Source organism: Brienomyrus brachyistius, chromosome 13, assembly GCF_023856365.1.
Source record: "Brienomyrus brachyistius isolate T26 chromosome 13, BBRACH_0.4, whole genome shotgun sequence".
In the NCBI taxonomy this organism is placed as follows: domain Eukaryota; kingdom Metazoa; phylum Chordata; class Actinopteri; order Osteoglossiformes; family Mormyridae; genus Brienomyrus; species Brienomyrus brachyistius.
Genome location: NC_064545.1, coordinates 22,154,690 through 22,297,253, shown reverse-complemented (window position 1 = coordinate 22,297,253; position 142,564 = coordinate 22,154,690). Strand labels below are relative to the sequence as shown.

General features: G+C 45.8%; 5 protein-coding genes and 4 long non-coding RNA genes across 15 annotated transcripts; 4 read left to right on the top strand and 5 right to left on the bottom strand.

The window, feature by feature from the left end:
• The first annotated feature begins 26,752 nt into the window (after nucleotides 1-26,752).
• Nucleotides 26,753-71,182, top strand: LOC125706623 (polypeptide N-acetylgalactosaminyltransferase 18-like). Of its 3 annotated transcripts, none has more exons than XM_048973374.1 (11): nucleotides 26,753-27,263; nucleotides 49,062-49,257; nucleotides 51,063-51,229; nucleotides 56,251-56,434; nucleotides 60,045-60,242; nucleotides 60,628-60,742; nucleotides 64,460-64,645; nucleotides 65,183-65,320; nucleotides 65,862-65,957; nucleotides 69,520-69,684; nucleotides 70,509-71,182. In XM_048973374.1, exons 1-11 carry the CDS (start codon nucleotides 27,011-27,013, stop codon nucleotides 70,653-70,655), a joined length of 1,845 nt encoding a protein of 614 aa, XP_048829331.1. In that variant the 5' UTR covers nucleotides 26,753-27,010; the 3' UTR covers nucleotides 70,656-71,182. The 3 variants fall into 3 exon arrangements, with proteins under 3 accessions (XP_048829331.1, XP_048829333.1, XP_048829334.1); XM_048973376.1 differs by lacking the exon at nucleotides 26,753-27,263 and adding an exon at nucleotides 27,269-27,353; XM_048973377.1 differs by lacking the exon at nucleotides 26,753-27,263 and adding an exon at nucleotides 28,384-28,458.
• LOC125706626 (uncharacterized) lies at nucleotides 32,369-41,121 on the bottom strand. The gene is made up of 3 exons (XR_007382035.1): nucleotides 41,086-41,121; nucleotides 40,527-40,617; nucleotides 32,369-32,520 (listed from the first exon to the last, which is right to left on the bottom strand). It is a non-coding gene; the product is annotated as an uncharacterized LOC125706626 (long non-coding RNA).
• On the bottom strand, nucleotides 67,234-67,703 carry LOC125706625 (uncharacterized). Its single transcript, XR_007382034.1, has 3 exons — nucleotides 67,621-67,703; nucleotides 67,389-67,562; nucleotides 67,234-67,301 (listed from the first exon to the last, which is right to left on the bottom strand). It is a non-coding gene; the product is annotated as an uncharacterized LOC125706625 (long non-coding RNA).
• A 17,032-nt stretch (nucleotides 71,183-88,214) lies between the features above and the next one.
• On the top strand, nucleotides 88,215-90,081 carry LOC125706654 (protein preY, mitochondrial-like). The gene is made up of 2 exons (XM_048973420.1): nucleotides 88,215-88,524; nucleotides 89,498-90,081. The coding sequence occupies exons 1-2, from the start codon at nucleotides 88,316-88,318 to the stop codon at nucleotides 89,637-89,639; spliced, it is 351 nt and encodes a 116-aa protein (XP_048829377.1). The 5' UTR covers nucleotides 88,215-88,315; the 3' UTR covers nucleotides 89,640-90,081.
• Nucleotides 90,082-91,394: 1,313 nt separating this feature from the next.
• Nucleotides 91,395-92,759, bottom strand: LOC125706656 (uncharacterized). The gene is made up of 3 exons (XR_007382051.1): nucleotides 92,690-92,759; nucleotides 91,952-91,996; nucleotides 91,395-91,784 (listed from the first exon to the last, which is right to left on the bottom strand). It is a non-coding gene; the product is annotated as an uncharacterized LOC125706656 (long non-coding RNA).
• A 7,011-nt stretch (nucleotides 92,760-99,770) lies between these two features.
• On the top strand, nucleotides 99,771-100,364 carry LOC125706774 (uncharacterized). Its single transcript, XR_007382074.1, has 3 exons — nucleotides 99,771-99,848; nucleotides 99,969-100,060; nucleotides 100,299-100,364. It is a non-coding gene; the product is annotated as an uncharacterized LOC125706774 (long non-coding RNA).
• A 1,089-nt stretch (nucleotides 100,365-101,453) lies between these two features.
• On the top strand, nucleotides 101,454-110,609 carry LOC125705958 (BTB/POZ domain-containing protein 10-like). 2 transcript variants are annotated; one of them, XM_048972350.1, is made up of 9 exons: nucleotides 101,454-101,651; nucleotides 102,336-102,475; nucleotides 105,861-106,069; nucleotides 106,594-106,831; nucleotides 106,917-107,019; nucleotides 108,467-108,587; nucleotides 108,728-108,925; nucleotides 109,097-109,207; nucleotides 109,781-110,609. In XM_048972350.1, the coding sequence occupies exons 2-9, from the start codon at nucleotides 102,375-102,377 to the stop codon at nucleotides 110,104-110,106; spliced, it is 1,407 nt and encodes a 468-aa protein (XP_048828307.1). In that variant the 5' UTR covers nucleotides 101,454-101,651; nucleotides 102,336-102,374; the 3' UTR covers nucleotides 110,107-110,609. The 2 variants fall into 2 exon arrangements, with proteins under 2 accessions (XP_048828307.1, XP_048828306.1); XM_048972349.1 differs by lacking the exons at nucleotides 101,454-101,651; nucleotides 102,336-102,475 and adding an exon at nucleotides 102,502-103,499.
• A 513-nt stretch (nucleotides 110,610-111,122) lies between these two features.
• Nucleotides 111,123-123,505, bottom strand: LOC125705957 (aryl hydrocarbon receptor nuclear translocator-like protein 1). Of its 3 annotated transcripts, none has more exons than XM_048972346.1 (17): nucleotides 123,199-123,505; nucleotides 118,361-118,516; nucleotides 117,404-117,442; nucleotides 117,213-117,251; nucleotides 116,925-117,082; nucleotides 116,423-116,502; nucleotides 116,225-116,317; nucleotides 115,906-116,023; nucleotides 115,410-115,559; nucleotides 114,748-114,994; nucleotides 114,255-114,361; nucleotides 113,842-113,992; nucleotides 113,517-113,605; nucleotides 113,113-113,221; nucleotides 112,821-112,914; nucleotides 112,642-112,735; nucleotides 111,123-112,312 (listed from the first exon to the last, which is right to left on the bottom strand). In XM_048972346.1, exons 2-17 carry the CDS (start codon nucleotides 118,498-118,500, stop codon nucleotides 112,155-112,157), a joined length of 1,866 nt encoding a protein of 621 aa, XP_048828303.1. In that variant the 5' UTR covers nucleotides 118,501-118,516; nucleotides 123,199-123,505; the 3' UTR covers nucleotides 111,123-112,154. The 3 variants fall into 3 exon arrangements, with proteins under 3 accessions (XP_048828303.1, XP_048828304.1, XP_048828305.1); XM_048972347.1 differs by lacking the exon at nucleotides 123,199-123,505 and adding an exon at nucleotides 122,050-122,175; XM_048972348.1 differs by lacking the exon at nucleotides 123,199-123,505 and adding an exon at nucleotides 122,126-122,174.
• Nucleotides 123,506-131,810: 8,305 nt separating this feature from the next.
• Nucleotides 131,811-141,423, bottom strand: LOC125705959 (RNA-binding protein, mRNA-processing factor 2a). Of its 2 annotated transcripts, XM_048972351.1 has the most exons (8): nucleotides 140,860-141,411; nucleotides 136,119-136,196; nucleotides 135,154-135,192; nucleotides 134,734-134,796; nucleotides 134,364-134,514; nucleotides 133,745-133,893; nucleotides 132,181-132,250; nucleotides 131,811-132,078 (listed from the first exon to the last, which is right to left on the bottom strand). In XM_048972351.1, the coding sequence occupies exons 1-7, from the start codon at nucleotides 140,911-140,913 to the stop codon at nucleotides 132,185-132,187; spliced, it is 600 nt and encodes a 199-aa protein (XP_048828308.1). In that variant the 5' UTR covers nucleotides 140,914-141,411; the 3' UTR covers nucleotides 131,811-132,078; nucleotides 132,181-132,184. The 2 variants fall into 2 exon arrangements, with proteins under 2 accessions (XP_048828308.1, XP_048828309.1); XM_048972352.1 differs by lacking the exon at nucleotides 131,811-132,078 and having other exon boundaries at nucleotides 132,181-132,280; nucleotides 140,860-141,423.
• Nucleotides 141,424-142,564: the final 1,141 nt, after the last annotated feature.

The following is a 142,564-nucleotide window of genomic DNA, read 5'->3' as shown; positions in this document are numbered from 1 at the left end:
CCCAAACCTCAGGGGCCCCATGTACAGGCTGTAGCTGTGGCCCCTGGCTTGTTGTCTCATTCCCAAAGTTCATCCTCTTCTCTGCGATCGTGACTCCAAATGACCTTCCATCCTATATTGCTCTGCATTGATCTGCATTAAAACCAGTTTCAGTCCAGTCCTCGTCGCCATGCCGACCAGAGCAACTCGTACACACATTTGACCTTGGGGAGGATGAAATGGAATACTAAAGACTCGATAGACTGCGAGGTCCCCATGCCACTTACTTCGGAGACGCAGAGAATTTCTTCAAAATATGCCTGTTTGTGTTGGGCTGAGTCAGAGGTCCCCGGATGTGGCAGCAGAACTACAGTAAACCACAGCAGGAACTGTTGGGAATAAATATACAGCATAGTGTCTAAATCGGATATCTGTCCTGCACAGTTTGAGGAGAGGACCATCTGTGATGTGCCCTTAGGTGAGGTACTTAACCTCCGTTAACCAGCATTGCGTTGCTGCCGTTGTACCCTCAGGAAAGGCGATTAATTGAAATGATCTTGTGTCAGCTGAACGAATAAACCATCTGGTCCTGTGCTCGGCCTGAAGATGCCCACAGCGGGAAGTGGGGTTGTCACGTCATGGCTTGGTAGTTGCAGACCGCTTCCAATGTGGTGTGGTTGCCATATCGCTCCCTATGCATGTTCTGGTGTGTCGTTATGTTCTGGTATTATGTCGTTAGAAATAAGTGAAATTGCAAATAGGATGCCATGTGAATTATACTTACCATTTATCAGCCCCCCCAGATTGCTACAATCCATGTCTCCTACTTCAAAGTACTACAAGCTCTCCACAAGTTAGTAGCTCTAGAACAAGGGTCTCCAGCTCCAGTCCTGGAGAGCTACTGTCCAGTAGCTTTTCTTTTCTACTTGGCTTCTGTTCTTAGGTAAATGCCAAGAGTTGGAGACCCCTGCTTCTGAAGAACTAATTATCATTTTCTCTTATGACGTACACATCTACTAACATGCAAATTCTGTTGCAGGCTTGCAAATTATCTGTCTTTCAACAAAAAAAAAAAAGTGAATGTAAAAACTTTTTTGCGATTTAGTTTTTTTTTTTTAGTTTTTCCGTTAAAATGTTTTATTTTGCAACTTCAAAATGTGCAACATGTAGGACAACAGAAATGCCACTAGAGTTAGCATTAGCATGATGTACAGGATGCATGGGGCCAGTATGCATTGGGGGATAATATATTCAGGCTAAATGCTTTGCTCAAGGGCACTGAAATAACTTTCTTCAGGTCAGTGTCCTTCACCACTGCGCCACCTGCTGGTTTGTTCCTGGAACAGCGACACACCGCAGAAAAGCAGAGCAAAAATCAGATAGTACTTTCCAGGGGAGGGCAGAGAATTTGAAAACTGCACTGAGGTAAAAGTGACGCTAAGAATCAAAAAGTATCAGGCGAAACAACTACTCAAGCGTCAGGTTACTTTCAAGTTAATTAGTAGATGATTCATTTCTGAACTATCAAGAGAACAGCAGGGTGAAACAATAACTTAATTATTAAACTAAATTACACAGGGAACCATCAGGTAATTAGGTAGCTAATTCATGTAAAAAATCCTAAATGAATTTCAGCAAACTTTATTGAAAATGGCCAGAAATAGGCTGACCTTTAGTTCAACTGTTGATGCACATATGGTTGGTAAACGAATGCAAAATGAAACTAATGGAACTAAACAGAAAGAGAGAACTGTAGCTGCCCTTTTCCCAAAAAGTCGTACAAAATGTTTCAAAATTTCAAACTCAGGACTTTGGTAAGAAGTTGCAAAGATTATATGCCTTAAAAACATTCAGAATCTATATCTTGTTTCTGGTCATTTGATTCAGCCCCCCCAGGCATAAACTATCCCTGAACCCCCCAGCAAAACTCAAACTGTTATCAGTGAAGTAAACATTAGTCTCCTGTTTGAATGACGACACGAGACCTACAGCAACAATAAATCACAAAAAATAAATCAGAAGAAGTGTTACACAAAGTGAAAATCACATTGTCTCTTTGCTAATACACTTTGGGGGCTTTGGGCGGGGATTATGTAAAGTGCTTTGAGACAATTTAATGTTGTGGAAATGTGCTATAAAAATAACATTGAATTGAAATGAAACTGAATGGAATTGAACTTCCACCTTCTATAACCACCAGTGCAAGGCAATCTGGAGCCTGCCGTGGAAATTACAGGTCAGGGGACTTCAGTGAAGCTAAAAAGTATCCAAATTTTGCTCTAAGTACCTGCAAGCAGCTGCTCTTACACACCTTTGGTGTTTCCTATATGATTATCAGGATAAATTAAGGTGAGCTCCAGTTACCTTCATCCATCTCTATGGTAACGCATAACGTCGTTCTGTTTTGACGACCATGGAGACTGGGTTGCTATGGGTACCATACAGTATCAGAGATGTGTTTAGCTGAAGTCTGTCCCAGTGATTATACCCAGAAGTGTTATATTATACACTGCAACCTCAAGTGTCAGTGCTGGACTTTGCTGTAGTATTAATGAATTGTTGGCTTTAATTGTTTTTCTACTTCTCTGGAGAAGGCGATGAGTGACAGTGTTCACCACCACTCAAACCATGCATTTGTGTGGGCACTCTAACATGTCCCCCCCCCCCCCCCCCCCCCACGTTGGCCACAACAGTCGCTACACTATATCTGAAATAAACACGTTCCTGAAGTAGCGTGTTTTGCTAACTAGCTAGCTAGCTATGATCTTCTGACTCTGCTTGCTGGATATTTATGCAGTTTTTGAAACATCTGGGTATTGGGTTTTGGCAGCGGGCAGGAGGGGGGACGGTGGAGGGGTTTGTGTGAGGCCCCAGGAACAGCAAATCCACCCCTGCATATAAATCTGCGTGACTGTGTCCGAAACTCATTCAGAATTCGTTTATGAAGCCTTAAGCAGATTGGTGGACCTGCCAAGTAATATGTGCTTGATGTGCTGTCAATCAAAGAAGCGGCAACTGAGCCGTCAGGGGTCCTTGGTGCTTTAATTAACTCCAGATGGCATAAATCAGGCCAAAGGCATCAGGCCTGTGTTTATACAGTGATACATCTCAATATCAGCCTCCTGTACTGCAGGGGATTTATGCGAAGCCCGATCGAATCATCTGCGGATGAGAACTTTCTTTCCGGGATGAGATTGGTTATTAATCACAGCTCCTCCACCATGTATACAGCTTGCGGTGGGGGGAGCGGTCACATGACCTTTTAGATTACCGACAGCATCTGTCTACACCTGAGCACCGAGCCGCATCTCAGCCACATCTCAGGAAGAGTTCTCCTGTCATACGTAATTGGAATTGCTTTAGTGTAAATATTCTTCTGTACTAGAGCATGAAGCTATGAAGATTTGACTTATGTGTCTGCGACTGAAAAACATGAGGACTCTTTAATAACATGCTTAATAGAGTGATAATAGAGGAATCCATGAGCAGGGAATTACTCAGATGCTGTTACTGTTCATCTGTACAGCTCTGCCTCTTCTAAAGGTACTTGCATTATGAATGGATATTGACTGTACACATGCTGTTTGCACAACTGCCTTTGCCATAATATTTTATCTTAGCACATTTTTTTATTTTGCCTTTAAATTGACTTTTTTCTTTACATGTAGCACTCAGCAAAAGTCTTAGGCAGTCAAAGGAAACCATTAATACGGTTTATCTGGGTAGCAGGTGCATATTAGCTCAGAACAAAATACACACCTTAATATTGGAATATATGCAAATTTCAAATAGCACAATAAAAACTAACAGGAATTTCTTGTTCACCAAAAAGTTACTTATGTATTGCTGGATGGCTAGATGAGCACAGCTTCAGTTCCCAAACCTCAGCCATTGCATGAATCCATTAAATTTCACCACCAGCATACTTCATTAATTAATTGATCTAGGTTTAAAATGTCAGTGAGGTATTGATTAGCTGTATGACGTGTGTTATACGTGGGTGTATTGGATGGTTGCTGCAAATCCTGGGGGTGTCTTTAGGAGACGTTCTGAAGCGGCTAAGTTAACGCACACTGACAGACATATAGATTTAGGTTAAAATGATAATCATTTCAGCATAATTTTCTTTGCTTGGCTAAGACTTATGCACTGCGCTGTATTTATTACTTACTTATGTTATCCTTTGTTATATTTATTGTATTTATTAACATCTTCATTTTATCTCATGTTATCTGGTTTTTGCAGTGGCCTGTACAAACATGTTCTGCAGCAGTTTTTGGGATGAGGGGCTTCACGAGCTCAAGTGACTCTTTTCAGTGTGGGATGGACTCCAAATCTGGATCGTTAGGAACCTCTCGTTCCTTCTTACTGCATCATGGCACTTTATGACAGAGGTTATAAGGCATCTCCAGCTTCCACTTTCCCTGTCGTGATCTCAGGATAATTAAACATGATGAAATAAGCCAACAGCAGCTCATGGGACACTGTAGCGAAGATTAAAGATGCATGGGGGGTGCTGCAGTGCTGCAGTGATGACTAAATGCTCATGAGGGTGCTGCAGTGATGACTGAAAACTCATTGGGTGCTGCAGTGCTGCAGTGATGACTAAATGCTCATGAGGGTGCTACAGTGATGACTGAAAACTCATGGGGTGCTGCAGTGATGACTAAATGCTCATGTGGGTGCTGCAGTGCTGCAGTGATGACTAAATGCTCAAGAGAGTGCTACAGTGATGACTGAACACTCATAGAGGTGCTGTAGTGATGACTGAACACTCATGGGGACGCTGCAGTACAGTAATGACTAAATGCTCATGAGGGTGCTGCAGTGATGACAACGCTTGTGGGGATGCTGTAGTGATGACTAAACACTGATGGAGCACTGCAGTGATGACAGAACACTTGTGGGGCACTGCAGTGATGACTGAACACTCATGGGGGTGCTGCAGTGATAATTACACACAGGCGAATAAAGGCTGAATGGTTGAATGGCTGAAAGTGTCACGGCACAAAACACAAAAAACCATGGGAAGGAACTAAGACTTGGGAACACACTGACACTAAACACTAGAAAACCAAAACTAAAACAAGAAAAGAGGTGAGGCCAGACTCAAACCCACGACCAGCAGGTTCAGTGTGAGCTGCATGCTCAGCCCACTGAACTGTGGCGTTCAGAGAAACAGGAAAAACACACAAGGGTTTGACAAGGAATAACAAGATGGTATGGCCAGTGACACCTGCTGGCCAAGCAGGGAAGAGACATGAAGGACAGGACCAGACAGGACAGACTGACAGAAAGGAAGCAGAAGGACTGTACTCTTCTGTAATCACACCGGTATTCCACTAGGAACAACATGCAATAAAAATTACCCTGTGAGTTTCTCATTTGGATAATATAGCTTAGGGAATCAAATCAAACCTGGGGCTGATGAACGCCACATTCCTCACTGTTGGACATTAACACAGTCCTGTTTAGTTAATAGTGTTTAGTTCATTTCCAGTGTATGATGTCTGAATGGAAACAATGTTCTGTTTGGATGCAAAAAGACAGGATTTGTTGTAACCAGATGAGGACACTCTTTCACGTAGATGACTGTGGTGAAATAGGTGGTTTGCCTATTTCAGCCCTGAAGGATTCTGTGTTTTATTTTTAGCTTGTCCCACACAACCTGAAGCCCCCCAGAGTCCCAGACTCCCTCCACACTTCAGCTCGTGCTGAGACCTGAACCACACAGCTGTGAGAATGAAGGAGGCCAGAGATTTCTGAAGCTACACGTGATGTTTGCTGAAGCACCAGCTGCATGGATACCCAAGATGGTCGCTGAGGACTGAAAGTACAGCAACCTGACCCACAAGAACCCTACATCTCTGGGAGCTGCTGCAACTGAGCTGGGAGGGTATATCAGGTGATTACTCTGCTGGGAGGGTGTGTCAGGTAATTATTCTTATCCAAATTCCTCATGTTTGAGAAGCTGTTATTAATCTAAATGACAGTTTTTCAAAGGAATCCAAGATTTAGAGACGATTTTCAGCTGATCAATACTTTGCTTTTTTCTGTTTCTATGGTATTTTTATTTGAAGTATTAACAGAAAAAATATATGATTTAAAACACAATGGAAAAGCAACAAACTTTAAAGGCCCAGGGAGGCTCAGCCTCACACGGGTGACGTTAAGCAGATAAACCGCATCTCAGTCACCGCGGTTACTGAGGCCCAGCAGCCATCACTCGTGCTGCTTTAACACTCGCCGTATTCAGACCAGAAAGTTGCGAGACGCAGAGTTATGTAAGCTGGCGCCGCTTCCAAGAGCTGAACTGCCGTGAACAGCATAGAGGCAGCAAACAAACAAAGATGGAGGAGGAGGAGAAAGAGAAGGAGGAAGAAGAGGAGGCCTTGCACAGCATGGGGTACATTACTTGTCTTACTAATATACAGTCACAGCATGATGTAAGTTAAGAGCTTAAAAAATGGGGGATACGCATGCAGAATCTGCATCATGCTTATTCAGCCAGCAGGTGGCACTGTGGTTAAAGAACTGGGCTTCAATGACGAATTGAAGGTGTGTGTGTAGGAGGGGGGATGGGCACTGCAAAATTGTCACTGAGGTACTTTTACCTGAATTGCAATATACCATGGCACCGGTACTTGTGACTGGTGCCATGGTATATTGCATCAGCAATAAAGGGTTCCGATGATGATGATGATGATGATATTGTCTTATGCTGGACCATGATTCATGGTTAAAAAGACTTTAAATTAAAAATTTTGCTTCAAATTAGCTCCATCTGCCATCTGAGTTTATAATCATAGTAGTCAGTACCAATGGTGAAAAGCATTTCTGGGTGTGATTGAAGGTTTATTATATTTTGTGAGGCGTCCTCATCAGACATGAGTAAGAAGAATGAATGAGCCCCACGGACCCCTTTTAGTCACAGTTCTGTGTGCAGTGCAGCCTTTAGGGCGGGAATTACCCCCCCCCCCCCCCCCCCAAACCCACAATGTGGTGGAGCATCGGAATGTCAGGGTGATAGTCCGTAAATGTCGCCTCCACTCGTGTGAGTGTGAGTGCAGAAGCTGAGCTCTCGTTTGTCTGGCTCGAGAAGGGCTGCGGTTCAGGTCAGGCTGGGAGCACAGGTTACATAAGCACCTCGAGAAGCTTTCCCCGTGGTGCAGGACGCCTTGCCGGGATGCTGATCAGCGTGATCAGTGGCTCATTCCTCTGGGGCAGACTGCAGGTCGTTGCTTTAATAAGGCCGCTGATTGTTTCCATTCAGACGTCATACACTGGAAATGTGAGTGGAGATGAAGGGGGTCCAAATCCTGAAACAGCTTTATGGACTTTCTGTGCTGTTTGGCCTGATTGTAGCACCTCTGCGGGGAATTTTACAAAACTCCGCCCCCTACAAGATAACTTTCCTGTGGGCACCTTTTACACATGCATACTCCTGTCTCCCATTACAATTAGGTGACCCAGAATTAAACAGTTCTGGTCCATGGCGGTTCAAAACAGTAGTGACTGATCATCTGGGTCATCCGGAAACAAATCAGGCAAGTTCTGCAATGATTTGGGTCTAATTGTGGAAATACAGCTATCAAAGGGATGGTGTATTAGGGAACAGCCTGTTAATGTGGCCGTCACTCAAGTGAATATATATGCGACAGTGCAGAAGCTGAGCTTTTATATATCTGGTAATTTTATTGCTAAATAACCAGAGGCTGCTTCTTATGAAACAGAAACACTGGTCATGTAATGGATATATAGATATATTAATCTACCAATGTTGAGGATTTCAGTCTGTTTTAGGTATTTACACTTCACCATGCCAACTGTCCTACATGTCACTGTCATCTGTCCTGCATTGCACTGCCATCTGTCCTGCATCGCACTGCTGTCTGTCCTTTATCTTACTGCCATCTGTCCTGCATCGCACTGCTGTCTGTCCTCCATCTCACTGCCATCTGTCCTGCATCGCACTGCTGTCTGTCCTTTATCTCACTGTCATCTGTCTTGCATCACACTGCTGTCTGTCCTTTATCTCACTGCCATCTGTCCTGCATCGCACTGCTGTCTGTCCTCCATCTCACTATCATCTGTCCTGCATCGCACTGCTGTCTGTCCTTTATCTCACTGCCATCTGTCCTGCATCGCACTGCTGTCTGTCCTTCATCTCACTATCATCTGTCCTGCATCGCACTGCTGTCTGTCCTTTATCTCACTGCCATCTGTCCTGCATCGCACTGCTGTCTGTCCTCCATCTCACTATCATCTGTCCTGCATCGCACTGCTGTCTGTCCTTTATCTCACTGCCATCTGTCTTGCATCGCACTGCTGTCTGTCCTCCATCTCACTATCATCTGTCCTGCATCGCACTGCTGTCTGTCCTCCATCTCACTGCCATCTGTCCTGCATCGCACTGTATTGTTCCCCTCCCATGCACCTGCGCTATGTCATAAGAATGTCACTGTTCCTTTGAAACAGTGAGGCAATAAAACTTGAAACTGAATGGCTCAACATCATCAAGGTCATTGTTCACATTTAGTGTTGAGTTCAGGAGTTCGGTTCCATTCTGTACCCATGCCATGTGCTCCCTGCTCCAGCAGGGGGCCTCAGTAATGGATATTGGAGGCTTGTTGTTTACCCCGAACCAGACATGTAGACACAGGCCGACATGTCAGGGCAGCCTGTCAGACCCCGTCTCTCTTTGTCACGGAAAAGGTCGCCCAGCGGTCTCGGCAGCTCAGTGAAGTCGGCATCAAATCAGAGGAACTGGGACCAGGAGTAAATTTAAAGGCACTGGGGGTGCAGTGTGGACCAGCTCTCTGACCTGCACTGCACAAACAGGCAAGTAGAGGATGAGTTGGCAGAGCGTAAATATACTTAGTGTGTGGCTTTATGTTTTAAATTCACCAGCTATGCAGGAACGCCGCTTGTCAAGGCTGGTGTGTTGGTCACACACTCTGACTCCATGGCCCCCTCAGCCTGGACCCTCGGGGGCCCATTTTCCATATGTTTTTGTAATTTAAGATTCACACCATAAAGGCCTGTTGTTTTTTTTAGAGACTGATGGACAGGAGACAAATGTGGACCTACACTCTTTACTAATGGACACAGGCGAACACAGTTTCCTCATCATTTTATTTAGAAGATGCTTTTATCCAAAGCAATGTAAGATACAGGGAACGGGGTCGGACAGTCCCTGCAGCAATTGGGGGTTAAGGGTCTTGCTCAAGGGCCCAAGAGTGAAATCATTCTGTCGACCAGTGGATTCTAACTGGTGATGACCTAATCCCTGGCAAGGAGGCCTAACCTGCTGAGCCATGTGAATGACCAGCTAAGTGGTACCCCGAGATCAACCAGTAGCAGACAGCAGGGCTTGCCGCCTCTCACGCCTGCAGGCTCTGCAGAAAGCCTGCCTCCTGCTGGTCAGGGATGATGTGTCCATCAACACCCCGTGACTCCTCAAGCTCCCGTTCAGCTGGAAGTGATTTCACCGACCATCTCATCACCTCCCAGCATCCCCTGCTTTGCCACCAATAAAAAAAATATATATATCCAGGCTGCCTGCATTTGGCAGGTGTCCTGGCAGGAATCTGTGAAGACCTGGTGGAGGATTTAAAACTCTCACGTTGAAAATGTGCCTGTAACAGCAGTCAGTGGGGATGTGGAAGACCAGCACTTTCCAGCTATGCAGCCAAAGCCTGTGACTTAACTGTATTCATTTATAGAAAATATTAGCACACAGCACAGGCCAAAATGCAGCTGAGCCAGACAGAGGCTCTTTATTAAAGGAGCCACAGACTGCAAATATATCTCTTTAAGTTCTGGTCCAGTGGTTGTATTAGAGAGATCAAAGATTATTTTGTCCGAGTCTGAATTGCTAAATAACCAGATTGCTTCTTCTGGAACAGAAACAGACAGACGAGGAGACAAACGAGGAGCCTTTATTGCTTAACATCAATGACTCCTGGCTGAATATTTACAAGCATGTCGACGCATGCGGTCGTCACGCGATCACCATGCAGTCGAAATGCGGCATAGAGTCGCCCTGCTTTTCCTCTCCGATCGGTATATGGTCACCATGCGATCACTCTGTGTTCAGTTGCCATGCTGCTGTCCTTCGTTCAGTTTACCGTTACCATGTGATCACTGTACGATCGACAAGTAATCACCATGTTGTGGTCGTCATGCATTTGGCATGCAGTCAACATGGTCGCCACGTGGTTGACATGCGGTCAGCGTATGGTCACTATACTGCCGGCCAGCATGCCAGCCGCTCTCTCAGGTTCCCACTGTCTCCTTCCACCTTCTCTCTCTCCGTCCTTCTAACATTTCTTATGGATGCGGCACTAATACCCCGATGGAGTCAGACCAGGGCAAGTGCAAGCGAAAGTCTCATATTTATAAACTGCTGCTGGACAAAGGAAACACGGAACTTGTTGTTTGAACTTGGATCTCCAGAGGAAAAAATAATGTAAAAGTTTTATTTGATATTTTCACACTGTTGAAAAAATATGGGGTGGGCATGTGGCTTAGACCACCAGGGCTGGTGGTTTGAATGATGATGGGTTATCACTGGGACCAGAGGTAAGTCTGTGTTTTGGCTCAGGGCGTGTGAGTAAAATATAATAAAATACAGCTACTGCGGCAGAGAGCAAAGCCCACCAAGCAAAAGCATGCTGTGTAATGCCCAGAAACCTGGCAGGGGCTCGGTCCTCTGATCATCCTCACTGTGAAAATGCCCAGAACTATTTATATTCCTGCCAAGAATGTGAAGGGAATTGACGGGTATCGAGTTTCGTTCCTCTGGAGAACCTCAGTGTGCACTTTTTAATGTTTTTGAGCCAAACTTTTCATTGACGGGAATGAGGTTTTGTTGACACCTTGGGAGGCCAGATTGGTGCCCCTCTCATACCCTGATTAAGCACAGTGGCCTTAATTATAACATCTGTCACATCTCAAGTGTTTTTGTTTCTTAATAGGAAACAAGATTTCAAAGTACTCAGAAAACACTGCCTGGGCTGGAGGCGGTGAGCGGATCTGAACAGAAGCTTGTGGATTTGAATCGGAAGCTTGGCATAGTAGCTGCACCTCTGTGAGACCCGTGAACAAGGCCTTTAACCCCCCCCTCCCCCAAAAAAAAAATACTGGATGGATTGCTGACCCTTTGCTCAGACCCCCAAGCTTCACTCCCCTCTGTGCGTGTGTCTTAAAAAGAACAGCATGATGGGATGTGTGGACATTAACACCGTAGCTGTACTCATACTTGTAAAAAAAGGCAAATAAAGCCTCATTTGGGGCTGGACACATGGTCTGGGTGTCTGTGTCATACCTCAAATCAGGTGCAGTTAAGGTGCTACATGTTAGGCTGAAATGACGTCACATTGCCATGATTCAAAATTGCATCCTGAAGGGCGTGAAGGAGATTGAGGTATTTAATTTTGAAAGTAAACATCTATGGGAGAAAATGAACTGTGCCTGTTACAAATTGCAGTGTTCAGGCCCATACACTCAGTACCTATCAGCCAGAGAGCCAGGCTGCGTTTAACCACGTCGAGAGCAGCCCGAGTCATAATTAAACGAGAGATTGTGCTGCTTATCGGCTCCATGCAGAATCCGCCGGGGGGCAGCCAGGTGGTCTGATTCGCTTCGCCTCGGAGTACAGGAATGAGGGTTCGTGGCTCTCCTTCGTAGTCACCTCCAGCAGGCTGTCATATCAATCTCAGCCCAGTATGTTCGCCTTGTGCTCCTGTGATCTTCCTTAGAGCACTCTAGAGCAGTGTATCTAAATCCGGTCCTTGAGGACCCACAGTCGGTCCACGTTTTTGCTCCCTCCAAGCGCCCAGCCGGACAGTTGACATTTTTGCTCCCTCCCAGTTCCCGCCCGGACCAGACTAGGAAGTCCCTGAGGACCGAATTTGGGAAATTTGTGATCCAACCCGTACCCAACAGGCCTCAACAAAGTATGGGGTTTCATCCTGTGTATGGGTCTTTTACGTTCAATGTCAGGCTGGGGTCCGGTTCTGGTTAATTGTGCATGATTTTTTTTTTTAAATGTGCAAACTGCTTTTTGTGCTTCCTGGGTCCTTTGCTCACTTGTGGTTTCTGCACCGCCCTCTAACACCCGCCCCCTTGCCCCTCCTTTTCTCTCTCATCTCCCGGCTACCTAACAAACATTCTATGGGAGGAACACAGCAAAAGCTTTCAAATGTCAATGTATAAGCGTATGACTAATATTTCCACAATTTTGGGTTCGGATCGAGTTTGGGTTCTACATTTTGCTAGTACTATTCGGGCCCAGTTCAGTCTCAAGGTCTCAGGTACAGGCTGGGCTTGGGCTTTAATTTTAGGCCCGTACAGGACTCCAGAGCACTCCCACATCCACAGGTCAGATCCAGCTCTCGGTGAGATTGAATCTCATACCTTTTTTTCCTTCAATTTTATCAATTTTTTTCCGAGATAACAAAGACATGCAGCTTCCAGCGGCCATTAATGTGCCAAACTGTAATTGGAAAACCAGCTACTTCATTTGAAGAGACCCTGAGAAATGTATCAAAGCCCCATCACTGCCACTTATGAGCACAATAAGTAGAGGGGACAAACAGCACCCATCCGCCATTAATCGAAACATAAATGATGGACGAACGAGATGCTCTCAGACCATACACACTTCTCTCTGTTTGACGAACGAGTGTCCACATGTTTCAATAACGTCTTATTATGAGATGCACATTAGCTGCCGGCCTGCCTGTCAGGACCGATGACAGCGCCCTCCCCCTGTAGCACGGGAAATTACCACCCGCTCAGCCGGCACGATTTCCAGCTCGGAGAACGACGTGTTAATAGAGAATGACTGGCGAAGCGATGCTATGCTGTGTCCTCCAGGGGGCCCCCACCTCCCTTCCCTCTGGGATGGGAAGCGATTCTGTTTCTCGGTATGATAAAGACACGCTCTGCCTTTTCTGGTTCGGCTTTGATTACAATCTGACTGTTAATACATACAGTCCCCGGAGATCTGTACTAGATAAGCAGTTGGAAGACGGAGGGATGGATGGATGTCTTCCCTCTTATTCCAGTGTCATTCAACACAGATGGGAGAATTTGATTGTCTGGGGTGTGGGTGAGTGGTGCCTTACATCCAGCATGAGTGGGAAGGTCATGTGACCTGGAGAACTGATTAGCTACATCCATGCCTGTGCTCTATAAGTTCTTTTTAGTTTTGTTTTCACCCCATTAGCCCAGACCAGTTACCCCATACCAGACACGTGCCCAGTGAGCTCTCGCTGTAAGATCTCATGTTGATAAATTTGAACAGCTCCTTACAGCTTTTGCTTTATTGACTGTGGGCCCCTTTTGTATCCCAGCTCCTGATTCCTGAAAAGGAAAACCCCAAACTGCAATAAATGTCTCCCTCATTGTCCAGTAAACATGTAATGTGGCACTTTATCAAAGATAATTCTGACAATGGAACCTTCTTTGTAAATCGCCAGGGTTTTATGTACCTGGGTAACTGTTCCGAGCCTGACACAGGAGTGGAGGGGCCCCATTCAGAGCCTGACACAGGAGCGCAGGGGCCCCATTCAGAGCCTGACACAGGAGCGCAGGGGCCCCATTCAGAGCCTGACACAGGAGCGCAGGGGCCCCATTCAGAGCCTGACACAGGAGCGGAGGGGCCCCATTCAGAGCCTGACACAGGAGTGGAGGGGCCCCATTCAGAGCCTGACACAGGAGCGCAGGGGCCCCATTCAGAGCCCAACACAGGGGCACAGGGACCTCGTTAAGGAGGTCAATAGCAGTCTGTCCTACTTTCTTTCTCCATTTTGACCATAAGTGGCATTAATCACTGCATGAATCACTGCACAGCGAGTGTCCACTTCTGCCCCTGATGATATGTAATGGAGAGTCAAACTCAGCAGGCTCATCAGGTAAGCAGGACCACAGTCACTTCCTGAGGGAATTGATGACAGCATTTTACCTCAAGGGCATCTACGCCGTGCCCGGCGCTCTCGGAAAATCATTCCCAAGTTTTTACTGCTCTGTTGCTTTACTTCATTTCCTGTGTCATACTTGTGAAAGCAATGTTCTCTGTTCCCCAGAGAAAAACTCCCAGCAATCGTGGATTCCCAGTTGCCAGGAGGGTTGGGAGGACTCCTGGCTTTATGTTACATTTTAAAGACAAGGCAAAGTAAGAAATCTCCAAGGATCCTCTCTCAGTATCTCACCACCTTTAAAGGGAAGCTAGGAGGAGGGAAGAAGGAAGCAAAGCTTTGTTCGCCATTTGTACAAGTACATTAGTATATGTTTTTTCAATCTGATGATCTAATCTGTCCCACCCCAGCCGTGTGACATCGCCGACCTCCGCTGTGTCCCATCATTCCCAGGATTCGATCCGTCGCCCCCGATGCAGGATTTATTGTGAGCCTCATGTGACTGATTCTCCTTCTCATTCTGGACGGGCAGCTAAAACTCACACTTTTACTCTCCTCCATGCTAATGATTCGCCCAACTCAGATTCCGCTCAAAAAAAAAAAAGGGTTTCGGTTTGTTTCTTAATAATTTAGCACCTCAAAACATCAATTGTGGAGATTGAATTATTCATACAATGAGAAGCAGGAATCTGCAGGAGCAACTTAACAGATCCTTATTCTCCCAAGAAAAGCAGCTCGCAGTGGCTCTGGAGGTTTTGCAGCTTTAAACTGATACAGAAGGAACGCATCTACAAAAAGACTGTTATGGATGTGACCCCTTCCCTCCACATAATACCTTCAATAAGTCATATATCTCGAATATGGAATTTTATTTCTGATTGAGTAGGAGAGAGAATAATTTCACTTGTCACATGTAAAACTCAATTTGAACCACTTATATGAACCAGACAGCATAAAATGTAACAGCATTAACAGCATACAGAATTAAACCTCTGATATTTGAGCAGCCCTGGGTTTTTAAAACGTTTTCGTGCAACTTGAACTGTGATGGTGTGTGCTACCCATTTGCCATGTCGATGCTAATCACACTAACATTTTCCTTGGGGACTCGCAGCGTTCAGTTAAACTGTGATAGAGCATTGTGTCAGATAGCTTGGATAGAGCAGCGGCAGTGCGAACGCAGATAACCTCTGACCCTTTGGAATGCTTTGTGAGCAGGCCTCTGATTGGAAAATGGTGCTCCAGTGGGGCATATCCAGTGAGGTAAGTATGTAGTAGTCGATATGGATTCATTGTTTTTGGGGCCCCGTTGCGTAGTAACTGTTCGCGGCCAGCAGGGGGACCCCCAAACCTCAGGTCCATCTCCACTTAGGTGTTCAAATCAGATTGTCTCACATTTCTCTTGGGTAAGTTCCTGTAACCCCAAAGTCAAACCTGTGCAGACCTCGAGCCATGTTTGTCCTCCGTGAGACGATCCCCACCACCACCGCTCTTTTACAATCACCTGAAAAAACGAGAAGCTAAAAATAAAATCCTGGCAAGTCTTCGACGTGAAAATGAATATACTTCATAAAATTTCAGTGCTATACAGTTTTTATTATTTATTATTACTGCCGGTCTGTTATAGGTTTATTGGTTCATACTCCACAAATGATTTCACACTGAACACTCGCGGGAATTACAAAAACCCTGTATGTTCAGCTGACTGTCCCCCATCGCTAGCACCGTCGGTAAGAGCATCGGTAGCTACGCTACGTTGGCGCCTTCAGCCAACGTCACTACAGCTTTTCTCCCAAAGCACCTCACAGATGGATTTGGACAGCAGGGCTCAGTCTGACTTTCTAAAACACGTGACAGACAGTTTATACTCAGCATTTACATGTATTTTAGAAAAGACATCATAAAAATGAATTGCGTCGTAGGGACCCACGCGCTAATGCTGCTAGATACTAAATTTCCCCAGCTTCCATCTCATACAAAGAATGAAACACATGAAACACTTTGAGTAGCTGAATGTGACACTGTAACCTTTATGCATCCAGGCAGTGTCCTATATTACCATGTATTTCTATGCTAAATGCCAACTTTAAGTGTCAAAAGTGTTGACATATAGGCATATATTAACCTCATGTGGGACCCACTTTCTGCCATTTCTCTCCAGAAATATGCTGACTGAGACCGAGCCCTTATTTCCCCAAATACAAAGGAGGCTTACAGTCAAATAATAGTCCTACTTCTCCAGAGCAACAAATGCAATGAGTAGAACAGCAGCGCTGATCCAGCAGCCTTAAAGTAACCGGCCTGCCTTTCTCAGCACCATGTTTTTCCATCCCGCTCACTGCGTTTACCTTTATCCAAACACCCATCAAAAGTTCTGGCACATAGGCAGTGGAGTTCATATGGGAGCAGCTCTTCTCGTTGAGCTCCAGAAAGATGCTGACTGACTTACGCCTCTTAAAAATGCATTGCAAGTAAATAAACATCTTAACTCTGCACACGAATTCGATGGGGGAAGGGTGGAGGCCCCTGCTGTAGTGAGGCAGGAGTGGAGCACAGGGCCATCTACCACTGACCTGGAAATGAAATGGTGATAGATAGATAGATAGATAGATAGATAGATAGATAGATAGATAGATAGATAGATAGATAGATAGATAGATAGATAGATGGATGGATGGATGGATGGATGGATGGATGGATGCCTCAGTCAGTGCGCCACCATCAGTCTCCTCTGTGAGATATTATTCAGCCCTGTTTGTCCAAGAAGGAAGCAGAGGCTGGTATTAGACCAGCCCGAGAGAGCGCAGGAGGGCTCCGCGTATGTCTGTAAGTGGGGTAGCAGGAGAGGTATCCATAGCTACGCTCGGCCGTCTCCCTCATTAATGGACACAAGTGATGCACTGAAAACCAGATGATGCAGAATTTGTGAGTTTCTGTAACTGCAGATATTGTAAGAACAATGATTAGATTTTTCTGTGAATGAAATGCAAACTGTGTTCCCATAACTTAATTGGTTGTTAATATTTGTACATAATAAAAGTCAGTGTATTTTTGGGTTAATCCAGTTAATTGTCAAGGAAACTATATGAAATGTGAAGTAAAGTAAGCTATTAATGTCTGTCTGTCTGTCTGTCTGTCTGTCTGTCTGTCTGTCTTCATTCCTCCCTTCCTTCCTTCTAACCCTGTCTCCTGGTCAGGGTTGTGTAGGGCGTATGGGCAATTATAAGGATTAATTTAAATATCATACAGAAATCAGGTTAGATGTAATGATTACATTAACTTGTAGTTCCGTGAGTATAAAATGCAGCACATGTGCAAATGTCCTGCAGGATTAAACCTGCAAACGGCAGCTCTACAGGTCAAACTGTACTTCACTGGTGAGCTAAAGTCTGGACGTCCACCACGACTGAGGATGTCACATGTGACCTGAAAGGTTGAAACTCCCCTTTCATTGTGACAGGATCTGTATGGATCGTTTCGTCTTTCTGGAGTTTTCACTCCAATTAAAACCTACCTGCAAGCATAAACGGTTTTGGGGTCTTTTGTCAGTGATCCATGAGGGGCTGAAGCTGTACTGCGACAGTGCTGTCTGGGGTGCCGTGCATAGGTGCCATCCGTGGGGCAGCCGAACGTGATTTCATGCCTTTGTTGCCTCTTACAGCTTTTGATGTGTTTCTGTCTGTTCCGGAAGACGACCGGCGTCTCTGAATGCAGCCCTGAGCAATAGACCCTATGAAAAATCAGATCAAAGCCAGCTTCTCTCAGTTTCTCTCGTCTTAAAAATCCTCCTTATCAAATCTATGTTACATCTCAAGTGTCACCTGGCCATCCATCCATCCAACTTCCAGCTGCTTATCCAGTACAAAGTAATAGTGAGTTTATTTTGGATCAATTCACACTGCCAGACAAAAGTTTTTGCATGTTTTCTACATTTGCATGTTTCTCACTTAACATTTACTAAAAGATGCACTTGGTATTCTTTGCTAACAAACAAAATTTACAGTATGTTCACCATTTGAGTACCTTTATTAGCAAGAAAATGTCATATCTTTGATATATCAAAGTAACCTCCTCTAGCAGTTATAAAAGCAGATAAAATTCAAAGCATTCTTTCGACAAGGGATGTTAAACACTGCTGTTTAATGGGAAAAATAGTGGATTTAAAGTTAAAGGACAGCCTAGAATTTAACTATGCCATCACCACACAACCAGACTTTATAAAGTAAACTTGTTTTACTTGATATTTTTATTTTTTTTTATTTTTTTATTTTATATTTTCATTCACTCAGCTTTACAATGCTTAACAAGAATTTTAAAAAATCTGCACTTTATGAAATAAATGGAAAAGTATTAAAAACTGCTTAAAAGCTTTTGACTGGTAGTGTAGTTAATTGTCAAGGAGATTATAGGAAATGTGACATAAAACATCCATCCATCCATCCATCCATCCACCATCTAACTGTTTGTCCTGTTTAGTGTCTTCGACACCTACAACAATTATTTGTTACATACAGAAATCAACTGAAATCTTAAATGATTAAATCAGTTCAGAGTTCATGTAGAATGAAGTCTTGCGCAAGTACTCACATTTTTGCTTCCTCTCTGACTGCAGTTGTACAGTATAATTTTAATGCAGCCATCATCTACCTTCCAGCTGCTGACCCACTGCAGGACAGCGAGTGGTCTGGACCATATCCCAGGCAGCAGAAGGCCTGAGGCCGGGGGTGCAGTCTAGATGGGATGCCAGTCTCTATAATACTAACTGCTTTTAAAATCTGTGTTTTGCTGTTACTAATCGATTCAATTTATTCAATGAGGGCAACTATACATACGTGAAAGGTGAAAGGAGCATTATACAAAAATAGATGTTAGGAAATTAGAAAATAGATGCTCAAATAGGCACTATTAAAATGAATTGTGTTGTAGTGACTCACTCTGCTAGATGCTACATTTCCCCTGCTTCCATTTCACAAAAACTGAACGAAACGCATTCTGTCATGTAACTGAATGTCACTATAACCTTTAGGTATGCGGGCAGTGTCCTTTATTACCAGGTATTTTTATGCTAAATGCTGACTTTATCTGTCAAAAGTGTTGGTGTATGGGCATATATTAACCTTATATAGGACCCACTTACTGCCTTGAAACATGCTGACTAAGTGCAATACAGAGATCGCTGAAGGCATTGAGGATTTTACTCATTGTAGAGCTGCTTGGTTCTCATGATTATAAAATCATCATCTTTGTACAAGCCCACCAATTTACCCATGAATACTGTGCAATATTTTAAAGAAAGTCATTAATGTTGATTACCTTGCTGAAGGTCTGAACCTGCAAACAAATCATACCCTTTAACACATACATCAACTCTATGCAGAAATGCAGGCGAGTTCTTTGGCCCTGATATCATCTCAGATGGATTGAGAGACAGTTTTTACTCAGTAAAAATGAATTACAGTTCCTGTATGATGTACTCTTCAATATCACAATACCATATCTAAGGTAGTGTGTGGCTCATTTGGTTAGGATGTGGTTCTTGTTAATGGAAGGTTGTTGGTTCATATCCCACAGTTAGAAGAATCATTTCATCATCTATGTAAAAAGTCTCATTTGGGCTGTGACCCGCTGATGGCAACATGTCAGTGCTTCTTTTTTTCAGGTGGGCAACTATGAACCTCAAACTGCTTGGTGGCCCTGCTCTCGCCTCCCAGCCTCTGTGTCAAGACCATCACACCTCTGCTAGAGATCAAATACATAAAATCCATGGAAACAGGCGCTTATGTTGGCATGGTTTACTCCCGGGTGGCCATTACAGAAGCAATCAAATAACTGATTAAAGAGCTTAAAGCACAGAGAGAAGCCAGCGTGAGACAGATTTTAGTTATTCGCTGCTTCACACAAGCACACTCGCTTGCTGTGGTCTTTACCTGACGTATCCAGTGAAAGAGCCTCCTTATTTTTGGAGAACTTTGTTGAGATTGCTGCCCGCCTTAAGTTAGAACTTGGGCACCCAAGATGCTCACCGTGTGAGAGTGTGAAAACATCCAACTCGCCCTCACACTCACTTTCTCCGGCGCACACATCCCCATTCCTTATGCAGACCAGACCACATCTTGGCTGGACTTTCCCTGCAGAGCTCATGGCTCTGAGAAGCAGACCGACTTTCCCTCCAGCAGATAAGAGTCAGCTGCTGTAACCAGAATGGAGAGTCAGCAGATAAAGTACGTCCACGTGCATCAGCCTTGGCAGCAACAGGGAACCGAACCACGTAGCCACAACCAGCACATCAGCTAAAGCACCCAACCCGGTCCTTGGGGACCCCCAGGCAGTCCACGAACGGGGGGAAAACTAAATTATGTGCCAATCAATATTTGATAAGCAAAAAAAAAAAAATCTTTATATCACGTTTTGGTGAGTATTCGTCAAGGGGAAACGACAGGGACTGGGCGATTTGTTTTGGATATGTGCCTTGGACACAGACCTTTGACCTGACTTGGTCCATGGCCTGACAGCTGGTTAGGGAAGACACACAAGGTCATCCAATCTACATATATTGTTTCATTTACTACTCTTTTAGATGTCTTACAGGAGTTGCTGCAATGTGAAATTATTGATGAGGTCCTTCTCGCATTCTCTCTCTCTCTCTCTCTCTCTCTCACACACACACACACACACACACACACACACACACACACACGCACAGAGATGCACACAGGTCTGTAATTATATCTTTGTGGGGACTCTCCATTCATTTCTATGGGGAAAACACTAATCCTAACATGTCGACCTTAACCCCTACCCAGCCCTAACCTTAACTATAAGTAACCAAGCTTTTGGCATTTTTAGTTTTTTGATTGCGCTCATAGATCTTTGTTGGGATCTGACAAATGGTCCCCACAACATCAAAATAACAGATATTTATTACATTATGGGGGACATTTGGTCCCCACAATGTAATATAAACCTAATCCCTCCCCTACACACACACACACACACACACACTTTACAGCAACCACAATGCCTGTTTATGCTCGTATTTTATTCACATCTTACATTATATGACCAAAACATTAACATCCAATCTGAAAGGAAGCAAATCCCACCAGCAATGTTCCAACATCCAATGGAAAGCCTTCCCAGAAAAGGGGAGGGCATTGCAACATTGCAACAAAGGGTGGACCAACTTAATTAATTAATACCCCTCGTTTCGGAATGAGATGTTGGGCAATTTGGCGTCCACATACATTTGGTCGTATTGTGTACTGTAGGTTATTTCTGAGAACAGTCAGAAAGCTCCAGTCATTTTAAATGGAGGTGTATTCACAGGGACACCAGAACAGAGACAAATGAACAAATTCCAGCTTTGTTTCACCATGAAACTCTGAATTCCTTTTAGTATCTGTATATATGCAGAGATGCTTTGTCCATTCATGCCATTTTTTCCCTTGTAGCTTCACATAAATAACTGAGAAATGATGGCTTCCCCAGTAGCTGCCCAGTGGAGACCTAGCACATTCTGCAGGGGGGGGGGGTGGCATTTGATCCTTAACGTGCTGCTCTGCCCATTTGCACATTGGGAAATGTTAAAATGGCTTGCAGGCTTTAGTCTGCAGTGGACTGCGTGGCCACAGGGCTGTAATACAGCTGAGTGAGCACTGATCTCCTCTGAACGTGCCATCGTAGGAGAAGTGCACTCGTCTCCACCCCCTCGAAGTTGTGCTGGTATGGTGCAGTGAAGGGAGACTTATGATGAGATAATCCATTTTATTATGGGGTGATTATCCAATAGCGACAAGCAACAATGACTTTACCGGGGCTTTTAAAGACGGGGAATGTTCACATGTTAGTGTATTATAATCTACTTTGTGCAGATGTAAGCAGTTATAATACGTGTTATGGGCCGAGGGGAGCACGCAAGGGTGTTGGTTCGAATATTGGGGGGTGGGGGGAGGGGGTTGTATTAGCCAGATTTGATTTATTGGAGGGTTATAACCCATAGGTGCAGGGGTAGATGTCTAAAGGTAACAAGGGGAGCATGGTAAGTGAGAGGGTGATGAGGTAGCGGGGGGGGGGGGGGGGGGGGGGGGGGGTTTGGGGGGGGTGAGAAGTGGAGGTGAGGGGGTTACGGTTACAGTGGGGGTGAAAAGAGAAGGTGAAGCTCATATGTCAAGGTGAGCTAACAAGGGACCGTGCCCCCCCCCCCACACACACACACACACACACCCTGCTAACCCAATCCCATATGCCTCACAGCACCATTGTTTATCTTAATTACCGGGCCTCTTTACCTCCCAGGCTCATTGTATGAGATTCTTCAGAAGCTTTTCTCACTGAATTTTGAGAATTTTACCGGCAGTGCCATATTCATCGGTATATAAACAAACCCCATTTCCAGAACAGCTGGGATATTTTCTAAAACGCAATAAAAATCCAAAAAAAATCTGATTCATTAATACATATCAGCCTATGTTTAACTGACAAAAGTACAAAGAAAAGATTGTCAACAGTCTCACTCACCAACTTAACTGTATTTTGTAAATGCACCCAAACTTAGAATCTGATGGCTACACACTCAACACAAGTTGGGACAGAGGCATATTCACCATTGTGTTACATTACCTTTCACTTTTTAATCCTTTTGGAACTAAAGATACTAAATGCAGTAATTTTGCAGCTGGAAGTTTTGTTTATTCTTGCATGATATAAGCCTTCAGCTGCTCGACAGTCCGGGGTCACTGTTGTCTAATTCTCCTCCTTATGATGCACCATGCATTTTCAATAGGAGACGGATGTGGACTGACAGCAGGCCAGTCAAGCACACGCACTTTGTGTCTTTGTGCCACACTGTTGTAGCCCATGCAGGCTGGCATTGGCATTGTCCTGCTGAAATAAGCATGAACATCCCCCGGGCAGAAACATCACCTTGATGACAACATGCGTTGTTATTCACCTCAAACTCAATGGTATCTTCATATACATGCAACTCACCCATGCCATGGGCACTGATGCACCCCGTACCTTCACAGATGCTGGTTTTCACACCTTTCACTGAAGGCAATCTGGATGATTGGTTTCATCTTTGGCACAGAGAACTCGACGCCCGTTTATTCCGAAATCAAGCTGAAATGTGGATTCATCTGACCACAGCACATGGTTCCACAGTCTTTCGATCCACAATGTTATTCACAGTCACTCTTGCAAGATCTGAATTCTCTGCAATCTTGCATTGAGGCATGTTCAATGTTTCAATTCTCTTACAAATTTTGGTACAAAGCGATGAGCCACAACCCATCCCTGCTTGCAAAGACTGAGCCTTGGATGGATGCTACTTCTATAGCCAGTCATGATACCTCACCTGCTACCAATTAGTCTGCTTAATGTAGATTCTTCCAAACTGGTATTACTGGAATATTCTATGAACTTATTTTAACACTGTCTCAACTTTTGTTGAGTGTATTTCAGCTGTCAAATTCATTGCATATATTTGCAAAATACAATTCAATACAAATAAAATATAATAAAAAACAAATGTTTTTGTTGCATTTTAGAAAATATCCCAACTTTTCTGGAAATGGGGATTTTTAATGTCTACTCAAAAGGTAAAACTAGTAGTAGAGAATCTACCTACACTGCAACAGAAATCTGTACTGGCTTAATCTTAGAAAAGTTCTTACAAAAATTTAGCGAAAGCTTTGCCACAGGAATATAAAGAATTATTGTACTATTTATTCAGAAATGCTGTACATCTGTTGTCGGGGGGCTAGAGGCTACCCTACTCTTTCAAGCTTATATTTGTCAAATCAGTCATTTGCTCAAGGGATTTACACATTTTGAGTTAATGAATGTGAGTGATTTATATCCATTGACTATTACAAAATTAACTGTCAATAAGAGGCACATTTTTAAAAATAACATTTTTATGACTTGACAGTAAGAACAGAGAAAATACCTACGCAGTATACAGAAATATGTGCTTGCTTAATCTTACTTAAAGTACTTTCTGCTTTTCAGTCACTGGAGTAAATTATTACCCATAAATATTCCTGGTAGGTGCCGACTGTTGAGCAATACAATGTCATACAGGCAAACAGTCCTCGAAGATAGCAGTTATAGATAGACGGCTTACAGCTTCGGCTCATACCTCCAGCAGAATTCCTCTCACATCCCAAGGGAAGCTGGAGACATTGAGTCTGAAAGGAAGACGTCCCAACCTCCATTGCTGAGGCAACTGTGTGAAGTTGTGGCCATAAGGTTCCAGGTGCCTGTCGGTGGTGATAATCCCCAAACCCAGTGTGGGCGGAGTTTGGTGAGGCCATGGAGAATGACTTTCGGTCAGCCTCCAACAGGTTCTGGAACACCATCAGGCACCTCAGGAGGGGAAAGCTGGGCTTACAGCAGGGATGGAGAGCTGTCGACCTCAAATGGGCATATAGTCAAGCAAAGGAAGGACTACTTTGGGGTGCTCCTGAATCTCACTGACAAGCCTTGATATTGGGCTGTCTTGGCAGATATGTATCTTCAACATTGGATGAAGGTTGAGGACATTGCCTTTGGATTGGCAAAGGCAGGGGATGTGTTCCATCTTTAGGGGAGAAGAGCTCAGACATTGAGGAGGAGCTCAGAGTAATCCATGCCTCCCTGCGGAGGTGCTTCAGGCATGTTCACTGGGAGAAGAACCCAGGGCAGAGCCAGCACACCCTGGAGAGATAATGTCTCTCGGCCAGCCTGGAAACGCCTTGGAATCCCACCTGAAGAGCTGGAGAAGGTGGCTGGGGGGAGGGAGGCTTGGGCATCCCTGCTCAGTCTGCTACCCTCGTGAACCCGGCCTTGGATAAGCAGCAAAAAATGGATGGATGGACAGATGGATGGATGGATGGATGGATGGATAAGCCACTTGCTGGTCTACTGGGGTGTGAACAGTAAGCATCCATAAAACTCTGGTATTGCTCCTGGGCAGGGGCGCCGCTAGCAATTTTGGGCCCTATGACAAAATATGAGGTTGGGCCCCCCTACCACACCCATTCAGATCTCTGGGGGCCCCTAAAGGGCGTGGGCCCTTAGAATTGTCCCAACTTTCCCCCCCTTAGCGGCGCCCCTGCTCCTGGGTGCCTGGCTCGTTTTTTTAAACATTGACTGATGATTGATAATGTGCCATTTTGATATAACAAGCTTACATTTACCATTTTTTTTTTCATATTTTACTCAGTGTTGGAATACTGGCATGCAGTCGATATAATTGGGACGTTATCGGTCTTGTTTACTAAATGCCTCATTGTGTAAAACACAAAATATGTAGTTCTATCATTTCAGTCTGTCCTAAAACCAAAAGCAGCCGTACTCATCTTAAAAGGCTACACAATCTGATAATGGAAGATTTTAGCCAGTCATTAGTGCTCTGCCACTTCAATGTGAGGACAGATTAAGAAATAATAAATCACCGGGCAGTCTGCCTTGCCAAGCCATGACATCACGTTTAAATGATAATTAGCAGCAAAGAAAGTTTTCCTCATCATAGCTTAGTTTAACTCCATCCACCAAGGGTAATATTTTAATCATTTTAAATTAGGAGAGGATTTCTGTCTGGAGCCAAGTTACCAAGAAGGGGATTAAAATATCTTACTTATTTTTTTAAGCATTATCATTGAATTGTACTGAATTGTTTGATAGATAAATGCAATTCAAAAAACACAGCTGATGCATACGTATAATTATTTACAAGTCTACATTCTGATTAGATGCTTAATGTAAATATACAGTTTTGTTTAAAATTATTTACGTATTATGTATAAGATGCGAAACTCCCAGACAGACGAACTTCAACCCGCTGCCTTAAATTACTGGCATGTAACAGTTTAATATGTAACCTATACACGTAACCGATGTCTGGTTAACTCATAAATAACTCGGATTAAACAGATATGCATTTAACTAATAAGTGAACAAGTAGCGGTCACAATACCCGGTTTGATTATAGACTATATATCCACGGCTGGATATAAAAAAGCATGCCTTTTCGGTTCCGACACGTTTATAATAAACGCTTAACTAAACTGTTTGGCTATTAAATGTTCATTTTATCACTATTCTAACGGTGTCATTTATCCATCAGTGCCCCTACTTAGTTTTTCTCTGTGCTTTTCCTGTCGCTGTAATAACGTTAATCCGAATATATATGAACCCAAACACACTGCAGCGCAATTACGGTATTAATCTGCGCAAACCTTAATGGTGCTAAGATCTGCGCTGTGATTCACGGCCAAGCCTCCGTGAAATTTTCCTTCCAACTCCAATTAATTATTTAATTATTTTCATGTATTTTAAATTATAATTGTCAGTTTGAAGGGCGGTAGTATTTATTTGGGTAATTACCGGCGAGTGCATTGGGAAGGAGCATATTATAATTACTTTTTTAGACAACAGAAAAACCACGTACATAGCTTAATATGATGATCCCAGCTTATCAATGTCAAATATTATTAGCTTGTTAATGGCAGTCTCCTAGTGCATTCGCTCTGTCAATCTCCCGGAGAAATACGATCAGATCTGGCAAACCAAGGCAGAGGCAGTTGAGTTAATTTCTGTTAACTTTCACAGTATGCACAGTTAAAAAAAATCTGCTAGACATGCTTTGTTCTTAGAAAAAATAGTACTTCGGAGTAATTATTTGTCATTATAAGGTCCTGGGAATAACGTGGCTAGAAAAGACACCCCCGACTCTTGATTGGCTAGCCTAGTCTCCGCGCACGCCTCTAATTGGCCAGAGGCTCAGCGCACACCTCTGATTGGCCAGCGGTTTCGTATTACTTGCATCCCGGACCGAGTAGCTAAATAGTCTAAATTTAGTTAATAGCGGTTTGCATTGGAAGGCTGCTGATCTTACATCTACCGGCGCTCTCCGATGCCCCCCGACGGCTGCGTTTCCCCCCCGTTGCGAGCTCCGTAACGCGCCGATTACAGAGTCTGCCGGGGTCACACTTTCTTTCCCCAGGTGGGGTGTACGGACTCTGTCGATGCAGTAACAGGGTCTCTGGCTGTCCGGTTCCGTCCACATGAGCCGGGCTTCAGGCTAACCGGTGTGGCTGTCCGATCGGCCGGGGGCTTCATGGATGTATTTGGGGATGGCTTGCGCCAGGAGAACCAAAAGTTTGGTGTCGACATGCGTGATCCTGAGCGGCATGACCAACATTGCGTGCCTGCTGTATGTCGGATGGGTCACTAATTACATCGCCAACGTGTACGTCCGGACCCCGGAGCCGGTACCGGAGAAAAAGGCGGATGGGGATGGCAAAGGAGGGGAAACTTTACGCATTATCGAGAGACTTAACCGACTCGAGAGTGTGGTCAACAAACACATTCAAGGTACACCTTCCCATCATCATCACCATCTCCGCATGTTCTCCTTTACTGGACGCCAATGTTTCGTCTTCAGTACTGGTTTGGATACTTTCGGTAGGGGTAGGTTATATAAGTGCATCTTCATGTTGTGAATATGTAATATTAGGTACATCTGTGGTGCTTAATCTATGATTATACTGTTTTTAATGTCTGGATCCGCTCATACGTGTAAGCAGATTTATCCCAAACAGATGGTTTAATATTATATTACATTAACAAGCCTGCATCCGATTTGTTCTAACCATTCGTGTTTAGTACTTCTGCTAAACTTTTGAGTACTTGCTTTGGTCGAGTAGAAGTGAGATGTGCTTGTGGACTAACGCAGTGCTTCATAAACGACAGTCGTTATTGTGCATTTTTATGTTGTTGCTGCTGGCGTTTTATAGCATATTATATGTAAGTGATGTGCTTAATGGCCACGGTAAACCGCAAAGCCTGGAGGTTCCTAAATACGAACTTTTAATAGATGGATGCAGTTAGACTTAATTTGTCTCAGTTGAGGTCACGAGTAATGCTTTTATGGAGGAAATGCAGTGTGCGCGGTGGTTTCCTGATCCTTGGTGTTAAATGTGAGGTATTCTAATGCAGTCGGAGTATCAGCATGTAAAACTAAGCATATCGCTTTCTGGCCGCTCCACAAGCATGCTTCTTGTTCACTTTGGTAGAGAAATGAGTGATTACTCACTCCATATTGTGAGCATTGCTCTGCTCCTAGTGCTCTGGCTTGCCTGTGCCTGTATTTGCACTGTGCCCAGATTTGAGCTGCATGCCGGGAGATCTGTAGGACAAAGTCCTGGCTGAATCCACTGGCTCCAGATAAATTCTTTTCTGAAACATTCTTTGGGAAGATCTGCACATGACTGCTTACCAGTGACTTAAAACGGCTGTCCTCCATCATTCTTGTGAGGCAGTCAGGTCGCGGTATGAAGAGCAGGTGCCTAGCCAGCTGGGGCCCGGCCACTCTGGAAGGGTGTTTATGTGACGGCTGTCTGGCCGTTGGCTGCCACACATACATGTTAAGTTAGACTCTCGCTCATCTTTCCTACTTGCTGTTGCGTAACAGCAGATGTCCCCCGTGGCATTGTGGGAATGTGAGGGAGGCATCGATGTCTGCAGATCTTGGCTGATGGAGAGATGCAGGGGTCTGCCTGAGCTTGCTGTGAGTTTTATTGTTTGGTTTCAGTCTCTGTGTGTATTGTGCCTTTTTATGCTACTGTTACTTATTGATTGCATTCTTTCACTGCATTATGTATATAAACCTTTGTGTCCCCCCCCCCCGGGCTTCACACTGTCATCTGTTTTGCATGTTAAACCCTGTGCAAAACCTCGCCCTGTCAATGCAGTCTGTCTGCTTCACTGCAGTTCCTGGGGAAATGTTATTTTGTGCCACTGTATACCTGTATATGGATGGTATGACTGCATCAGGGGTCCACCCTGGGTCTCTTGGAATGACCCCACCCACCCAATGCCCAACAGCACCTCCCAGCATGTCTATACAGTCAAGTCCAGCTGTGTAACTGATGATCCATAATGCTTGTGAGTGGGAAAAACCATCATCCAGTGCATTCTGGGTGATTTTTTTTTTTTTTTTTTTTTTTGCTTCAACATGGACTGATAGTTTACAGGTGCAAATTCCTGAGGCTCGTTAGAGGATAAAACGTGCTTCTGAGCTCTAATTACCGGTGCTAATCGGGTGAGCATCCATCTCCTGCCTGTTTTTTCCTGGCGTCGGGTCAAGGGGCACCTGGATGTGCAGTTAATGAAATTGTGTGGCGTGGGTGGATGACCAAGTGTGAGCAGTGGGTGGTATTCTGCATCCACTGTAGAAAACAGATGAGCTCCATTTAGTACTGCTGTGTTATAGATCTGAGCATCTGTGGTTGAGACATTTATATCGTCCCGTCGTGTGCTGTACGGAATCTCGAATTGGCATGTCGTGCTTCGGTCTCCACATGCTGTGCAAACATGGTTCCAAAAAGACTCCGGCGAGTGACACGGTGGATCAGCCAGATACCTTCGCCTTTTCTTTTAAAGCTTTACATCAACAGGAAATTTAGATCTAAAGCATGTATTCCTATACCTATAGTAAGAGCACTGACGCTGGCCCTGTACTCTGAATCCGGTCCTTTGCTACGTAATGACTAATGGACTGAGGGCGGCTTAAAATGTGCCCGTATAGAATCGTACAGGTGTGTAACTCTAATTCATTATCCCCTTCCTCCCCACAACTGGGTGTAACGATGCCTGAAGCAGTCTTCCGTACCACTGGCATAGGCTGCTGTCCCTATGAGATGCTTATTTTAACATTCAGCATCCTTGGTGGGCTTTGAGTGTCAGCGGACGGCAGATGTGCCGCCCGTGGTGCTGTGCATGTCAGGTCATTTCGTTAATGGAGCCGTGACCCCGTGTGTCATTTAGTTTGACTTGCCTGACTCAGCACTGGAAATGGGCAGAGTAAATGTGGTCGTTTTGTGTGTGCATGCGTCGGGACTGCTTCTGGCCGAGATGTCTACGCTCTGCACTAAAGCCATGAAGTCTGCTTCATGGCTGAGCAGGCCATGTACGTTAAGGGGAAGCAGGAGTGTCTGTCGTGCTCTTGCAATTAACCAGATGCCGTCAGCACAGGACTGAGACTCTCCTGGGTTGGGAGCCAAATGCTAAATGGAGAGAAGGTGCAGGTTCAGCTCCTCCGAAGCAGCTCCTGTGAAGGAAGATCCCGATTTTTAATGTTTTTTGACAGATGACCAGCGGCTGTAAGGTTCCTGCTACGGTCGCAGCCTGACAGAGGGTGGCAGATCGACAGCAGCGTTTCCCCCCCCCCCCAGGCACAATGGGGGCTTAAGTCTCTTATTAAACCCATGTCGATACTGTCATGTCCCTAGAGCAAGATGATTGGTGTCCAGAATGAAGTATAATATATAATTTTTAAAAAATGTTTTATGTTTCTTTATTTAAAGCAGGATCAGCCAGTTCCTGGAACAATTGGGGGTTTAGGGTCTTGTTTTGGGGCCCAACAGTGAGCCCAACATTTCGATCATAGGCATCGCATTCTACCGTGTCGATATACGCACTACCCTACGTTTTGGTGAATTTAATTTATTCATGAGATGGACAACTGACTTCGGGGTTTTCTTTTTTTTGCTGCCTGGCATGTTTGTATATGGTATGGATGATGTACGTTCATGTTCTGTCGTGACAGCATCCAGTTTCATACTGTACATTGCCTCAGAATGAGTGGCACGATAGGAGAAATGGCGACCAAAATGGTATACATCTCACGCTGGGCTGTCTGAAGCACTTGCTCTTGACCCTATCCTCCTCCTCCTCGGCTTGCTGGTGACTCGCGTCTGAAGACCGGGATCTGGAGGAGAAGATGCAGCATCTCTCTGCAGGAAGCGGCCGGCTCGTGTGAGCCGAGGAGTTATGCAAATGGGCCTTCAGACGTTCCTTGTGTCTGTTGATTTAGAGGAGCAGTGTATTTAAACTGCCATGGAGTTCTGCCACCGGGAATGCGTTTTAAAAACTGCTGTGATTTGAAATGTAGTCTGTGGCAATCCATGCGGCAGTGACTTCTCCCTGGACGGAGGAAGGGAATTCCTCCGGGACTGGTTGCGATACATCGGATTTAGCTTGGGACTGTCTGCCAGCCTACTTGTGTAGAGTCTGACATGAAGGGGTCCTCCATAGCACAGCTCTCAGAAGAGCAAACCTCAAGCTGTCTGCAGGGGTCCTTTGGGGACTTGGACCTGCAACCTTTTCCTGAGGTTTCGTCCTTCATGCTAATTACAATCGGGCTTTTATGGCTCCGTCCATGGATGGCTGGGGGTGTTGCGGCCATCTGTTGCTTGTCCCATGGTTGTGTAACCTTATGGGGCGTGTGATCAGCGCCTGGCTTCTTCCCTCCATGGCGGTGTGCTCCATCTGTGTCACTGCTGTGCCATGAGCGAGTCCTTCTGCAGGAGAACATGAGGGCGAACTGTCTGTCGGAGGGTCTGTCGCAAAGAGCAGGCGAGAGGAGATGTTGATGTGGCGGCGGTGTAAGGGGTTTAGTTGGGTTGGGTGGCATGGGTGATGTCATCTGGGTTTAGGCTGACAAAAGGAACACTGATTGGATGGGTCCAGCAATGCTGAGGTATATGAAGACCACTAGGAGGCGCTCTTCCTGTACCCTAAATCGGTCATGGCTCTGGGGGATCTGTAAAAGCCCCATGACAGGTGGGGGGTTGTGTCATCTCTCGACCATTACTTAGCGGGAAATTACCTTTCTTTCCTAAATTTTGAGAAACTCGGTGGTGAGTTGTACAGTAATGAGTTTATTGTAGTACTGCAAGCCAAAGCTGTGATGACCCATCTCACCCCAAAACAATGCTTTAAATATGGGCTTTCGCTTCCTGCTAGGCTAAACAGTGCTGGATATTTCACAGAAGCGGCTGATTATAGGCACGTGACCGAGGGCAGTGTGGTTGACTGCGGAAATCCTACAGCAGCATGTCAGTCTCAGGGATTTCAGGTCAGTGATGGATGGTCCTGTCCCCTTCTACCGTTTTGCCGCAGCTGGTCTCTCCTACTCATGGAATAACCCCCAACCCCCCCCACACACCTCCTTTTGTGTGCCGAGTTAAGCTGATTATTCGACCCGAATCCTTTTTTTATGAGAAAGTCAGGCAAAGCCAAAAACTCGCACATTCTTTTAGTCTCAGACGGGCGTGATGTAAGTGAGCAGACCGTTATGCATTGCCTGTGTCGTTGATCTCGCTTCCTTTCAGATTCTAATCAGTTTCCTGCTTTCATCCTGATATCAGGCTCCATTCAGCAGCTTCTGTCAGCCTTGGCCGGATGCCTCCAAGCCGAATGGCGCCCTCACCGGGCTGATGCCCGCCTTCTGCATGTGGCTCGTCGTGCCAGCGCACTGCTAGGACATCTCACTGCTGGCAAGCTGCAGCACGATTTGTCTGTAGCAGGTGCTTATGAGTTTCCACAGCTGGCCACAGCCGCTCTGTCGCTCATGCCCCCCCCCCCCCCCCGCAATCCCCCCCTTCCCACAAGGAAACCAGCAGTCCCAAACCTCTGCAGAGCTTCCACTCGCAGTCGATGGGTGGTCCTCCTCGGACAGCCGGTCTCTGCCTGGCAGAGCTGCTCTGCTGGGGAACGAAGTCCCTTGTTAGTGGCCGGAGGATCACATTAAGCTTCATCTCTGCAGGGTTCCTCACCCAAGAGCTTCCTGCCGCATGGGAAGAAACAGGCAGGACATTAGGAGCTTAGTTATGAAGGGAGTTAGATGTTATGCTTGGGCAAAGGTCAGGAGGCTGTGCTGTATTTTGTGATGCCCGTGATTGGATTTGAATTTTGGGAGGCAGGGTGTGGGTCAGCAGGTTGGACCTCTCTGTGACCAGAAGGTTGCTGATTCCTAATTTCTGTGCTTAACATGGTAACCGCATCTCCTCAGATCCCAAGTTTCACTCTCACTGCTATGTGCGCGTGTCTTAAAAAGGAGAGTGTGATGGAACGCCTCAGTTCTCACACATCCTGGTGTGGCGCTTCTCATACTTGTACGAGTAGTAAATCGTTTAATTTCGTTTTCACTTGTCCCAGTCACGGCGTGTGTGTGTGTGTGTGTGTGTGTGGTGTTTTCATGTATGGCTTTCTCACGGATGAAAGTGCTTCAACAAACTGCAGACCTGTGAGATGCTTAGCAGCCTGCATTTCCCAGAAACACTCTCAGAGAAATTAAAAAGAAATGGGGTCAAAACCTATACATTATTCATGGTGTTTTGCAAAATAGAGGAAAGTCTCGGCAATAAAGGTATCGCAACTCGGGGGGGGGGGGAAGGATGCTGGAATCTGGGCCAGTTTTGCTATGTATAGCTTTCGGCCCCATTATTACCAGGACAAACATGATGTGAGGTGAGCTGTGTCTTAACATGATTTACTCTAAGTAGAGATGGGAATGTGAACAAACAGGGAGAACATCTCAACCGAGAGATGAGACCGTTTCTTTGGAAAGCGCTCATTAATGTGAGCGGCATGTTGAAAATGTGCGTTCGGTTTTAACATTGATTTTGGGAATATACACTGGAAAACAAGCTTTCAAACTTGGTTACTGAACCAGCAGGACCTCTGTTGGGGTAAATCAGAGTTGCAGTTATTTCGGCCCTGGTGTTCAGGTTGGGGCCACCCTCAGATGCTGAGGGAACGGGGAGCACGTGCAGGTGTATTGAGGTTACACCATAATGGAGCAATGCATTGTGGGAGTCCTGCCAAGAGGCAGAACACTCTGTTGGTGATGGGCAATGAATTCATATCATCAATTTGTTATGTTTCGTGGCGATAATTAGTTTTGTCATTTTCTGCAGGGGTTTTTGTGAGGTTTTAGAGTAAAATGCTCCACGGATCAGTTCAATACTTGAATAACTTGGCATATATTGACACTTTTCATTTTCCACACACATCCCATTTCATGAATTATAGACGACACCGTGAAACAACAGCTCGATGGTGCAAGAGTGATTGCCATCGCCATAGCAACTCTTATTTTCTAATTTGGCTATGGCTCGTGTTTTGCCGCAAATTCCGGAACCATCTGAACTGGTTCCCGCGGGTTTGGTTGACTGCCGCCCGCAGGGCCCCATGGTTTGAGGAGGCCAGTGCCACAGTTGGATTGCCCTGACATCATCGGGAATCATGTCTTTAAGCAGCAGAGAGCGGCCGGAACCTTCCGGAGCCGCAGTGGGAAGCTAGCTAAGAGTGTCTGTCTGCACGCTAGCGAGAGTGAGGAAATCCGGGCCGCTCACTCACAGCGCGGCAGGTGTTCTGACCTTTCCTCTTAAAGGACGTCAGCACTTGATATGTCATACAAAGTGCTCACATCATCACCCGAGCTGGACTTCAGCTGTGCAGGGACAAGTCTGCGAGCCGCTGAAGTGATACTTTCCTTTTCAGAACATAAATTCGTATGTAAGCTACAACAATGAAATATTAAAACTGAAATCAAACATTCACCAGAATAATATAATTGCGTAGTGGGGGCTTTTATCCAAAATTAATGACATGCTGTATAATTAACAACTGCTAAGCTATTTAGGTTATGTGTCTTGTTCAAAGGTACAACACAGGGGTGTAGTTCTTGGGACGTGAGCCTACAAACTTCTGGTGTTGTAACCTAACCACATCCTACTGGAAACCTACCCACGTTAGACCATCAAAAAGTCACAGACTGAGCACATATCACGCTGTTACCAGGACTTGATTACAAGGGACAGGTGACATGTCCCCCCCCCCCCCCCTTGGAAATCAAGCCACCAGTACCACTTCCTGGGGATTCGGTAACACTATCTGGGTTCGATGTGACCTGGTCTGTCGGGTGGAATGCCACCGAGCCCCACCCCCAAACATTCCTCTTCCAGCCGGGACGTGCTGAGATGCAAGCCACGGCCGGAGGAAGTAATTATTCCTTTTTTCTGGGTGGCTAGTGATGCATGAGGCCTGAATGTGTTTGGAGTTAGACACTCTGCTTAGTGACAGCGAGTTCCCCTTCTGGTGACGTCTGTGAACCTCAAGGTCTTTCAGAGGTTTTCAGTCTATGTTCCCCTGGCTAGCACTGGGGTCCTTCATCTCACAGATCGGGGCTATTCGAATGTCAGTCCTCAAGGGCTGAGCCCTGCTGATTTCCCAGCCTTCCTTTACTTGTGAGTCAGGTGTGAAGCCTCTGTGGCCAATCGGAATCGGTAATTATTAAACTAACTGCTGGAGAGAGCTGAAAACGAGGCCTGGATCTGGAATCCAGGGCCAGATTTGAAGAGCCCTGACAAAGATGCTTCCATGATACCATCTGTAGCTCCGAGGAGCTGGCAGAGTGGACTCGGGTCATGCCCAGATCCGTGATGACCTTGCCAGCCGTCGCCTCCTACTATCTTGGCTAAAACTCGGCGAACTAACAGTGTTTGGGCTACTTTTCTATATCCTTCTTTGCTTCATCACTTTACCTCTTATAGATAAATTACGTTGGCCATCCTGAAACGCTGAAAAGCTCGAGTGTCTTCGACATGATGGTGAAGCCAGACTAGGGACGTGACAGATTCAGTTTCCAGGAGCTATGTGTGAGATTTTGAAGCAGAGTTGAGTAGATTGAGTAGACCTTGAGACTCGAGCCTGCAGCCAACTGCTGCCCTCTGGCCTAGTGGGATCTGAATCTGAATGATTGCAGCTCACAACAGTGCATTACTTCAGCACAATGGGTGCATTACTGGACTCCAGTGGGTTTGCTCCAGAACTGGCGCAGTACCATAAATTTTGGGGTTCGTCTATTCCAGTCTGAAGCAGGAGAACCTGATCGCGGTGATGTCACAGTTTGATGCTGGCAAGGTCTGATGTTACCTTTCACAGGCAGTGGTAAACGGTCCGGCACTGCTGGAACTGCACCCGATGGTGTGAAACTGAAACTGGGGGTCAGGACGGTGGAGGCGTGGCACTTTCTAGAAGGCCTGCCATGTCACGGTCTGGAGACTGGGTTGGGATGCTGAGGGATTCGGCAGGCTGACTTTGATAGGAAAAGTTGAGCTATTTCAAGCCCTGATTCTGTCAAACGGCACTTTCCTCCTGAGCATATTGGGTTCCAGGACGACGCTAAAGGGTGGACTGGCGTGTTCGCTTGCGCAGTAACGTTCATCCTCTCAGTGGCCCGTCTCGCGTCGCTGCTCCAGTCGTATTTCCTTCAAGCTGCCCCATCTCACTAATTCATTAGTGTCATCTGCACCGGTTGGGGTGTCTGTTCATCTGTGTTTATAATTACACACTGTAATTGATTTTCAGCTGGGTAAATTAATTGTGGAAACTATGACACAAACGAAAAAGAATTAATTTACCCACTGATTCTGGGAGCATCTTAAGAGTTCAGGCCATTAACCTGGACAACTTCAACATGTATTTGGTGAATTTGGTGCTCTTTGTAGAAGACTGACAGAGAGTGTAAGAGTATCACAGAGTATGAGAGTGAAAGTGTATTAGGGTGTCTCAGAAGAAGCACCTTTCTAAGGAAGAAATTAATAAGACACTTGTTTGAATCGGTGAAGTGCAGCATTAAGAGGATTTGGGGAACATGGAGTGGTGTAGGATGGTAATGATGTGCCTGGAACTGGTGGATTGTGAGCGGAGCTGCTGCAGAGCTTGGTTATGGGTTTGAGCGGGAGGTGAGGCAAGGTCCCTGTGAATGGCCCCCAGTTCTGTTAGCCAAGCTTTCTCATTCCAAATGAGCTTTGAGCAGGTGACACAAGGAACACTGGCGCCTCACCGCAAAATGCCAGGGCAGCGGCTGCGTGACGAGATGTGTGCCGCTTTACAAATGCAGACAAATGCGTTTTCTTTGTGACGCTCTGCATCCCGTTTTGAAAGCTGTAAACGGAGCTGGAGGGCGAGGAACTTCATCTTCGCCAACATTTCCATTATGTCTTCTGACAGAGCGCCGTGGGCACCCAGGCGTGTGATTCGAGGACATCCATCTGGGAAATGGGTTTGTAAACACGCAGTTTCCAAAAGCTAAATGAGTGGAGTCCGGCCTCCAAAAATAACTTGGCAGTTGTTTCCGGAATGTATGATAAGGAATGCAGGTTTGGGGACCGGAACCTTCACAGGAAGAGAGAAGTATGAGGACATCACCGCCCCTTCCCGCTGGACTACTGCTTGGTTTTAGCTGACTCCCTGATGCAGGGGTGGTCCGTGATGACCTGCCTTTTCCATCTCTACATCCTGCAGAGATGAGTGAAGAGCCAGCAACAGAACAGCACAGAAAATCAGCTGTAACAGGCCAATTTAGAGCAGAACACAAAATATTAAACAAAGGCATGTGAGTCACGGGGCCCAGTCATGCTTCAGGCGGTCAGCAGGTGAAGAGGCTGCTGGTCGGACAGCTTCTCCAGCACAAAGAGTCTCGTCAGGCCCTGGAAAAGGATCCTGCAGCTCTGTTGCCATGGTGATAAAGATTGTACAGGAACGCTGAACTAGGCAAATGCAAGCTTGATAGATTCAACTCCAGAAGCAGTTTGGAGGTTTACTTGAACAGTTTCTGTTCTTTGGGTTTGACTTCGGGTTTTGTGTAATAAGACTTGTGGCTGACACCAATGGTGAAAATGATCAGGGTCAGCATGAATTAAATATTGCATTTCATGCAATGCCTCCTGCGGGCAGCAAGGTGGCGCAGTGGTTAGCACTGTCGCCTCAGGGGGAGAGAGAAGGAAAGAGGTGGAGCTGAGCGAGGGAGGTGGTGAACATCCAGCGATGGTCTCTGAAGCCCTCAGAGAAGAAGATCCTTCACTAGTGGGGAACTGATGTGAAACTGCTGACTCCGGTTCTGCTGCAAACAGAACCACATGACTGAGGGTTGAGAAGGGAATGAACGGATTGTGAAGATTTCCTTGCCGGCTTGAGTATATAAGGTATAACCCCCAACAGGAGGTAGGAACACTTAGATATCAGGTTATTTACATGTTGTTAAAAGCTGGGACTAACGGTCATCCAGTCCTTTATTCAGTCTTTGATATGAACATATAATTAGGCCTTTCATTATTTATCAACACAAATACATGTATAGTACTTCCTGAAAGTGTGTTTGTCTTTCATATGTCCTAGAGCAGTAATCCCACTCTTAATTTGTCAAATGTAGAAACCCTGAATGACGGACAATTTCATTATTTATGAAAACAAAATAAGCAATGGAAAATCAAAGCTCATTGTAGAGCAACCTTTAGAAGCCAGAAGTTAAGCCCTAAACTTCTCTTAGATACTAGTACATCTCATGCCTCATTGTAAAGAATGGTACTTTCCACCCATTGTTGCACAAACTGCCTGAATAGACTGTTTATGTGTCGATACAGCTGAGATCTTTAGTCAGTTAATAAATCAGTTCTGCCATTTCTCCTCTTAATATATTCTTTGGTGGATTAGCTGGGATGTTTAGGGTCGCTGCTGTGATCCATTACTCATTTTCCTTGGAAAAATTCGTGGGTGGAGAACTAGTCGTTCTTCCAAATATGGCGCTCGAATGATGTTGAGTTATCCGTGTTTGTAAGCAGAAAAATATCCCCAACTCAAGACATTTTAATGGTAGCATTGTGTTGTCTTAGTTACATTTTTGATTGTGGCTTAAAAAAAAAAAAAAAAAACATAATCTCTGGACGTTTCATTCTTCATAAACTGTACAGGATCACCCAGGGAGGCTTTGTAAGCTTAAGATCAGTCTTCTTTTTTTAGAAAGAAAAGATTTCTATCCTCCCATGAATGCCATCGATTTCCAGCTTACATTGTACTGCTGAGGCATGAACACGGACAGCTATGATAATGGATGTCAGTTACAACAATGGTCTGCGGATCGTAGGACACAGACCCATGGGGCCGAGGTCCCATTGTGGACGTCTGTTTGCTCGATGTGCATATTTTCTTAAATGACAACATCTATTGACAGTCGTCTTGAATTTTCTCCATAAGTAACAAGGTTTGCATTATGATGAACTGAGGAACGTGAAAGCGTACTGCAATGGCATTATAACAGACTGACGTCTGGGGTTTCTTTAGATGAGCGCATGGTCTATTGTACTAATCCGTGCAGATAAGACCTAGGTGACCTAATCTCCTTTTAAAGAAAAGAGCCATCCACCCAATTCCTGTCGGCTGCCTTTTTGTTATTCACTCACGAACATACTCACCTCGTTAACTGAGCTAATTCGGTTCACCTACGCACTGTTATTTGCTTGTTTTAACAACTCACACGCTCATATGCAGCAGTTCCTGCAAGGAATGCAAATTAGCTGTAGACCAAAACTTCCAGGAGGCTAGGGATTGGTTTCGATTGGTAAAAATGTGACATCGGCAGGATGTGTTGGGTTATTCTGGTGCTGTAGCCCTGACAGAGATCCTCTTTCCTGTTGCAAAATAATGCAGCATTTCCTCAGCCGCTGTCGCAGGAGCAGCTGAGGTGGGTAATTTTTCCCAAAATGCAGTGGCGTGGTCCGTTTAATAGAGACATTGCCGGCTCGCCAGGTAACTCCAGCCTCACTCGGCGATATTCTAGCGCGACTCAGTCAGCCACATAATGATTAAATCAAAACAGCCAGCAGAGGTATTCCTGCCCCTCAGGTTGTCGACCCCACCTGTAAGATTACTGCTTAGCTTTTGAAACTCTAAGACCTTGCCCTAAGTGCCACATTCCTCAGCTGAGTGTGGGCTGCAGGAAAGCGAACCCCGACCTTTTCTGGTGTCCTGGAGTGTGACTCCTCTCTACTCCACTTCCCCCCCCCCCAGCTTTACCTGTCTGCTAATTCCATGTGGGTTGTTAGCTGGGAATTCTGGGAGCTTCAGTGTGACTCGAGTCTATGTTTTTTCAGACCTGCTCCTTTTTCCTCCTCCTTTTTCCTCCCAAGGTGTTGAGAGTGAGAGAAACATTGGTGAAGAGCAGAAATGCACGATATATTGGTTAACATATCAGTATGTCATGTATAACTACTAAAATAATGGAGATTATGGCATGGGCTGATCAGCCATTTTCCGGAATAGAGGATGAGGGATTCTGTCGCCTCGTTCACCACTTAGAACCTTCCTACGGCCTCCCAGGTCATCACTGTCTCACTGGCATCTCACTGCCTGCAGTATATGATGTGGGAGCTAAACACAATCATGGGATCTTAACAAGTAACGTCACTGACGTCAGTTTCACTAAAGAATCACGGAGCTCAGGGATTGGCTGGTTATCTGCACCGGTAATATCCATCCATCCATTTTCCGTAACTGCTTATCCAACTCTGGGTCGCGGGGGGGTCCGGTGCTTATCCGGGAGGCTATGGGTGCAAGGCGGGGAACAACCCAGGATGGGGCATAAACCCATCACAGTGCGCATTCACGCACCAGTCACTCACGCACCAGTCACTCACACACGCACACCTATGGGTAACTTGGTAATTCCAATCATCCTCAGTATGTTTTCGGACTGTGGGGGGGAAACCTGGTCACCCGGAGGAAACCCCACCATGACGGGGAGAACATGCAAACTCCACACACATGGAACCATGGTTGAAACTTGAACCCTGCTATTGAACAGTGCTAACCACTGCACCACTGTACTGCCCCCACCAGTAATATTGCACAAAAATATACAGTTTCAGTAGTTTCGCATCAGTTCCCCACTAGTGAAGGATCTGCTTCTCTGAGGGCTTCGGTGACCATCGCTGGATGTTCACCACCTACCTCTTTCAGGTCCACCTCTCCTTTCTTATCTCTCCCCCTCCAGCCCATGCAAGTCCTTGGGTACCGCCTCCCTCCATTTAAAAATGCAAGTCTGAAGAGTAAAAATAGATGTGGCCCGTTACGTCACAGTGATTCACACAGAAATAAAATCATTAGCCGTTTTGCGTAAAAGGCACGTAAACGCCTAATGCTCCAAGGAGCTTAAGTGAAGGATTAAATCAGACGTCTGCAGTGTTCACATCGACAGTTATTTCGGTGGCAAATTAAAATACTTAACAGCTTTAATGTTTCATAGAAGACAATGAAAGTAATGCACTTGCATGTATTAAGAACATCAGCCATGTGCCTCTTAATTCCGCAACTGGGTTGTCTGTTATTTCTCATCCAGAAAGAGGTACTTAGACTCCGGTACCCTGGCAGGTACCCTCCAAAATGTCTTTTTTTTTTTAGCTTACATCTTTAAAACTGTAAACACTGACAAATTTCAGATAAGAAAATTTAAAGGGAAGTTTTTTTGTTTTTTTCTTTTGTCTGTGTTCTCCCCAAATAATGTCCTTACCTTACGTTTGAAGGAGATCTACTTGCAGCATCCCTTCCAGTGGTTCACTGTGCAAGTCAAATAAGTGATTCTACTACTTAAATGCATTACAGAATCAGGTGGCGGCATGAGATGTTTGCTGTGGTTGGGGAGGGGGGGGGGGGGGGGGGCGCTTTCAGGAAACAATTCTAATTGCAGATGGAGATGAACTGGAAGTCGTGGTTTGTAAAGCCTTTGTGAAGTTTTCCCCTTGGTTTTGAATAGCACCCCCCCCCCCCCCAGCCCTTATCGGGTCTGTACAGCTGTACCCCCGCCTGCTGCTCAGTGCCATTGGTCAGGGACTGGCATCACGCCCGAGCAGCACCCCCTTCCTGTGCCAAACAGCTTTCTGTGCAAAGTGGCGACAGAATACCCAGAGTTATTCTGGTCACCTTTATTTGTACATATACAAATGTGTACAAGTGCCTCTTAATGAGTTTTTCCGTTGAGATGCGAAACACTATGATGCGTTTGTAAGTGGATGGCGCAGAAACTCCTGCACTGCTGAACCCCGCTGATTTGAAGTTCTCTCAAACACTGGGACAATGCAAACATGCAACCTTCTTCACTCTGGGAAAGCCGTACAGTGAACAAGAAAGATCCAAACAGCTTTCCAGTCAGGTCCACCTATGTCTTCTGGACACTTCATCCGCACTTGTTGAACTGGTCGATGCAATTCGCAGTTGATTATGCCTTTGTTCTGCTTTGCAGTGGGGTTTCCTTCCCTGCGCCAGTATGACCTCCTGTCAAAGCCAACCCCCACGCCCCCCCCCCCCCCATCTCTCCTCCCACCTTCGCTCACTTCCCAGCCACTGTAATTTTAGTTATTAAAGGCCAACTGACAGGAGACTGTCAAGCCTCTCGTGAGCCGGGCCTTCTGGGAAATCTGCCAGCCTTTCGCGAGTGTCGGATGGGCGGCAGACTTGGCGGTGGGGGCTGGGGGGATGTCTTTTAATCGGATGCAACATGGCCACAGACTGCTATCATGGCATGACTCTGGCCCTCTGAGTTCTCGGCAGCCGGCTTCCTGTCTGCCCCGCACACTGCGAGGCCACCAGCCCCACTCCCAGCCACTCACTGTGTGGCAGGATGCCCAGAAGAGTTTAAAGGCATAAAATCCCACGATTTATTAGTCTTTTTTCAAACAGAATGTTCCACGGTTCCCTATTTTATCCTGGGTGTCCCCTGCTTTATGCCCCGTGTCTCCTGAAATGGGCCTCAGACTCCCCTAAACCCTTCGCCGAAATTTGAGGTCAGAGAAGATGGGCATATGAATGTACTGCGGTCTTGCTCTTCAAAGGATAACACATGGATAATTACCACTGACATCTGAATACTTCCTCCCATTCAGGGTGACCCCAGTTACCTGAGTCTACACTTGTGACCCTGAGCAGGCTAACTGATTGGAGGGATGGATGAATATGAATAATTGGCAGTGTGCACTTTGTCACAGCCTAGAAGAGTCTGTATGTCTATTCACATGCCCTGTGTGCTGGTTTGGGGACTGTCTGTGGCTGTGAGCGTCTGAGTTTATCTTAAGTTCAGGGTGCCGACGCAGACTCTCTGTTTTGGCCGCAGTTCCATTGGATCGCATTTCCATACGATTACTCACGTTAAGCTGCGCAATAAATTAGACTAACGATTTCTGAGGTAATGAGTCCCATCTGAATCCCGGCCAGGGAGCAGAGGCAGCCAACACTGGGAACGGCACAGGTCCCCCTGAGGATCTGTAAGTGGGATATATGCAGTATATCACTGCAAATGGCGAGGATGGTCACGAAATGCCAGTGAGCTCCTTATGGGCAGTGCAGTGTCAGGTCTGTCAGCTGTAAGCTTTCTCTGAGATAGGATAGCTCTAGCTTAGTCTACAGTGTGAGTTGGCACTCTGCTATTGAGATTAGCCTAGGTATCATTTTCTTAAATATCTTAATCATTGTGTTATTGATTGATTGGTTGACATGCATCATTTGGATATGATAATTCTGGTTGATTGTTATATATATATATTCTGATCAAGGACATTTAAAATGATTCCTTCCAGGGTTGTGGATGTAACCAGAACAGCCATTCTGGTGATACCCAATACTTCGTCCGGAAATGGGCTTTATAAATTCTGGCTATACTGAGAACACTGGTGTCATTCGAGGAAGTGTACTTTGTGCAAATTATCAGCATTTCCAGTGAGGCCATCTTTTTTTTTTTATTATTGTCCAATCAGGAAGTCCAACCATTGGGTTAGACTAGGTCGGCTTATCAGGAAAATCACTGAGGCTATTTAGACCTCCAGAGAGTTAAATCCAGTCAGGAATGTAATGACTTCTGAAATATGCTAACAGGTTGCCTACAGGACATGTCTGCCCTTTCGGTGAAAAGAACAGAGCTTATACTTCCTACCACAGTCCTGCGGCACATGTTTAAATAGGTCATGTAGCGTGGGGACCAAACAACGGGCACCGCAGTCGTTGACATTCCCCAGCTATCCTCGCCTGTTTAGAGCCACAAACAGCCCCGTCACATCTGTGAGTAGTGGCAGCATAGCTGGGTAACGAGGGAGCGCTTTGGTACCACAGGTAGGCGGGACCAGGTGGTGGGAATTATGAGGGTGACTCAACATGGCCAGCGGGTCGATTTGCCATGACTGTCATCCAGAGGTGATGGTGGGTGTTGAGCAGTAGTGTCAAAGGGTCCTGTCTGTAGTATCTGTGCTTGACAGGACCAACTGTAACATTACCTGATGCATTAGCACTAAAAGGCATCAGCTAGCAAGTGCTGCTACCTGTAGCATTAATTCTAACTTGCTGAGATGGCCAATACCTGTGGAAGTAGAAGCACTTAGACCTACAATAAGGTCCCATGACAGCCCTGATGGTCAGACCTACAGCATCTAGAGGGAGGTCCCATGATAGCCCTGATGGTCAGACCTACAGCATCTAGAGGGAGGTCCCATGATAGCCCTGATGGTCAGACCTACAGCATCTAGAGGGAGGTCCCATGATAGCCCTGATGGTCAGACCTACAGCATCTAGAAGGAGATCCCATGATAGCCCTGATGGTCAGACCTACAGCATCTAGAGGGAGGTCCCATGATAGCCCTGATGGTCAGACCTACAGCATCTAGAGGGAGGGGTTCCATGATAGCCCTGATGGTCAGACCTACAGCATCTAGAGGGAGGGGTCCCATGATAGCCCTGATGGTCAGACCTACATCATCTAGAGGGAGGGGTCCCATGACAGCCCTGATGGTCAGACCTACATCATCTAAAGGGAGGGGTTCCATGATAACCCTGATTGTTAGACCTGTGATTCTATGGTTTGACCCAAACAGAGGCTTTGGATTTGTGTCCCTGAAATGGTTTACGGTGCAAGAAGGCCTTTTCTACTGAAGGTCTATGCTAATAGCTATGTCATTAGAAGCATTTAAAAAATTTTGTAAGCTAATGTCTACAATGTGGATCCTTCTGAGGCATAAAGATGGTGGCCCCCATTCTCAGGGTCTTCCTGAAGGCCCACTACAGTATTTTACAAATCTGAAGTGTAGAACCGTATTTTCCTTACTTCAATACGTTATACTTCTTCTCTGAAATATAATTCAAGGAGCTATTTGCTAGGATCCTCAGCTGTTTGATTGCATTGCAGATTTGATTACTTTTTCCAGCAGTACACAGCTATGGATTTTGCTGTCAGTTCAGCCCTAATGTTGGATTTTGGGAGATTATTTTTGAGAGATTGTGTATGAGGGATTATTTTGAGGATCATCTTGACTACAGTGAGCTTTATAAGAGTCTTTCAGCTTTTCCATGAATGATATAATTGGACTACAAAGGCTGCCTTTATCGTTTTACATTTTTCACCTGATTGCCATAATTGTAAGTGCTGTCTTTGGCTTATCTTGGAAAAATATGAAGATACAATTTCATTCAATTTCATTTCAATTTCAGAAGCCGTAAACCGACCCCTGTCACATCACCTACAAGCCAGCGGCCCCCATTCAGCAGCAATCTTTGACCAAACATTGACGCTAAGGGCAAATTGTACAGCTGCAGCTAGTTGTTGCTCAGAAATCCCCAGTACAGCCAAACCGTAGAAGGATCTTGTTAGTGTCACCTTCTGTCAGTGAACCCGCCTGTGCCGTATTCCTGAGCCCCGTTGGTGTACCTTGGTAAACAATAGGTCTTCTGTGAACTAGCTGTAGAAGATAAGAAATTTCCTTAGTGACTGCTCGTTTTGGTGTTTCCAACTTCATTCCTTCAGCTTTGTTCTCTTGCGCAACACAGCCGAATACTGAGCTTGACGGTGCAGCCTGTCCTATGCGTGTATGGCTGGATCTCCCGAGGATTAATCAAAAGCAGCAAAAGTATGCGAGTGCTGGTTGAAAACGGGCTTCCGCTGTTTTTGAGAGTTCCCTCTGTGGCTTCTTGCTTTATTTAATTACATTTTTTTTTTTGGATCTTGTGCTTATGACAGGGTAACACCCACATCCATGCCCTATAATCTGACAAGTGAAGTGGCTCTTTATGTCACAGGTATTAATGAAAGATTAGGGTGGATAAATCACCCTCGTAAAAAAATTTAAGACCTTACTGGCTTTGTGCTGAGCAGCTTATCACTGCTGGTTACCCAGACAAAGTGTTGAGGAAATCTCCATCATAATGAAGAGACGTATCACTAGAGTCTGAAGGATTTCCATATTTATTACTTTTGAATATTTGTAGGCTTTGATCTAGAAACGTATAAACATTCCCTAAAATATATTCAAAAGCATTGTCTAGACTGCAGTTTCCGTGGAGCCGTAGTCACTGTGGAGATCTGCAGTCTGCAGTCTTGCTAGAAGTGAAACATTAGCGGATCCCTGGGTTTTGTCGTCTCTAGCCTTTGTTGGCATGTGCCGGCAAACGGTCCTCGTGAGTTAGACTGCAAAGGACTGAGGACGGCTCACTGTTTCATCGGTGCTCGTTTGAAAAGAACCAACAAAAAGAATAGTGATGGAGACATTCTTTCAGTATGACTATGTTAATCACTCAGTGCTTACCTGAAGCAGTTTGGATCGCAGGACGCTTACCAATTCTCACAGCATCCCTGGAAGGACTGTGTGTGCAGCTTCAGCTGTCGTCTTGGGCCCGGTGACACGTGAGCGATTAACAGTCCCTCCCACGCACCTTCCGGAAAACGTGATCAGGTGCTGACGCCTGAAGCTGGCTATCTATGCTTCTCAAAATGGTTAATGCCCCAGTGTCTTTGAAGCTGTTAGTGTCCAGAGAGTCCTAAATCTGGACAATGGGACACCGTGGACAGAGGACACTAACCTCAAACTGTCCCTGTTATTTAGTTTGAACACAGTTTGAGATCCCTCGCCTTGAGTTTGGTCTGTAGCTGTGTTTGTATGTTTGTTTTTAATATATATATATATATATATATATATATGAAGATATTTCCAATGCAATATTTTGTGATAAATATTTTTTCCATAATTATCTGAGAAAGCCGAGAGTCCTCCACACTGTTCTGTCTCCCTGCTGGTGCATTGATAGCCAGCAGCTGAATACTTTGCTTCTGAGTTCGGGCCACGCCGCCTCTGGCGCCAGCAGGAGGTTTCCTGCTTTATCCCTTTTTGTGGTGGCCTACATTCAGCTAACTGACTTCGGAAGCCGGCAGGAGTTTTTCCTTTGCAATTCTCCCCCTGCCCAGCAGCGAATCGCTACTTGAAATTTTAGTTTTTATTGTATTATCTACTAAAAAGCCATTATAGACTCTATAGACAGATATTAGGAGAGGTAAGCCGTCACTTCAGCTGTTGTTTATTTTAACAACATGCACCAATAAATCCTCCAATATTGTACTGGGAAAGTTACTGGACTATGGATGGATGCATCTTTTAATATCACAGTGGACACTTCATTTACTGGGGAATTGTACAGTTGTGTTGTGTCGTATTAATAAACTGTTAATGTTTAGATACGCTAATGTCAGTACTTAACCCTACCCATTAGCGTTTTCTCATTACAACTTACTGATTCTCCAATTATACTCTGAATCAGCCAAGACAGCATTCTAAAATGGCTGAGGACTGCGAATCGTAAGCGAGCAGTCAGTCAGAGCTGTTTGCTGGGAGAGTTCAGTGGACGATTTTGTCCATCTGCAGATGCAGGATAGAGGAAGCTGCGTCCGTCTTCTCTGTGTCTGGTCTGGTATCCATTTTACGGTTCTCTGTAGAATGCTGAGCACAAACAGTTGGACATCCTGCCTTTTTCTGGGCCCTCATTGGCTGTAACCGTTTACCAAAACCCCGCCCATTCTGGAATCTCTTCTTTCATACGGCAGATGACATCATAGTTCTTTGCTGCGGCAACGTTACATTGCGGGATGTGCTCATAATGTGCAAATAAATTACAGAAAATTCTGTCTGATATTTTCTCTTCATCTGCCTCGTGCCCATTGCTTCCGGGATAGGCTCCGGACCCCCTGCGACCCAGTAGGATAAGCGGTTTAGAAAATGGATGGATGGATGGATGGATGGATTTTCTCTTCATCTGCCTCGTGCCCATTGCTTCCGGGATAGGCTCCGGACCCCCCGCGACCCAGTAGGATAAGCGGTTTAGAAAATGGATGGATGGATGGATTTTCTCTTCGTTCCTTTCTGCCTGAAGCCCTCTGTAAATGACATGCAGGCACGGTCTACACTGAGTGGTGTTTTTCTGTGACCATACAGACTGCAGTGATGGTGACATCACACCAAACACCTTCACTGTGTCTCTCTCAGCCTTATTTAATGTCGTCTCTGTATTAAGGTGTTCTCTGAGAGCTCTTGGGATTTAGCGTTCTGAACTGACCTCATTCTGACCTCACAGTACATCTGAACTGAGTCTGTACAGACACTGATTTGGCTTTGACTTTAAACTAGATCAGTTCAGCAGCTTTTTTTTCAGATTTTAAAGCCAAGCCCTATGATTTTTATTATAATTTGGCATCTTCCATTCCAACCTGGGAGTTCTTGGTTATGCAAAAAGTACCTACTCCAAAGTAGGGACTTAAAAAAGGTTCAGAAAGTACCTCAGAGAAACTAGAGTTTCTGCTGTGGGAATGCAACAGAAGTTCCTGGTTCTGGAAAGAGTTCCCGAGGTGGGAAAGCACCTAGTCTTAAGAAACCATGGCTGTGTCTCAGGCTGAATTGTAACCTAAAGGTCTGCATCTCAGGAGAACCCCTGCTATGGTACCTGTACTGTCCAACAAATTTCTACAGTTAAGCAAATAAAAAACAGCTATAAATTTTATATATGGGTAGATATTGGGTTTATTTGTATAGATTTCCTCTGGCATCCTCCCAAAGTGGAAGAACGCTCACTCCGCTGGGCAGATTTATGGTGCAGGTATGAAGTGAGCTTCCTCAGTGTTCCCTGATTCCTCACTTTTTTTGTGGGTTAATTCTAGCGTTAATCGTTTACAATACCGAGACATTCCGGATCATGCCAATTAGCGCACGGATCCGGCCATGCAGAGGCTGCATGCGCTATGTAATGACATTTTAGCTTAAGCTGCCGCTAGTCAGCTGGTTGTGAGCGCTTCATCTCCCCAGTAAATCGATGCCTCCGCTGATACTCCATCAGCTGTTACGCTGCTTAAATCCCTGAGGGGTGCAGTGGAGGGAATCGCTGACACCCTCAGCCAACTCCTCTTTTCCTCGGCAGGGAAGGTTACTCCTCAAGAGGAGGCGGGTGGAATTCAGCTGATGGATTGTCTGCAAAAAAAATAAAAATATGGATACCCGAGCATTTCCACTTTGGCTTACTTGCATTGTGCTGATTTACCGGAAAGGAGAGAGAGAAAGTTCTGGAAACACTTCTGAGTCTAGCTAGAGTGAACCTGGGTAACACCTCCTCCCATCCCGCCTCCCCGCCTGTGTTCATGGGAGCTTGTAGCAGATTTTAATGCTCGTTCTCCTGCTCACTTACCGTTGCCTGTAGAGACACCCCAAAAACCGGACGAAGGTGGTGGCAGCTCCTTGTCGGACTCGTCGTCGCTCTTCACACGCTGGGGTCGCGACCTCAGCCCCGATGGCCGGCGCACGGCACTGATGCAGTTCCAATACTATGGATACAATGGCTACCTCAGCGACCGGCTGCCGCTGGATCGGCCGATCCCGGACCTCAGGCCTGACGGGTAAGCACAGGAATGCTGGAAAAAAAGGAAGTGAAAAACAACAGCTTAGTGGAATAATCAGTGTCTGTTGGCATTACCGCTCAGGACCTGTGAAGACTAAAGGATTTCTGAAAAATAATACTGTAGAAAGCATTAAAAACCAAACAGTTGATTCTATACACCTCACGGTTAATAGGACGTTTTCAAAACTTTCTCCTTATTTCAGGTGTCTTGATGTGTAGCTTGTTGGGACATTCTACTACTATTGTTGGGCGGCTGTTCTACTACTGCTGCTGAACAACATGTTAGCAGGGCTGCGAAAGAATGTTAGCATGTTAGCAACATCGCAAAGGAACATGTTCATGTTAGCAGTGCTAAAAAGGAACAGTGTGTTAGCGTATTAGCCATGTTAGAAAGGGATAGTTTATTAGCAGGAAACATGCTTGACAACCTCCTGCTGGAAATGTTTTATAGAAACGGCCATGTTCTAATGAGTGTAATTCATGGAGCTATTTAAAAAGTAGAGATACTCAACCAGAATACCTGAACTGTTAAAATGACAGGAGAGGCAGCCATGAAAATAACTGATTTACCACCATTTTGTGGTTTGGATAAAAGACAAATGGACCACAAAAGTTAAGATGATGAACTGTTACCGTCACCCGTCATGAATGACCCATGCTAGTAAGGTAAAAACGAGTGGCATTTTGTGGTGAAGGAATGCTATGCTAACGCATGCAGTCAGGGTAACATGGCCGACACAGCCCAGTAACCCTGAAACAGATGAAATAAATAGTGATGGATAAACCTGTCAATATGATTAGTCCTAAAAAAAGTAATTCCATGGAGAAAGTAGGCTTAATTTACTTTAAATCTCCTCGCTGGCTCTGCTGTTTGCTACTTCGCAGTTGGCTATGTACCAGTGCCCTCGCTAATTAATTTAGCCACTGTGCTTGGGGCTCTCCGGGGACCCGCGCATTAAATCGGGCCGTCTTGTGACACGGCACCGATGCCCTTTGCTAATGAAGTTCTAACCTCCTTTAAGCTCACAGTGGCGTTTCTTAACGGGTCCTGTGAACATCCCCTCGCCAGCACACCTGACTCGTTGAAGGATTGATGAGAAAATTAGATGGATGGGAGGTTCTAGTGATAGGATAGAAAAACTGGGAATACACAATGACTATATATTTTTATTTATTTAGCACATGCCTGTAGCCAGAAATGAATTTCTGTGCGGGTTTGGCAGATTTTTAGGGGGGTTCAAAATCATTATTTTGCTACAGGGTTCCCCGGTTCTGGTCCTGGAGGGCCGGTCTGTAGCACAGTTTGCAGATTTCCAACTGTGTTGCAGACTTGCCCCTAGGACTGGAATTGGGGAACCCAGTTTTAATTGTGTGGCTATGTTCCAGATTTAGCAGATTGTTATATCTAGAGCAACAAGCTTTTTTGCTTGTGGGAGTTAATTTGCACAATGTTCTGAGGGCAGAATTAAAAAATGATTGGTTCCGAAAGAGAATCGATCAGATTGTAGAGGAGGTGGGTCCAAGCAACTGCAGGAGGCATGACCAAGACCTCTGAGTGGTTGGTCCCAACTCCTCTAGTTGCTTGGACCCACCTCTTCTACAATCTGATTGGTAATCTCTGATCAACTGTGAGTTAGGAGCCTTGCTCAAGGACACAAAGGTGCAATGACTTTGCTGGTCATAGGATTTGAAGTAGTAACCTTCTAATCACAAGCCCTTCATCCTAACCTTTTACGCCATACACCCCCTCCCCAGTTGGCTAATGGACCCCGGTGGGCCTGAGTGCTGCTCTTCGTTTCCCAGGTGCAGGAATCTGTCGTACGCCAGTCAGCTCCCCCAGCTCAGTATTGTCTTCATTTTCGTGAATGAGGCCTTGTCGGTGGTGCTGCGCTCCATCTGCTCAGCCATCCGAAGGACCCCCTCCCACCTGCTCAAGGAGATCATCTTGGTGGACGACAACAGCAGCAACGGTGAGGCGACCCGCGTTTCTGCCCCCTGGGTGCACCCCAGTACTGTGTTTTGAAAGTTGGATTCTAGACCCAAATCACTGCAGTGCTGCTTCACTGAATGAGACGAACACGCTGCGAAAATAAATTAAGGACACTCTGGGGAATTGCGTGTAATGAAGTGTTACCCAGAACAATCAAACTAAAGACTAACTTTCGGAATATTTAAATGCATATTTCCACAGAGAGATCATCTAAAGTCCAGTGGTTGTCATGCCAACAGCACAGATGAAGCTTTTGTTTTCCATTGTTTTGCAGACCTAAGTGTGTGACTTTTAGGTGCCGTAGGGGGGAGAGTAGGAATCTGGGCCTGTTTAGTGCTTCGATTCATTTCACAAACAGTTTTATCAAAAGAGACGTGTGTCTTCTTTAGAAAGTAGAGTCAGCCTTGCTCAGGAACTCAATGGTGAGATCACTCTGTTGATCTAGAGATTTGACCCCACAACCTTCTGATTGAAGAAGCTCAACTTGCTGAGCCACACACCTCTCCCAAGGATTATACGCATAAAGCAGTCCTCAGATACCCTGGCTGTGTTGGTGCGGTTCCCTTGGTTTTAGGTTTGCCAAAGCACTCCCTTTGTGTGTTGCTTTACCCGTCCCTGCCCTAGCTCTCAATAAAGGACTCTTCCCAGTCTAATCCCAATATCACATGGTTCCTTGCCCCTTTATCAATGAAGGGATTCTCATATATGTGGAGATGCTCACCCCTCAAACCTGGTCTCCTGTTGTCCTGAAAGGGTCACTACACTGAATATTAAATGAACTCGTTCATTATTTTGGAGATGCTGAAGCAGCATATTCTGCTAACCAGCTGGCTAGCTACAATCTTCTCATTCTCCCTGGCTGTTTATTTAGCCGTTTCAGTTGGGGGGGGGCTGTTTGTACCATCCCTGTTTGTAGTAACCAACAAGTATAAAGGAGCCTCCACGATCGCATACACTTTTCTGTGAGATTCTGTGCGCCTGCTGACCTTGGTTACCAAGGTGATCTTGGTTATGTAGGATGCCAACCAATGCCTGGAGATCCAGGTAGTATTTTTTTCCAGTTGTTCCAGTTTGTGGAATTTTAGCAGATAAACACACAGTTTTGTGTGCATGGCTTTCTTCGTGGCTTTTATTTCTTATTAACCAGAACTCCCATTTTGCCCATTATCAACATGCTAAACTCTTATAACGTCATACTTCCCATTCTATAACGAAAACACCACCATTTTTTTTGTTCCACAATCTGTTGTTTTTGGTTCCCCCTGAAACCCCGAGCACCAACTTCAGCTCCCACATGTCATCCAGAATCCAAATATGTAGCTGATCTTCAGTGCCATTTGGAGGGAATTACCGTGATCAGCCTGTATAGTACACACCAGTCAGCCATGTTTCTTGCGGTTATGATGCACTTTGGTGTCGCTACAGTGAGTGGGTCTATTAATATTGCCTTTTGGTCATAATGCAGACGTTCCCCAACATGCTCCCTTGATAATGAAAATATACAATAATCTCTTGGGAGGAAACTGGAACATAAATTGCCTGGAAGGAATACCGTGCTGTGGCTGCAGCATTCCCAAACCCCGCTGTTTTTAGTCTGTAGGCCATGTCTGTGATTTAGTGTCTGTTACACTGTAAAACCTCATCTGGCTTCGCTTCGTGTTTTTGTTTTCTAAGCCCGAAAGCGCTCTCGCTTCACTCCTAAGTGGCATTTTAATTAATGAAGAATGTCACGTGCTCATCTTTAATCCTGTCGCCGCGGCTCGATAGCTGAGATATGCCAATAGGTGAGAACCTTCTGGAGTGTCTGCGGAATGCTAAAAAGCAGACTGCCTGGTGGGTTTGAGGCTCGAAACCCACTGGTACCGATGCCGACGGACAGCGGCTAATGTCCACCAGTAGCAGTCGAGATCCTGCTCACCTTTCGATACATCTGATGATTCAGCCAGTGGGTTACCTGATGATTTGCTGGCCCATTTCCTTCCTCTCACTCTTGGTCTGGTAGGACCAGCGGAACTGTGCACATTAGCCCCGTTGCCCATTTGTCATTAGCCGAGCTGGGACACGTAATTTTCACAGCCTAAATGTTATGGCTGCCACCAGGAATCTGCCATTTCTGTGTTGCTAAAGTGCAGTAAATTCCCGGCTTTACCATGATGGCTCACAATTAAGGCCCCTCTCCGTCTTTGGGACCCTGTCCTTCATGGTAGGTAGGATCTGTGTAGGCGGGTGAGCTAACAAGCACTAACAGCAGGAACAGCTTATGAAGCCCCTTGGTCTTACTTTCAGGTAGAGCTGGTGCAACATAATCACGATCACATGGCGCATTCGCAGTAATGATGGGCTGAAGGCAGCTTTTCAGTACCGTACACATGTTTACTAACACCCACAGTTTGGTAAGCGGATGAGTAGTGCGCCTAATATATTGAGAGGTACATTGTGATGCCCAAAAGTTAGTAATCTGTATGAATCCATTGTATCCTCATGTTAACTGAATTCGGTTAGCAGAGCACACAACATATTACTATTTTGGTAAATCATGCAAGTGATTTATAAGCAGTGATGTGGTGGCGAAGAAAGAGACAGTTCAGCATCTTTTAAGAGAGCTGATCTTGTGGATAATCAAGGTAAGAAGACGTAGGTGGTGTGGCGGTACTTTTAGTAGTTTCAAGTCCAATACATTTATTAACCATAAGGATACTCTGAATCTATACGGATCGCTAACTTTTGGGCGTCGCAATGAACCTCTCAATATTTTAGGCGCACTACTAATCTGCTTACCAGACTGTGGGCGTTAGCAAACGTCTGTATAGTAATGAACTGCTGGCGTTCGGACAAATGTTTACACCCATCCTATAAAACCCTGGTGATTATAGCATGTGCGGCACATGATCACGATTATAACGCGACAGCCCTACTTTCAGGGTGAGGTTACAGTGTGACTTGGCCGGAGTTTAGAAAAGCCCATGCAGGTGTTTGAAGTGGACTTTCGCTGACCCGTGTACATGGTCACAGCTCACACAGACATGTAATGGAAGGCGATGGCTTCTTTGATCTTAAACGCTTCTCTTGGCAAGCCAAGCTCTGGTCGTCACTTGTATTGCAAAGGACTCTGGGAGAAGGTCTCTGAAAGGTGAAGGGAATCATGCGATACAGGGAGCTAGCAGCGGGGAGCAGGTTTATTGACGTTAATCTCCCGTTTGGTTGGGTTCGGTTGGGTTTAGGATCAACACATGGAAAACATAAATACTAAATCAAGGAGCTGGGCTGACAGTAGATGGTAAACAAACGCAGGGAATGATGTGTCTGGGCTGAACAGAGAATCAGCATGAGATTCGCTGTCTTGGAACTGATGTCAGTTGTTTTATGCCTCGGTGAAGGTTTGACTTGGAGAAATGCTAACTCCCGTATTTGAGCAAACCCATCGATTGCACACATGCAGCCAAGTCCTGAGCCCGCTGCTAATGGACTTTAAGAGCTGCCTGGTTTACGCTACTTGGTAATATTACACTGTGCTGCGGGTCTGAACAATCTTATTAGCTAGTTTTGTCTTTCAAGGACACAGAAAACACTTGTGCTGCTACATCAAATTATTTTAATACTGTATAAAATGCACACAGCAATTCTAAAATCCTTCATACCAGAAGTTTATGAAAGCGAATTATGGGTCTCTCTCACTGTTTGCCGAGAGCTTTCACAACAGATTCAAGGTTTTGTATATTATTTAGTTATGAGAGTTATGAAAAAAAACACAAGGCTGATTTCTCTATTCCCTTCAAACATTTTGAGCACTTTACAGGCAATAACAGATATCAGCTGGGACCGGTAATAACATCATTACAGTATTTTTAAATAGCAGAAAAGCATTTGTTCAGTTTTATAAAGTTTCCTAAGAAATTGCTTGGATCAATGAAACCATGTAACCAGTGGAGAGCTACAAAAACTAAGTGAGTATGAAGAAGAAACCGTGACCGCTTCTGCTGTAAGGGTGAAGTTGCGGAATTCATAGGTGGGATTAGTATTCTGCATCAAATGAGAGCTGATGAATGACTTGCGGACTGCATGTTATTACAGTGAGCCGGCCAGTGCAGACCACATGCTCTGTCGTCATGGTGCTCATACCCCAGCTAAGGCCCGAGCTGCTTAGTCCTGGCACCAGACCTACAGTAAGCGAATTGATGCATCCGATTCTGAGTTGGCTAACCTGGAGCCATATATTGTTTTCCTGGGGCAATGTTAAGAAAACAGGGACTAGAACCTCCACAGTACTGCCTGCGACCAACTCAATATACATCTTTAGAATTTAAATATTCTCTTTTACTTGCCGGAAACAGGCATGTATTTCCTGCCACCTCCAGGGTTGGCCCTCTGTTTGGGCACCAAAGTACACAGTGAAGCAGTGAAGTACCAGTAACCCTGGTGAGGTAAGTCAGGAAGTAGGGGATGGAAACCCTGTTGTGTCACAAGCCTTCAGGAGTTTCAGGAATGTCTCCTGGCTGATGCTTTTTTTTTGCCATGATGGTTAAAGCACAGGAGCCAGGAGTATGACAAATGTCCCCTGAAAACGAGGTATTGAACGAGGGCAGCTCGGGGCTGTCATGGAACAATTAATTTGAAAATGGTTCTTTGTTGCTACCAAACAAAAGTGCCAAAATTATACTTTTTTGGCATACCATTGCCAGGTTTAGACGTCAAACGGTAAGGGTAATGTAGTCACTCAGTCAGTCAGCTGTTCTGTTACAAGTAGTTAGTCGACTGCTGCTAGCTATGCATGTGCCCCTTTTTCACTGACTACTACTGCATAAGATATGAAGATGCAGTGCGAGGCAGCCAGTGTAATACATGGCATTGTCAGAAACATTGCTTGCTGTGTTTGATAGCTTGTGCTGAGAGATTTTGTTGACAGAGATCAATTCTCTGTCATCATATGTTTCCCTAGACTTTACCAGAACCCCACCCCTAACCCAACCCAGATGCTCATGCCCCGACCACTTGTCCCCACAGAGGACCTGAAGGGGAACTTGCAGGCGTTTGTTGCCGAGACGAACAGCCAACGGCCCGACCTCATCAAAGTGGTGCGGCACACGAAGCGGGAGGGGCTGATCCGCGCACGGGTGAGCGGCTGGCGTGCGGCTACTGCCCCTGTGGTGGCGCTCTTCGATGCCCATGTGGAGTTCAACGCAGGCTGGTGAGTAACGAACACCTTTGCTCATGTCGCCATAGGAACACTGTGTGTTTGGGCTATAGGGCAGTACTGAGTATTGCAGTGATGGGCACTGCACTTATGATCGATGGCCTGCCAAACTGATGATGTACTCTTCAGCAGTAGAGTTCACTCCTTCTGTGTTTGTGTTTACATGTTCACCCCACATCATGTGGGTCTCCTCCTACAGTCCAGAGACATGCTGTTAAACTAAAAGGCATCTGTACAATTTTCTGTTGTGTGTGTATATGACCTTCGATGAGCTTGTATCCCACTTGAAGACCAGTCCTGTGCTCTATGATGGACTGGCATCCCATCCAGGGTGTTTGCAGGCCTGTGCCCTGTGATGGACTGGCATCCCATCCAAGGTGTACCCAGCCTTGTGCCCTGTGATGGACTGGCATCCCTTCCAGGGTGTACCCAGCCCTGTCCCCAGTGATGGACTGGCATCCTATCTAGGCTGCACCCAGCTCTGCACCCTGTGCTGCCAGGGATGAGCTCCAGGCTTCCTGACTTTGGATAAGTGCTTGGAAATTGGATGGATGGTAATAAGATAATAAGATAGTACTTCTACTTAAACTGTGAATGTGAAAGCTATACAGTGAGTCAGCAGGACAGGAAGAGCTCTGATTAAACTTTAGCGAAGAACCTTTTGAATATCATGGGCCTTAAGAAAAGCACTTGATTTTCCTCAGCAGATCAAGACTGAACTTTCATTTGAAGCACAAATGACCAGACTGAAGCACTCTGGGAATATTGTGAGGAGACCCAATATACTAGAAAAGACCATAATGCTCGGAAAAGGTAGAGTTAAATAAGGAAGAGGATGACCAGCAACAAGATGGGTGGACTCAATCATCACAACAATGAACATGTCATTGAGAAGACTCAGACATGGACTGCCTATGTGATTGCCCAGAGTTGATACTCCACAGATGGAGAATTAGCTATTAGATCAAAGACAATAGCATTCTAGAAACAAACATAAACACACACCTTTCTCGTTCGAAAAATATTGACATAAACACACACCCTTCTCATTTGAGAAACGTAAACATAAACACACACCCTGCTCTGGGCACCACATCATTCTGTACTGTAACACTGTGAGATTTAGCCCTTCACTGCATACTGTAAAGCTCTGTTACGCTGCTGATCACCTTCTGTATTGGTGCTATACTTGCTAGCATTGCTGCTTTCCAGCTGGTTGACCTGTGTATGATTCGTGGAGGGTACTCTTCATATGTGGATTACTCATTTAGCCGGATGAAATTGTTGACGATTTGGCATGATCCTGGACCTGTCAGTTTTTCGAAACTCTTGCTGGATGTGTTGTTATAGCAACACATCCTAATCGTCAAACCTGCTCAGAGCAGGTTTGTTCTGTGTAAACAAGGATTAGCTTGTTTACAGTCATGGCCTCGCTGTTCCTGGATGACCGACCAATTGCAATCGGTGCACAAATAATAAGAAGGGAATTTCAAATTGTGAGGGTTTTGCGCGATCGGCAAGATCCTTTTGTTGCCGGATGATATTCTTTTCGAAAGATACCGCTTCAGCCGAGATGGAATATTATATGTTAAAGATTTCTTAGCTCCCTATAGTAGAAGTCCAACTAGGTGAAGTCGGACTCTCACAGCCACACAGACAATGTGCATTGCCTTGAGATATTTTGCAAGCAGCACTTTTTTGTATACTGTAGGCGATGCAGAAAATATATCAAAGAGTACAGTTTACCAGGCAATTCGCAATTGTTTTTCCTGGACACCTGCGAGTGCAGGCAATTAAAGAGGCGTTTTATGCTGTTGCTGGTAATGTATACACAATAAAATTACAGTTCTATAAAGAATTTTAAAATCGCACTAATATTCTCATTACCCAGAATTTCCAAAGGTTTTGTCTGCCGCCTTATTAGCTTCAAAAGGAATATTATTATAAATATTAAATATTTAATAAATATTAAAGCTTTCCTACATTTCATATACATAAAATACATCACACATACACACACACACACACACACATACACACATATATATATATATATATATATATATATATGTGTATATATATATATATATATATATATATATATATATATGTATACCTATATATATATAAATATATAATAAATATATAAATATATAAAATGTGAATGAATGTTGTGTTTGTACTTCATATTAACGTGTTCCCGTGTCCTGCATGATTGTGCTTGTATTTGATCGGTAATTATGACAAAAAGAATAATAATGAAACACTGGAAACGCAATACTACTTTCAAGTGATAAATACAATAAGTAAAAACTACTTACACATTTAATTTGTCGGACATTTTTTGCCAGCCGTCTTTTTTTGGTTTGGGCCACTTTTGATGTGTTTCCTTTAGTACGTATTAAATCTTTGAATTCATCATTCCCCTCTAATAAAAGGTCCTGCTCGGATTTCGGCCTGTTTTTTTTACGTTTTGTGGAAGCCAATGGGAGACTCGCCGATCAAGTTTTCTAGACTCCATATATGTGGGCTTTTCAAGCAGCGCGGGTGTGCGCAACCATCTCAGATGATTGGATCCAGCTACGCTAATCTACTCCTGAAGTGTGATTCAGGAACCGAACTAACCGGATGACTTTCACCGCCAATAATTGATCCAAGATGAGGCTTCAGATCTTGGATGATTTAAGCGACGTACGGAGAAAACCTGCAGGGACCGGGGGGGTAATCTGGTCCCTCCCAAGGTTTCTTCCTTCTTGGGAGTTTTTCCTTGCCACTGTCGCCTTTGGCTTGCTCACTGGGTGCTGGATGCTGTAAAGCGCTTTGAGACAATGTAATGTTGTGATGATGCGCTATACAAAAATAAATTTGTTTGTTTGTTTGTTATCTGGTCATCAGATTTCCTCTCCACCTTCAAAAAATACCTCACAACCCAGGAATTCCTCTACTAGCCTGATATTGTACCACTCCATGTTTCCAGGATGCTCTTACTGTTGTACTTTCTGCTGACTGATTGGTCGACTTATTTAGGTTCTTGCTTTGGTGGAAAATGTAGTGTAGCTCCTGCTCTGATCCTGCTAACACCTGTACTGTACGTGGGCATTCATTGGAAGCTCAGCCTAGCTTCACTTATACCCAGTCAAATCCATGACAGCCGTATGTCTGTAATGTGCTGTTTGCCTCAGTTGCACATCTCCTTGGACATAAGCGTTTTCTTAATAAAAATAAAGTAAATATGTCAAGATGAGCCCAGATTGCTCTTCATTTAGGTTTCTCAGCGGCCGCCACCCTAATACCAGAAGGAGTGACTGACTCCATATTAATCACAGCGCTGCTTCGCCAAGCATGTAAAAAGACAGTGATTGGCCTCCGGAGGTTTATTTAAGCGACAGTGATCGATGGCCTCTGTGGCCTTCAGGAGAGCCGTGATTTGTTACCCACCAAACCTAATCCACAATTTATCACCAGAAGGGATGAGAATATGCCAGTTTCTTCAAACAGCAGTGGGCCACCATGACTTGTCATGACGCAATATTGGCCCAGCTATCAGTCGAGACGTGTGCCGTTCGTCTCGTGTTGATGAAAGCTGTAACCTCTCGTCTGTCAGGGCGGAGCCCATCCTGCAGAGGATTAAAGAGGACCGGACCCGTATTGTGTCGCCGTCGTTTGACAATATCAAGTACGACACGTTTGAGGTGGAGGAGTACCCACTGTCGGCCCAAGGGTTTGACTGGGAGCTGTGGTGTCGATACCTGAATCCGCCCAAGTCTTGGTGGAACCTGGCCAATCACACTGCCCCAATCAGGTATGTGGGCCTTGAGCTCATCTTGCACTCCTGACTCAAATGCCTTTTCAAAGACCTTTATCTAAAATAGTATTTACTAGCCCAAGGGTACAAAATGATCAAGCATCAGTTCACACAGAATTAACAGGCATAAATTTTCATGTAAGTGTTTCTACAGGCTGTTCATCATACCCTATACTCCTGTCTAAAGGAACATGTCAATGACTGAAGATGTTACAGGATTGTCTTTCTAGTATAAGTTGGGCTGTGCGGGGGATTAAGAACATTTGTGAAGTCTGTGTAGTTCCTGATATGATCTCATTGCCCATTGTTCTCATTGAACATTTCTGTGGAGACACTGAAGGTCCGTGGTATGTTCTCTTTAATCCCACCTCTGCCACTTCAGGAGTCCAGCTTTGATTGGATGCTTCGTGGTGGACAGGGAGTACTTTGAGGAAATCGGCCTCCTGGATGAAGGGATGGAGGTCTACGGAGGTGAAAATGTGGAGTTGAGTGTGAGGGTGAGTCATGCTCACCATTGAGACTCAGGCTTCCTTTATGTGCAGCAGTAATTTCTGATAGGACTTCCCTCAAAAACTGGTTGAGTTGAGCTCTTCCCGTTTTGTCTTCTTGGTGTACAACATCCCTCCCATTTTGGATTGACTACTGCCTAATGAAAAGAAACCCTTTCTGTCACAAAAAGAGGATGGCGAGCTCTTTGAGTCTCCTTCTGTAATTGTGGATTTACTTTTAAGATCATGTAGATCAATGTTTCCCAACCCAGTCCTTGGGGCAGACCATGTTTTTGCTCCCTCCAAGTTCTCTGCCAGGCAGTCCACATTTTTGTAAAATCGTGGGCTGTCTAGGGTCCCTGAGGACTGGGTAGGGAAACAGTTATATTGATCACCAGACTTTCCAGTGCTGTCAGGTTTCAGAACCGTACCCCATCACCGTGGCCCATTTTTCTGTTCTCCTGTTGTCTCCTCTCCTTTTATCATACAGTAGAAGGTACTCCCATATGTCAAGACAACAGAAATCCATCCAGCCTTAAAACTTAGAAGATCCTGCTGATTTAATTGCTGAAGAGCAACACGCCACTTTACTGGGATTAGTCTGTAATTTCAAAGGTTCATTTGACAGCATTTCAAGCCAGTACACATATTTGCAGGGACAGTAATGAGGTGCTTAACAGGCGATGCTGTCAGGTGACAGCGGGAGGACAGATACCGGCTTAGAGCGGCACTGAACCTCAGAGCCACAGCAACATATGCACCTTAGCTTCTTAGCATTTAGCTCTACAGACTCCTACAGACTTATGCCATTATTTTCAGCTAGGATCAGCTGGTTGATCCCATTCACATTGTTTTGCATTCAGCCTCATTCTCGCATCTTATGTGGCACTTTTGTGATTGGTGAAGAGGTGGGGTTTGAATGGGCTGCATCGATAGGTCAGCAGTTCCTTGATGTACTGCTCTCAGTAGCCTTGTCGGAGTGAGCCAGGCCTGCAAAGACCTTGGGTGTTTCTCAATACCAAGAATGCGAAGGTCGTACTTGTGGTCTTGGCAAGACTGGTCTTGCTCAATTGCCTTCCAAGAGGGAACTTGGGCCGTGATGAATCATGGGATTAGTATCCCTCTGCATGGATTCAACCGATGTATCCTTGATATTTGGTTGGGGCAAGAACAACATCCAGGGATTTTTACCATCCTCTGTATTTCTGTTCTTGGGTGTTGGAACTGGTCTTCGACAGTGGAAGATGGCGTGAAACAGGAACACGAGAACACAAGTACGGCCAAGTACACATGCTGAGAAACACCCCTAGTCACTGCAGGACACTCTAATGACCACAGAAGGCTGGGTGGAGCTTAGAATGACATTATGTAAAATAAATGCAAACAAACTTATAGCCAGTCAAGAGTGAGCAATTTTGTACTGGGGGCCGGTTCTCCTTGGCTCATTGACTGTCGTCTTTCCATATGATCAATGATTCGGATTAACAAATGGCATGTTCAGTCTAACCCTAACCCTAACCCCCACAAATGGATTGCTACAGACATTTCCACGTCCAAAACCTAATTTTCCAGCTACTTCTGTGGCTGTTGTGATACGTTATCTTTCTGGTGAGTGATTTGTAAAAACAGAGTAGGGTGTCCACCATATTGCACTCACATGCAAGCCTGACAATGTCTGCTGTTGACTCTCTTATGTTAGTGATTCAGCAGGCATTAATAGTTCCAGGACTGCTCATCAGATACAGGGAGATTTTCCCAGGACACAAAAGTCAAAAGGAAGCAGAGCCAATAAATGGGATACCAGTCCATCAGAGAACATACACATCACTGAATATAATTGAAATGAACTGAATTGAATTGAATCCTGCTGGGGTTAGCATGGTGGCTTGGGGGGGGTGCTGTACCCTCACTTCTCCAAGGTTGAACACCCTAATGTGCTTCTGACTCTGTGTGTGAATCTCACTTTTAGAGGTGATTTTTTTTTTTTAGGTTTCCCCATGGAAACCAAAGGCTGTACCAACACCAGACAATTAGATTTGGCCTGTTGTAACATCAATAGGATGACCGTGTGCATTTTGGGTGGCATGACAGTACTCTTACTACAGCGGTGAGCACATGTAGAGGGTGTTTCTCCGTGCTGAATCACCCACAGGAATTGCTACGGGTCCGACTCACGGGGCTGACTCTCAGCGGCGTGCGCTGATGGACTGATGATCACGACCTACGGCAGGAAAGAGAACAAACAAACTGTATAAGCAGCATGATTAGAGATAATGGATGTTTCGCCTCCAAAAACACTCAGGATGCACAGACACTGTAATTAAAAGTAATTAAAGCCATATGGTAATTTATGAAAATCTGGAATATATTATTGTATTGCAGCATTAGCTTATTGTGTAGTGAGGCGTTGTTATTAATGAATAATGCTGCTATTCTTATAAAAATCAGATATCCTTCTCTTGGCAGAGAGTTTTAAAACTACTCCATAATTCTAGGTCAAACCTAGAAGTAGTAATATATAGTGATATATAATCTAGTATCTGTCACCCTTTCTGCTCTGACCTTGGAGTTAATCTCCCCTGGACTCATCTGTGTCTTTAGTATTTTTTCTACCATTAGTTATACTATTGTTTTTATATTTTATTTATTTATGATTTATACACAATTTCTGAAGCACCTCGATTGACAGTACTGCAGTTTGATCGCATCCCTAAAGCAGCCAGTTACGGTTAGGGCTGGGCGATACCCATCCATCCATCCATTTTCCAAACCGCTTACCCTACTGGGTCACGGGGGGTCTGGAGCCTATCCTGGAAGCAATGGGCATGAGGCAGGGAACAACCCAGGATGGGGGGCCAGCCCATCGCAGGGCACACTCACACACCATTCACTCTCACATGCATTCCTACGGGCAATTTAGCAAGTCCAATTAGCCTCAGCATGTTTTTGGACTGTGGGGGGAAACCGGAGTACCCAGAGGAAACCCCACGATGACTTAGGGAGAACATGCAAACTCCACACACATGTGATCCAGGTGGAGATTCGAACCCGGGTCCCAGAGGTGTGAGGCAACAGTGCTAGCCACTGCACCACCATGCCAGCATTTCAGTACTATAGAGTACTATTTCGGTACTATTTATGGCCATAATTTGTTACGCAAATTAGTAGTACAGCTAAAATATTAATGAGATGCATTTTGTTACACCCAAAAGTTAGTAATCTGTATAAACTTTGTCTCTATGTGTATTAAATCCGGTTAGTGGAGCACACCACGTAACACTGTTCTGGTATACTGTGGTTTGGTATACTGTGGTTTGGTATACTTCAGGGCAATATGCACTGAAGTGGCGGTGAAGAAAGGAGCAACGCAGCAGCCACGACAAAAGAAGAGATCTTGTGGATAAAAAGATGTCGGTGGTGTGTCGGTACTTTTTGCGGTTTAAACACGTTTATTAAACATAAGAATATGTCGAATTTATACTTTTGGGCATCATAAAATGCCGCATTAATATTTTAGCTGTACTATTCAATTGCTTACCAAATTTTGGGTGTAAATAAATGTCCGTATAATACCAATATGCTGCCATCCGGCCAAATGTATCCACTGTCATCTGAAGCCCTGGTGATTGTTGCACATGTATGATATAATAACAATATGATTTCATCCAGCTCTAGATATGGCCCTTGACCACAAATCTTCCTTCTTTAACTTGCCTGCAATGCCAGGTGTGGCAGTGTGGGGGCAGTGTTGAGGTACTGCCCTGTGCTCGTGTCGCCCACATCGAGCGCGCCCACAAGCCCTACACGGAGGACCTCACAACCCACGTGCGCAGGAACGCCCTGCGTGTAGCCGAAGTCTGGATGGATGACTTCAAGAGCCACGTTTACATGGCCTGGAACATTCCACAAGAGGTGAGCACCCCGCTTCCATGTTACCTGTGCACAGTGGCAGCGTTTACCTCCACCCAAACCCCACATCTGTGTGGGGCCCCCAGTCACGGCACTAAATATTAAATAAACACGTTTCTCCTGTAACAGATGTTAACGCAACATATTCAGCTAACCAGCTAGCTAGCTATGATCTTCTGACTCTACTCACTGTTTAGTTTTTGAATCTCCTGGGTGGTGGACATTGACGCCAAAAGTGATTTTTTGAGTGAGACCCCAGGAACAACAAACTGACCCCAGCCTACACACTGTGCTTGTTCATTGACTGTTCTATCAATCTTCTCAAAATATCCTTATACACCGCATGTGCCCATCTAGATATTATACATCCTACTTGTCCACTCCCCCTGTGTCCCCCAGTGACGCGTTTAGCCCAACAGAGCCCTCCCTCTCACTTCCTGTCCCCTGTCTGTCCATATCACCATCCAATTGTCTGAATGTGTTTTGCGATCTGTGTAGCCTGTAATGTACACGTGTGCATTGTCGTGTGTATGCATGTAGGACTCCGGGATCAACATCGGCGATGTCTCTGAGCGAAAGGCCTTAAGGAAACGACTTCAGTGCAGAACGTTCCAGTGGTACCTGGAGAACGTCTACCCAGAAATGAGGGTCTACACCAGCACCGTTGCATATGGTGTGGTGAGTATGATCCTGGCCAGGAGAACATGGCTGGTGGTCTGACTGTGACAGTCTGAACCTTCACTCTCAAGTTGAACTGTCAGTCTTTTGTGGCTGAGAATCTTTGGACCGGTTGTAGATCAGAGGTTGGAAGGTGGACAGAAGGATGGACCGACCAACGGACAGATAGACAGACGGATGGATCGACCGACAGATGGACCAACAGACCTTCCGTCCATTGGTCGGTCCGTTCGTCCGTCCATCTTCCAACCTCTGATCTACAAACGATCGATCGTGAGGACTTGTGGTCAGAAGTTATAACTGATTTTTTAACACACTGTATAACCCTGTAGTTCGAAAGTAGAATTTCACAGAGTAAAAATACTGCTCAGTAGAGAAGCTGTGACTTTAAACTTTGGATCCCCAACTCCAGCCTCCTCAGCTTATGGCTGCAGAATGACTAAGCTGAACTGGTTCGGGGGGGGGGGGGGGGGGTGGAGTAGAGTAGTAGAGTATTTCCATGAGTCTCTGATGTCCCTCTCTGCCCATCTGCTTCCCCTAGCTGCAAAACACTCTTCGGAGTGACCTGTGTCTGGACCAGGGACCGGATACCGACAACATCCCGATCTTGTATGTGTGTCATGGAATGACTCCCCAGGTTAGTGACATGAATCATTGGATAACCAACTCCCCCAGGTCAGTGGTCTGTCAGCATCCCGCACCCTGGGTAATAGTGGGAGTCTGACAGCTGGAGTTTGTGTTAACACTCCTCAAAAGTCCCATCCTGTGTGACTGATGCTGTGCCCCAGCAAGGTGGTACTCTAAGCTTTTCGGTAAGAAGTACTCACAGAGACTGACTTAACCAGTCCAATCAAATGGCTAAAAAAAGAATATTCATTATGTAATAATAACTTAATACTCCATATCAAATTAATATGCTCAGCTTGTCAATGGTGAAGAATGAATGGAGATACAGAGAGAGAGAGCATTATACGTTATCTGGTGACACATCCATGACGCTAGAAGGTGAAGGAGAAAGGAGCAGATGTAGCTGGAGGGAAGCGGCATGCAGCTGTGGGGTCCGAGCTGTTTAGTTTTTACTTGATGTTCATGACTGAATTTACATGGAGACGCATTCAGGCCCCCCTCCCTCTACAAGCGGGGAAATCTGGGACTGCCAGAATGAAACCAGTGCAAGACTCAGGATGTATGTCTGCAGTATGCCTGTCAAAATAACAGGAGGCGTTGTTTGGAAAAGCAAATGGATTGATGGATGGATGGATGGATTGATGGATGGATGGATAGATGGATTGATGGATCTCACTACATTAAGCAATTAGCAGTTATTTCTGTTATTGTAGCAGAGATGAATGGTTCCTGGCAGGGAACACTCACTGTGACTGTAAGGTGATCTCACTGTGTGAGGCCTCCTGCTCTTCTTCCTCCTCCTCTTCTTCCTCCTCCTCTTCTTCCTCCTGCTCCTCCATATTTGTTTGTTTGATACCCATCCGCTGTTCCCACCAGCTCAGCTCCTGGAAGCGGCGCCAGCTTGCATAATCTCCCGTCTCACAGCTTTCCGGTCTGCGTGCGGCGAGTGCTAAAGCGGCACGAGTGTTAAGTGCCGCGCCGTCGGCACGCAGGCTGCAGGGCCTCAGTAACCGCGGTGACTGAGATGCGGTTTATCTGCTTAAAGTCACCCGTGTGAGGCTGAGCCTCCCTGGGCCTTTGAACATGCCTGCAAAGTTTGTTGTTTTTCCATTGTGTTTTAAATCATATATTTTTCTGTAAATACTTGAAATAAAAACACAATAGAAACGGAAAAATAGAAAAGCACTGTTCAGCTAAAAATCGTCTCTAAATCCTCCTCTGAAAAGTTGCCCTTTAGTTTGATAACAGCTTCTCAAACACAAGGAATTTGGATAACAAGTTTCAGTAGGTAATCACCTGACACGCCCTCCCAGCATAGTAATCACCTGACACGCCCTCCCAGCATAGTAATCACCTGACACGCCCTCCCAGCATAGTAATCACCTGACACGCCCTCCCAGCACAGTAATCACCTGACACGCTCTCCCAGCACAGTAATCACCTGACACGCCCTCCCAGCACAGTAATCACCTGACACGCTCTCCCAGCACAGTAATCACCTGACACGCCCTCCCAGCACAGTAATCACCTGACACGCCCTCTCAGCATAGTAATCACCTGACACGCCCTCCCAGCATAGTAATCACCTGACACGCCCTCCCAGCATAGTAATCACCTGACACGCCCTCCCAGCATAGTAATCACCTGACACGCCCTTCCAGCACAGTAATCACCTGACACGCCCTCCCAGCACAGTAATCACCTGACACGCCCTCCCAGCATAGTAATCACCTGACACGCCCTCCCAGCATAGTAATCACCTGACACGCCCTCCCAGCATAGTAATCACCTGACACGCCCTCCCAGCACAGTAATCACCTGACACGCCCTCCCAGCACAGTAATCACCTGACACGCCCTCCCAGCATAGTGATCACCTGACACGCCCTCCCAGCACAGTGATCACCTGACACGCCCTCCCAGCACAGTAATCACCTGACACGCCCTCCCAGCACAGTAATCTCCTGACACGCCCTCCCAGCATAGTAATCACCTGACACACCCTCCCAGCATAGTAATCATCTGACACGCCCTCCCAGATCAGTTGCAGCAGTTCCCAGAGATGTAGGGTTCATGTGGGTCATGTTGCTGTACTTTCAGTCCTCATCTTGGGTATCCATGCAGCTGCTGCCCCAGCAAACATCACGTGTAGCTTCAGAAATCTCTGGCCTGCCTCATTCTCACAGCTGTGTGGTTCATGTCCATCTCAGCATGAGCTGAAGTGTGGAAGGAAGAGTGCCTTCCCTGGGGGGTCTTCTGTGTCTGCTTAGTGGGTTCATCTGTTTGACCTTTTAAGCAAGTAGATGTATTAAGGGAATGCGAACACGTCTCTGATTCTAAGGGCAGTGTGTATCTGTTTAGTTTGCTATTGGATTGTGACGCAGTTAGCACGCTATTGTGGATTAGCATTCTGTCTGTGAAAATCTCCAAGCCCCCCCTCACCACCCGTGACACCCCCGGCCCTCCTGGGCTTCCAGAGAAGCTCCCAGAAGACCTCCTGGCCCTGTGTTCCAGCTGAGTAAGCCCCTAATTAGCCCCCACCGAGCTGTTAATTGAATGAATTGCAATATTAAAATCGCATTAGAAAGGCGGAATGTTCCGGAGCATAATTATGGTAATCAATTGTTGAAATAATTAACACGTCATTTAAATGAGCACAATTTTCTCATTTCAAGCACCAAAGAAAACATCCACACATGACTCTATACACACGTGCTCCTGAACACACACACACCTGGTTTGGTGTGTGTGCAAAAGCTCCAGTGCATCACCGGTGTGTGTTTGATGTTTAATTCAAGGTGGAATCTGAGATTTTCAATAAAATGTTCAGTTGAGGCCATTTGTCTAAGTGAAAACCAGAAAATAGTGTAGGTGGGGAGCACTGGGACTGGGGGGGAGAGGGGCTTTATATTTGCCAGGGTGTGACTGTCCTCTAGATGAAAATACACGAATATGTATCTGTCATATTCATATGTGACATAGACACATTTGATAGACACATTTATAATAGGTCTGTAATGTGCGTGTTAATGTTTCATACACAGTGAAGTTGAAGCAGCAGCGGTCCTGTGTACCAACAGTGGTCGTTCCTTTGGGGGTCTAGATCACTGGTCTCCATGGGTTGGTCTGTAAATCTCCCGCTGGCAGCTCCTGTATTCTCATTGAGGCTGATTTCATTTTCAGCTCCATTGTACATCTGAATTTGCTCAGGTATAAACACAGTTGCAGGGTCAGCTAGTCCCTGGAGCATCTGAGGGTTAAGTCCAGGTACTCTACTGGGATTTGAACTCGCAACCTTCTGATCACATGCATCTTTGGGCCTTTCTTTGCAAAAGCAGGGTCAGCTAATCCCTGCCGCAGCTGAGGGTAAAGTCTAGGCACTGGGATTTGAACCCACAACCTTCTGATCACATGCATAGCACTCTAACCTTCTGAACAATAACCCACCCCATAATGCTAAATCTTACTGTCTAGCAACGTCCTAATTACTGGAAGCCCTTTTGCATTTAGGTACGCCATCTCCTCCGGCACGTTTGACGTTCCTAAACGCTCCCACTCTCCGTGTCCTCGCAGAACGTGTACTACACCAGCAGCCAGCAGCTGCACATGGGCGTGCTCAGCCCCACTATCGACGACGATGACAACAAGTGTCTGGTGGACGTGAATGGCAAGCCGCGGCTCATCGAGTGCGGCTACGCCAGGGCCCGGCGCATGAAGCTCGAGTGGCTCTTCATTCAGGTCAGCAAGACTGTGGGGGGTTTGGGGTGCGGTGAGTCCTACGCGGGACTCTCTGGGGGCTTTGCCATCTGTCTACATGTCGCGTTTTCGGACCCCAGTTTTAACCCACTGTGCTGTGGATGGGGGTCTCTCTGCTATCAGAGTTCCTGACACTTAGGCTGGTCCTTAGCGCCCCCTCTCCCTGGCGCTTCCCAGTTAATGTGACGGCTCCTGCAGGCTGACGTGTCCCCGATCGTCCTTTTAAAGCAGGACTCCTCAAATCTGGCCCTCGATTCCAGATCCAGGCCGTGTTTTCAGCTCTCCCAGGTACTCGGCCCTTGAGGACCATGATTTGAATAGCCTTGTTTTAAAGCTTCCAGTAAGTTATTAATCATGGGTCAGGGGGTGGGTGGTCTACCGCAGGGGCATTTGGAAGGGGGCTGTTTGTGCACTATATGTACAGGTTACCTGCCACCGATACACTGCTAATAGTGCGTGTATCCTGAGCTCCGAGCTACACTCAGCGGTGATGTTATCACCGCTCAAGCCATTTGTGTAGGACCCCTTAGGTTTGGTTGGGGGAGCCCTGTTAGCCACAAACAGCCACTACGCTGGGGGGGCACTGAAGTGATTTTTTTGAGTGGGGTGCCAGTAACCACAAACCCGCCCCTGGGTACACTACTTTTACTTTGAGTTCAATGTTACCCGGAATAGGCTCCAGACCCCCCCCCCCCCCGACATCAACCCTCTATCAAGGGAGCGGATGTAAGATGGATGAATATGGCATAGTGGTGAAAGTACTTAGCTAAAACATGGGGTGATGTTGTGCACCTTTTGTCCACTAGGGAGGCGCCATCCAGAACAAGAAGTCTAAGCGGTGTCTGGAGTTGAAGGAGAAGAATGACAGCGAGTCTGGGTATCAGCTGGCCCTCCAGCAGTGCTCTGGCCAGAGCTGGAGCATCACTAACCTGCTGGTGGACAGGTCTTCATAATGAGGGTCCTCTGGAGGCGAGGCCCTCTGCTGGTGAGGTCCTGCTACTGCCATCCATTGGATGAACAGGGACGTCTGATCCTACTGAAGTCCCAGGAAAGACTGATCATGATCATGAACATCTACAGAGGTGGTCATGAACATCTGGTGGTCCTTAAAGTCTCTTACATAAAGACATGAAATTAAATGTTAACTTTTTTTCCAGGTATTTCAGCATCTGACCGACCACACTTGGTTGACGTTTTTAAAGGATCGTTTTGCAGTTTATTTGCAGTTTGGAGAAGCGTGACGTTTTAATTCACCGTGCACTCAGCCTGCCTCTGCTACCATGTAGCATGAGGTTTGGACAGATGGTTGTTAGTAAATCCTTTTGCCCCTTTGGTCAGTAAGGTGGTTGCTATGGATTTACGCTGTACAGTTTCGAGGAAACAGTGAAATGCTGGAATACTGTATATCAGACCGGATATTTTCTATTTGTAAATGTGAAATTTATTTATAATACCCGACAGTAAAAGTACTGATGCTGGATCACTGAGATGGCCTGCTGTTTTTCTTCTGCGAGGGGGCCTCTTAGACAGGCCCAGGCTGCCTCAGACTGTACCCTAATCAGATGGGTGGCCGTGATGCGACACGCTTATTTGAATCATGCCTGCAGTCAGAGCGGATTGGCTGAATTCTGGCGCAAGGGGTAGCAATTCCACCTGCACGCTTATCAGTGTCCCCCCTGGCACTGGCATGGTAATGGAGGGGAACGGATACAACACTGATGTCTCACACGGGTCTGTTATCATTATCGGTATTATTATATGTTTAGCCGACATTTTTATCCAAAGCAACATAAATTTTTTGAGAAAGCAGACTCAGCCAGTTCCTGCAGTAATTGGGGTTAAGGGCCTTGCTCAGGGCTCCTCCGATGACATCACCCTTGAGCACTCTGAACCACACACGCACCCCCAGGCTAAAACGTGGGACTAAGTCTACCACTACGCAATCGCTAACCATTATTAGCACTGTCCTGCTTTTCCTTGACCATCCCCGCCCCCCCCCCCCCCTGTAGATGGACCCTCTAGAAGTGCACTGAAAAACAGAAGAACAGTAGTAGTGCCCCCCACCACTTTACTGTGTAATAGTCTCCACTTCCTACTGGGACTTGAACATACCACCATCTGGAATCCTGCATATTTTAGTTTAGGTCAGGGCAGGTTTGTACGATGAAAAAAGCCCTCGCTTTTTGTAGGAAGTACGTTATGTGGCGACTCTCTGTGCCTCACCACGTCTGGGGTGGGATGTTGACTTCTCCGTTAAAGTCAACTTAATAAAAATGTTACCATGGTAACTTAAACACCGTATATGTGCTTGAGGTTTAACAGTTTAACGTGCGGCTGCTACTCTTCTCATTAACTGTGTGACTGCCGGAAGATGGGCTGGGCCGGCCGGCTTGCTTGTCATGCCGTTAAATATACAGGGTGATCATCTGAGCCACACAGGTCTACAAGTGCATTACGTGAGACGTGGAGGAGGTGCAATTCAGCCAGTATGAGTAACTAAACACCTGGCCAAGTGTCCACCTAGGTTGATTATTAAATTGTCTGTAACTTGTAACTTGTGAGCAGGTTTAGCGATAAGTGTGTCCAGTAGCAGCACTGTGTGGGCAGATCCTGCGTGAATCACCAGCACATCCGGATCAGCACAGGCACCCGGCCGTCCCTGGAGAACGAGAATGAAGCAGCACACCATGGATTCTACACTGCGTACTGGCGATCGGCACTGATTATTAGGGACACCGTAGAAGTCCCAACGCACCCACAGGCCAAGGGAGGGCAGTTCCACACGCTGTAAAGGTGTTTTTTGTTTTGTTTAGTTTGTTGATGTGAGCGATCAAGTTGGGACCCACTAAGCTACACACTACGCTCAAAACTGCATGCGAACACACTGTACAGTATCATCTGATTTGTACTGGTGTGAATAATTTTGTGATTGGATCCTGCTCCAGTCAGCAGCTTAGAGGCCAGGTGATCTGGTGGGATGCAGCAAAGCCTGTCGACCCCAAGGCCACGCTGAGAAAGCCTGATACACACACACACACACACACGCTTCTGTTATTTAAATCAGCAGATGCTCTGTTCTCAATAGGTCTCACTGTGTCACTGTGCATTTCTGCCTTGCAGGCAGGCGCAGTGAGGAAACACAAGCGACAGACACGTCAGGATCTATCAGGGTCCACATTATCTCCATCCAAGGGCTGTACCGCTTGGCCTCTGCACCTCCAGGCTGGAGCTGTGGGGGGGAGTCACACCGAATCCGTTCTCAGCCTGATTACTGAACACTTCAACTCAGGTTGCACTTTTTAAAGTCTATTATACGGACTTTATATTGTTTTGTTTTCTATCTCATACAGTACCACACGGTCCATTTCATCACATTTAACATACAGATGCCAGTTTGCAAAAATAGTACCAGCAAGTTTTTTTTTTCCCCACACAATTTGGTGGGCATCCAGTTAGTGGAGTTCAGGCGCTGAGATGGACCCTCCACCCTCCACTCAGACATACGAGAGAGGCCATTTCCACGAGAGGACACTATAGCTGTGCAGACACATGACAACCATTTCCATGACAACCAGATCTGAAGTATTGCGATGAAAGGTGTCGAGACACAGCCAGTCAAAAGAGAAATAATGGCTGACATTTATATGTTCACATTTGTTTTTTTCCCGTCTGTGGTCACTACGTAGGTTGCGCGTTCTCTTGATGTGGAACCGAAATAGAACATTTACATCTCCACGTTAACATGTATGTCACTCTGCTGACCCTGGGATTCAAACCGGCAACCTTCCAATCACAGGCAGTATCCTAACCTGTCTCACACTGCCCCTCCCCCCCCCCCCCCCCCCGCCACATGGTAAAAAATTGCAGATTAAGAAAATTAGCAATTTTTGGTGAAGATCTTGTGTGTTCTGTGCAACATACCAGGTAACTTCAAAATATCCTCTAGTGAGAATTTACTAGTGCAAAACGGACCTGATTTGCTCTAGTGCGCCACCAGCAGGCCAGTAAGGCTCATGGTACAGGGTTGCATACATTCTCTTGGCCGTCAACAATAAATGTGCAGGAAGTCCCTGGAGTGCAGTTTGTGGTTCTACTCTGGCAGCTGGCAAGCTCTCTCAGGCTGACAGCTCGTCCGGTATCGGTGCGGTACAGGTGCCTTTGAAGCATCCTCCGTGTCCTCTCGCTGAACCCTCTCTGGGGTTCCTCCCGGGGCGTCCTGCTTAACACCATGTGATCCAAACCCCGCAGCGCACCTACCTACCTGCCGCTCTGCACATGCAGCATTCCTGCAGGATCTCATCTGTAGAGACGGCCGCAGAAGAATCTTTTTTTTTTTTTTTAACACATGACACACTACCTCTAGGCTCAGGGTCATGTATGAAGATCTGGGACACTCACTAATTTAAAAATATCAAGGTGCACTGAAACAGAGATGGCCTTCCTTGGTTACTAAATTGTCTGTGAGTTTGATCATGGTACTAAATGTAATTTTTTTTACTCATTTATCCAGAGTGACATAATGTTTTTGGAGAGAGCAGGGTCAGCCAATCCTTGGAGCATTTGGGGATTAAGGGCCTTGATCAGAGAACCAAAATTGCTCTACTAACCAAGGGATCTGAACCCACAGTCTTCCACTTATAAGTACAGTAGCCCAACCTGCTGAGCCATCCCCAGCAAATGGTGATGGTACAACGTCTATCCTATTAATCCCATGATACTTTGCTACAACACTGGAGGCTGCAAAAAGTTTCATTCACAGAACACAGTCTGCAAAATGACTGCAATTCTGTGATCCAGCTGGCTGTGAACATCACGTAACCACTGGAGTCATAGGGAGGAAGGACCCCTCCTCCGCCCGAGACCACCCACCGTGTGCACGAAAGACAGCTGCTGAGCAGAAAGGTGGTCAAAGCCTTCACTGATATCTGAAGTACTCGTTTGAGAGATGTTTTGGTAACTGCAACCAGTGCTGGACCCATTTCAGTAATCAATCTCATGCTCACTTTCCGAGCTAATCGAATTTCACGCTTTTCTGAATGAAATCCTGTTGAAAGCAAATTCATTTTTAATGGCTATGGTGATTTTGACCCCATTCAGAGCAGCTGTCTGTCCCAGGTTTGATCATCTGCCCCCCCCCGCCCTTCCTCCCACACAATCTCTGTGGTTTATCAGTCACACTGGGGTCTTCTAAGTATCTTAGATCTCTCTGCTTCTCCATGGAGGGGCCTGTGATCGGTTTATCTGGGACACCCCGCATCTGTGAGGAGAGTAAGTAACAGAGACGAGGCCGGCATCTCAAGCTGCCTTTTGGACCTCAGTTCTCTGCCCAAACACGACACCGAATGTTTTCGTTTGTGAGGTGAGTGAGGAACAGGGTATATTTGATGCTTAGTTATGAAGGCGTGTGTCACCAAAAGCACAGTCACGGAGTCCAAAGGCTGTTTGCCAGGGATGGCATGCGGCTCAGCCAGTCAGGCCTCTCTGCCGGTGCGTGGAAAGTTCGCTGCTTCACATCCCATGATCTGTAGAGCAGCTTCACAGTTGGGCCCTTGAGCAAGGCCCCTAATCCCCAATTTGTCCATGGACCAGCTGACCCTGCTTTCTTTAATGTATATCACTTTGGCTAAAAGCATTTCATAAATAAATATCATTCCTTTTCGTTCTCAGAGAGCAGCTAATGGATGTGGGCCGGAGGCTTCTCCTTTTAATGGAATGTGACACTATTCGGATGAGGATGTCAGTGAGGTTTCCTCTCTGTCTTAGAGACTCTTTGAAGCATCCAGCAGGACACGTGTGATTATGCTGTGCTCTTCTTTAAACTGGGGGGGTCGGGGGAGGGAAGATCACCTGTGAAATATGGAGGGAAACCCACAGGCTGTACGTGGAAAGAAGACAAGGCCCCTTTGCTGGCTGTCTGAGTGGGCATCTGTGGTTAAACATACCTGAACGTATACCTGATAAATCCAATGAAAGCACATGCAGAACATCTCGATCGTAAGTCAGCAAAAGGTAGGCCCAGACCAGATGCGGCCCCATTAGGAAAATATTGGGCCCCCTGAAACAGGTTTCCCTTTTAAGTTTTCGTTTAAAAAATATAAGCTGGCACCTCACAAAAGCAGTCTGATGTAGACAACTAATGATTAATATTATTCAATTTTAAAATGCCATTCTTAAAATAATTAATATTCAAACATCCATCCGTCCCTTTTCTGAAACGTCTTGTCTTACTCAGGGTCGCGAATCGTCTGGAGCCCATCGTAGAAGCTACAGGACAACCTACCTAGTATTCAAACAAATTTTATTTAAAACATATAGCTGCCATTTCATACGTCTGTATAACTACACTGGTTCCTTATATTAAGCGCTGCTAAAAAAATTGGCCCATGGTTGAGGCTAATTGCCGAGCACTGATCTAGATGATGCTGTCTGGTGTGATAGAAAGACCCGGAACAGACATGACTAGGTGCACACGCCTGCTGCTGTTTAGTGTGTTTGACACCCTTTCCAACTGAGCATTGCCCCTCTCCCCATTTGCACTCCTTGGGTGTAATGACGTCCCCCTCCTGCAGGGGGCTCCCCGTGCCCCATCCCGCCGTAGCCAGTAACAACTATGAGCCATACTGCGCCTGACACGCTAATGACGATTAAAAGGCTGTTAGCGCATGGGGATCAGCCGCTAATTTGATGGGGTATTACAGAGGCCATTTATCAGCGTGATTTCTAGCGCTGAGCTTTTAGTTAGCCTCCCCAGGCTGGAAACCCCCCTCCCCAGTTACAGTATACTAATAAGAAGCTGTCTGTGCATTAACCCTTAACCGCCCCTCTCTTTTTAAAGTGTACCGCCCTCTTCCTGAGGCCTGCCATACTGCCGAGAGGCTGCTTCCTCTTCCTTTGACTTTGCCTCACACCTCGTAGTCTTTTCTTAAAGCACATTTTATTGGCTTCCACAACTGGCCCAAAAGTGTAACACAAGTGGAACATTTGACAGGTGAAACCCAGAAACTGAACCAAATGCTAAGCCTGAGCCATGGGCTCCGACTATGAGCAATACTGACCACTCACTACTGAGAGAGGAACAGACATGATTGTGTGTGGATATTCTTATGAAATAGATAACATGCGGTACATAATGCAACAATCAATCATAGCATAGAATAAAATCCATCCATTTTCTGAAACCACTTAATCCCAACTGGGGTCGCAGGGGGGACCAGAGCCTATCCCAGGAACAATGGGCACAGGTGGGAACCGACCCTGGGCAGGCGCCAGCACACCACAGGATGCACGCACACACAGAACCACAGGGCCAATTTAGACTCACCAAACTACTTATCCTGCATGGTCCTGGACTGTGGGAGGAAACCAGAGCCCCCGATGAAAACCCATATGAACATGGGGAGAGCGTGCAAACTCCACACAGAAAGGACCCGGGACCGAACCCAGAACCTTCTTGCTGTGAGGCAGCAGCGCTAAGCACTGCACCACTGCCCCACTGCACCACCCATAGAATACATATATAAAAAAATGTAGATAAACATTTATTTAAAAAATAATGACATTAAGGGTATTGTCCTGTGGAGGCACACAGCCTGATTTATAAAGATCCATCCATCCATTTTCCAAACCGCTTATCCTACTGGGTCGCGGGGGGCCCGGAGCCTATCCCGGAAGCAATGGGCACGAGGCAGGGAACAACCCAGGATGGGGGGCCAGCCCATCGCAGGGCACACTCACACACCATTCACTCACAGATTTATAAACATAAGGTGTAAAAATGATTGGGAGTATTGTACTGTAGTTCACTAACACAATTGAGATGACATCTTCAGAGCTCTTTTCTTCAGGCTTCTACCAGTGGAGGTGATTTTTGGAGACTGGATCCTAAAGGATCATCAGTAGACCTACCCGTTTAAGCCCCTGGACCATCTTCATGACCGAGAGCGAACAAGCGGCAGTCTACGCCGATAGTCCACTGCTCAAAGATGGCCGGAGCAAATGAAAGTACAAGTCGGGAATAATAGATCTAATGAAGGAGATGTCACCGTCCAGTGACCTGGCAGAGAGAGACAGTGGCCATGACAGTGCAGGATGGAGGGTGATGTAGAAAATTCCTCATGAAGGAACATGAATCATTATTCTGTGAGGAGAGGATCAGCATCATCTGCCCTCTATTCTCTCCCTCGCCTTCTACTTCACTAACGTGAGGTGATTCTAGTACCACAGATCAAACCTCTGTTGTTTCAGAAGAAAACAAAGGTCATTGTCTTCTTCCTTGGGTAGCTCCAGAAGTCAATAATGTTACCCGCTTGAATTTCTTCTCACAAAATAACCTCACAGAAATACAGAAGAATGGCCTACTGATGCTAATCGACAATCCATTAAACTTCGGTAAGGAAATGGGTATTAAACACTTAGGGGGGAAAATTGATTGAATTGAATTAAAGTTGCTGCAGCTACGTCAGGCAGACATTGAGGATTTTTCCTCAACCCTAACCACCCTGAAGGTTGTCCTCACATCCAGCTAGACAGTGACCTAACTAACACTAACTAGCGATCTTGTTACTCCAGACAACTAAGTCCCCCCACATACCACTACCAACAATTCAATTAAAGTCTCAGTAGTCTCAGAAGCAATTGGTGGTTTAGGGCCTTGCTCAAGGGCCAAAAAGCAAAATCACTCTGTCAACCTGCAGTACTACACATTCTGTGCCCCCCAAGGTCCTTCAACACCATGACACTACTGACCAGTGGTCCTTCTGCCACACACCCTGTCCTCAATGATTACCTTCAGCAATTTCTTTGACAATGAACTGAAATTTGGATACCTCACTCAATAGTATCTTGATTGGACTTCAAGAACCAAGCTGGTTAAGGCCCATCTCTAAGATGTTCTCTTTTCTTTCCCTTCTCGCTGGCTCTCTAAATGCAATGCTTTGGCCAGGGTTTCTTCAGCCACACCTTGATGAAATAGGGTGTGATCCAGCCCTTAGATCTTTTCATCACTGACAATGCTCCTGCTAGGATGCAGCAAAGACCAGACAAACCACCCAAGGTTTACAAAAAGAGTCACACTAGCAATTAGGATCATTGACAGACCACTTTGTGGATGGCACAGTATTCGTGTTGATGAATGAGATGAATTCCCTCCTTCTCTCCTGCCTCTAGGAAACAGATGGAGGAGTTCCAGAAAGCGGCACCTCCAGTCACGTCAGAAGTCGACATAGGCGTCCTTAATTCTGCCTGCCTGCATTTGGCACTTCGGCCTGCCAGTTTAAATGCCCGCAAAGATGACGGTGAACATCACAGGGAGGACGGGCACCCTCAGCAGTTACAGATTCATCGCTGCGCTCTCCCACAAATCTTTATGACAGCGTTTACGGCTTCCCCAGGCCCCGACAAATCTCTATGACAGCACTAATAGTAATAAAAAAGGTCCTGAAGCAGAACGGTGTGCTGGTGGGGAGGCATGGGGGACGGCGTTCATCTCCCAGACCGGCACCTTCTACGGCTGCCTGTTGTTGCCCCGGTGGTTTGTTCATGCAGCCTTGTCCGATTGGGGACCTTTGGGGGTAGCGTTGATGGCAGGATACTCTGGGTGGGTCTCCGCTTTGGGAGGGGGGCAAGAAAGGGATGGCTTGTCATCGGGTTCTGGACAGTCATGTCGCTCCCCTGGGTAAATACGGCGCATCCTGCGTATCTGAGAACATGGGGAAGCAGCTTTTAGGGGACTCTGTAGGGTCGTCCAACTCAGGGCTCCTTGGAGATTGACAGCCGGCACTGGGATGCACTTTGGTTGGAGGAAGGAAGGGAGGGAGGGAACCCGTCCGCCCCAGAACTGGCACGGAGACTGAAGCCCGGAGCTATCACCGCCATCATCCTCTTATCAACCCCAGGATCACCTTTGCTCGGCTTTCGGTGTGATCTCAGAGCTGAGATGCATAATTCAAAGAGCTGCCAGTCTTCCGCTGGCAGCCGGAGACGTGCCTGAGGTGCGTTTGAGCCCTAGCAAGCATGAAATCCCACAAAGCCCCGGCACCGGGGACCCAGAGGAGGACGCAAAGGCACTGGTATCAGTCACTCAGCCAGGCTCGTTACTAATCCAGTAGCCCTCACACTAATCTTAATGCTGCTCTGAAAACTGGTATCCATGCTGTGAGCGAAGGTGGCTGAGATCTCCATGAGGGTCTTAGAGAGGCGCCCACAAAAACTGCCGGAAGGTGGCACCTTCCTCCGTAGCTGTGGAATATCTGCTCTCACCTGTCAGACTCTCAGACTCCACACTGTCCGTTTATCGATGTGTCTACCGCTATAGACCCCACAGTGCTCCATTTCCAGGTCGTAACTCCATACTAACACCCTGATGATCACCTTAATGGAGAATGAATAATTCAGAGGGTCTAGGTACCCGACCCACTGAAGCAGGGAACCTCACAGACACCGTGAGTGGTGACCTGTGCCACCTCCCCGCTTCTTCATGGTAATAGACCCTGCTCTGCTCCTATTAACAAATAGGAATGTCTGCAATAGGCGCCGAATCCTGGCTAAATTCAGCCCCTGGCGCCTCCTGGCATGAGCTGAGCAGCTTTATGGGAAGCCAAGGTGAAGGAAGAAGAGGATAAACGTGGATGGAACGGGAGGAGAGTGAATAATGAGGTGAAAGATAATGAAGAGAAATGGATGGTAATAACAAAATGTAAATATACTGCAATGTCCTTCTGTTGATGTCGGTCATTATGATTGTTTTCCGGTTGTTCTTTATTTAACAATGTGACTGTTGTGGGTGGAAAATGAAAGCCAATTAAATTCTTCATTATACCCTATGCTAATTCATTACATAATATATAATCAATACATATTTAATGCAATTACACGGCATGTGAGTGACTCTTGCATCCACACCCTGCACAGCTCCCAGCTGTCACTGACTGGGGCGATGATGAGATATCATCGCCCCCTACTGGCTAACGCAGACAATGCAGTGACCAAGCCTATGTGGCTCCTCCTTGCCGATCGCTCCTTCAACACTCCTACGGACAACAGACCCTCAGACGGGTTGTATGATCTCTGACTTCCGACAGTAAAAATCTCTACAGAACAAACACAGGTGTGTTGCCAGTAGCCAGTATCTCCACAGGCCACGCTTTTCATAGTCTCAAAGTTAAACTCGAGCAGATTCCTCATGCATTTTTCATCAGGTGAAGATTCGCACGTTGCTCAACTGATGTGGGTGGGATCGGCTAGCGAGAAAATGCAATTGCCTCGGTTTCAAATCGCTGGATGAATTTAAATAGAGTTTAAATTTCCCTGGCCTTCCTCTGTCCCCGATATTGTGTTTTCAGCAGATCTAATTCATCTTGCACCCCCCCCCCCTCCCGACCATCGGCATCAGAGACTCTCTGTATAGAGACGGCTAAACCCTGTTTCCTGTGTCTCTACATTTCTGACTGATAGCTCTGGACTCACAGCTCGAAAACTATTTATTACTTTGCTCTATGACCAGCGAGATTTCAGCTATGTGTCACTCCACGCATCACACAACTGAAGCTGACAATAAAAGATACCTTAACCTTTAACTTGACTTCATTCCCACTTCGTTGTATCGTCTCTCTGTTTGCTCACAGCAGACCTGCCAATAAATCGCTCATAGTGGGAAAATCACCCAAGAGAATTATTTCAGTCACAGATACTGTGTATTTATAGTGCACCATCTATACCAGTCTATAGACGTACATTCACCAACTGTGATATTTATTTATCACACTCGTATATATCGCAGGTGTTTCTAGCACTTTTGCAGAATTTTGCACCTTCAGATTAGACGCCAAAGTGCATTTTGCTGTCTGAGTATTTGCATTGATAATTAAAGTGATTCTAATCTAGATTAGTGCGTCTCAGTTGGGATGCCAATCACAGAAAAGTCACTGGCTGAAATCCAGGACCAGTCTCACCCCCGCTTTCTCTGAAATGTACGTCACTTTGGATAAAAGTGTCTGATAATTAAATACATGTGATCCACAGATGGAGACTGTGGTGGCCTGGCTTTGTGTCGTACCGACTGCCTGACATCCTTGGGCGTGAGTAGCAGCGGAATCCTGCTCGCCGCCCCTCCATTATTACCGTGATTAGCATTCAGGCGGCCCACCCTCACGGCGTCTCGTCCGCGTCACACGCCGTTTCCCCCGACCGCCAGGGAGCACCAAGCGAAGGTCAAGCAGACGCGTCATTTCACAGCTGCATACGGGCAGTCCTGCTTTCGGGTCACCGGGCCCTGAATGAATGCCGCATGAATCATAATGTTCAAGTGTCTTAAACAATAGGTCACAGGATTAAAATACCTCAAGGGAAAAATGCTGTTGTAGCCTTTAGGAAGCTATTTAAGATAAACTGCTTAAATAAAATCTGAGTATCAAAGCAAGGATTATGTTGTTGAAGTGTTGTGGTTCTGCTAGTTGGGACTCAATGCTTGTTGAGCCCTTGAGCAAGGCCCTTAGCCCCATTTACTCTATCAGTTTTGGGGCTTAGACTTCACCTGAGCATCAGCCCTTGACATTACTAGTGTCTAAGAGAGAGGGTCGAAGCATCAGAGAACATGTCTTTCCTGTTAGTTCCATTGATACAGGACTGGGCGCAGTCACCCTGCGTCAGCTGTGGATAAACCCAGACTGGCAGCTACATCATGTAATCAGAATGTGACTCAAATGGAAAACATTTGTTCTGCCAGAGTCCAGGATGTTCCGAAATAAGTAAATCTAGAGATTGAATTGATGTTTCATTTTCTAACTTTATTAATATATCCTTTTGATACATGTGACATTAATATTTGATTATGTTTCCCCCTTGGGATCAATAAAGTATATCTTATCTTTAATACATTTGACGACAAAGTCACCTACAACCATCCATTCATCTGTCACCAAGGGCAGATGGTAAAGCAATTCAGAACAGCACTCCAGTCAATTATAAAACACACACACCCACACACTACGCACTAGGGACAAACCAATTCAGCTATATTCACTGTAAGTCTTTGGACTAAAGCCTAAATCTTACTTATTGTGGATGTAAAACTACTTAACAGATGTTGGCTTTGTTTCACAAACAATATAGGCAGTAAAAATGTTTAATATTTACCATTTACCTCTGCCTGATCACGTTTCTCACTGAAAGCACTATTCATCAGATGACGAGATTGACATCACTTCCCCCTTTACGCAACCGAAAATGCGTGAGGAAAAATTAAGCATGAGTAGGAAACCCACACACACAGAGTCAGGGCAGGAATGACCCCACAGCTCTGGAGCCGTGAGGCTACACTGGTCAGCCACTGCAGGGTGAAGATCAATGGGTTAGCAGGCTGTGATGGGAAGGTCGCTGGTTCAAATCTCAGGCTCAGCAGAATGACTTCACTGGTGGGCCCTTGAGCAGGGCCCTTACCCCCTAACTGCTCCAGGAACCAGCTCACCCTGCTTTCTTTAATGTACGAGGATTGTCTGGCCCTGTTTAACAGGTAAATGTAAACTGACAGCCCCTGTGTTTGCATTCAGGCGACGCCGCTGCTTGTCCTTCCCTGGTCAAAGCTGCCGTTAAGCCTCCGCGTCCCTCTGCTCTTTTCCGCTGATGTGCATCGTCAGACATTGATGTTGGCTTTATGAAGCCGTCCCTGATGTCCCACATCAGCATCACAAGCTCACAGGGATTTCAGGACTGCAGATGCATCTCTCTAATCTCAGCAATATTCCCGGGGAATCATGAGTCGGGGACACGGTTCGGGGGGCAGATGTGTCGACTGACGGCAGATAACGAGGCGTAACACAGCGAGTCCTGTGATCACATGACACCCTGTCATCTCCCTAGAACTACAGCTCTGAGTCAGTGAACTTCATATTTCTACTGTCATTAAAGGATTTGCTCTTCTTAACATTATTTAATTGTCGCTTTTATCCAAAAAATGTAACGTGCATTTCAGACAGTCCTTGGAGCAGTTGTGGGTCCAACAGTAAATTCGACCCGCCAACCCTGGGATTTGAACCAGCAACCTTCTGATCGTAGACATAATTGTCTAAACCATGGGTTCCCAAATTTTTAACAGTCTACGACCCTCAAAATAACCCCCATTTCCCAAGGTATGTTTCACCATAGACTTGTCAGAATCAACCACTGTGCCGCACACTGACCCCTTTCTTACTGAAGGAGACAGTGATCACATCACTCTATCACCATCCGAAGGCTTAGCTAGAAGCCCAGGGAACAGAAACACCGAACAATCTGAGCTTCAGCAGGAGGTCCCAAGATCAGGACTGTCATGTGACACTCACCGGCCAGTGATCTGCATTCCACATTAGCTCTACTCCATACTAAATCAATAAGAGGGCTTTAAGAGCCAAAGGCAGAATCCAGTATGCTGTGAAAATCCAGAGAGGGCTGCTTGGCAGCACAGGGCTGGTTTGTGATGTACAGAGAAGATTTATTTACCTCCGGGCCAGGCTGGATGCTGGGAGCTCCGCAGGTCGGGCTTGTGTGTGTGGTGGAGCCACTCAGGATGATCCTCTGCCTCCCGCTTTCACAGCCAGCAGATGGCTGACACAAACGGGCCCCAGCAGTGCCTCGGATGCTAATACTGCTCAGCGCCTGACTGGCCAGATCTTTCTCTTCACTATCTGAAGAGCTGGGATATTTTTTTGTCTCCTCCAGTGTGCATGATGGTCTAGTGTTGTGCTTAAATTGTTCTAACAAATTTTGAGTTCTATAATATATGACCAGCTCTTAACTGCTATTCGGCCACACTGAAGTAATTAGATGCATCTTCGTTTCAGATATCAAGGGCCTCTCTTATTGGCAGTACCTGTAGCTGCAGACAAGAAATCACAGAGAATCGATTGATGTTTAATTCATGTTTTCTGCTGAAGTTCGTATTAGAAAGCCTGCCCACATCTCTATAGCCTGTATCATAATGATTTTGTTTGTCTCAATTGTACCTTGCTGCTGAATTTTAAACTACCTGACTATACATTACCACGTCAGTTTTTGTTTGTCTATGACTGACTGTCTGTCAGTGTTTCTGCCTGTCTGTATGCTTGTCTGTTAGTGCCTGTCTGTCTGCTTTCAGTGTCTCTGCCTATCTGCCTATGTCTGTCTGTCTATTCGGGGGGGGGGGGACACCCGCCCCTCCGTCAGACTCCCACAGAGGTCTATTCAATCCCAGCTACAAACCAGATCATAAAAGTTACACGCCAACATGCAAGATGTCAGCCACTGTGATTGCGGGAACAGCGTGTCCATTCCAGCTTGTTTTCTCATGATAAATGTTTCAAGAAGGTGGACTGTGAGCAGCAATGAGGACAATTATGCTGTGTGTTCAAGGCCCCCGAAATAATGATGGGGGACGCAGTGGCTGGGGGGTTGCCTGGTGTTGATTACTTTTAGTTTACATTTAGTTTACAGTTATTTATAGAAGGTGACATACAATTGAGAAAGCAGGGTCTGTAACTGGAGCAACTGGGGTTAAGGGTGACCTTTCAATCGCGGGCACAGCATCCTAAACCACTGTGCCACACATTGCCCTCTAGTGGTGTACTGCTATGGCAGCTATCTCCTGTAGCCATACATAGGGCACCAGCTGATATCTGTGTTCTCTGTTGAAACCATCTCAACCAGAATAGTCTACGGTGAGCCGCTTATAATCAGATAATTCATAGCCTCATTTCGGTGGAAGAGTTTCCAGTTAAAATGAATTTGCATGATTGCTGTGCTTTTATTTTAATTAATTACATTGGTTAGCCTCACTTTCCTGTTCATAGCTGACAGGAGGAACAGCCAGTGTGGTCTTCTGCTGCTGTAATAGCCTTCTTTCCTTAAAGGCTAAATGAGTAACAGTACTCAGTCCAGCCACGTTCCAGTATTATTTATCCAGTTCAGGACCATACTCAGTGCATACTCAGGTAAATTCAATCATTCCTATACAACTCTCTTCCAATTACAGGTTTTTCAGATACAAGTTGAAACAAACATTAAATGTCAGAGCAGAAAATATGTACGAGGAATCACAGTATCCCTGTTTGCCTGCATCGCATGGTTAGACAATACATTAATTAGCCTGGAGCTTAGTTCCTGCTTGTAACAGATGGTGCGAGTCTGTAAAATAGGATGGGGCCGAAGGAACGGGAACTGTGACCCAGAGACACAGCGGGGGCTGCGTGTTTCCACCCGGTGACAGGGCCGGCTAATTAAGACATACGCTCACACTCCAAAGTATGTGGAATTGAATTAGTGATGAGTACGAGCACATGCAGGCACAGCACAGAGCTGCACCACAGATGAGTTTATCACACTTTGCTGGTACTCTTAATCATTTCAATTTCATGGCAGTGTGTGGCTCACCAGGATGCTGTGTGTGTGATCAGAAGGTTGTTGGTTCGGATCCCATTCTCTGCACCGTTATTTAATCCCCAATTGTTCCATGGACTGGTTGCCCCTACTTTCACAATTACATCCCAATCGCCATATTTAGCAAATGCATTTGTCCAAAGCAACATACAGGTGAGGCAAATAGCACATTGCAAACATTCATGCTGTCAAGGAGACGACTAGGCGTACGTGCAGCTTGGCTGAGCTTCCAGCGAATTCCCAGGTACAAGTGTTAGCAGGACTGGAGCTGAAGCTACACAACTACTATACAAAAACTTTTAACAAAGCAAGAACCTAATAAGACTATTCAAGGACCATATGCCACGTAAGGACATTCAGGGAGTATATATTAGATAAAAGCAACTGCTCTATAAATGAAATGTACATCTATTAACTCTTCCTGTGATGTTTGGCTTAGATGGCTCTTGTCCAGTCTTCTCAAAGACTCAGGATTTACTGGAACATTAATGCACGAGCCAAGAAAAGAAGCTAGTGGACAAAAAAATGAGAACTAATGAGCCCTGCAAGGGCCCTGGGACATAACACCCATTCTTTGCATCTGTTCTGTTAAGAGATAAAGTCTTGGCTCCACAGTATACATCCCCACAGCTGTATGTGTTTAGCAGGCCTGGTTAGTCAGAAGGACAAGAAAGGCCAAGGTCAGAGGTCATTTTCGAACACCTGTGCAGCCATTTCATTGGTTCCTGCCTATTGGCAGGTGACTGTTCATATTTCTTCATTGGTACAGTGCTCTAGATATTAGATGGCAGGACTCTGCAGAAAACTGAAGCACTGTACCCGTAAAGAGGGCTTATAAAACTGTTAATTATGGTTATAAAAGGAAGTCTGAGGTAATAAAAGAAGATTAATTGCATGCGCATGAGAGTGTAAAAAAATCAATCATTTCCACCTATTAAATAAATACAAATATTAAATATAGGCTACATTCCTGTAGAAATTCTCAGCATTTTTATATTGAAGTCAGATACAACAACCACAGCTAACAGTTTGGTGCTCTCCAGAGTTAAAACCTGGCACAAACTAAATAACATGATAATAATCTGGCCAGACAGACACAACAGTGGAGCCAGAGATCATGGCGTGGGTGGGTCGGCGGAAAATCAGGTGGGACTGTCCCGTAACACTTCACATGGCGATAAAATAACACTACAGACTCAATTACATCATTTTATCAGTTTTTAAATGACCCGTGGCATTACTGGAACCAGGGTGGGCCTGATCTCCATCTTGGTGGCCCGTGGTAGGATAGACTGAGGACTGGTCCATAAAAATAACAAGAAACCAAAACGATCATGCAAATGCCAGAGCCTCAAATAACTAGCACTGATGGAAGACAATATAGTATCATGCTCATCAATGTATCAATGGGTAAAGTGAAAACCTGATTTCACCTTAGGTTATATAATATAATGTAATACACTTTGCGAAGCTGATATTTAATTCAGTGTTATGTGACTCCCATATGAACCATTGCTCTTAGATGACAGAAAATAGAACGCATCCATAAAATCCGATGGGATTTTAGTTGAAGGAGGAATAGTTAAACTGAAAAATTCAGTCAATAAAGTAAAGTAAAGTAAAGTAAAGTAAAGTAAAGTAAAAATAAGACATAATAAAATAGATCGTTATTGTAATTATTACAGAAATAGTGAATTAACTGTATTAAGTCAAGAGTGGGGATATAATAAGGATGGGTGTCCTTTTTTACTATCCTCCTAAACCCGTGTTTTACCGTCGTTTAAAAATTATGTTCTTTGCTATGGACTGTTTTGAACAAAAAGGAACATCACAAATCGTTTTCAGTCTTCATTTCAATTTTCCTAGCGAGAAGACAAAATTATATGTGACTATACCGCCACCTAGTGTTAAACCGTGGTATCAAGTCAGCTCCGTACTGAAGAGTTATTCTTATCGTAAAGATAGTAATAACATAATGTGCTATTCGAAATTAATCTGAGACTAGTGTCAGTATGTCACAAAAAAACATGGTATTAATTTTAACATTAATATTGGTAAAATTATGCTGTTTTTTCGGAACTTATGAACACCAAACTTTTGGAGACGGACGGACCTAAAAAGTTGACGCACATCACATGGTGTCTCATGTCATGTTGACCGGCTTATTCGGTGGCTGGAGTTTGCCTACATCGGGCGTAGGTTGCGTGTTCACTTCCTAGTCTTTTTGAACATGTTCAGCAGTGCCGTGAAAATAGTCTCTTCAACTCGCGGCCACCCCAGGTGTGGTGGAAGCTGGGCTCGGTTAAGTCGCGTCGTTCCACTGCTGGCTTCCGCCAGGTCTGTGCAGGACAGGGCGAAGGACAACGGCGACCCCAAGGAGCGCTTTGACACCTCCTTACTGGAATTCCTCGTTTGCCCGCTGTCTAAAAAAGCGCTACGGTTAGCTACAGTCATGTCGTTTTATTTACGTCTATATCTGATGTCGCCCGTGATTATTTGCACACCCTTATCCACATTGCATTGCCTCTTAATGGGTTATTTTTTGTGCACTTGTTCTTATGTCACACTATCTTGTCCTGTATTCCGCTGCCTCTATTGCACTGCTGTTAGTCCTATTATAGCACCGTAGCCGGAAATAAATTTCGTGTGCGGCAATTCTGCCGATCGGTTCCTCTCGTGCAATTTCGGACCCTGGGGGCGGAGACGGTGCCTGACGGATAACGAAAAGGTTTCGGGGCGGAAGGAGGTGTTTAAACGCGTTAATTTATTACGTGGTTACGTGCCTGTCGTATTGTCCCCCCATAACCCTTCCCCTTCCCTGTAATTGGCATAAGAATTTCCGTTTTCTTCTGAACACGTGATAGAATTAAAAATTATCTCTACTCTACTGCACATCAGGGCCACTGTGTGATGTGATGTAGTATGATTTTGAGAGCTATTGATAGGTCACCTGCATGCAGTGTTGATTGTTGAGCTGAAGGTGACTTACCTTATCTGTAGTATTCTGTATGGGTCTCCTACGGCTTACACCGTATCTTTGCTCACTCCTTAAATCGCACTGTCTTGTCTTTTATTCCACTAGTTTGTCCTGTTGTGTCCCCCTCCCATGCACCTGTCCCCACCCTGAAATACAGCATGAGAGTTTAACCAAGTTTCTTAAAACACACTTGGCAGTAAAACCTGTTCACTGTTTGATCTGGGTCTTTAGTTACCGTTCATCCTTTAAGTTCCATATGTCCACCACTTGGAACATTTTAAAAGCATTGTTATATTACTACTTGGAGACAAAGTCAGATGTTGTAACCAAAAGGGGTTCGGAACTGTTATTAATGCTCTCAGGATGACTTATAATATTTTGCAATAGTGCTTTAGAAAATCCCTAGTGATGTTTTTTGTCCCACCCCTTCTCCAGGTATGATGAAAAGACCAACGAACTGATCAACGATGACCTGGGCATTGCCTACCCCGTCATTGATGGGATTCCCAACATGATTCCTCAGGATGCTAGAATGATTCGAAGCAGTTCTGACCAGGGGGTGTCACCCCAGCCATAAAACAGTGACATTACTAAATGGATGTTCTTCCCCAAGATGTATTATGTGTGCTCTGTCTGATTTTGGTTTTGGTTTGATACTGTGGATGACTTTATACAAAGGGAAACATGCCAATAACTGTTAGTCAGACCCATTTGTACAGACAGAAACATTTACTCAGATTATTCAGGTAAATCATTAGAACTAAGGTACAACAGCAGTGTCCTTCTGAGAAAGCATAAAGCTTTTCTGTTTCTGCTATCAGCCATCATCCTTATCTCTGTTTTCTACTTTAAAACTGCACTGTGTCAAAGGAAAATTCCCGTCGATATCATGGAAACATGTTTCCTTTCCGGTGAAATATGCAGTGACTTCCCTTGTGATTTTACAGTTAAGATTAAATGATATGTCTGTATGACACAGACCATTTTGTGGAAACATTGAACCTGTTGTGTAAAACCAACTACTTGTGTATTGAAGTTTCTGATATTACTGCCAGTTTTTAGAACCTCTGGGTTTATTTTTCAGTTCAGTCAACAGATCACAAGAAACATCATTAATATTTGAGATTAACACGGACATTCATTTCAAAATCTAAAACCTTGTAGGAGAAAGTATGAGTTTGAAACACCTTTTGTTCTGAACTGACAAAGTTAACTTGCACTTTTGCAAAAATTTTAAAGCTGACAACAACTGGAGGCAACAATGAGAATGCATCTTAAAATTCAAATTAACAATTTTTACAAACATTTTTTTTTGGCAACGTGATATATTTCCATAGCCTGGATCAAATGTAACTTTAACGAGTGAGCATATACAACACCATATTTTTACATCTGAGTCAAATCCACGCGTGTGTCATGGAAGATGCCAGGTGACACTGTGTGCTCTTTGGTGGTCTGTAATTTTGATTTCGTCACACCGGCACAGGAAGTCTCATCAGAGGAGACTGTGGTTTAGGCGAGTCACCATCTCCTTTCACCTTGAAGAAGAAGGATTCGTTCAGCTTTGTCTGAACCGCTTTCAGCTCACACTTACCTATGTTACTTTTATTCTTTGCCCGCATATTTTTATCCTTATTCCTATTAATAACACATCCATTCCCGTGTGCTGACATGCAGCAGTCCGATATCTCACCTTCTGCTTTAGAGGGCATCTCCAGTCCTGTTTTTCTGGGCAAGCTTAGATCAATCGGCTGCTCCGAGCACTTGGACTCTTGGTGCTTTCGCTGGAACGCCCATGAGACTGACATTGCCTCGGAGCTGAAGAAGTTTTCAGTTTGCGTAGCTTTCTCCACGACGGCCTGGCCCGGCACATCTGCCCGCGCCTGCGGGCACCAGGCTGGCATGACGGCGGCTGGTATGCTCTCTTCACTTGAACTGTCCTGGGCCACAATGAAGGTCTTTTGAGTGATAAAAAGGTCCTGACTGCTGTTTCCACTAGTCCCTTGCGTGTCCTCCTGGAAATGTTCCATTTTTGGCACGCAAATCGTTTCTCTGTCCCCACAGCACACCTTGTGTGAGACGACACTTGAGGAACATCCGTCTTTGCAGGTCGAGGCCCAGGCTACAGCTCTTGCCGTTTCTCTGTGTTCCCCTCCTACACTGGTCCTCTTTACACCAGCGCGTTCTGAATTGCGGGAATGCGTCGGAAGGTCCAAATCCGCTTTGTGCCCAGGTCTCTCCTGCGTCTTCTTTTGAATGCGACTCAGCTTGGCCTGCTGCTGTGAAAAATATGGCCCTGCAGATACAGACTGAAAGTTCTGGAATTCTCTGCAGCCAGCATATCTGATATCTTCATATGTGCCCAGCTGTGTTGTAACAGGTGCAAGTTTGCTTTCATTCAGACAACCTAGGAGCTCACCTTTGTATTTACCTTGCCTTGGTGGAAAAAGAGAGCCCTCCACTGGATTTAATTTCACCTTCTTACGTTTTTTATGTTTGTTTTTTTTAGCTTTTTTGGTATTTTTTTGAGTCATGCTGGCAAAACAGTCTTCAGACTTGTCTGCCCAGAACAGTTGCTTCCCTGCCTTCCTCACTTTGAGCTTGTCTTTTTTGCATTTTTCACTGTTCTTTGACTTTTTCTTCTTTCTTGCCAAATCCTCAAAGAATACACTCGCAAGTTGGGAATCTGCCATCTCTTCCTTTCAGGGATCTAGCCAGCATCCTTCATAAAAACAAAAATATTTTATGTGGGAAAACTGCTGACAGAAAGTGACTCATAAATTGTTCCTTAAAGCAGTGGTTTTATAAGAAAATATACAAAAGAACCACAGGCATGTATGAAATAATATGAGAAAATGGTTACAATATTTTAAATTATACATGCCTTACCAGTTTTCGCGGAGTTCAGCTCTTCAGCTGATGAATTTCTTGTGGCTAGATACAAACCAATATATGGATCTAAGTAAATACAAAAATTCTTAAAACTACACAGTAAACTTGTTTGATGTTCACAGCAATGCACAAAAAATATATTCAAAAGAAAATCAACTACGGACTGCAAAATATTACATACATGTCTTACGTCAGAATTTCTGCTCTTCGTACCGATAGCGTTCGTCAAAGTATATGTTGTGAATTCAGGAAACTGGCATGTATAGGCCTACTGTTATTTTAATGTATAATAAAACACATTTTATGCCTCTTAAAATTACACTTCACAAAAAAAGCATTCGTATATATAACATGAAGACATGGGCCCACGTATGCTCATATGGTCAGTTAAATAAATTTAGCAGATATACAAGTATCCACGGTAAACTAAGGAAAGGAGTCGGACAAGATATTCCACAGCTCTTGACTTATTAAATTCTTGAAATAAATTTCATTATTGAACTGCACGTTGCTCACGCTCGTTTTCCTGATTATGAGGGACATAATTGCAAACCATTTGTACTATAGCTATTTTTAAAAAAACTGCATTCTGTTAATTTCTTGTAAGAAAGGTATAATGAGGTGGCTTAAACGCTGTGTAAACTGATTTTGGTAACTGAATTGAATCGCAACATTTCATAAACGCACACCTTATACTGTAATATCTATGAATTATAAAATGTCACGTCTGGTTACCTCTTAACTATGTAGTAATGCCGTAGGTTATATTGGTTACCCGCCTTCTCGCGCTCGCTGTCCGTTTTCTGCCACGCTGTGACAGACAAGTGGCACGTGGCCTGAACGTGCGCCTCAATAGGCCCGCGGCGCGTGCGCTTTATGAACGGCGGAAATTAATTAAACCAGTCAGTGCTGCAATAGGACTGCTTGTTGGAGCATTCGCTATGTTCTCAAAATTCATATAATTCATATATGTTTTTATTTATTTCCTATTTTGGACGTACTTTCAAAGACAAAAGAATGAGAGATTTTAGTTGGAGTAAGCCAGCTATTGGGTGACAGCAAACTGAATATTCAATATTTGCTGAAAAAAGCGTTTAATGTTTAATATTTGACGTATTATTAGTCGCGTATTGCAAAAGAAACCCCTTTTTACACTGAAGAATCTCCTTACAGCAGCTATTTCAGTGTGAGGAGAAGTCTGTTTGAGGTTCTGAAGCGATGCCCCCCCCCCCCCCCCCCCCCCCCCAAAAAAATAAAATTTAATAAATAAATCAGTGATAATGCTTGTTCTTTAAATGCAGGTCTGCCTGTCTTCAATAGGTTTTTCTTTCTGTTTACTGTAATCTACATAACCATGCGACTGGACAGCTGTATCATAAAAGCATTGATAGTTTGAAAATCATCGCATTTTAATTTCTGTAGTCTTTATCCTTGGAGCAGGAAGTTTCTTGTAGGGTGTAGTTTCCTACTTTGACCGGGCATGAAGAAAGAACTAATTATTCTGGATAATCCTGTATGCAGGCTTTTCGCTGACTGTAATGAATTCTGTGTGACTTTATCAGCTTCAGTGGGTCAGTGGGGTCAGGATTTGCACATATTCTTTGTCAAGTCCATATAAGGAAGCAATTCACTTGGGTAAATAGAGTAGCAGCGGTACAATGTGACTTTCTGTCACCTGCGTGTCATGGATGGACATGACAAAGGCATGTGGTGAATGTAAGGTATTGATATTTGCATGCATACCGCTGGTGACATGTTTATTGGATATGTGTGTGTGTGTGTGTGTGTGTGTGTGTATATATATATATATATATATACACACACACACATATATTTGTATTAGGTGGACATCATTGATAAATTTGATCTTGTATCAAATCATGTGATATTTTGGAATCTTATCTGGCACTATATAACGTAGAACATAGTCATTATGATATTATCAAAAGCATGCCAAATACTCATAATGTAATCATTACAATGTAATCATCTTAATGTAATCAGCACAATGTAATCAACTGAGTATGTATCTGCAGCTATTTTATGTTTCTGTTAGCTATTTTATGTTGGCCCTGGTTGTATGGATATCGACCTTTATTAGTGTTGCACCTTAACACTACGCTGAAGGACAAATATATTATCAACCCTCCAGTCAGACAAGGTGCAACAAGCTGAAGCCACCAAGGTTCGCTGCTGAAGGGAAGGGATTCGCCTGAGTTCACCAAAAGTTCACGGCTGAGTGTTTAAAAAAAAACCGAGTAGAGATGGTCACGCCACAATTATGCTCAGCCCGAGGGACAGTACAAGAGATGATTGACAAACTTATCACCTACGGGTGTGGATCAAGGGAGAAAACAACAATGGTGGATGGTTGGAGGAATGATGATGCTTAAGTGACGAGGTATTGTTAAATGATAAGAACATGTATAAAAATTGGTGTGAAACAGTATTCGACACACTTTAAGTGTCCGGTCTTGGTTGTAACTTCATTGTTGCAATAAAGACTGAATCTGGATCTACACAAGCGGCTTCTGACTTCTGGTTTGGCGGGGAAGGGAAAACCACAACAATATACACATAATGTGGACATTTAAAGTCTATAAACAGAAACAAGATTTGGCGCAATGCTGTATAATTGTGTGGTAGAACTGTCTACTTGAAGTATCCTAGCAGAAGGTTAAACTCGTTACTGAAGCACTTTGTAGCTGCAAATGTGGTCAATTATCCTACTTATTAACATTCTTACTGCAGCACCAATTACTGCAGGAACTCAGAGCTAGAGCGGGAAAATGTTCTTTGTAAAACGTTCTTTGGCCTTTATGCTGTATAGTGATATTACAGACATTATTAATACATACAATTATTCAACGAAAAAAAAGTTGTTTGGCATTGTATGTTTTCGAGGTGGTTTTGTATGATTGTATGTATGAGTCTGGATGAATCAGAGGATCTTACAGGAATGTTCAACATGACCAGCAGATCTGGTTGATCCTGTGGGAGCTAAATACTGAACTTCTCAAAACGTCAGTTTTTTTAAATCATTTTAGAAGCGAAGAGCTTCGGCTGAAATCTGCTTGAATGCAAACCAGCTGCCGTCTTTCCAAGCTATCAGAAAAGCTGAAGTCTTTCATAGGTTCATCGTGCTGTTCTGCTGGCTTGTTGCGGCGCACACTAAGCTATCACATCACTGGGCTCTATTGTGTGTGGGTTTTTAAAGGTGTCATTCCGGGCTTTAGAGCTATGTATCCACAGAAGAACATTATATTGGACTCTCATATGAAAGGGATGGGTGCTGCTGGATTGGATGAGACATTTAGTTAGTCAAGCTTTCCATTCAAATCTTCCGAATTATTTACAATAAGAGTATGCCTAACATTAATAGACTAAGAAGGATCTACTGAGCTGGTAGTGTTCCAATGCAGGTGCCTGGGAGGATGCAGCAGGTCCACAAAGGCCTTTAGAAGCTCCTATGACATGTAAAGGTGAAGGTGTCATTTCCAGACCTGGATCTGGGCTCAACACAGCAGTCAAGTCACAGATGACTCTATCTATCTATCTATCTATCTATCTATCTATCTATCTATCTATCTATTTATCTATCTATCTATCTTAATCGGTATGATCTATCTGTCTATCTTAATCAGTATGATCTATCTATCTATCTATCTATCTATCTATCTTAATCAGTATGATCTATCTGTCTATCTTAATCAGTATGATCTATCTATCTATCTTAATCGGTATGATCTATCTGTCTATCTTAATCAGTATGATCTATCTATCTATCTATCTATCTATCTTAATCGGTATGATCTATCTGTCTATCTTAATCAGTATGATCTATCTATCTATCTATCTATCTATCTATCTTAATCGGTATGATCTATCTGTCTATCTTAATCAGTATGATCTATCTATCTATCTATCTATCTATCTATCTATCTATCTATCTATTTGTCTATCTATGCTTGTCCGTCCATCTGCCCGCCTGTCTCTCTCTGTCTCTCTCTGTTGATGAGTCATTTTCAAACACAGAGTACGGCTCTATGATATTTAGTTTTATTATAGACAGCGACACACTGCAAAATCACTGCAACCAATTCTCTCCGTCTGTATTTCTTGCTATCGATGTCAGCCAAGATGTACTGATGTCAGCACATTTCAGCATCTGATACAGTAGATAAACACCCAAGAAAGATGCAGTTGCAAACTAACTCTACTGAGTGAATGTTTCACCCATTTCATGTTCCATATTTCTTCCATAAATATGTACCTTTGAAATTCCCAGTTATCTGTCTGCATTAATGTTTTGTGATGTCTTTGGTTTTGTGCTGTTTAATCCTGGTATATGTTACGTGTTGCTTACTGGGTGGCACATGTAAGTCCATCCATCCATCCATTTTCCAAACCGCTTATCCTATTGGGTCGCGGGGGGTCCGGAGCCTATCCCGGAAGCAATGGGCACGAGGCAGGGAACAACCCAGGATGGGGGGCCAGCCCATCGCAGGGCACACTCACACACCAGTCACTCTCACATGCACACCTACGGGCAATTCAGCGACGCCAATTAGCCTCAGCATGTTTTTGGACTGTGGGGGGAAACCGGAGTACCCGGAGGAAACCCCACGACAACATGGGGAGAACATGCAAACTCCACACACATGTGACCCAGGCGGAGACTCGAACCCGGGTCCCAGAGGTGTGAGGCAGCAGTGCTAACCACTGCACCACCATGTCGCCCCCGGCACATGTAAGTATTCCTAAGAATATAGAAATGGCAACTAATGTTGATGCTCTTGGGGACTGCAGAGTGAGGTTGTCTAAGGCGCTCCTGTCTCTCTGTCCATATGAAGCCCGAGATCTCACTTATTCCACAGCATAACCCCTGAAGGCTCTTTCATATTCCAAGCAGCCTATGGAATTTGCCCTCTGTGGGTGTAACATGCATGTAGGCCATTGCATGCCATAGCCAAATTGTTCTGAGCTACACCAGGGCACACAGGGCGCAGGGCAGTGATACATGTGTAGCAGATTTCATTGTGCATAGATGGGTCCATTGCAGTGCCCAGCGGAGCTGAGTACTCAGGCGTTTAATATCTATCTATCTATCTATCTATCTATCTATCTATCTATCTATCTATCTATCTATCTATCTATCTATCTATCTATCTAGCAGACATCTTTCTACCTGGGTGAAGGTGTTGAAGTGTGTTTTGAATCCGTTAAAGCTGCACCTGTTGCATATGATTCAAATGAAATGGAGCTTTATTTGCCATTTGTACAAGCACAGGTACATTGGAATGCTCTTTTTGACATATCCCATCATGCATTCGTTTGAGATACAAACACACACACAGGTGGGACGAAGGTTTAGGGTCCAAGTCCAGACATCACCCATTTATCTGGTGCCCCTAGAGCAGAAAGGGACTCGCTGTGTGCGTTTTTGCTGCAACTCCAAAATTACATTACTGATTAGAGGACTGATTGGCTGAAGAATCCTCACACCTGGGTTTGAACGGCTGACCTAAAGGTCACCCCAAAAACCTGCATACACACCGGCCCTTTGTGGATAAGATAGCCCACATTTTGGGGGCCTTGCTCAACGGCCTGACATAAACATGACTACCCTGCCAAGCATGGGATTCAAAAAAGTGATCCTCCAATCACAAGCAAAATTCTCCTCTCAGAAGAGGGATTCAAACCCACACCCCAAGGAGAGACCATAACGTGAACAGGGTACCAAGACTGCTCATACATCCTGACTTCTCCAAGATACCATCTAGCTATTGCTGCCAGTCTTTTAACCTGTATAATTATAAGATAAACATGCTGTGAAAATGCTTTTTTTGACTAAATACTGCATGTGGCTCATTCATCATTTGCTGAACTGTTATTGTTATTGAGGTGTGAGGTGACATCAGTTACTGGACTGCTAATGTTAATTCTTTTCAGATTCTACAGGGAACTATTGCAAAAGAATGCCATCGCTGAGATGGCTGGCATTCCGTAGGCATGAGGTAATGAGAACCACAGTTTTGGGGTTAGGACTTGCCCCCTCCCCCTCCATTCCCAGGTTACTATATACTGCTTGGCATCAAACGCATGGTGTTTCGGGTGACATGCAAGGGGCAAAGGTCAAGTTTGTTTGATGGCTGTCATCTAAACAAGTTGTGTAGTCCCTGTCTTCTGAAAGTTGGGTCACTTAAGAGGAATCCTAAATGGGAATACAAGCTATTTCTGTGTGCTTTCTTTGTGCCAGGAATGTGACGTAGTTTCCTGTAAATTCAATCGTGTAATGCATCAATAAATACATGATATCAGCCCTGCATCATTCTTTCAAGGTGAAATTTGTAAAAATATGAGGATTTGACTATGTCCATAAAATAGCTTTCGTGTCTGTGGTCTGAATTTAATGGAAGATATTTTCCAAAATGGTGTATATTTGACTGAGTTCAGATATGTATGTTGAACGTCTAGATTTTACAGTGCAGCTGCTCTCAGAATCTGAGGTCAAAGTCCCTTATTCAGTGATTCGGTCTTCGTTGTCCCACTGGGTGGAAGCTGCCACTGGTATTTGATGTGGGGACGGACTGCTTTCAATGTTATGTCATGCTTTTTTTCCTCGTGCCAGCAGTACAGGCCATGTCTGCTGTCCTGGCAGAAACCCAAACCGCACCGTGAGGGAAGATCTATGGACAGGAGAAGCCTGGTTTTCCTGTGCTTGTGTCATGACATGGCCATTCCTGTTCCACATTTAGAAAACCCCCCTCATATTTAGCCAATGTGTCATCACAGGCCTGTAAAAAGGTCTCTGCCAGCATTTCTCGTGGTTCCACTAAAGTGCAGGTGTGTCCCACTCAAGGGCCAATGATCACTCCCCCAGTACAGGAGTGACTGGCACTTACTAATTTCAATGTAATAGATTATCAAAGCATGAGAATCTTTTTCCGTTACATAAAAATTTGTTGTATTACAATGGAGATCTGTGCTGCAACCCTAAATGACGATGTTGGATACATGGGTGTAAATTATAGGGGGGTGGAGGGGGGGTTGTAACCTCCCAACAATCAAAACCAGTTAATACAACCCACTAGACCCCCTTAAATGGTTGGAGATCCCCTCCTGCCCCCTCAGTGCTCGACCCAAATTTATACCTTTGGTTGGACAGGACTTCTATAGAGATATTTTTCTGATTCCTGTTTTCATGTTCTAGGTTTGTTCGTGAATGTCATAGTTTATTTTTTCATGTGCTAGGTTATGCTATTGATGGATTTGAAGTTGCACTTTAAAAAAATGAATTACTTAGTTAAATAATTAAAATGGCGTTTTTATTTTTCTAAGAGTACGAATGTCGTATATAAATGCATCTTCGGTTTGTTTGTGTACCGTGGTTGTCTGTCCCAGGCAAAACTAGACCAATTGTAGCGCATCCTTATTGCAATTGACGTCGCATTTACTAATATCGCAAGTATAAAGTTACAGTTAGCCCGGTGACATCGATACCTTGTCTTTCCGTGTATTTTAGTTTTGAAAAATAAATATTCATGTAAAAGATGAGCTAATACATATTGCGAATATATTTTCCAAATAAATTTCAAATATTAAAATGAGACATTAGGGATCATTTTAAATAAGTTCATCAAGTCGGGATCACCAATATTAGCAAACGATGCGGGTCCGAAGTGACACAATGCGCATGCGTCATCCCATCCAGGCAAGGGGTGACATCAACACCAATAATTAAAGCGGCTCATCAATGGTCAGTGGGACCTATAATGGGAACTTACGGAGACTTTAAATAATCCCAAGAGAGCCCAGCACACCCAGAAACCGGCTCGCAGTCTCCCGCAGCCTAACTCCATCCCGACTTGAACCTGACTATTTTATTACAGTGGTGAGTACAACCTTCATTGCAATTTAAATAGCATTTGCCCTTGTTGCATTCTGTGTTATTGTGTTGTAGTGGTATAATGGCATCAGTCTTCTTAATATTAATATGTACTTTTTTCTCCAGTACTAGATAGTCAGAATGACTTCTATCAAGACACTTATTTACTTTCTTTGTGTTTTATACTGCACTGTCCAGTCAGAAGGAGGACCGCTCAGGTAATTGTTTTTTCTTTTCAAATGGCAGATTTTGTATAACTGATGTTGATGAATTGTAGATTTAATACTGGGAGATAGATGCTACAATAACTCCTAATCTCAAGTGTATTGTGTATGATGTAGGTCTACGTATGCGTTTTCGTAAAAACGATATTATAATAAAAATGAATTTCTGTAGTTTATTTATAGGGACTAGCCATTTTTAAATTTGCGCACTTTTCTTGTTTGCCTTTAACAGAAGGAGGTCAGTCAGCGAGGTACAATTAATGCACAACCTTGGGGAGCGCAGACACTTGCAGGAGAGACAGGACTGGATTCAGACGAAGCTGAGGGAGATCCACACCGCTACGCTGAAAGGCGGTGACGGCTGGCAAAGAAGGCACATTAGGAGACTTCTTCCCGAAGTCACCCCTGGACTTGAGGACTTCACTACAAATGAAATCCAATATCTGCTGCACGTTCCCGAAACCCCACTAAGCTCGCAGTAAAATGTAACGTTTACGGGTGATCAGATTTAAAAACTTTCTAACATCTGGAATTCTTATTTATTTCTGTATTCCCTCTGTATTTTACAATTCATTATTTATTATATCTGAGAATTTTACATGTAGCTAGGAAACATTGCGTATCATGTTTCTGGTATAGCAGTAAAGCACTTTATTTTGATTTCTAGATACAAAATTATTTATAAAAGAAAAGGACTACCATAATGAAAATGTGACCAAATTAATTTTACATGTATTTATGTAACAGACGTGTTTGCCCAACGCAATGTAAAAGTGAGGAAAGCTTTAAAATACTTTTTTAAAAAAAAGGGGGGGGGGGGTGGGTCTATTAACTTTTGATTGTATTTATTTGTGTATTGAATTTGTTTTTTCATAAATTTTATTTTATATTTTTAACTATAATGTACGCAATATAATTTGTACTTGTATTATAGATCACAGGAAAACTTTAAAAAATGGTTTCCTACTTGCACTTTAATGGTAATGTAACATAGGAAATATTTCCAGTGAAATAATTCAAATAAATGTGTAATAAGTCAGTACCGATTAATATGTTTTTTGTTTTCTACGCTGTACCTTTACTATGATCTTGAGTTCGGTTTTACATGCAGTTTATATGATACTGTTTAAGCATTGGGGTAGTTATGTACATGCAATACGCGTAAAATACACAAGTTAGAGAGAAAAGGAGCCACTATTAAGACTTTTTGTATTTATTCGTTGTCAGGCGAAAGTCAATAAATCTGCTTTATGATTACATACAAAAGTGTTATGAAATTCGTCTCGATGCCAGTTTCGGGATTGGTCGGAGAATAACAAAGTTTGTCGAAGAGGGATTAAGGAATTCTACTGCTGGTTTGCGTTAAACTCGAGGTTGTCGCTATAGTAACGGTATTCTCGCGAGACCCTCTCACATTGCGACAGCTGGGCCTTGTGTAGTGTAGCTATACTGCGGGTATAATTTCGTTTGCTTGGGCAAAAACATCCATTCATAATCAAAGGGATGTTTATAGTTATTAGTTGGGCGACTAGTGGAGTGTAGCTCTGCGTCTCGCTTTCGACGCCGATGTTGTCGACCTCGAAAGGTAGCCAATACGTTTATCTGTGGTTTACAAAGTAGCTGCTAAGCTAGCTGCCGATGCGCGCGGTCATATAGCCAACTTAGTAAACAGACTAGTTTCTGGGTATGTCAGCTGGTGAATAAACTGTACTTTATATATATATATATATATCCGCGTATGGTGCGTTACGTTGGAGTGGCAGTATAGGTGATTAGCCGGTTAGCTTGTCGCGGCCCTTCGCTTGGTTCATGGGGCTTAAAGCTGCTCGTGCTGGTTTACCAGCCGACACGGGGGGCTGATGATGGTGATGATGGTGGTGCTTTTGAGGAGATAGAAAACAGCCACGTTAAGTCATATCACATTCATAACAAGTTTCACAACGCATTGGGTCTTTACCTTAAGCGTGTTTGACATAAGCCGCATGCCCTCCAGGAGCTTTAAGGCTGTTGATACGACCCGTCAAATAATAAATGCTGCAACAGCAAGTGGTGAAGGCGAGCGACGGGAAAGGGAATGTAAAAGGGGATGGGAGACTATAGGAAGGACGTGCGGAAGGGAGATGCACACACATTGGCGTATTAGTGGAGCGGTAACAGCGGAGACCTTCGCATCTCAGTGTCAGAACAAAATACCGTGTGTTCAGAAGCTGTATGGCTCCGACCAGCAAAACAAATGGGGGAAAATCAGCTTGGTTTGCTTTCTGTCCAGGGCTGGGTGACCTGGACTGGTAGCTTCCACGCCCGTGGGATGGCAGCCCGGCCACAACTGTATGACAGCAACTCCAGTGACACGGAGAACTGGGAAGGGAAAAGCAGCAGCAGGCCCCGCAAACTCTGCAGACACTCGAGGTGAGCGAACGGAATCCTGGAGGGGTGTTACCGATGAAATGTTATTGCTGAGAGATGACTGCTGGGTGTGAACGGAGATAGGGGGAGGTACTTCTTACTCGGTAAATGGGCTTGAGAAGGCAATGGACTGCAGGAGCTTCCTTGGCACAGATACAGGACACTATAAGCTATTAATGTTTGCGTGAACCCCGCAGATCGTGTCTAGGGCACGTGGTGTTTGGTGGATTTAAGAGGAGGTGTACATTGCTGTAGTGTATTAAATTAGTCCGACAGCATCATTTTGAGTGGATCCTGATCAGCATCTTAATCAGTCAGAACCTGGTCCCGGTTTTGCACCAAGTGCTGTTCTCTAACCAGCTCGCTAGTTATCTAGCTTGGCTTATTAAAGTGTCGGTTTGTACTCAGTAGGCGGTTGTTTGCGATGTTATCGCTCGCTAATGGCATCATGATGTGACTTTGTCAAAGCAGTTTTATTTATTCACGAGGCTGCATGTTACATCAAATTATACCGAGGATTGTCAGCTGTAAATTGGTATAGATGTAAGAAGGCTTTGTTTTCCTTAATGTTCTTTATTAGTTGATGCATTTTAAGGTTCCGTTCCGTTTATTTTTTCGCAGTCACTTTTTAATTTCGTAATCGGCTGGATTCGAGCCTTTCAAATGATTGCTGATATAGTATTATAATGTCGCGTGGCCCGGTCTTTGGAGGCTACACCTACGGCTAAGCGAGCGTGTCAGCAGGGCTGCGCCCATTCCGACGGGTCCCGCCCCCCCCGGTCTGACACCTTCGGCTCCACCTGCGTCTCCTCCTCCCCCGGCGAAACGCGCGATTGATCCGCCGTACGGACGGGGACGTTTAACGGAGCCAGTGGAAATATGCCGAAGTTTGTAAGCGATGCTCGACCATGCTGAAGCGGCCGGCCGGCCGGGCTGCTTTGTGCGGGGGGACGCGAGCCTTTTGCGCGGTCATCCCGCAGATCATCCCCTGCTGCTTTGTCCTGCCTTTGTCGGCCGATTCAGACGGGTAGGTCTTCACCACTTCCTTTGTTCCAGTTTAACGGGCTTCTCCGAGCCGTTAAATTCACGATGGAAAGACAGCACAGGGTTTCCATTCATAGTGTTTTTTCCCTCTAGTTATCTCTAATGCGAAAGTTTTGGAGGTAGTTATTAATTTAAACGAGATATTGTCTCCGATTCCGTTAGGAGCTTTTATTTTGGCTGTAATGAAATGATGGTCTTAATCAGGTATTCCCGGTTCTGACTCCGTGTCTCAGAACAATGCGATGTATTATTGATGAGGGCTGTCCTTGCGGGCAGCTGGAAAGCCCTGCATCCTCGCCCGTCCTCGCTAGTTTAGCAGCTAATTACTGAAGGGAGCAGCGGAGCACCGCGCCTTCGAAGTGAACATGTGCACAAGCCTGACAGTACACTCGATTCCCGGGACACACGATTGCTGCTTAGCCATTGTTTGACTCATTCAGTAATTTCAAGGGAGTCTTACAGGCAAAGCCTGTTGATTTTTATGAATGGATCAGCTGGCCTTTTGATTAAGGGAAAAGCAAATGAAAAACAGAAGCAGTTTTTTTTCCTTTGATTGGCATTGAGGGGTAACATCATTTTCAAGGCCAGAGCTGGAAGAGCTTTGCAGCCTCTTGCCGTCCTTTGTGTGTCCAGATGCTGCCTATATAGACTGCTGACATGTCCCCCCCCCCCCCCCCCCCCCCCCCCCCGTCCCGCCCACCCATGGCTGTCACTTCCTGTTATGTGCACGCGCACCGGCTCTTCAGACGTCGCTGATTGGAGGTGACAGGCCAGCAGGGCTGTCCCCACCTCCCGCCCGCGGTTGTCGTGCAGGGATGTCAGCCCTTGGCAAAGCGTGTCATGGATGTTTTAACAGGAAGGTCTACAGAAGCTTCCCCAGCCTCTCATTTTGGCCTCCCGCTTCACAGACGGCTAGTCTCCAGTATGTGGTGTTTTTCTGGAAGACAGATGGGTGCATCGTAGGGTGGATTCTCACCTCGTTCGGCGTGGCCCGACGTCTCCCCGTGGCGGACACAACGCAGTTAGGCGCGCCCCCTGGTTGCTTGCCGGATGTCGGGACCTCAGGTTACTTTGACCTGGATTCTCCTCTGTTACACAGCCACCCTGCAGTGGCTGTAATTGGTTAAAGCTATTGATTTATTATGAATATGACTCAACCATTGTGGTTTTTGTATCTCTTATCCCTCAGGATGGAATTGATAGTCTCATAGTGAGCTGGTGAAAAATGCAAAGTCACTTTGACCTCTTTGGAAGCGGAATGGGGGGAAATGGAGCTGGGCTTTCACTGTAAGGAACATGAAGTGAATTGCTCTGATTGCTCTGCAGTTTATTGGCTGCCACGTTTAGCAATGATGTTTAGTTTTCCAACGGGCTCTTTCGTGAACTTAAAATAGATTTTAAAGAAAACGTTTCCACTCTGTCTTGTTTTCTTTTACTGTTGCTTCATTTTATGTGGGAAAATTACTTTCATTGGGTAATTTCACTACTAGCTGATATACGGTGTGAGGGGCTTCTAGAGCAGTGGTTCTCAAACTGCCCTGCTTGTTTTCCAGCTATCCCTAACCCCACACACAAGTCCCAGCTGTCTTTCAGCTTCCGATTACCTGGATCAGGTGTGTTCAGTCAATCAGCAGTGTGTAAGGCAGGGATAGCTGGAAAACAAGCAGGGCAGTGGGCCCCCGAGGACTGAGTTTGAGAACCACTGTTTTAGAGGATTGGTTCCGCAAGGCACACAACAGATGATGTGTGAGCCCCATTGTGGTGGGGAGGGTAATTGCAGGAGACAGTCCCAGCTGTCATCCTGGGTTGGGGCAGTCTGTCGCCCACTCCTGGTCACATATGGACAGTGTTTTGGCTGTCAGAGGGACAGCCTTGAATTCTTCCATCCACCTGTGGCCTATACTACGAAGCAGGGTTACTGGCTTATCGGGGTAACTTGTTAAATTTGTTAAAAAAATGTTGATTTGTGGACGTCCAGCCGTGTCAGCACTCCTGTATTTAGTGACTGTACCGAGCTGCTTTGATGCTTTTGAGAACTGGGCTCGATTCTGCCTCAATCGATAACCATACGGCAGTGTTAGTGCAGTAGGTTCTATGTATTTACAGGTTGATTTGGCTTTCCTTCTGACCATGAATAATTGAGGAATTGGATGCTTAGGGATTCCTGCATTTCTTTCAGAGAGATGGGACTCCTGAGGTCAGTTATTGAACGCAAATGCATTCAAGGCTTATGTGGTGATGGATGGCTGTGTGATAATTTGGGTGCCTCTGTGATCTGCTCATTGTGCGTGTGTGTCTGTGTGTGCTGTGTTTTGATCACGCGAGCATGGCCTCCCTCCTCCAGCACCCAGTTGCGAGCTCCTCGGGCAGCGTCGGACCCAGTCAAGATGAGCCTGCACGGTGCCAGCGGGGGCTACGACCGCGAGCGTGCCCGCGACCACCACCGGAGGCGCTCCAGCGACCGTTCCCGTGATTCTTCCCACGAGAGGGCGGAGGCCCAGCTGACGCCCTGCATCCGGAACGTCTCCTCGCCCACCCGCCAGCAGGGTATCGGTGCGTAGGCGGCATGTCGCCCTCCTGGCGCCCCCCTGTGGTAGCTGTATGCTACAGCATTTTCATGGCTGCTGCCTTCAGTGAGCTGGTCCGTTTAAAATGGTGGGAAGACTGCAGTCTTGGGGGGGGGGGAATTGCTCATAAAATAGTACCTCCCTCTAAAGCCACCAATTGCTTCTTTCTGGAAAGTTTTATCATTTGACATCATTTTATCACTTATAGCTGGCTTTGTTTTTGTCCAAAAGCTGCAAGATGAAGTGATACCTGAATAGATCCTGTTATTTCGTTAGTGGTTATTTATGTATTTATATTTAGTCATTGTTTATTGCTGGCATCGTGTATGTGTTAATGTTTTTCCGTGTTGTCTGTTTTATGAATCTCTTCTCCTGTCATTAAAAATAATCCTGAAATTAAATTTACATAGTGAACATAGGTGTAGAATGGAGGGGGTGGGGGGAGTGATTTACCTCTGTGATGTTTCAGGGGGTCATAGCTGACTTATCTGTGCCCCCTTCTCATGGCAGACCGTGAGCGGGACCCCAGCTCCCACAGGGGCTGTCCCGGGGGTGGCCTGTCTGGTGGCAGTGGGATCAGCAAAGGCCCTGGGGTAGGACCAGGTGACCTGGTCTATGTGTACGAGAGCCCCAAGGAGGGACCCCGCAGCACTCGGGCCAGTGAGAGGGTGATCCTCATTGTGGACAGCACAAGATTTGTCGTTGACCCCTCCATCTTCACTGCACAGCCCAACACCATGCTGGGGAGGTAAGGAGCGAGGGTGGGGTTTATCCTGTTGCTTACTTGTTACTATGTAGACAGGAGATTTATAGCGACTGCTTGTTTGTTCCAGGATGTTCGGGTCCGGAAGGGAGCACAATTTCACACGGCCCAACGAGAAAGGGGAGTTTGAGGTGGCCGAAGGAATCAGCTCCGCTGTGTTCAGAGCCATTTTGGTGAGGACTCCGTCCCGCTGGCTGTCCGTGGTGCTCACTCATCTCCTGGGCAGAGGTCCAGCTCAATGCTTACTGGGCCCTTTAAGCTGATTTCGCCAAGGTGTTTGATTCAGGTCCAGGTCATCAACTGCTCATTCTCGAAACGAACCTGCTCATTTTTGAGACACATCCGTCAGCAAAGAGTGGATGCTGATGCTGCTCATCAAAATCCTGCTGAGCTTTGAAACCTCAGAGTCGACCTGCTGCCTAATCACAGCGCCCCCTGTGACTGGTGGGGGGGGTCTCCGGGAGCTCAGTTTTTATGGGGTGTGATGTGTTAAGCTGGTAAGTTCTCTACAAACATCTGTATGAGGTGCTGGTGCTGAGCGCAGCTTCTGTGGGCAGCATATTCTGAGCTGCATGTTTCACATTTTTACTGGGGGGTCTCCTCTCAGTCACGGCTGTGATTTGTTTGTGGGGGGGGGGTGGGCAGGTCCTGCTGGCATTCCGGTCAGGATCCCAGACGCATAGCGTTCATTTTTACCTGGATGAGATATGGTACAGTAAATGCAGGGAGCCGTCTTGAATATTCTGGAGAATGAGGTGCAATGCTTGGAGGACGGCTTGTCGGTGGGGGAGTTTATTGTGTATTAGGATGTGTCAGGTCCATACAAGCATGCGCTGGGTCGGCTGGGTCGAATACTCTGGGCCATATGGCTTGAAAAAGCCACCCGGCGCACCTGTAAACACCAAAGAGTCCTGTAAAGATTATGGTTCTATTCTAAGGTGACTCACGCTCCGTGTGCTGATTAATAATGCCTGACGGCAAGCTGCATTGCATCAGGGTTTGGCTTCCCGACAGCAACCGTCTGCCCGCACAGCGCATTGCGTCAGCCGTGGGTAAACAAGCTACGGGTCGCATGATTGCCGCTTTGTGTCGCTGGGATTTAGTGCCGCGCCGTGACCCGCTGTTCCAGGATAGGTAGCTGCCATCAGCATTGATGCTGTCTCCTGCCCGCATCTTGCCGGCTGACTCTCGTTCCACTGCTCTCTGGACTCTTTCGTTGCCGTGACGATTGTGTCCGTGTGACAGTGTGGGAAAGTGGGTCACATGAGCATCAGGGACGTGTTATTTTCTGGGTGCTCACGACTCACGGCGGCCTCGTACATTGGAATTGGCGCCATCATAGCACCAGGAAAACGGAGACCATCGAACAAGAATCCGAGCTCACCACGGCAACAGCCCGAGTGTTTTATACTACTAAGGGGAGCCTTTAAATTCCCATCCTTCTCTTTCCTATTTGAACACCGTCTCTGTTTGGCTGGCTAAAAACAGCTCGGCACTCCTGGGGGGGAGGGGGTTGGCTCGCTTACCGCGCTGCCATTTGCCGCTTGCGGGAAGGCTCGCTTGCCGTGCGGTCGCGCTAATGGCCGCCCGTCTGTCTTTTGCGTGCCTCCTGAATGGCAGGATTACTACAAATCCGGGATCATCCGCTGCCCCGATGGTATCTCCATCCCGGAGCTGAGGGAGGCCTGCGATTACCTCTGCATCTCCTTCGACTGCAGCACTGTCAAGTGCAGAGACCTGAGTACGTAAGGCGCCGCTCCTCTGACTATCTCCCGGCACGCGGGCTTCTCGTGTTTACATTCCGACGCGGAGCTGCTCTGTTACCATGGGCTGCCGGTGGTGCTCCAGGTGAGACGCTTCCCCTACTGCCGCCTCCCACAGGCGCCCTGATGCATGAACTGTCGAACGACGGCGCGCGGCGGCAGTTCGAGAGCTACCTGGAGGAGATGGTGCTCCCCCTGATGGTGGCCAGCGCGCAGAGCGGCGAGCGCGAGTGCCACATCGTGGTGCTGACGGACGACGACGTGGTCGACTGGGACGAGGAGTACCCCCCGCAGATGGGGGAGGAGTACTCGCAGAGTGAGCCCCGCCCCATAACGCCCACCCAACTGAATCCATTGTTTTTCAGTGCACTATAGCGGTCATGACATTTTGTATCAGTGTGGTTTATATCTGACATCTTAAAGTGTCTGTGTGTCTAGTTGTGTTCTTTGAGGATTAAAGCCACATTGCTGTCTCCTCTGCCTGCAGTCATATACAGCACAAAACTCTACCGTTTCTTCAAGTACATCGAGAACCGAGACGTCGCTAAATCCGTTCTGAAGGAAAGAGGGCTGAAGAAGATACGGCTGGGTATCGAAGGTAGGGAATGACGCTAACCCTCCCTGTCACACCATGTAGTTAGCTATGAGTTTACACTGAGCGCCACCAATCTGTTGTGAAATTAATGTCGGTGACGTTACTAGGTCCCATGAATGTGTGTGGCAGCCATGCACTGCAGGCAGTGAGACGTCAGTGAAGCAGTGCTGACTCTAGGGAGGTTCTTAGTGTTGATCGAGCCGACAGAGTCCCTCGTCTTTCACTACAGAAAATGGCTGATTGCAGTCTTGTTAGTAGTTCTGTCTTTAGCTCTGCTGCTGCCAACTCTGAATATGGATTAAATTCTAAATATCGCTTAGTAATGTCAACTAAGATTGACGCTTCAGACTTTTTTTAATGAGCATCAATCAATACCGACATGTTAATCGACATAAAGTGCCACTGCTGAGTTTAACCCAGTGAGGCGTAACGTTTTCCCAAAAGCTCTCGTTAGCAACTTACAGTTGGAGCCATGCAAGCGGATGAAGTGGCAAATAAGCTTGAGGACTCCTCCTCCCAGAGTTGCTATTGGCTCGTTTCGGGCCAATGACGGTGTGTGTGCCCCGTGGCTTGCAGGCTACCCCACCTACAAGGAGAAGGTGAAGAAGCGTCCCGGCGGCCGGCCGGAGGTCATCTACAACTACGTGCAGCGGCCGTTCATCCGCATGTCCTGGGAGAAGGAGGAGGGCAAGAGCCGCCACGTGGACTTCCAGTGCGTGAAGAGCAAGTCCATCACCAACCTGGCCGCCGCCGCTGCCGACATCCCCCAGGACCAGCTGGTGGCGCTGCACCCTGAGCCCCAGGTGGATGAGCTGGATGTGCTGCCCGACCACCCCGTGCCCGGAAGCTTCTATGCTAACGGCGGAGACGGGGAGGGTGACGGGCCCGCGCCTCCTCTCTGAGGAGGACATGGACAACCCCGTTGGCTGGTGCCAGGAAACAGGGAGGAGGCGCCTAAATCTGACGCCATTGGCCACCCCTGTACGCCTGGGCCTTCCAGACCAGCTGTACTCTACACCCGGTTCAGGCGCGGGGGGGCCTTTTTTAAATTAATTTATATTATTTACTTTTTTTTTTTTTTTACTCGACCAAAGGAGTTTTTATTTTGTACCAGAGATTCTGAATGAAATAGGGTGCGCTCTCCCAATCTCCACGTGAAATCGGGCTTTCACCACCTCAGGAAGCGGGCTTTCTGCCCAGCCTCGCCGTGCGGCCTCTCACCGCCGCGACCTCTCACCCCTCACTCTGAGAGCCAATCATGCAGCGGCGCTGTCGGGCATCCGCAGCCCGGCCTGCCTTCCAGGGTACATTCAGCAGCATGTCACATTCCTGTAGCCGGGAATCCTTTTGTTAACGGCAGAAATTTATGTTTTAATAAAGTCTTTGAGATCACTTTGAAAACAAACCTTTCGTGTCTGATGGTTGTCTCTCTTTTTTCATTTCCGTTTATGCGGGAGTCCTTTCCAAACCAGTCTCAGCTGCTCTCTTGTTGAACGCAGACATTTGTGTAGAAGTAGATTTGTAGACGGGGACAGCAGGAGTTTGGCCGCTGGAAAATGTGCCGCCAGTTGTCACAGTGTCACAGCACTTGTGTGACTTGTGACGGCACAGACCCGGGGGAGGGACTTCCTGCTGCCTGTCTCTTAGCAACAACATGTAGGTCAGTTCATCTTCTATTCCTTCTGGGATGTGGAGATGGTCTGAGCTGCAGGTATTATTTATTAACACAATACAAAAAAAAAAACGTCATAAGACATGGTAAAGGATACAGCTGGCAAAAGACTTCGAGGTCCCTGTGAAAATTTATGGTTGTCCTGAATTCCTGGCAGTGATGTTTTCGTATGCGGGGTATAGCATACAGGGAACCATTGTATTAAAAATTTTGTGGCAATTGGATATGATCAAGATAAAATGAAGGTTAGAGAATACAGAAAGCTGTTTATTGTGTGTCATTTTTCAGGCGTAAAAGGAATTTCTACAACGGTTAGATATTTAATTCAGCTCACAGGAAGGCTGAGCCGTAGTGTGATTGGAAGGAACGTGAATAGTTGGTCTCTGCTTCAGTAAGTGTCTTTCAGTCCAGGATTGTGTGTAACTTCACTCCAATGGTACAAGATTGGGCGCTTTTAATGTATTTCGCCGCTACGGGAGCAATTTCAGCACGAGCTTGTCAGGCGTTCTGGGTAGGACAGACGTAGAAGCGAGCTGCAAACGGCTGGCTGTGTGTTGACTGAGTCGTTCCCAATCCAGGACGCGGCGCCGCTGAGGAAGGCTGCTTCTCACGAAGGTCTGACGTTAGAGAAGTTGCATGTTTTTTTTTAACCACTTGGTGGCAGCAATGTACAACTTTTGCATTAAAGAGTTGAAAAGTGACTCGCCGTGTCACTTTTGAGAAGGAAATCAGCAGTAAACACTATTTAAAGCTGTAGTATAGAGCGGAGTCTATAAACCTCACTGCTGCAATCGTGGCATCTGTCCGATTAAGGTTAAATCATCCCTAACGGAGATTTATGACCTTTTGTTATGACCTTTTGTACTACCCAAAGCAATATGTGTGTTTGTCTTGGTAAAAGGTACCATTTCCCACGGCCATTTTTTTTTTAAGTTAAAAAAAGTATTTTACTTTCTGTGTTATTTAATTTTAAAAATATTTCACTGCTGATACAATACACTTTTACCATATACTTAGAGTAAAGAATTCTTACATGATAGAATAAACATTTATGGTACAGTTCTCATAGGAAATATCCGACATGGAAACCTTCCGTAGTGTAAAAACGTGGGCGAGTTGGCATTCTGGGAGAGCTGCGTACAGTGGCAGTGTGTGGCTGCATGTGTGCTGGCGAGGTCCACAGCTCAGGTCTCGCCAGGCGTCGCTCCTCTTCTCGCTGTCGCTCCTCGTCAGCATGGGTGGGCCCCAGTTCAGATGGCCCCCAGTTTTGGTAAGGCCTTACAGGGGCCAGGGTAGGTCAGTGAAGTCCACGGGCCCCCCCAGGCCCGCGTCGGCCTCCAGCAGGCTCATGATCACCGCCATGGCCGCCTCATCGTTGCTCGGGCTGCTGGAGCCCTGCTCGTCCATGATGTCGATGCCCAGGTGGGAGTTGTCGCCTGCAGCGTGGGGGGTGGGAAGATAGACATACGTCGTGTCTGACACTCATCACTGTATACCCCAAGAAAGAGCAGGTTTATTGTTTTTGCCCCCCCCCCCCAGATGTCTCAAAATCTAAATAAATACTTAATGAGCGGAGTTAGCTAGCAGGTTAACAGAACATGAAGCTTCAATATCTCCTAAATAAGGGACATCTTTATGTAATATTTAGTGTAGTGACCGTTTGTGGCCAACAGGGGGTGCCATGCAAATGCCTGGTTTGAGCAGTGGTGAATGCTGCCTTTTGACCCTATGTCGTACAGCACATGACGGTGGCGACTGTACGCACTCATGATGGAGTTGTTGGAGTACGGGTAACCTATGGAGTCCGGCCCCAGTGCCATCCCAGTCGAAGGAATGTCTGGAGTCCCGCCGTTCTGAATCTGTCGGACAGGACGGTAGTATCGTCAGACGGAGGTGTGAAAGATGAGAGGAGTCATCTGCCCCAGAGGGGTGGGGGGAGGTTACCTTTTTTCCTCCAGGGGAGCAGGTATCTGGGGGTGGTGTGCTGGTGATGTTGAGGGGGCTGGAACTGCAGCTGGAGGGCGAGGAGCCGCGGATCCTGCAGGCAACACATATGGGATGAGAGGGAGCCCGGCCGGGATGTACCAAGGAGGCAGGAGCCCGGGGGGAGTGAATGGCAGGCCAGCAAGCGGACCGTCCCAAAGAAGCCCAGGTGAGAGGGAGCCCGGCGGTACCGTCCCGAGGAGGACTGAGCAAGACAGACCCAAGATCATATTACAAGACCAACGCGTCTTACCTCTGGATCTCCATCACCTCCTCAGCGATCATGCGGCCTATCTTGCCGGCGCCTGCCCGCGTGCCTCCTGGGATGCCAGGGACAGTCTGGAGAGCACGCTTCCCAGGGCCTGCAACCAAACAGCCGTCTCAAGCTGTGGTACCAATGTGGCATCAGCCAGCAGGCAGTAAAGGAGCCCCGTTCCAATAATTTAAATGTGTTGGAAATTAAGTGTAAAAGGTGTTAAGTTCTGAGACTTTGTCTTTTGTTTCTATTTTTAAATGCAGAAACCGGGGAGGTCAGTCCTGAAATACCGTCTGAAGAGGATATTTAAGGGGGGCTGGCTTGTGCTTCACGGTGTCTGAGCAGCCAAGTTCACCTCGGTCTGCACGGATTTTTCTGGTTTGTGCTCGAATGACTTTTACCGTCTCCAGCCGTCAGCACGCTGTCCATACTGTGGGGGGAGCCGGCGAGCTGGGGATAGCTGGGGTCTGCGTTGTCGAGCGTACTGCCTCTGTAGGACAGGGCAGTTTCTGATTGGCTGAATTCTATTAAGCATCCTACCAATCGCTGTGCAGGCCGCGCCAGTAACACTCAGCAATACAGCCTTTATTTGGCTTTTGCTGGGAGACTAACGTGATTAATAATAGGAACTTCAGTTAAAGGTCAGTAAAAAGGAATACTAATCAAATACCCATCGGTCCAGTTTCAGATGAGCAAGGGTTGACAATAAGGGAGGCTCAGACTTACGAGACGACCGTGTTGGTGGACACGATGTACTCCACCTCTTTGGTCCAGGGATTCATGAAACTGAACCAGCGGCTCCTCAGCGTGACGAAGGAGCCGTCCTTGATCTTGAATTTGTAGCAGTTCGTGTGGATCTTCTCCCTAGTCTGCAGCACTGCAGATGCAGAAAGGCGGAAGGCATCTTTATCACTGCCTCCCTCAAGCAGGCAGCGCCCTCTGCTGCTGAACTTAAAGATTACAGACCAACGTCCGTGGAATCAGGAAGTCCATTGTTTATAGGAATCAGTCGCTTTTAGTGAATCGGAGTTTTGATAAACGTGATTCTGGTAGTTCCTGTTTACCAGGACCAGCGGCTATGTTTTCCACTCCTGCGGGGTTAGCCCAGGACATGGCAGGTAAACAAAAGGCTGTCATACCTTGCCTGTGACACTCGGCCAGGTGGCCGATGTCATCCTGGTGGAAGTATTCATAGAAGGACGTGCCCAGCAGCTCCTGGGGAAGGTAGGCCAGAATGGCCGTCGCCCTGGGAGATGGGGACAGGCGAGGGCAACAAAGAACACTTCAGTTAAAAACGTGTGGGGGGGGGGGGGAACGTGTGGGTAATTAAACCAATACGAAGAGACTGTATTGGGTTTATTGACTAGGTGAAGACAACCCATCCAGATTTGTGTAAGTCTGTTCTCAAGACAGGCTACAAATTGTTTTTACCTCCTACTAGTGATCATAATAAATATCCCCAACATCTGCTGACATTTAGGACATCATTCCAACGGCACCTTCGCATCAATTAGTGACAGATTTGAAATATATTAACATTCCTATCATCGTACAGATTCACTAACAGTGTTGTTTCTCTAGCGCTGAGCTGGTACAACGGGAAACTACTGAGCGGTCAGTGGACGCCCTCACCTCTGGTCGACAAAGACGAACTTGCCGTCGATGGCGTGCCGCGACACGTACTCGGTGGGCTTGACGCGGATGTCGCTGCTGCTGGGCGGCGGCATGATGTGGGGGTGCAGCCGCCCAATGGCCACCAGACAGCTCAGGTTGCAGCCCTCGTTGTCGGGCTCGCCGTCCTCGTCCAGCCCCATCTTTGTGGGCGGCCAGCTCTTCAGGTAGCCTGTGCTGTGGATCGTGCAGAAGCTCTTTCTGTCGGCTGTGGGGGGGGGGGGGGGGATAAAAGACCTTTCAGGGTGTCGTAATGTGACCACATGTACCGTGGTAACCCGGGCAGTTAATGCATGAGGCCTCATTGTACACCTGCACTAAGTGCTTTACCTGAGTTACGCTGCTAAATATACACGCTATACAATGAAGTCACGAGTCACTTTAAATAAAGATTCAGTCCATAACTTTCCCTCACCGTTTCTCATTTAGTCTCGTTAGAGAGCCTTTTTACTGTCTAGATGTGTGTTTTTTGCTACTTTGGGATTAATAAAGTGTCTACCTGCCTGCCTGCCTGTGTTTGTCTGACTGCCTGTCTGTCTCTCTGCCTGTCTATTAACCATCAGCTCTCTGTTAAGGGTGTGTCCTGCGGTCCGGGTACCAGGGTGACCGTTGGCAGGGGTCACCTTTCTTTTTGGAGCAGGTGGAGGGGAACTCCTTGTCCTCCATCTTAACAGAGGGCCGGTTACACTTCATCCTGCAGAAGAAGGAACGCCGAGCGCCGGAGCAGAGACGGGACGGTCCGGGGGTGATGTCAGTCTTCACCGGCAGGCCAGCTGCCAAAGAGGCGCAGGGGGAGTCATCAGCGAGACATTTGTAAATACGAGCGCTGCTTTGTGTGTCTGTGTGTGTGTGTGTTTGGGTTTGGGATTCTCCGTCTCTCACGCACATGTGACGTACTGTCAATTACTCTTACGGCTCATGTCCTGTGTAATTTACAGGAGTTACTCAGTTCAGTGGTTGGTTTGGTAATTAAGATGTCTGCTGTTCCCTTCCAGGCACTAGGTTGCTAGCGTCCTGTCACTGTCACCCTGTCCATCACAGTGACTGTGTTCCCACTGCAAGGTTACTCTGCCATCTCGGCTGTGACGTGCCCCCCCCACCCCACCCAGTGCCACTCACTTTTGGCATCGATGAGCCGCTCGCGTGGCGCCGTGTCTGACGAGGACAGCTGCTCCTTCACTTTGGCGATGTCCTTGGGGTGCAGGTAGTCGAACAGACTCTGGCCAATTAAGTCATTCTGGGATAGGAAGAGACACAGGGGGACGGAAAGGGGGGGGGGGAGAGAGAGAGAGAGAGAGAGAGAGAGGAGAGGGAGGAGTTGACACACATTAGATTGAGTCTGTTTCTGTAACGGCGTCAGTCCAGCTACACCGTCCAGCAAAGAGCAGAGAGTCATGTGACTGAGACGTGAAACGTGAGCGGGGGTCCAGGGACGTACTTGGCTGTAGTTGAGGATTTTGTAAACCGACTCGGACACAAAGAGAATCTTCCCTCGATCGCAGCCGACGACAAACAGGAAGCCATCGGCAGCCTGGGGGGGGGTGGGGCAGAGGTTAGGGCGTGTCACATGACCAGCCGGGATGCAGAAAGGGAACAGAACACGCACTCCAAGGCAGCAATCGCGGGACACACCCACCCTCAGTATCAAGTGCTTCAGCTCATCATCTGAGAGAAACGCCGGCTTGTAGTTTGCCTCGGTGTACGAGTTGGCAGCACCTGGGGGCCCAAAAAAGCGGTCAGGAGTCGCGAACCGCTTTAGGCATTTTAAGTGGCTTGCACATCATTGCTGAAGATGCCAGTCGGCACGTTAACCATTCCTTGATCAGTTATTAGTGTAAACAGAAGGATTAAGGGGCAGTTTGTAGTTTGGCAGGTTTGGACTTTGGATCAGAATCGCTTGGACTTTGGTTCGAATCCCAAGCAGAGTGCTTTAACCGAAGGCCCCTTGAGCAAGGCCCTTAAACAGGCTGACCCCGCTTTCTCGCTTTGGATACAACAAAATCGCTTTGCTCAAACAAAAACGTAAATGTAAGATTACAACGGCTCATGCCTCTAGCCCGCAACAGGCCTGCTGCTGTTTGTGTGCCCCCCCCCCAGCCAGGGTCCCCCCCCGCCGCGGCCCTGGGGCTCGCAGTCACCTCGCAGCGTCTTCATGTGCTGCACGGCCATCCGCAGCACCGTCAGCTTGTCCAGCTTGCGCGACATGGCGTTGCAGGTGGGCACCAGCGAGGCCAGCTCATCGATGAAACTGTTCATCTTATCCCGGCGCCGCTTCTCGATCTGGCTGTGGGCCTCCCTGAGGACCGTGGGGGTGGTTGGGGAGAGGAGAGATTTTAGGATGTGAGCAGACCCCCCCACGTGTAGCTCGGGAGTATTAATTATAATTAATTAAAACTGGCAGAAGGATGAGGCACAGATCTGAATACCTGGCATTTTTAATCCTGCCTTGTTGATCACCACAGTCCCTGAAGAGAGAGTGGAATGGAGAAAGGGGGGGGGGGGGGGGGAGAGGATGGTTTCTGAGCATTAACAAGCCGTCTGCTGTGCCTTCAGCTTTGGCTGATGCGGCAGAGACATCCAGTGAACACCAGTGCCAGAAGACCGAAAAAAGCCGTACCTTCCCAGCTGCTTGTCCTTGTCCAGATCCAGGCCGTCCCTGCGGAAAGAGCCACGCGCGAGTGAGCCAGTCGTCAGGGGTTTCATTACTCATGTGACCCGGGCTGAACCAATCAGTGCGTAATACCAAAGCATCTACGCATTCATTCATTGTTAGTCGTAAAATAGCAACGGCGACAGGGCGAGGCGGAGAAAAGATATTTGCCTCATTCATTTCTGCCAGTCACGTGACCTCTGAAAAAGCATTAGTGTCTTAATGCAGCAATTTCCCTAAAAAAGTTCGCAAACTGACTTCAGCAGCCACCGGGAGAGTGCAGGCCGCAGAGATCTGAGGTGTGTCACACTTCAGGATTTGACATTATGGCTGACGAATTTAATAATGCATGGCCTAATTTGCGTCGTGAGTGTGTATATCTGTGCATCGCAGAGCTTTTATTTTAAAGAAAAAATAAATCTTTGTATGACTCTAAATTTAGGCTAAATGTGAAGTCTTGGAGCGGTTACCATAACAACGGCGAGGCAGGTGGGTGCGCTGCGGGGCGGGTGTTGGGCACCGACTGCCTCCTCGCTACTCGCTATCTGGGGACTTAACAAATCATCCATACTTCAAAGGAAGCCATCGATCGGAAAGCTTCAGTCGTGAATGAGGGAGCGGATCTGGGCCAACCAGACCCAAGCCAGAGTACTAACTAAACTGGAAAACTGGGCCTTTTGTGATGAAAATAACCAAGTTATTTTAGGAGTTAAACTGAGAGTGAGCAGTAGGGTGGGAAGAATGGCCTCAGTGGACAATGAGGAAATATTTCCAGGATTCGTGAACACCTCAAGCATCCGTGTGCCAAAACACCTCTTCTCCTCCTCCGCCGGACCCACACAAGCAAAGTGCTAAGGCTCAGTGGGGTGTCCCGAGGGGTAGGGGGATGGGAGAAGCATCAAGATGGGAGGGGGGGGGGCTCACTGGTAGTCCGTGCAGCTGCCCTTCCTCTTGCGAGTGTAGTCCATGCCAGTAGTGCCGATGGAGCTGCTGATCAGGTCCGTGGGGCCCGGCGACATGAACTCATTCATCGTGGAAGAAATATCCATCCTTTGATCGGCCATCAGTTCATCTGTGAAACTAAGAAAAGCAGGGGGGGGGCGGTTAGAATGACAGCCCAGCCACGGCAACCTGCACCGACGTCACATGGGAGGGGGTCACTGCAACCAGAGGTCATATGACTGCAGAGTCTCACATCAGGACCGCCCCTGTGGTGCACACTGACCACAGCGGTCCACAGGAAAGACCACTCAGAAGACAGAGGTGAACCTGGAGGTCTGTTTATGTTCTGCAGTCTCCAGCAGACCAGCATGACTGGTCCAGGATGTTTTGGGTTCTGCACTTTCCCTCTTTCTCACTCACACAGGAGCTTGAAGACATTTGCCTTGCAGAGGAAACAAAGGAGATAACCTTCCCTGCCCCCACTGGAGGGCTTCCTCTTCCAGCTCCGCTACCATCCCCGAGGGCCCACAAATCCCAAAGATGGCCCCCACAGTTGTGCTTGGGGTCCAGGGCAATGAAAATACCACGTCTACAGTGAGTCGCATTCAATATTCATAATACCGAAATGTTAGCACAAGAGGCCTGTGCTTTGTCTTTAAAATACAAACCATGCTAATCGCCTACTTGAGAAAGAAAGATCATCTTCAAAGAGCAACGCAGATATGAAGACGGGAGTGTTCAACCGGCATATTATAGCCGTAGCAGGTTAGTCAGCATGGACACACACAGCCTTTCAAATCGGCAGTATCTGCGCAAATCGGACTGGGAACATGTCACGGTCTGAGCAAAACTGGGTCATCTGAATGCGCTGCTTCACTGCAAGCCCACATGATCCAGCAGGGCTAAAATTACTCACTTTGATGGAGTTTGTTTCAACAAGCAAAAAGCCACCCGGCATCTCAACTTAGGGCTACATACAGTTGACATCGGGCCTTTAAAGAACCTGAACGGGCGGCATTCGAAGCTCGTCTGGGCTGGACTGGGATCCAGGTCTGTGCGGGATCCCTGAGAGGCAAATGTCCGCCGTCTTTAAGCCACGTTCCAAAATGGAGGGAACCTCCTTTTTCGGGGATTCGGTGACAGCAGGCAGAAGCGGAGTATGTAGCCTACATCACCCTAGGGCCCCCAGATACCCTAATGGGCCCCTGGCCACAGGCCCCCCACTCCCCAGGCCATTCTGTATGAGGATAGAAGTCAAGCCCTGTGACTTCAGCATCTGCCACCTTTTAAGTTAAAAGCTAAACGGGGGTGATAATGTCATCTAAAGATACTGATGCACCTTTAGCATGCTAAAAGCCTGGATATATGCTATGCTTCAAAACCCAGTTTACCTTGTCTGGTCAGAATCTCAGCTCATTAACCAGCTACACATTAGATATCCCAACTGATCCCGACTGCATCATACAGCCATTCCAGGCCCCGGCGAGACCAAGTCAAACACACCTCTACCCCTAAACCTAGCCCCATCAACCTGATCAAGCCCCACATCAGGAGCCCGCTACCCATCCGGCACCTCGTGCAACAATCTTATCAGAAGATACTAGACCACCCACCCCCCCCCACACACACACACACACACATCTCACACTGCCAAGTAGGCCTCAGCACTCTTAAGAGCCCAAAGAAAAACTAATGTCATCAGAAATATCACCAGGACACACTTGTACGTCCCCATGACACAGCTCCGAAACGAACAAAGAAGCCAGCGCTGAGGGGGCCAAACCACAGACGACCCCCCTACCAGACAGCCGGCCCCGAGCCCTCACAGCGGCCCCGCTTGCTTTCGTCCCCCAAAAGCGTAGGTGTGCTTGAGTATAGTTCAAGGAGATCCATAAGAAAGCCTGCTTCCAGCCCAATGAAATGCCACCGAGGGTCACGGTCGGGGGGGGGGGGACCACAGATGCCGTCTCCTGTGAAACTCAGAGCAAGCCATACTGTGCTCCTGAAAAGCCAACATCGACTCCTCCAGATCTGCCCGTGACTAACATCAAACAGACTGACGAGGCGAAAGCTGTGAAATGATGGGGGGATCGGCGGGGGGGTGAAAGTATAGAGGAAAAGAAGCCCCCCCTCCCCCCAGCCTCAGAATCCCGTGTACTGCAAGCATACTGCTGCCTGCCCCTGGAGTACTTCTGACTGAACCCCAGGACATGGCTCAGGCAGTTAAGATGCCAGGTCAGCGACTCCGGATGGTCGCTGGTTCAAATCCCAGGGTTGGCAGGTCGATCTCACCATTGCACCCAAAACAAACCCCAATTTCTCCAGGGACTGACCCTGTTTTCTCTTTGTACACTGCATTGGATAAAGGCATCCACTAAATACATTTATTTACAGGTCCATATACAAATGTAAATGAATTCCATGCAGAGTCCAGGCTGACCGAGGAGCCCCAAAGAGACAGGCTCAGTCTGCAGCTCCGAATCTCACTGACTCACAGAGGTGACACACTCAAAGACCACACAGGGTCCAAAACAATCACAATAATTACCATTAGCTCATTTACATTCGGTTTTATTCCAAATTCATGTTTCATAGACATCTTCTGCAATTAAAGACATTCAAAAACATATTTTGGAAAAAAAAAATAACCTGTTGGTGAGTGGTCGAAACTAAACAACCCCGTTTTGTGGGATGACATTAATGTTCCCGTTAGTAGCTTTTTAAAATGTATTGTGGACACGAATAATTTAATTCTTCCACCTGCTTCCAAAAGAGCGGATCATTATATTGCACACATTTCCGTTTCACTTCAAGATGCCCGGCTGGTTTACTGGCATTGCTAAACTTGAGCCTAATACGGGCTAGTTAACCTAGACACAAACAAAACGGTGGTATCGGTTCCCGCAGATGAGGTGGGGGGTCCCAGACCGCCGGGGTGCGGATGCGGGACAGCGGAGATGCGCGCCTACTTCGGTCTGCGGCATTTCATTGCCCTGCCGAATAAAACCATACAATCAGTCCCGCTCCCCGTCGGCTTGAACATAAAAGACTAAGAAAAAGCGCCCCAATGAAGAGTCACTCTGCGAACAACCCGGCAGTGCGCACAAGCACACATACTGTATACAGCGGGCGTGATCTTATCTAACCTCCGCGCCCACATCTCATAACACACGACATTAACAGTGATTATACATCAGCATCGATCTGTGACAGTGACGCTTGTACATCAGTCAGACGTAACGCCAATCCAATGACAAGGCGACTCGTTACTTCCTTAATAGATGGCATGGCACGGCTGACCTCCACGGGGACCAAATCATGGCGATCATCTCTTAGGATCTTACGAAACGTGTTACAGCGACGTTACTTTATATCGGCGCGGCCCCGCTTGACGCGCGGCGAGCTGCCTCCCCGCACCGGCGGCGGCGGCGTGCGGCGCGGCCCCGCGTCTCTGCCATCCCAGCCCAGCTGGCATTTTAAAGCCAAGCGCGTTTCCTCCATCCCATTGAACGAAATCATACATTAAACACTATCTGCTTGGTCACATATCGCCACTCCCCCTCTAAAAAAGACAAATGTATTTCCCCCACTATAAACGAACACTTCGGTAAATCCGTTTCGCGTCTCATACGAGCGGTAAACATCGACACATTAAAAGACTTTGTACTTACGTAGATAGCGACAAGAAAACACATTTAAATACAGGCTAACATGGACGGTGATAAACAGCAGCAGTGTATGACCTACTTTCTCCCTTCTGTAATGCCCGTCGCACCACTAACCTACTTTTTCTGACCAATTGCGCCCTGGGAAGCGGCTGCGTAGATCTTCCGGCCAATCAAAAGACATATTCAAAAGACGCGACCAATGGGAATATGAAGGGCAGACCAAGGAGCCAATGACGCTCCGCAAAGAGCTCCAGAGAGGAGCGGCCGCGACCAATGGCAGAAATAAATAAACTTAGGCGTTCCTCTCAACCTGTAAGTACCGAAAAGCGTTGAATCACCGACAGTCAGACGGGAATTACTAGTTACGGACGTACCTTCAATTAACTTAGTAAATGTAGGGCATGTCCGGGCCGGAGCTCTACATGATTGCGCCATTTTAGTCAGCCGACGGATCATTTGAATGAAAATTCCATTAAATCCCTTTAAAAGTCACAGTGTGTCTCATTAGGAGTATTATTCAATGCAATTTTAATGAACTGAAAGTGTCACATAATGTGCTGTAAAATGCTATAAATGGGAAATTTTAGACACGCACATCTGTATGTGCTAAAGGATCGAGTATTGGCATAGTTGAGTGCCTTTAAAAAAAAAAACAATATTCTTTACAATATCTGTAAAATCACATTCAATAAATATATGTTTTTAATCTTTCGCCCCTACCGATAAAGAACCTAGGCTGTACAGCAGTAGTGAAGGTAAATGATTGTTTTATTCTGAGCTGGTGCGAAGGCTAAGGCAGTCAAAACACACACGGTTTATTGGCAGACTGTCTCCGAATGCTTTTAATATTGCTGCTGGTTTGTCTTATTATGAAAAATAACCCGTTATTAGTTTTATTGCTTGCTGTTATATTCATATTTCATCTAAATATACATAAAACATCGCATGGTCACGAAACGCCGAAATTCGACTAGAAATTTCACTTTTATAGTGATTATCTGATTATAGTTATATATGCCTGAAATAACTTAATAAAAAATGAGCGAAAGTTAGTTTCATATTCCTAGGTATTAGAATAAAACGAGCGCAGCCATTGTTTTTTTAACTTAATTACCTCTTTTGAAACATTTTAAAACTAAAACAGATACTTACACGAGGGGAAGTGTTAAGGTTGAAACAAATGTAGCTGGAGCGCTATATGTACTGTATTCATTTTGTATATGACTTGCAGTCGGAGCGGATCCTCGCTGATTGTGTAACAGGTGCCTCGGTGTCACAGACCCGGCGTTGCGGGTTTCATTCTGCGTGTGTGATTCCTTCCTTCCTTCCTTCCTTCTTTCCTTCCTTCCTTCCTCCTCACAGTCCACAAACAACCTGGCTGCACGGAAGTTTCTAATTTTGCGTACGCCCTGTGCCCCAGTGATGTCCTCTGCCTCCCGGGACGGACTCCAGGCTCCCTGATCTTTCAAGCTGCTGACAATGATGGATGGATGCTTAAATACCCGGCCTGGGCTTTTCCCCAATAGGCTTCCCTGCATGCCACTCATTCGTGATGTGAAAAGTGCGTGGCCGGTTCCTGCGGCGTTACGGCGGCGGCTCCACTCTCGTCGGGAGAACGGGAACGGCCCGTTGCGTAACGTATGCCTTTCGTTTTGACTACTTCGGTTTGCACCGAGGAAGAAAAAAACAATGGCAATCGCAACACCAGTGTGACAGCTAAAGGTACGAGTGATTTTTATATTTATATACTGTATTTATTGCATCTAAGATACGCTATATTCAAGACATTCTCAATTAACGGAACGCAACACGAAACACAAACCTATTACACCCGCACATTTTGGAAAACTGTTTTTTATTTGAATCCAATGCAATACAAAAAATACAGTACCATATAGGAATGTCAGAAAGAAGGGAAAAGACGAGGATAATGGAGAAGTGGAACAAAAAAACCTCTTGGGGTCCGAGGACCTCTTGCTGCCAGCCCCCCTGGGGATGCTAACATTATAGAAACAGAATGGTCTGCTTTAATAATAACATTGTAGAAACCGAGGTAGAAATATCCACCCTGAAAATGATCATTTTAGTTTTGTTACACACATCCCTCTGATGTTGATGTGGATTGGATGGTCTGATACTCTTCCCAGGGATTCCCCTCTGACCCGTCATGCCTACACACACATTAATGATTATCGTACAGTTATTTTAAGTCATGCACTGGATAGAACATAAGAAACTGCAAGGTAAACACCAGCAGAAAGGTTACTAAAGCGTTCCACTCCGTCGGAATGTGCAGGAACTGACGTGCAGGCGTGTATTGTGCAATGTTTTCTTTACTATTTTTAGTGAGTTTATAATACCTGGAACACATTTTGCTTTTTGCTTGACAACTTTAAGTCTATTCCAAGAAATAAAATTACTAAAGCTTAAATAATAAAAAAAAATGTATTAATATCAAATGGAAACATCTTTAAAATAAAAATGAATAACTGAAAACTAACTAAAACTAAACTGGATTTCAAAGAAAAATTGTAAATAATATAAAAATAGAAACTGAATTGGAATGTATATTATAGTGAAAAATAAAATAACATCGGGAAATATGTGGGTGACATGACGGTGGGAGGTCTTATCCCCTCCGAGATGAGATGGCATACCTCGACGAGGTGGGGGAGCGGTCTATGCGGGGCCATCACCCTCAGGGAAACGCGTCACATGGCCGTAGTGCTGTAACTGACGCTCCCTCGCAGTGCAGGTAACGTGCCTAATTCGAGACTCCCAGAGCAACCGCCCATTCGGCACAAAGCTAAACCAGCAATACCCAAGGACTCCCCGAAGATACACAATACCAAAGGAGTCCAGTCTTCATTTCAGATCACTGGATAGCGTCCATGTCTCACAGCCATACAACAAAACAGGGAACATCAGGTTTGTCAAAGACTTAGACCTTTGTCCTCTTACAAGTGACCTCATGACCCCCCATGCTCTCCCAATCTGTCTGCTGACTACATAGGCAGAGTCACCAGAGACATGAATGTAGCTGCCAAGGTAAGCGAATCTCCCGACGAGGTCGACATTCTCCCCGCAGACAGACACCCAGCGGAAGGCTGCGCCCACGAGGTCATTAAAGGTCTGGATCTTGGCTTTAATCCAGGACACTTGCAAACCCAGACACTCAGAGTCCTCAGTCAGTCTCGGGAGCCCTGACCAGAGCTTCCATTGAGTCAATCAACTGGGAAGAACCAAGAGGTTCTGCCTCCAGTCTGCACACCACTTACAGTACCGATGTAGAGGATGGTCATGACCAGCAACTTCGGGGGGATTCCACGAAATCTCTGGGCGTCCCACCGGGCAGCTTGACCACCTGAATCGAATGCTTTATGAAGATATACAAAGACTGCATAGAATCCTTGCCAAAATTCACATTTGCGCTGGATGGGAAAATTCAGTGCCTGGATGCAGTTGATGGTAAACTTTTGAGGTGTAAAACCAGACTGCTCTAGTCGCTGGTAGGCAGGCAAGTGATCATGGATCCTGTTGAGGATCATCGTAACAAGGCCCTTACCTGGCAGGCACTGAGAGCAGCGTTATTCTCCTGTAGTTTCCACAATCCAGCCGATTACCTTCCCCTTCCCAGATAGGGACAAGGAGTCCCGTTTTCTAGTCAGCTGGGATGACGCCTGTCTCCCAAATGGACGCAGCGCCAGGAGGACTGCCTTACCATCAGCCTGGAGAGGTTCACCTCAGAAACCACAGATCCCTTTGGTCATCCCTAACCCCCAGCTGGTTTACCACCCCTACAATCTCAGTGAGATCACAGGCGATCACAGGATCGGCCCCGAGGACCGTGGACACAGAGATGTCCGACGTCCTAACCAGAGGATCAGCTTTACACGGCTGCTCAAAGTAGCCGGCCCAGCAGTGTCCTCAGTAAGGAGCGTCCCATCTCCTGCCCTGACCGCGACTCACCGAGGGACGGATTCGGATGTGTGTAATGCTTCAATTCTGCTGTAAGCAGGACGTGGGTCACTAGACCATAGATGGTGTGTCACCTGCTCACAGATTCCTCTACCAAACGCCTCCTCATCTGCCCTCAGTGCCTTTTCATCCAAGGTGCCCTGTAAGATTATACAAGTCTGGGGTCCGAATTCATAGACTTGGCACTTCTGTGGGCAGTGCAGTTCTGTAGGAGCATCCAGCATTTATGTATTTATAACCCATTTACCTTTGTGGAGGGAGAAAAGAAGACGACTTTAGTACCATTCTAACAAATTTTTACGTTTATTTTGTGCCACAGAAGAAAAACAATTCAAGTTTATTTATTTTCGTAATTATTTATATGATTCGTGAAAGGGCACGATTTTATCTATTTGAGCCACAGTGAAATTAACCCTTATGCGATAGATTAGTCGTTGGCGTTTCGGATAAAGGATCTTTCGAAAAAAAACTTGCAACTCGCAAGAGGCCTTACGCTTAAATCCGCTGTACAGATGGTTAGGCAAGCTGAAGATGTAGCTAACCAAGTCAGCCAGCAGGGGGAGACAATAAGCAGTGTAGAAGAGGTCGCACGTCAGAAAACGCCAGCAAGAAAACATGATAAATTAATTGGTACGGAATGTAGAAAAATGGACACTGGGAGAGAATGTATTAATCCAGAGCTGTGCAAGAAATCACACGAGAAAGCTCTTACTTTTATCTTGGTGGCATAAATAATGATGACAGTAGCCCTGAACTTTGGAGAGTGGACTGGAAAATGGGACACATTTTTGTGTTTTAAAATACGTACAGATGCCGATGTTACCATACTACTGTGTATGAAAAGATTTTAAGGCTAAAATGTAATTTAGAGAGACCAGAAGTTACTTTCTCTAGCCCAGGAGAATAGTTACAATGCATGGGACAATTTGGTATTTATGTACAAAGGAAAACAACACTGGTTTACTGTTTGTTTAATAAAGAGTATCTTCAATAGAACATCAGCCACAAATTTAAGCCTGGTTAACAGAGTAGAGGAGATTAACGAAGCCTTTGGGGAACAAGGCACCTTAAAAATTAGCATGAAAGAGGAGGTGATACCTTATGCTGATCATACACCCAAAGACTTCTACCGTGGCTTCTTAGAGTAAAGGAAGAACAGCAGGGAATGGAGTAAGTGGAGTAACTGAAGAAGTAACCAAAACCTACAGACTGGTGTGCACCAGTGATGCCAGTTGTGAAACAAGATTGACAAACACGGATTTGTGGAGATCTTACACGACAAATGTGACTAGGGGACGATTCGTGTTCACTAACAAGGAAGAAATTCTTGTCCATCTGGCAGGGGGAAAAGTTCTCTGGTCTTTAGAAGCAGTAACCCCGTATCGTAGTACAGGCCCCAGCTCTGGCAGGATTAGTAAACCTGCTGAAAGACTTGAATTTGTAAGACTGTTTACCCAGTTATGGTGTAATTTTTGTGTGAATAGGAATGAGGTCAAATCTTAGTGGTTGTGTTATTGAATATATTGCAAGGTGTGTTATTTGAAAAAATGTATGTATGTTTACACAGGGAAACGCAGGTATTGCTCAGCCGGCTGCCGTGAGACGTTCAGTGCAAAGCAAGTCTGCACATGCATGTACATGTAACAGTTTCATTACCTTATATATAGTCTGTAGGGTTTGCAAACTACCACAACGCTTTTGATGTAGCTATTATTAGATTTATGACAGAGTAATATATACATATATAATAGATTTGGCGTAAGATTTATTGCATGAGCATTAGAGTCTGAAAGCATGTCACACCAGATGCATGACAGATGCATAACCCTGCGTGAGCTGTGCCCTTGATTCAGGGTCTATTGTTATAGCATAAACTGATCATTTTTCTCTGATGCTAGATGCTAAGAGCTAAGTTATCGACTGTAAATATTAGGGGTTACAAGATAGAAAAGAAAATCTCCAAAATTGGGAGGTGTCAAGATATTTGAAATACCCAAACATAAGCCAGCGAGCCCTGAGATAGTATTGCTGGGACGGAATGAAAGAGCAAGTGGGTGAGTAACGGAGGGGGTTACAGTTAACAGCTGTTTTACTTCTGGAGTGTCATTTCGTGTCGATCAATAAAACTTTCAAGTGAAGACAATCATCTTCTTCAGTTGAAATTCTGTGCGTATTCAAGATTTGTGCCCAATTCTGCTTGGAATAGCTTTCAGACCGGCCTATGATCCAGACCAGGATATGTGGCTGCACTAATTCTGTACAGTAATTCATCGACCAATAGAGGGCAGCAAAGGTTGTTTTATGTAACAATTAGGTCTCCTGTTGAGTTGGTAACGAAACGGTAAAAAAATACATTATAACTTCATTTTAAGTTTAATCCGCTATTAAGTGAAAACAGGTTACAGTGCTCAGGGATACATAAAACCAGAACTCAATACAACCGGTCTCAAGTAAAAAAGATGCCCCTGAAACATAAACGACTGCACGATTATTAATCGGTTACAGTTCCTATTACACGGAATACCGGAGACAAAAGAACCACATTCCACTCTGACCAACTTCGACCTATATGTATATAAGCGGGGTGACGCAAAAGCCTCAACGCAATCGGATCACGGAGGCTGACAGGTTTCTTCCAGACAACACGTCGATAATATTATCGTTAAACAAACTTTTATGTGATGGCATTTCGCTTGTTATCGCCCGATCTAGTTTTTGACTTTGATGGCGATATCTAACACTTAAACACACTGCGGACTTCATGGCCGACGAAAAACGACTTAAAAATCCTGACGCCGACCGTAAAAACAATACGAAAAGTTCAAAGTTTTAAATCTCCACAAGTAAACACGTGAATGGGTGCATTCGTGTAGTTTATGGTTTCCTCCAGCAGAAGGCGCCCCAAAATCACAGTTTCCGTAGTAGCGTTCAAGAAGGATCGCAGATCTCTGGGCTAATGCAGTAAACTCTAACACAGCAGAACTTATAAAAGCACGACTATAAAAATAATTAAGGACAAAAAAAGAAGTTAAAACTATCATTTTAACATACGCTTAAACAGTGTCTCTCAAGCCAGCCTTCGGGGGACACCGGACAGATCTACATTTAAAAAAAATTTTTTTTTAGCCCAGTTCCCAGCCCACCTGTAAGGTGTTTAGAGCTCCTGATTACTTCAGTCAGGTGTTATGAGACCTGGGATAAAATAAAAATGCAGCTCTGTCCAGTGTCCCCCAAAGACTGGTTTGAGAAGCACTGTAAAAAAAATTATACTGTAAGGAGTTCCTTCATCATGGTTATTGGATGGTTGAGTGGGAATATTTCTGGCACTATATATGGACCTGCTACTAGCACAAGGATCCAGTCATGCAGTTAGAGGGGGCTATAGCTGTGAAATTAACCAGGGCACAGAGCAAGGCCCACTAGCATAAAGAGGAACAAATACCTACTGTCCTGAATCAGTCCCTGTTATCAACTGGGTCAAAACCCAAAGCAGAACAAAGGAAAACGTGCTTAGTAAACATGGATAAACCGAGCGATGAAACTGATCTCCGGGAGTGACCTTTTAGATAGAATTTTACGGAGTCCAACTTATTACATTGCGAAGGGGAACTGTTCAGATGTATGCCTGTTACCATGATAAAGTTCAAGGCAGGGACATTGTCCATGGGCTAGAAGCAAGTCCACCCATCCCCAACTTTTATATAATTAAGAAATAGAAAAAGAGAAATTTCAATTGAATTGCAGATTAAACCATCAATTTACAGCACGTAGGACTTTGCTCACAAACTGGAAACAAAGTGTTAATCCTGCACCCATTTGTACTCCAACAAGCCAAAGATACCAGGCTGTATTCCCCTACATACACCTCAGGAACAAATTTAACCTCACAAAGTTTATTAATGCTATGTGATGTGTTCTTACATAAACAGTATCCACATCCCAAAAGGATACAGCTTCAATGGGGACCTATTACACTTTCCTGGTTTTTCCCCTTTAATTTAGTGTGATATATGTTTATGTGCATGTAAAGTCTTAAGGCTCAAAGTACACAACAAAGATAGCAAATCACCACGGACACCATTCGTCTCTAACCTGGCTGAAATGCCTCGTTGGAATTCCAGCCCTTACTTCTGTCACATGGTGAGGTCACCTAGTAACACAACCCTTACTGGCAGCCGATCCACAAGGATCTATCCAGACTGAGAGGCAGGACATGTAGGGCAAACTGACGAATCAGAGGACATGTATAAGCTCTAATAGACTATCTGAAACAGAGTGTGAATATAGATGCGCAGTGTGAGATGGTTTTAGAACACTGGAACAACTTTATTTTTGGAGTAAAATTTTTTTAGTAAACAGTGAACCCTTTAAATGCTTGGGGAAGGGGCTGTTACCCTTAGTAATGCACTGGGTAAAAATTTCAGTGTATGGATCTATGATCTGAAGGACAAACAGAGTCTTCACCAGTTCGAGATGAAAGGCATAGAGGCCAATGAAAAGGATCCCAAAGCTGGTTTCCATGCAAACAAAAACACTGCCGTTTCCTTAAGGAAGCACATCAAGAATGACGTAAAACAAAGAATAGCAGGACATGACTGAAGGGGAAACTGACTAGAAAAGGGGGGGGGGGGGGGGGGGAAGGGACCATTCCTGCAGCTTCACCTGGCGATGACATCATATCCAGGGGACAGTTGAACGCAGGATCAGACTGGACTGTAATTTCCAGGCCTGAGGTCTGATTGGGTGAGGTCAGGTGTGGCGATGCCTCGCACTGGGGCCCCCAAACAGTGCCCAGACCTCCTAGCTCCATCATCAGAGTAACTGAAAACTCAAGGTCACATATTTGACTGTTGCAGGAACGCTGGCATTCATCCAGTTGGGGTGAGGGCCCATGTGACACATTTAGCTGTTCAAGAGCCCAACAGGGGGCAAGGAGAATGAGTCAGGACTCGCAGAACCATGGTTATTACACACCTGGCCACAGTGACCAAGCTATAACCATCCTTCCGCTAGGGTAACCCGACATGCGATCACGTACCTGTTAGGTTCTCACTCCACATCACTCAGTGCCAATTTAATCATCATTCATTTTATTATCCAGTTTCACATTTTTGAATAATTTTTTTTTTATTAAGTCACTCACATCAGCAGTCTTCAAACTAGCACTTCAGCCATCATCTGTATATTTCAGTATTTAACACCAAGCCAAAAAGAAAGAAAAAGCACTTTAAACTTCAAAACCAGATATTGATGGAAATCAGGATCTATAAAAACCAAAAAGAGTTGAATTGCACAAAATGCATAAATTACACAAGTATGAAAACACTTGCACTCATTTGTTCAAATATGCTCTAGACGGGGCTATTTTGGCAAGACCAGGGTATCAAAAAGGTAGGTTCTACAGGGAGAAGAAACGATCAGAAGGTCTTGGAGAGACTTACTATGAGGATTGAAAATAACCCAGTGCATAAGTTATCCATTCTGAACAACATTTATATAACACTTCAAAAACAACGCTGACCTTTACCTTGCAAGTAACACACACAATTCAAGTCAAAAGCCTTCACAGAAGCAAGACTAAAGGTACATTAAATGAAAGGTTTAAATGACTAGGCCGGGACCTATCACTAAGGCAACACAAGCACAATGAAACATACAGAAAGTTGAATTTTCTTCATGCTGGATATTTTATCATGCAAAAATATAACAATCTCACCCCCCCCCACCCAAACCTCTAAGCCCCACCCCCTTTGAGCAGCTGTATTCCTTCAGCAAAAAAAAAAAAAAAAAAAAAAAAAAAAGGCCCATTTCTGTAGCGACTTTGCTTGCACATGGTTTTGAAGTGCAAGGACTGTACCGCATTAGGAGATACCCCACACTCCTCCCCACCCCCCCTCGGCCTCGCAGTCCACAAGATGTATTCGGTCCAAAGTCCTTCAGGGTTTCCGAAGGAGTCCATAATGCACCTCTGTCCATTAAATATACTTGATTAAATTAGATTAAAGTAGAGCTTCATACCTCACTCCATGAGGGACTTCAGATACTGAATGGTACCTGTGTGGGGGGGGGGGTAACAGAAAAGCTTATTGAATATCACACACCCACACAAAAGGTTTATACTGCTTTGGTTATGAAATGACCATGTAGGATACTTACTAAGTTAACAAAACTGACGGGACTTCCACCCTGGCTGGGAAGCCTCTGAGTGGGACGGGTACCAGCGCATCTAAAGAAAGAATACCAGTGGTTCTGTGGTCTGTCATCCAAAATACAACAGGAAACAAGCCTCAGTTTACTGGCCAATGCAAATGGAGGTTTAACCCAGTGTTTCCCCAACTCTGCCCCCCAGGCCACATTTTTGGTCCCTACCGACTCTCAGCAAACCTGTACCAGGTATTTGGGATTTGGCTAGGAGCTCAGTGGGAGGAAAAATGCATAACATTGGGGGTGCCCAAGGTCAGGGAAACACTAGTTTAAATCAACCCACGGCCTTGTGACCATTGGCACAAGGTAGGAATGGAGATCACGCTCCCCCCCCCCGCCACAGATTTTCAGAGTGGTACCTACACTGACAGCTTCAGTATTCATCCTGCCAGGACAGTCAGATAATTAGAATTCACCTCCACATGGAAAATAAGTGAACAGCGGCTGACGCAGCAGAGCCACTGCTCCTGCAACAGCTCCTGGGCTGAGCTCCGTCAGCACAAACAGCCCTTCCCTGCTATCAGTACAGCGTGGACCAAAGCTGCACTACAAGGTTGTAGGGAATCCACCAACAGTGAACCGCCACCTGCTTAGTGACAACGTCAACTGCCTGACTGAGGGGAGGATTTGTAGCAGTTTAAGGCAGGCTGCCATTCTGATGCCACAGAAGCATCTCACACAGGCCAGGGCTGGAGAAGCGGCATCCATCAGGGCTGAGGACAGGCTGCTAGCTAAAATCTGAGCAAGAGAAAAATCGATTTCCTTTAAAAGGCCAGTGAAGATGCAGTGGAAACTGGAGCAGCAGAGATGTTCCTCCTGGCTTTGCGTGGCTGCACACCGTTCCCTAGCCAGGTCAAGCAAAGCATGGTTTTTGGCCTGATTCTTTAACCACTGACCTTTGGCTCACAATAATTCACCATAACAGTGATACACAGAAAGCACACTTGTTCCCTTATGAAACGGGTGGTTCTGGTGACTGCGGGGACCAGATTACTACAGCTCTTCATTAAGGCAGCAAATAAACCCCCCAGGTTTTTTAGGCTTGTCTGGGACCTTGCGCACAGAATTGTGTTCCCAGTTGAGAACTATGATTAAACTAAAAACAGATTGAGTTTGCCAACTCAGCAAGACAGGTGCAATATAGAACTCAGATCAATGAAGTCAAGGCGGGGGGGGAGAGATTACATTCTTGGGGAAGAACAAAAAAAATGGGGGCTCAATTTAAAAAAGTTTAAGATGTTGCCGATCCCATAACCTGTGCAACAAATTTAGGGTCAGATCTTTGTCTATATATTTGAGGATTGAGCCCCCCTAGAAAGCTACTATATTCATATTCATCACACACACACACACACACGACCCCCCCCCCAAAAAAAAAGAAACCAGCTCTGCTCTTTCCCCTCCATTCACACATCCTGTGAACACAGGACCCAAAACAGAGACCCACTTATGACACCAGCTGAAGGCAGGATGGAGGGGCTTGGGAGGGGTGCGGGGGAGGGATGGAGACCCTCACCTGGGCATGCAGGGCAGCGGCGGCGGCAGCAGCAGCAGGGTAGGTGAAGGCGGCATGTGGGAGGCCGGGTGTCAGTTCCGTGGTATACAGTGGGTAGGGGCCCCAAGCTTCCGGGGACGCAGGGATCAACGCAGCCCCCGTCAGGTCATCTGGAAAGAAAAGCGGGAGGTGGGACCAGCCCCATAAGCCACAGCGTTACTCCCTCACAGGACCCGGGCACCACAGCAGCAGCCGCTCTTTGAAGTGCCGGCTGTTCATTAGACCTAATGGAAGGATCTCGTTTCAAGTACAACTATAGAGTGAGGCATTGTAGTCAGTACAGCCGACATTCAGGCCAAAAATCTGCAGCCATGAAACTGAACAACCCCCCGAACTCCCTCAAGCTCGGCAGGAGAGCCCAACAGAAGTCTCAGTACCAAGAAGCCAGCAGCTACACAAACTAACCTTCCACCCCCCCCCCTAAACTAGATCCAAACTATCCTGATGCAGACATGAACACAAAGACTATGATATTAGCATGAACAGCTAGAGCCTACACGTCGAAATTTATACAGAGTTTGCCCCATTGTCTCACCACCAGCAGAGGGCGTGAGCAAACTCAGGTGCAGCTGATACATACATGGGTCCCGTGCAATGAAGTGAGCTCCTAGAGCTGGGTGGACATTGGTGGGGTTTGGGGTGGCCATGAGCTTGCTCTTTGCCATCTTCGTGTTGGCCTTGGCAAACTCTAACCGAAGGGTCTGCGGGCTCTCTGGGTCAAAGCGAATACCCTGGAGGTACAGAAGTGACGTCAGCCTGGACACAAGCACGCCAACACAAAGCTTGAGGGGGAAAAAAGAAACCGATGCGGAATAGAGCAAGGACAGTACCACTACATTTTCAGACGGGGTACAGCAGACCATTCCATTATACATCTTCTGGGGCGGAAGCCGCACATTCAATAGCTCTCAGCCACCTTCACATTTGGTTACTCATGGGCGGTTGCTTACATTTAATGCATTCTTTGCGGCTTCTGCACCAGATCGGCTGTCAAATGTAACAAACCCAACAGGCTGGAAGAGGATGAGGGGAAAAATGGTTTAGTGCATTTCATCATGGCCTCACAAACATGCAGATTCAGCTCCCGAAGAAGTCAATCTGAGCACCTAAAGTTCGAGCTATGAAAACATCATGCATTTACGTCTGCATGCAAGCAGATGCTTTCCTTCCAAATGACTAATGGCCATCCCTGATATAGCCTGGACTACGTGCTCAAGCCACTGGCCACATATTAGGGTGGGATGAGGGCAAGGGATTCATACAAAAGTAAAATGGCTTGTCAATTTGGGACAACCATACCATTTCAACCAATACATTGATCTACTTCGTCAAAGTTGTTAGACTTCTTTCGGCAGCAGATCAGGGCTCACCTGCTTTGACGTCAACTTGATCAGTGAACCTTCATAACCCTATGGAAATATCAGATTAAAAAAAATAAAAAATAAAAAAAGTTTCTCATGTGCACTAAGGCAAGAAATTACACCCCCCCTTCCACCAGAGACAAGTTCCCCATTAGCTTGTGGGCACATCTCCACAGTGTACAAGGACAGCCTTCCACGTAGGGCGACATCTTAACCCCTCTGGTGTTTACCCACCTGAAAATTCTTGTTCCACAGTGCTATAGCCTTCAAGCATAGATAAAGGCCTCCGCTCATTAAATTCACCGTATTGTCTTGTGGATTTCAGTTCAACCCCCAGTTCTGCTAGGTGGTGGCTGACTATAGACATTACCTCACAACCAAGTTACCTCAACAGGGAACAGCAAAGTGCTTAATTCAACTCAAATGAAGCGTGACAGAATTGAGAAATGGCTCACATCTGATCCCAAACTACTGATAAGTAGTTAAGTAAAGTTACCAAATCATACACAGCGACTGTTCACACATCTCAAGTTCAACCTCTGGGCAGTCTGCTTGGAGACGACCTTAACCACCTCCCCCCCCATCTCAGTGAAATTCAAATAGGATCTACAAAAAGTCTTTGGACGTGCAGTTCAGTGCTTAAGTTACTCTTAGATTCTTCCACATCTATGACAATCCAGAATCCCCCCCCCCCCCATTACATCACAATGCTCCCCATTTCCTTCTCTAGACAGAATGACCCAGAAACAGACCCAAACCACCGGAAGTCTCCTCCCACCCCCAACCTCTTGGCCATTATTTATTCACACATTCCAGTGGTCCATCCATGTGCAAAGAAAAAAAAAAAAAAGCTCAGCCCAGTCCTGTGATCTGTACTCGAGAGGAAGCCGTCATTTATAGGGCTCTCCATGTTAAAAAAAAAAGGGGAAGAGAACGAATACGCAACAACCTCATTCGTAAGCTGGTTGTCTTACCTTGAATGGCCTGAACAAAAGGTAGAGTTCCCGTGGTTTGATGTCAACTGGAAGACCGCTGACAAAGAGAGTCCGTACCTAGAAGGGGAAGGTCTAGTGAGTGTCGACCGCCACCTTCACGCGACACAGGTTAGTGTGAACTGGTGACAACACATGCAGGTTTGGACAGCAAGCCGCGGAAGACTCTGCTAACAAAAAGGAAAAACCAGACTGAAGGACAGTTCAGCACCCAATGCACTAGACCAGTGTTTCCCCCCCAATCCCGTCAGGCACCCACAGTCTCTCCATGTTTCTGCTCCCTCCCAGCAACAAGTGTGGACTGTCTGGCGGGAAGCAGAAATGTGGATCAGCTGTGGGTCACTCAAGGACCGGAGGATTGGGAAACGCTGCACTAGGACTGATCAGTTCGTGTGGCAGGAGGAGATTCCAATTAAATAGGCAAGAGTGGAACCGTCTCAGATCACAGCAGGCAAAACGGCCATGACAGTCGTCCCCCCCCCAAAAAAAAAATAAAAAAAAAAAAAAAAAAAAAACACACTAAACTGTCAAAACAAACTCAAATGGGGTTTAAGAACAGTGGAAAGTCAGCAGCTCTTGAAACTGGGAGTGTAACCATTAGATTTAAATTTCAGATGGATAAGCCGTGACAGTCATTTGAACAGTACACACTGTAGCCCCCTAGCCTAACCTTTACTACATTAAAAATGCAGCATTTCAGAAAGGATTTCAAGCACGGCCTGGCATAAGGCCAAAAGCCTATAAAGCACGCCTGACAAACTGCTGAAAACACTTCAAAACAAAAAGGGGCAGAACAAGGGAGGAGGAGTACACCTCCCAGAAGCCATAGGCCGGAGTCATAACGTGCAGCTGTGGGAGCGCCCTCTACAGGCTTTGAGAGGTACAACAGGATTTCACTGGGGACTGCCATGGCATACCCAGCCCTGCAATGGGCATAAGCACTGAGGGAAATGTTCTCAAAGTCTAAACAGACCAAGATCTATATCCTCCTCCAACCAGTTTACCCCATCAGGCTCTCCATTAGACACTTGACAGCCAGCTTGGGTCATGGCCAAGGGTCAGGCACCTTGTGGTACCAGGGGGTTAAGGGATATGCTGCAACTGTTCCGCTGAGGTCAGGCTCGAACCAGCGAACTTCCAACCAAAAGCACACGTCACTCCAAGAGATTCACCAGTGCAAGTTGTCAAAATGAGCAACTGCAAGATTACACTGAATTAATACAGTCTACATAGTAGCCGATAGTCAACCACCTTATATAGCTGAGAGAGAAGGATCGTACCCGACCAGCACCGATACCACGAGTCCAACTCCCCCAAAACACAGGAATGAGTAATTCATCCATTAATCTTCCCACCTGAGCATTTGAGTACAGAAAACAGCATATCCAATATAAAAGACCAAGGACAAATCACTTCAGGAATTTCCCCCCCCCCCCCACTTCCCCATTTAGTGTGTGGGGGGGGGGGGGGTTAAGTAATAGCAAATATTCCACGCATGTAACTTTTCCCAACTTTACCATTAAAAATCGCAGAGACTGCAGAGGCTGAAGCTGCACAACGAGAAACATCCTACATGTACAAAGATGCACAAACACAAGGGCCATCAACATGCACACATTCCGGACCAAGTGGCACCACATTAGCACGCTGCCCATTTGTACATACTGGAATGCGTCAATTCATGCAACCACTGAACTCCTGCTATGCTTCGTATTGCAAACAAAAGCCATCATCAAAAAAGTGACAGGGAATCGTACTAAACAATGCATAGCAAAACCCACCAAGTCAGACTTAAATAAATCCAAGCTCCTTGTTTTTTCTTGCCCGGATTTAGCCGAAAGCAGAATTAGCACCAGATAAAACCAAAAGGCAGGGGAAGGAAAAAACCCAAAACCGAGTCATAGCACCACAAAATCGGGGGCAGTGACCGACTCCCCGATCCCTAGCCCTCCCTGAATACCAAAGCGATGCGGTCATCAAGTTCCATGCCGATAAGTGACGAAGCACAGGCCCTCCTTCCCTTTGCCCACACTCTACAGGAGGCTACATAGCTGCTCAGCCACCTACAAAGCCAAAGCTCCATCTCTGCTAGCCAAGCATTCACACTGCGGGCAGTATTGTGCAGAATATTTTAAAGGCACGTCATGCAGTTTGGCATTAATGAGCCTTGGGTCAGAAGGGCAGAACTCAATGATGCATTTCGGCAAGGTTCAAACACATGGCAGTAGGATTCTATACACTAGACTAGCCCAAGAACTCATAGCTGGTCATTAGCATGCATGCAAGCACCACCATCACAGGTAAGATACTGACAGATGATCATCTGGGGCACTCTGCTCACACACACTTGGCCAAAATTGCAAGTTTCTCTTTGGGTTACATCTTCAGCCATACACTGGGTACCAGCTACTTGGGGATAAGACCATGTGACGGGTGAGAATCGGGGAACGCATGGTACTTGTCAGACGCCAATTACATTCTTAAATACCTTAAGTAGGAACGGAGAATGAAGTGGGCTCAGATTCGTGTAACTGGGGCGCGTCCGAGTAAACGTCACACAGAAGTTCCGGGAATCTCAGCGGATCCCGATAATGGCCGGGCTTTGGAGAACATGCACTACAGAGGCATTAAAGCCAAGCTGCTAGCAGAGGTTGGAGAAGAGGCAGCTCAGAGGCCGACAGCATAATTATTTTATCATTCCGCTTTGACAGAAGCCCTTAACCCCAAGAACAGCTCAAGGACACCGAATCCTCCCCAGGCCTCACTGCCTGGAAGCTTTCCTACCAGGTACACGTTTCCATAAAGGAAACGTGCTCATTCACGATTGGTAAAACGAGGTAAATTCATCTACAGAATGCACAACCCATTGGCTTAGGTGATTTCATAAAGGAACACACTTGATCCTCAGTTCACCCGCTTGCTTTATTATGAATGTGCTAATTCGGATGCAATGATAATCTGCTTCCACCTGCAGATGCACAATTCACATGCAGACTGTAAACCCCATCATGGTTCAAATTTAAGAGCCGTCAAAATGACATCACACCGCTTAGTTGAGTTAGAAAACTTGAAAATTAGTTACCAAGTTCTGAATCGTTTTCAAAAGCATGTGGAATGTCAAAACGGGACAATATCAAATATAATCTACATTATATCCAAGGAGCCTAATCAAATGTATGTAGTGTTTACCATACATCTACATGCATACGCACACCACAATAATTCTCACGAACATCTCATGTCCATATGATTGAAGAGACAAAAAAAAAATAAATGATAAAAAAGAAAACATATCAGAGCACAAAGAAAAGCTGAACCTTAAAGCATTTGAAAAAAGATTGGACAAAATGTTCTGTCCATAAGCCTCATTTAATGAACTTTGGCAAGAGAAGTTACAGGAAAATGATACATTACACTAGAAAGAAATGCATTACACTAGCAGAAATGCTTTTATACATGCACCTTAAAACTGACAAAATTACATGTGATTTCCAGTTAGGTATAGACGCAGCACACACACACACAAAGAATGAATGATTGTGGCATCAAGGGTCAACTTGAGAAGTTTGGTACAGCCGAGAAAGTAAGCCTCAAACCAGTATCAAACTGCTCTACCACAGAAAACAGCCACTGAGTTTTAATCACTATAGAGTATGCAAGCAGCAGTCCAATAGCTAGATCAAAGGCTATGCCTTAGTTCTCAGCTGGGAGGCAGAGACTGGCTGCATGGCATCACACTGCAGCAGGAGGGCATGACAGTCAGGCTGCAGAGAGCACGGCCCCCAGTACCTGTCATATCCGTACCTTGGACCACTTGTCATCAAGTGAGCGCATCAATATTTGTCTATGTCAAAGCGCCTGCGGAAATCCATGGATATAGAAATTTTGGACAGGGAGTCATTTAATGCACAGCATGTATAAGACGGGAAACATCGTAAAATAGCGACAACCGCTAAATTCAAATACGCAAGTTAGGTGATGGTATAGAAATAAGCTGTTAATTTCGCACTGCGATCAAATGTATCCATGGAATCAGTTCTCAACAGGAGACCGAGTCGCATTAAATACGATCAAAACAGCCTAAGATTCTCCAACACTTTACTGGGAAAGGCTTAATAAAATATATAAAAATTTGCAATTAAACACGCAACTGAGCAGGAATGAAGTACTCGAAAATACTATATGAAGAGTTATGTGCATTACGGACGCTGTGCATTAACTGCCTTAAAACTACACCGGAACGGTAACAGGTGAAAGGCAAAGGCAACGGAGACAAGGCTTAAGTTATTTACGCCGTCGTATAACAAAGCCCGACACTGTAATCGCCACTTGTGGGGTCTCGCAAAACAAGATACATTGATTATAAAATGTTTCAGTCTGAAGTCGTCAAACAATCAAAACTTTCACAACTTTCCCTTTAACTGAACGCAAGTTTCACTCTATACAATAAGACCTAGGAAAGTTTGGCAAAGAACTACGCATCAGTCATGTTCCCCAGTCTCACCAAATCACTAGACAAACAGATCTAGCAGAGGACTATTTACATAACGCCAATCGGTTTACATTTCACTTTAAAAACAGCCTATGCCAAAAAAATAAAAATCGCTGCCGACAGTAACGCAACCAGTGCCTTGCGGATTGTCCCGGACCAGATCCGACTGATTGTCCAGCTTTCCGAAACTTACAGGACCAGCAAAGACAAGCCCCACTTTTTTCCCCTTACCTCCTCTTCTATTGACACGTTGTTGCTCGGCTCAGAATCAGATTTGAGACTCATTGTGTAACTTTAACGCCTCTTTATATAAGAAAAAAAAATGAAGTTTTGCGTTTTTCCCCCGTTGGTGGATTTCCCCCTGTAGTGCCTTAAAGTTGCAGAAGAAATCTTGGTGCCGTTTGGTGAGACTTCAGGAAAGGGTGCTAAAGTGAAGCCGTGCTTTAGCCGAAGTATCCAAGGAAGTACCACAAAATAAAGGAGGGGAAAAAAACTAAAGGTGATTTAGTGGATAGGTGCACTGTGAGGGTGAGAGAAGGGAAAAAGAAGCGCTCTAATTCCCCCCCTTTGCTCACATTAAGCTCTTTTTGGGTTAAAATTCAATCAAGAAAGAAAAAGTGAGAAGAAGCAAAAAATTTAAAGGGAGAGTTTACGCGGCGCTTGTTCTTCTTTCTGCGATCCGATTTGATGATCAATTACGTTAAAAGCCAACGGCAATGAGCGACACTCATGTTAGAGATGAGCTTCAGCTGGGGGTGAAGTCCGGCCCCCTTCCCCTCTGCATCACCATCTCTATGGGAAACCTGCGGGCCAATCCAGGACCTTCTGCAAACTTTACCCCCCGTTTTATGAGAAGTCCCACAATGTTTGGCAGCGCCTCTGCCTTAACCTAAACCGAAAACACGTAAAATAACCCAGAATTCTGGGCACAGATTATGGATTGAATTTGGCCACAGAGGCAAAATATACTGTACAAATGACCTGAAAAAGTACGACTCAAAGTTTCCTGTTTTAATAACCAGACGCACAATCTCGGCACTTTTTGAATCCAGATTATGCAACGTTGCGATTTCGGTGTCGTTATCCCCAAATACGCACAGTTTTATTAAAGAAATTCATATATTTATTTTAACTTAAGTACTGTAGCCCGTGCTATATCCACTGAAAGATATGACAGGGCTGAAATTGCTCATTTTCAATAGTTCAAACGGGAGGCACGTATATAATACGTGAGGCGGTGTTACTGTAGGCCTGTGTATGAGCGACGGCGCTCCTAGAAACCTTTTTTTTTCTTTAACAGGGCTGGAAATGTTTGACAGAGTCTTAAAGCACTCCTTTGTATCCAATGACCTTCAGTCCACTGCAGCAAACATGTAAAGGAGAAAGAAATTAATAAGTATTAATATTCGAAAACCTTTGCAAAAGACCGAAGCGTTTTATAGACCAAAAACAGGACTCTGGAATTCTGTGTAAGAGCACGTCTAACACGCAGTAGTACGCGGAGAGATTGCAGGGCTTCGGTAAGTTTTCAAGCCGTCTGCTCGTTGATAGGAAGAGAATTTCCCGTGTGTAAATATGTATATATGTGTGTGTGTGTGTGTGTGTGTGTGTGTGTGCGCGTGCTTTATATCTAGCATAACAACAGAAAATCTGCTAAATGTAACATTTCATTATTTAAAACTATTTTAACTGGCAATTTGAAAAGAAAGCGGAAACCTTTAAATATATAGTGTAATATATTGACATATATGAACAGTAGCAGCTTAAATGTTAGGGTTTGGGGTTAGAATCCTTCCTCTGTATGGTGTTTGTGCGTTCTCCCCTTGTTCAGTGGGTTTCCTCCTGCAGTCCAAGGACATGCAGTTAGACTAACTGACATCTCATAGTTGTTGATAGTGTGTGTGTCCAGTTATAGACTTGCATCCCATCCAGGGTG

Excerpts from the sequence above, each read along its gene's own strand:
- LOC125706623 (XM_048973374.1), top strand. The coding sequence starts at position 27,011 with ATGTATTTGGGGATGGCTTGCGCCAGGAGAACCAAAAGTTTGGTGTCG. Across the intron at positions 49,258-51,062 it reads CCGGACCTCAGGCCTGACGG|GTGCAGGAATCTGTCGTACG; the intron begins GTAAGCACAGGA and ends TTCGTTTCCCAG. Across the intron at positions 65,958-69,519 it reads GTCATGGAATGACTCCCCAG|AACGTGTACTACACCAGCAG; the intron begins GTTAGTGACATG and ends GTGTCCTCGCAG.
- LOC125706654 (XM_048973420.1), top strand. The coding sequence starts at position 88,316 with ATGTTCAGCAGTGCCGTGAAAATAGTCTCTTCAACTCGCGGCCACCCC. Across the intron at positions 88,525-89,497 it reads CTGTCTAAAAAAGCGCTACG|GTATGATGAAAAGACCAACG; the intron begins GTTAGCTACAGT and ends CCCCTTCTCCAG.
- LOC125705958 (XM_048972349.1), top strand. The coding sequence starts at position 103,381 with ATGCTGAAGCGGCCGGCCGGCCGGGCTGCTTTGTGCGGGGGGACGCGA. Across the intron at positions 106,832-106,916 it reads CCCAACACCATGCTGGGGAG|GATGTTCGGGTCCGGAAGGG; the intron begins GTAAGGAGCGAG and ends TGTTTGTTCCAG. Across the intron at positions 107,020-108,466 it reads CTGTGTTCAGAGCCATTTTG|GATTACTACAAATCCGGGAT; the intron begins GTGAGGACTCCG and ends CCTGAATGGCAG.
- LOC125705957 (XM_048972346.1), bottom strand. The coding sequence starts at position 118,500 with ATGGCCGATCAAAGGATGGATATTTCTTCCACGATGAATGAGTTCATG. Across the intron at positions 116,024-116,224 it reads AAATCCTCAACTACAGCCAA|AATGACTTAATTGGCCAGAG; the intron begins GTACGTCCCTGG and ends TTCCTATCCCAG. Across the intron at positions 114,362-114,747 it reads TTCGTCTTTGTCGACCAGAG|GGCGACGGCCATTCTGGCCT; the intron begins GTGAGGGCGTCC and ends CCCATCTCCCAG.
- LOC125705959 (XM_048972351.1), bottom strand. The coding sequence starts at position 140,913 with ATGAGTCTCAAATCTGATTCTGAGCCGAGCAACAACGTGTCAATAGAA. Across the intron at positions 136,197-140,859 it reads ACGTGTCAATAGAAGAGGAG|GTACGGACTCTCTTTGTCAG; the intron begins GTAAGGGGAAAA and ends TTCCCCTTCTAG. Across the intron at positions 133,894-134,363 it reads CTTCATTGCACGGGACCCAT|ATGACCTGACGGGGGCTGCG; the intron begins GTATGTATCAGC and ends TTTTCTTTCCAG.